Here is a 144,179-nt window from a genome sequence, read left to right as displayed (position 1 = left end):
ACCCAGTGGGTTCCTGGGAGATGACTATCGTCCGTGTTGATGACATAAGCTTGATGGCCTTGAGGTTTGCCATGAGGAAGTTCATCTTTACCACACACGTCAGGATTCCAAGAAGCAGTGTACGAACTGTGATTCAAAAGGTAATAAAGTTCCCAGATATTCATTTTTGTGTTGTTTTGTCTCTTTTTTTTCTTCACAGGTAATGATAAGTTATCAATTCAATCCGAACTTTTTGCTTGAAAATGTCTGACAAGTAACTAGTTTTTCGTTTCGTCTCCGCCCTTTTAGAGCTTCGATGTGATGGATCTCTAGAGCAATCAGTGGAGGAGAGGAATGATCACGCAAGTCTTTATACCACTGATGCAACACGGCTTCTTCCGAGATGAGACTCCAGGATTCGTCCAATTTATTCTCTTGACTCAGCATAAGACGTTTATTGTGTTCAATTTGACTGGATGATCGTTTTGACATCCATAGCAATATTTCTTGATTAATTTCGTATTTTTATCAGCCAGATGTTTGGCAAAACAGGATACTAATTGTTGTTCTTATTCTGGCCATCTGAATTTCATCATTATGTCCTTTTCGTCTTTGTCTTGGGGTTCTGCTTCCACGGTATCCTCCCATTCCAACGATTATCCACTATTCAAAGAGGGATAACAGTCTTTCATACCTTCTAATAGTCTAGAATGACTTCTCTCAAACTGTTGATTTCTATGGTATTATTGAATTCGGCATACAAGAGGACGTTCACCGTCTCGATTAGGGGTTTAGCAAACTGAAGTTCCACATGAATCAGGCCGGATTTTATAGGGTGGAAAAGTCCCTCGTCGCTCCTTGGGTCTGGAGTGTAATCAAAAGCCCACAAAGCGTAACCTTCTGCATAATCCTCGTACGTAATGCCGTGACTGGTGTCCCGAAGCTGTCCCGTGGCTTCGTACATGACAATCGCAACAATGTAATGTTTAGTTCTCAAAGTGACATTTTAGGGTAAACGTACTCTAGGCCTACTGTTTACCGTATCAAACAATGTGGCATCACATCGCATTGATCGTTCTGTTTTGAAAAATGATTTTGTCGTTATAAAATGTTCTATTTATTCAGATGAAAGCTTTTTCTTTGATTTATAGTTTGTAAAAAAGTACAATCTACTTTTACTAGTTCAACCATTTTGGGACTATATTTTATGCATAACAAATGAAAGGTGCACCGTCTGTCAAAATGAATGAAATTATTCGTTCTTCTTTCTATCTAAATAATTTCCACTGAAATAAAAACTATGTGATAAAATGAATCTCAAATGGGTAATTTTTTATATTAAATTTATGAAACTCGTTGAATAATGTCCAGCTTTTGCGAGCCAGGGCTCGCAAAAGCTGGACGTATTCAACTCGTTGAATAAATTCAATATTAAATCGTTACCCATTTGAGATCTTCTGTATACAACAACCACACTTGCCACTGACGCTATATAGGCCCAATACTATCCATGTTCAATTTCCCTTGAGGCTAGAGTGTCCCAGGGTGTGCTGAAAAACCTTGAGGCTAGAGTGTCCCGGGGTGTGTGTGTCTGTAATATATTTTCCCACTGAGGCTAGGTATCCCATTTCACTAGTTTCATCTATATATTACAACGTTCACTGTCCCCCTCGTTTTTTTTTCTTTAAAAATTCGCATTCTTGTGTTGGGTTGATCAATAATAAATACAAATGCAAGTTACTAGCATTATATATTTTGACTTTAATCTCCACTCAGTTAATAAACAAATGATAAATCGCTACATCGCACTACTTCATCGCTCCATCGCCCGACCAAATACTACACGATGGAAAGATGGAGCGATTGGCCCTAACATGACTCCATATAAAAGACCTATAAAATATATAAATGACCAACAACAAATGTTGCAAATAGTTTATTGTTATACAGAAGTGGTCTCTCTCTCTCTCTCTCTCTCTCTCTCTCTCTCTCTTACACACACACAGACATACACACAGACACACACACACACTCTCTCCTTCATAATTAACTTGATTCGCTATTAAAATGATTAATCTGTAAGTACATTACTTTCTCCAATTGGTCATTTATAATACTTTTTAGTCCGTTCTGATGTTGGCCGTTTCCGCTGGCCTGGCTTTTTTCCAACATTTTCGGAAGCCTTCAGACACTTAAAGTCTTGGTTGATGGCACTGATATATCTGGATTTTGTTTTGTGGTGGTTGTTTTGCCAGCATAAATTTGTGTATATGTCTGTCTTTCTCCATTTGTGGCATACCATGCCATACTAGTTGTGGAATAACATGCTGTTCGTTTGAAGGTGTTATAAGCCAGTCTCCTTTGCTATAAATAGCACATCTACGAAACAGAAATTGGTTTTTCATAATAGTTCCAATCTCTTCAATAGGTTCTAGGAACTTGTTTCTGTCCCAATTAACCGCCGCCTTTAACTTATGGTCCATGGACTCGCTGTTACTATTTGTCCATGGTGCACTGATTACACCTTCGCGTAATGGACGGAAAACGTAAGTGTTGATTTTGTCCAAAATGAATCTTTGCCAATATGATTTGAGAAATGAAAATTGTTGTAAATAGGGTTCCAAATTCTGACATCTTGAATATAATTCCATATCATCTGAGGCAAATATTATTCCATCATTTTGTTTCCGAAAATTGATTTGGTGTTTTCTTTAACTTGGCTGTACACATACCCCATTTTCTTGACGATGTGTCGTACAACGTCATGAATGTGTTTGGTACAGAACAAAAATTTTGCCTGCGGAAATTTAGCTTTCAGGACGTTTGTCATGCTCTTTCTTCATCACTTCCAATGATTAATCGCGTTTTGTGTCCAAAGCGATCGCTAACGTGTGAGAAAAAATTCCCGTAAGTTTCATAAAAATGTATCATGCACGGCCCAAACCTTACCGGAAAATCGTTGGTTCTATAATTGCCAGTAAAAAAACAAAAAATAAAAAAAATCATTCAAATTGTAACTTAGTTCACAATGTGTTATAATTTGCACGCATGTAATTGTGCAGTTTTGTTCCTTTTTACATTCTGTTCATTAGATCACTTTAGGGTTTTATTGGTTTTTGATCAGTAAAAATGTCGGAAATGATCATCATCACGTAAAATTTAATTTGTCTGAATAGAGATTTTCTTAAACAAGTGGCCCTGATTTTGTATAGAAATAGAACAGTGAAGAATTAAACCATAGAATTAAAACTATACAACATGATATAGTATGTGTATGTATCTTATTAGGTACGTCTTCATTTGTGCCTAATGCCTGCCGATACAAACGTTTTCCATTTAGGCAATTAAGTCATACACATCTTTACCAACCACCGATTTGGATAAATTTGACATCAATTTATAGGTTTCTCATCAGTCTAAATCGATCTAACTCAATAGAACTATGTAAAAATGCAAAATAAAAAAGTTGGTGCTTTTTGCTCATTAACGCTTGCGACTTTACCGATCTTCGCATACTTGCTATGTGATTCTAGCGATGGTGCCACATATTTCGATGCTAACACTATAGATTTGAAGCATACAATTAAAACTGTGCAACAGTATATATGTGCATGTATCTTATTCAGTACGTATTCGTTTGTCTCTGTTAGTACACATGATAGCTTTATATAAGAACGTATTCATAAAGTCAAACAACTCATATTAATCTAAAACCTTTACCAAATTTAGTAGGTATGTTATAGGTTGATCATTTTTCATTAGGAAAGAGTCGGTTTCTGCAAAAATAATTGTTAAAAATTTTATTAAAAAATTGTTTTAACCTTATGTATAATCCCACTTGACTCATTACATATCAATAAATCACAGGCTTATTAAAAATCGGGGGAGGGGAGAGGACCGTTGCTATTTAGAGATGAGACGGCAGACAATGCGATTTGGTATGGATTTGAGTGGATTTTGGTGTTTTGTAACACCGGTCTTGTATAGCCTGTTCCAATGTCGGTTGACATCGGAATGAGTGGTGAAAGTTTCAGGAATATCTCACACTCTTAGCCGCCTAAATCGACACTCTTCCACTGCTTTATGTGTAATTAATATACTTACTGTGCTGTCTTTATCCTGGCGGAATGAGATTATGACACAAGCAAATGGACGCATTTTCATATTCCGTTGACATACTTTTGAATTTGTTGCAATGCGACGGTAGTCGAGGTATGCCGAAGTATGTTTAAGTAGGTTCATGTGGTGGATATTTTTCTTGAACGAAACTAAACGTTGCTCACTGTTCCAATTGACAAAATATATTTTATTCGTTTCGTTAAAGAATAATATTTCACCTCAACCCGATTTTGGCATTATCGGCTTTCGTCGCTTTCAAGCCAACTGAAATGTAGGCCAATGTAACTTGAAAACAGGTCCATTTCTTTTGTGAGAATTTGACTTTATTAGAGAAAAGACACCAGGGTAAGTAAAGTCTGACAAAAACATTATAACTTTACTTTGTAGAAAAGCGTCGTTATTGGTTGCCAATTGTGTGTGATATTCCTGAAAATGTGACTTCGTTACATTGTTGGTAGACATCAAAACACGCTACACAGCGCCGTTAGTTAGGCTATAAAACCCATCAGTCCCCAAAACAAAAATATCAGGTGATATGTCTTACGTTGTATGAATATCCCACGTGATGCGTTGTTAGAAATCAATGATAAAATTGTACATGACATTCACATTAATAAAAATGTATGGTTGCAGTGAGGTTTGATTTGCCAGCAATGTCATAATGGTATTATTCAACAGTGCACGTTATTTCATTGATGGAAAGGAAATAGAAGCATGTGCCAAGTAAAAACTTGAATTATAATGTTGGATTCGCTGCACGACAAGGACAAGTCTATGAACCTTCATTATCATATTTTGTGTACAATTTCTCTTACTGGGTTTTGCAGAGATGATAACAACGTTAATTTCATAGCCAAACACATTCACTTTTTCCCAAAAGGCAACAGCAGTAATGCGATTAGGTGTGTTAGTGGTGTCACTGATGGCAAGTCATGTTGTCGAAATTAATAGTGTGGATGCATGTGCTAATCCCTTCAAAAGCTGCAGAAACATTTTTGTTAGTGTTTATGAGTTCTCGAGGCACATCATGACAATTAGACACACTCAGTAGAGAAAAGGCAGTGTTCAGCAGTTTTCATGGCAAAGTATAAGAGAACAAAGATGTGTATTCTTGGCATTTGAGTCTCGCCAGTATGTAGATGGTGGGAAGCTCTGTAATAAAATGGCATTAAAAATTTAGTAATAGCTGAAGTTTTTTGGTGGTTAAAATGTCACCAGAAAGCCACCGAAGAAAATATTCTTGACTTTGATGACAATGATTTTGCATGTGCATAATCAAAACCTGTACTTATTTACGAACCAAGATCACAACATTGACTTGGGTCAGCAGAATTCTCAAAAGACTTTACTGTGTTGTATCCGTGGAATATTTCCACTGCTTGCGGCCATTCCAGCATTGTTAGTTGCTGTGGCTCCTGCGGTTACAAAATCACCTGAGTTGGGGCAGTTGAAGCAACATCTAGAATATCTTTGAATGATATGATCGGAGGCTGCAGTACATTGTTTCGTAAGCGAATACGAAAGAGATTACCATGAATGGGTCACATAATACCTCCTGACCAGGGTCTTAGAGTATCCAGTACAAATCTTAAAAGAGCACGCAAGGATTCCTAGCCATCGTTGGCATTCGTGTTTAAGATTAGATTTATCATTTCAAATAAGTAATCAATTGTGACAATGGTGATGAGGATGCAAAATCTTTCAACAGTGTGTTAGACCAGTTGACCAGTGATGGCTATATTGCTAATTATTTTGTTCCATGGCACTAGCCCCTGTTATGTATATTTGATTTTAATTATATCTGATTTAATATATATTTATTTCAATTTAATTGTTTGTCAGTTTTTTTTTAAAAAATATATATTTTTAATTACATGATATTGTATGTAAAGTTATTCACTAGAGATGATACATTTTTTAGAAAATAGTTTGACCTTGACTGTTAGTTTATAAACACTAGGTGTTGATCCAAATACTGACCTTGTTTCAAAATTTATAGCAACATTCGTAACCCAGTTCTATTTTATTTTAAAATGATTAGTTGTTTCCAAGGTCATGATGTGACTTTGTCTTTAAGATATTAAAAAAAAAATTCTAAGAGTAAACATGATTGGTTTTCGTCAGGGTCACACTGGGTAAACGTGATCTGTAACAAGTATTTGCTTCTATAAGCTTCCCGAAGATGATCACGTGACTCTTCTTTACGTTTTAGAAAGCCCATATAACCCATGTTTTGGACAATTAATCTCAGTAGAAGTTGGGCTGTTAAATTGTTAGTTGTATGTTGTGCTGTTTGGAGTTATTTCAAATTACTTGGTTTGGCGTTATTTCAAATTGCTTGGATTCAAAAGGATTAATTCTGTTATTGTTCTGGAAAATACATGTGCTCCTATAATATTGTGGAACAAGAACCGTTTTTTTTTTATAAAAATGTATTTAACTATCAGAAACCGGGGTGATAATTCTTATTTCTACAAGGAACTGTAGACTTCAACACTCACATTGTAGCATACGTCATCGTCTTCCATCTTGGATTCTTCGTCGGGATTTGAACGTGAAATCAGTAGAACATTTTGTGTTTAGGACTACTAAAAAAAAATTCTTGGTTTATTTTTTGATCATTTTTCATTTGATTCTAGAAAACCGTTAAGTTCATATTTTTTTTTTTCATTTTTACAGACTTTTTCCAAGGAAATAAATTATTGTATTTTTTTAAAGCTTGTTGTTTTCACTCTTTCTTGTGTTACTGTTTATTCGAGCCTAAACAAGTGACATAATAAATTGGGCGCTTGTCCAAAGGATAATTTTGAATTTTGGATACAATATTTAAGAACAAATGTTTTTTTAAATTTGAATTCCTCATGTTTATGAAATCTTAGTGCAATCGGCAGGCTTTTTTTCTAAAAATATCATCAAAGGTAGAGAATTCTTTTTCATTTTACTCAGGGGTGGTTGGACATTTTGAAAATGGAAGTACAGCTAAAAAAGTTGGAATTAGAGATAAGACAGGTTCAGTTTCAGATCGAAAAGATACAAATGGAGAGAGAGAAAGATAGAAGTAAGACGATTTCAGTCTCAGAAAGAGAGAGATGAAAGACAAATACAGTTTCAGAAAGAGATGGAACTAAGACGAATGGAGTTGCAAAAAGAGAGCGAAGAGCGAGAAAGACAATGACAAATGCAAAGAGAGAAGCATGAAAAGGAATTTCAAATTCGGTCGAAAGAATTAGAGCTGGCAAAGGGAAAACACTCCCCTACTTTTGACTTAAAAGAGATATGAAGTTAGTACCGCCTTTTCTGGAAGAAGAAGTAGACATATATTTTTTTTTTCGTTTTGAAAGAATTGCTGAGTTTTAAGTGGCCAAGAGAGTACTGTACTCTATTATTGCAATGTGTACTCACTAGTAGAGCTCGTGATATTTACATTTCACTGTCACCAGAGCAAAGCGTTGACTATGATATAGTTAAGGACTATATATTGATGGGTTATACGTTAGTCTCTGAGGCTTATCGGCAAAAATTCAGAAACTATAATAAATAGCTGACCAGACCTATGTCGAATTTGCATGGGATAAAGCACGACAATGTGATAGGTGGTGCTCTTATAGAAAGGTTAATAAAGATTACGAAAGTCTCAGACAACTCATATTGGTTGAAGAGTTTAAGAACTGTGTTCATAGTGACATTAGAGTCTATCTTGACGAGCATAAGATCGAAACCTTGGAAAATGCTGCTCGTGCCGCTGACAATTCTGCTTTAGCTCATAAAGTTTCTTTTGTAAATAAGACTTCTACTCAGTAGTCTTTTGTCAGAAAAGTATTTCAGCCTAATACAAGCCCTTCTAAAACTCAAACTGGAACAACTTCTAAAACTCAAACTTCAGAGAAGCTTGATTCAAGATCCATGTCTCTTCCTACGTGTATCTATTGCAAGAAGAAGGACACGTTATTTCTGATTGCTACAAATTGAAAAATAGGCATCAAAATCAAGACAGACCCAATCCAAATGCTCTTATTTCTAAGAGGTCAAGGTCACGATCATGTATTGAAAGCAATACATTGGTTGGGTCTAATAAACTTAAGTCTGATTAGACAATGGAGAATTGTGAACCATTCATATCGAAGGGTTCTATATCACTCTTCGGTGATTCGGCCAATCCTATCCCTATTAAAATTTTAAGGGACACGGGAACTTTGCATAGTCGTTTATTGTCGGGTACTTTGCCTTTTTCTGAGAAGTCTTCTTCTAATGAGAGTATTCTCATTCAGGAAGAAGAGTGCGGCTTTGTTAATGTTCCTCTCCATTGTGTAAATTTGTCATCAGACTTAGTCTCAGGACCTGTGACAGCGGGACGGTCTCTGTTTTACCCGTTGAGGGCATTCATGTATTACTAGGCAACGGCCTAGCTGGAGACAAGTTGTGGTTAATCCACTTGTAACTGACAAGCCTTGCTTGGATCAGAAAGTCGATCCAATTGAAAAAGAATTCCCTGATGTATTTCCAGCTTGTGCAGTTACCAGAGCTTATGGAAAAGAAAGCTCTTGAGTATGATGTTTATAAGGAAAGTATTCCTTTAGCTGACACTTGTATTGGTCAGGCTTTTGATGAGGTAACTTTCACTCCTTGTTTGGATCAATCAGAAGGTATTGATCACATTAATCCTCTTTTAACGACACATTCTCTTTATTCTAATCAGAGTGATAAACGACAATCACTTCTCGTTGAACAGGAAAAAGATCATGAGATCTCCTGTATCAAAGGCCATTAATGAAACTGGAGATACTGAAGTGTCCGTCTGTTATTTCATTCAAAATGGAATTCTTGAGAAAATGGAGACCTCCCGAGGTACCTGCTGATGACGAATGGTCAATGAACTATCAAATTGTAGTTCAGAAACCTTACAGACAGGAAATGCTTCTAACTCTATCCATTTGAGTCAAGGGCCAAATTTTAGGTCTGGAATTTTCCAGACTATTATGTTTGAATATGGATTTCAGCAATTCAAGTCAGAAGTGAAATTAAGGTTTGACAGAACATCAATGGAGAGAACGTTTGAGTTTTGTAATAATGGAGTTCTGTCTCTCTTGCACATTCATCAAAATTTTCTTCAGACTATATATTACGGCCCTTACAAGGTTAAGAAGAAAATGAATGAGTTAAATTATAATATTAGTGCTCCTGGGATTTAAATAAAATATAGGACTACCAGTATATTGAAAGAGATAGACAGGTTAAACATGCAATTAATTTAATTGTATCTGTCCCACTCAGTGAAGATTTAAGTGAAGGAATATCATCGGATTCTACTGCCCTTGGAGTGACAAATCTTCGGAATTCAGAACTTATGAAAGATCTGGACCAGAAACTTTCACATTTGCAACAGCAAGAAAGAAAAGAACTTAAACAGTTATTATTTGAATATGAGCACTTATTTCCAGATGTTCCTACAAGAACAAACAAAATTTTCCATGAAGCTGAAATTTTAAATTCTAAACCTGTGAAACAACACCCGTATAGGATGAACTCTTTCAAACAGGAATACTTGAAAATAGAAATTCAATATTTGCTGAAGAATGGTTTAATAAGTGCCAAGTAAAAGTGATTGGAGTTCACCATGCATACTTGTTCCAAAACCAGATAAAACTTTCCGTATGTGTACTGATTATAGGAAGGCGAATAGTGTGACAAAAACAGATTCATTCCCATTACCAAAAATCGATGACTGTATTGATAAGGTCCGGAATGCCAAGTATGTCACCAAATTTGACCTTCTGAAAGGATTTTGGCAGATTCCACTAACGGAAAGAACAAAAGAAATTTCGGCATTCGAGATTCCAGATGGACTTTACCACCATAAAGTAATGCCGTTTGGGATGAAAGGGTCGCGAAGTACATTTCAAGGCCTCATGAATATGGTTATCTCTGGTCTAGACAATTGTGATGCTTACATCGTTGATGTTATCATCTACAACGACACCTGGAAAGAACATTTGGCAACAATACGGAAATTCTTTGACAGACTCACAGATGCATGTTTTGACAATTAATTTATCTAAAAGTGAGTTCTGCCGTGCTAGTTTAACTTTCCTAGGACACATCGTGGGACATGGACGATATTAAACCTATAGATGCTAAGGTCAAGTCTATCTCTGAATTTCCCATGCCTGTTAATAAAAAGCAACTGACGCAATTTTTTGGTATGGCCGGATACTATTGAAAATTTTATTCCAATTCTTCTGTAATTGTTGAACCCCTGACAAATTTATTGAGTAAGAAAAACAATTTCCTTTGGACTGAAAAATGTCAGGAGGCTTTTGAAAAGTTGAAAGCCATACTTAAAAGCGTGCCGGTTCTTACAGCTCCAAATTTCAGCAAATCTTTTAAACTTCCATTTGATGCAAGTGATGTTGGGCTTGGAGCAGTTTTGATTCAAGAAGATGAAAGTGGTAATGATCATCCAGTGTGCTATTTTCCCAAGAAATTAAAAAAACACCAACGGAATTATCCAACAATCAAGAAGGAATGTTTGGCTTTGATATTGGCATTACGACATTTTGAAGTTTACCTTAGTTCAAGCAGCAGAGATGGCGAACATACCTTTTCCTGAAACGTCATTTTGAAAACTAAAACCTCATACGAAAAATACAAAAAAGTAAGGTCAGTAACGCTAAACCATAGCCTCAAACTTTAAAGACAGTATCTCTAATTGGGTTATTTTTTGTGTTACTTTATCGTTGTCGTTAGTGTTCCTTAAAAAGTATTCACTGTTTCGTTTACCCACCGGACGTTTCATTGAGGTCTCGCCCTCTCTGCTGCTATAATTAGATCAATTAAATCTTTTATGAAGTCCTATACGATATCTTGTTCTAGGATCGTACAAATACAAGTACAAGTGTCATAATTGCATTAAATAATTAAATTACTCGTGCAACTGCCATGAAACCTATTAATGCAATTACAAAAAAATATATACCAATACAACGACATGACCTTTCAAAATAACCAATATTACTGTAAGATATTTATATGAACCCGGTGAACTTGAAGGCGGAAATAAAAGAGCGACTGATCATATTTGGAGTGTAACGACACATAAAATTTCCAGCGTGGTAAGAAAGATCTACTGGTAGACCTGTAATCTACAGTTTAGATTCAGCTGCTCCTCAACGTGGATTTGTACGTGAACAATTACAAGTAATTCCAAAAGACAAACAATTACCACCGCATTCACTTTTGTAAACTAGCACCTCGACGCTGGTTACATTCAAGACAGGTCAGCATCCCATTTTCGCGTGTATGACCAAACTTACTATTAATTCTGTCTACATTAAATTGTCTTGGATCATTATTTGAATACTGCCACAACATAACTGTATTACAGCCCGCACAATGATTATCTTCTTGTTGTTTCACAGCTTCATGATAATTCAGGATCGAGATCAAAGTCGCGCTATATCATTGTCAATAACATCGCCAACAACAACTTTGTTGTCCTCGCCAGTGGTTTCTGTAAAGTCTATGACCATTCTCCACAGCTGATATAATTTTCTAACTCTAGACACTGCGATGTAAACTAAATTCGACCATTCGATACGATTATCGACGATCCAAACATTTGTATCAGAGATGTTTAATCCTTGTGATGAATGAAATGTCATTGCATATCCTAGCGTCCACTGAGTTTTGTCCATGATTAATGCGCTCTCAACAACATTGACAAGAACTAAAACGATATCATTTAATACAAGATTTTGTTTTTCTGACGATCCTGGTATATCAACGTCTATATTCTGTCGTCGCGTATCTGCTGGTCGATAAAATAATGGTACGGGTAGATTTGAAAATATTTCTTTATGTAACATAAAAATTGTTGTTGAAGTGTATCACGAACTATCTTTCTACTTGCAACTATCAAATCATTTGGTCTCCACAAATTCCAAAAATTATCAATAAATGTTTCTGAAATTATATCACGCATTATTTCAAAAGTTGGCTGTTGACCATGATCGCCGTACATTATTACACCAGTATTTTTTGTCAATAACCAATCAAGAAATGTTTGTAATGTTTCTAACGACACTGTACATATTTCATCCCAAACGAAAACTTTGGAATGTATTTTTCGCCCATTCGATCAGGAGTCCATTTATCTCCATTCCATCGAAAGAATTTGTGATAAGTGCACGATTTAATCTTTTTTATTTCTGCTCATTTCTCTGCAAGTCCGTGCGTGGGAGTTAAAAGATCATCAAAATTCCGAAATATTTCAATCAAACGAGTTGTTTTGCCAGAACCCCTGGTCCAGTAAGATAATCTGTTTTATGTGTAGCTACGGGATCATACACTGTCGGTGATGATGACCACTTTGATATTTGATTATTTTTAGAATAAATATCTTTGATTTCAACATCAGCGGATTAAAAATAATCAAGTATATTTTCTTGTTTTTTTTCTCCATTCGCCACATGATGCATAAATACCGATTTTCAATTAGTCCAACAATCCTGAATATTTGTTATTGGTTTAAAACCAATCTGTAGCGACTCTGACAGCAAAAATTTAGAAACTCTATTTATCATTGATAATAGATTTATCGAAACGTACGAGAGCACTGAAGACCTTAAATGAGTAAACTGCGGTGACTCGCCATCAATATATCCCACAATTGTACCTAATTTAGTTCCGTCCGATAAGATAGCATTACTTCGACTTATACATGTATTTTTTTCCGTTGTATCAGCAATTATAAAATCTAACTCAGCATCGTTTATATTATTTATCTTGTACAATGTCGTTTTTGATCATACAATCCTCCTTGGGTAAATTTATCGATTATTTTTCTCCCGAGATCTTTAGCGATTTTATTCTCAAAATCAGTTATATCAGGATTTTCGTCATCAGAATATTTCTTTTGTTGCGGTAACCAAACTTCTTTCTACGGACGATGTGATATAATTGCTTCATTTACTGTCAGAAATATCAGTATTTTTACATCGAGCATATACCGTAATAATATTGTTGGTTCCCATATTTTGTCTGAAAAATGTTTGCCAAACCAGACATAACAAATTTAATGAAGACCTTTGGCAAACTTAAATGAATCGATACAAGCGAATCCAGCCAAGTCAAAATCTGGCACTGGTCCGTGTATCGATACTCTGGTCATTTCGTGTGTGGGATGACCAAATCGCTCAAAATACTTAGAACGTTCTCTCATACCAAGAAAACTTCCGGGATAACATGTAACCATATCAACCGAGATAACATCTTTATGTTCGTGTTTACTATTCCATAATCCTCTGTGTCCGTATTCGACACAACTCGATATTATATCACTGAGAAAATCAAACCGAGTTGGTTTCCACGAATGTTTCTCTCTAGTAAAATGAGCCGCAACTGACGGAAACGTAAAATAATTACTGAGTATATGTTCAGAATCAGCGGTATATTCTAGCGCAAGATTTTTCATTTGTTCTTTTAGAGATTTTGTGCGATAAATAACGCCATTTGGTCGTACAAACTAATCGTTGTTTTCATTATCAGAACTTTGAAAAAACCATATTGATACACGATCGTTTTTGCTTATTTCGTTAATAAAATCGAACATATCTAAAATTTATCAGTTCGATTTCGTGGAAATATTGTTACTGCATTAGTCCACGCATGCGCATTATAATCAATAATTTCGATCGAATCTTCTTTTGATTTATATTTTGATTCGTAAAAAATCTCTACGTTATCGTTTTTATTCTTATTGAGAATTTTTAGTTTCTTTCCCAGCTGAGCGACATCTTTGACAGACGCTCTGGTATCCTTTACTATTTCTCCCCACTCGTTTATTATTTTACGTCTTTTATCCCTTAGACCGTTTCCACGAGTCGAAACGGTAGAATATTCTGTTACACGTTCGGCTACACATTTAGCCTTGAAAATTTCATTGGTTTTAAATTATTAACGCTGGGTTTATCATTTCTCGGATATAACTCGTATATAACTGCTGTTACAGGATTGCGCTATTTCATCGTAGCATCGACACCTTTGGTGTTGCGCATGATTTTTAAATTTTGACCACACATGAGATGCGCCATCTTTGCGAAATTCATTTTTGGCGTCATGAATTTTAATAATCAAGGTTTAATTTGTCGGATCAACCAGGGAGTCTATCGGAAAGTCAGGGGATATTCTGTCAAGATTAAATTTATCTTAAGAAGGCTTAATCGTGGATAATCTCTTAAATTCATCCACTTATAATTAAGACAAATATATATATATATATATATATATATATATATATATATATATATATATATATATATATATATATAATGATTCATACAAAGAGCAAAAGCAAGTGGTTAATGATAGGTTCTGCGACTCCTTGTAACAAAGCCTTCGTTAAAGAATTCTGCGGATATCGCTTGCAAAGTGTGCGTAATGGAAATCTATGACGAAAACCGTGTAAGAAATGCGGCATTGGAGTTAGAGGTGAAACGCAGTTGTGTGTGCAACGTGGTGGTAAAATATACAGAGAGCTCAAAAGATATTATGATTAAAAACAAATGACAATGACAAAGTTATTAAAAGTGTAGAAGATTATTTGGCAAGATTTTGAAAGTAATGATTAGGCAAATAATCAATTAAACAAATGATATTATATATATGCAGCAAAATACGTTTGTGTATAAAATACGCATCCAACCATTAAAAATTACACAACATCTCGTGATTGTGTAATTAGGCAATGTCGACTTAAAAAAACAGTCGGTTTTGTTAATAATCATGGTTATCAAATGTTTGGTGTTGATGGGATGAAAAATTATTACTCTCATAGGTTTGTCTACGAATGTTTCAGTGGATTGATCGAAGGCGGTGTTGTGATTGATCATATCAACGGTATAAAAATCGACAATAATTTATCCAATTTACGAGATGTCACACAAAGCCAAAATTGTAAATCCGGTAATACTGGCTGAAACGATGAGAGTGCAAGATCAGTTGTATCTACAAATTCGGAGACTGCGAAGAAATGATATTTCAATCAATGAATACAGCTGGGAAATATTTTGATATTTACAGGGTTCTATACATTCTGTAGCAAATAAAATATACAAATCTGCTTTCTCTAAGAAATATAAACAAAAGAATAAATTTTCTTTAATATTGAAGAGATAACTGTCTCTTTGTCAAGAGTTAATGAAGTATTTATCCCATATATATATATATATATATATATATATATATATATATATATATAGTAATTTGCAGACTTTTCTCACTTGCAAGACACATGAGACATTTTTGTGTCTGGTCAAATATCAAGATAGAATAATTATTTTATCATTCTGAGGCTTTTCACAAAATAAAATATATAGGACATTTTTGTGTCACGTCAAATACCAAGATATAATAATTATTTTGTTATTCTGAGACTTTTATCTCGAATTCAGCTCCAGTCTGATTGGGGATAGAGAAATTCTGGCTTGATTTTATAGTCAAACATTTTGGGAAAACACATATTTCCTGAACACTCCAGAATTACTTAATCATATGATTCTCTCGAATGTTCTAGAATTATGTGTTTTCCCTAAATGTTTGACTATAAAAATAAGCCAGAATTTCTCTATCCTCAGTCAGACTGGAGCTGAATTCGAGAGTGAGCAGAGGTAAGTAAAACATTTAAGATATAATTTGTTTGATTATTATATATAATAAAATGAATTTTGAAAATACTAATGCAATTATTTCTGCAATTAAAATATTTAAACATGACTGTATTGAATCATTACAAAATCGTAAATTTGAAGGTGGATATACACTATCAGCCAAATATCGATTAATTAAAACCATTCATCAAATTACGTTACAATCTTTATCAACAGTGAAAGATACAGAAGTTGAAAAATTAGTCCCACTTTTGATCGCAATTGAGAACATTAGATCAAAATTATCTAATGAATACGAAACAAAAAAAATCATCAATACACGTGTAAGACAACTGAAAAAGATTATATCAGATCATGAAAGCGAAAACGCTGTCACTTACGAAAGTGAATGTAGTAACAACGTCACTAGTGGGAATGATTAGCGAGAATCAGTATAAAAATACTCTGTTATAATATATTTTGTAATTTTTAATTTTATTTATTAGAATATACAATTCTTTAATCAGATCAGATTTTTTTATTCAGAATTAGACAATAGTTTTTAAAGCTGATCATATTTAATACAGGAATGTGCATTATTCAGAATCTGATCTCTATCACACGTGATCATAGAAATATGTTCTCGCCGCAGTTCGTCTAATTGTTCCTGCGTCAACAAAACGTTTTCGTTGCCGTCTTCATTAATGACTATATTAACACTAAATTGTACTGTGTTGACTGGAGATTGTGTCGTTTTTGTTCTGTTGGCGTTTTCAAGTACATCCTCCTTGTCGTGCATGAAAACTCTGACATGTTGGTACATTATATAATATACGTCCTGATTTAATTAATTGTAAATCACTCTGCAAAAATATCTTCTTGATAAAAAAATCTACGGACAATATTTTTATTATAATAATTTCTTATATTTCTGAAATATTTTTTCTTCTGAATGTTGTTAAAATTTCTTATTTTTTTCATGAAAAGTAGTCAAATTTCATCGTTTTTTTCTCTCACTCATTTTAATCATTTTCTCAAAGGAAATCTAACAGATTTCGTAATTCTTGAGGGTGAAAACCCCAGCGATTCTCTAATTGGTTTTGACCATTTTTCGATAATATCTCTTTTTTCACTCGAAGATCTGTAAAAGATCTGACAAAAAACATGAGAAACATTATTTTAGGTGTGTTACAAGGATTTATTGAATTTCTTTCGATTTATCGATAAATCAATTAGAGAATAGCTGGGGTTTTCACCATCAAGAATTACGAAATCTGATAGATTTTCCTTGACAATTATATACAAAAAAATAATTTTGTCATCAGAATAAAATAAATCTGATTTCATGCTGAGGTTGAAAATCGTTAAGATCTTGCGTATAAATTTATATTAAGAAATTCTCCACGCAGGTCAATTAAGTGTCCGGACTGGTCAGTAAGTTTAAAATGTATTCTTGATAATAAATTATTATGACAACATAGATAAACAGGATTAATAGGTTCTTGAACAATCAAATATCCAGGAGGTGCTTGCGGAGTAAATGTACATAAAATATATCCTTGCTGAGCCTGATTTGATTTATCAAGACCTATTTGATAGCTGCCATCAATTGCATAGCATACAAGAGTGACTGCGATTGTTGAAGTTATATTAACGAGTCCTGGTGAAATATGACGACCGTCACCATACGAATTATTGTTATGTCTTACAAAAGATGCTAGTGGGGCTATTTTTCTCCATGACTCGAGAATTTTGGGAAAGTTTTTGTTGATAATATCGTTAAGTCTTCTTTTTAGATCATCGGTTTCATATCCTGGTAGTGCAAATTTTAAGAAATTCGCTTCAACTATTTTATAGTGATTAATATATAGCTGCCTGATACTTGTTATTTTTTGTATCTCCTAAGTACTAGCATTTATTATCTCAATAGTAACTCGATTGGCAAATTCAAGATCTGATACAATTTGATACAATTTTATCGTTTCAGTAATTTTCTTTCTTAGATCATTATTAGGATACTCCAGGATATAATTGCCCTAATGTCGTGAATGTAGTTATATGTTCAGTTTTAATTTTATCAGCCAATGATCTTAAATCTCTTTTATAAACAATGTGATCGGAAATTTTTTCATCAAAATCTATTATTGAAAACGGTGTTTTAGGATATATTCTACCATCAGAAAGTTTAGTACGATGTTCTGTATAATGACGCCACGGATATCCATCTCGATAGTCAGGATTTATTATAAATTCTTTCTCTTTTGTTAGAAATTCATTGTTGTAGAAATTCTAGTTCTAGTGTTCCATGATACTGTGGTGGAATTTCAGGCCAACCTAAAACAGATCTAACTGATGACTGATAAATATCTACAACGCAATCTGGAAAATATATTTCAGTTTCAACTGATAACGTTGGTTCGTGAACTTTTATAGCTATTGTTGCTTCTTTTACGGTTACAGCTTTGATTGTGCGCTGAAATTCATCATTGATTTGCTCGATCTGATAATCACCTGTTGGAATAGAAACAACTAACCAGTCGTGCGTTCCATCTGATTTATTTGCAAATACAGGTGAATTATTCGCCTGTAATCCACCGAATGAGTTTGATCTGATGTTTGGCCAACTGTAATATACTCATAATTGTGCAAGCGCTATTTCTTTCACTGGAATTACAGTTGGAAAGTTAACACTAAATTCTGGATTAGTTGAGCCCACTGATATCATGGTAGTTTTTGACGGAGTTGTGTTCGTTACGATTTGTTGAAGTAGCTCGCCTGAGGACGTCAGTGGAGTTGACATTATTATTTAAATCTTTATTTTCTAAATCAGTCAAGGTCATTGCTTCTTTGTAGATTTTGATCATCTCCGTTGACTCACAATCTGATATTTTTTCATCACTAAGTCTCGTTGATAATGACGATGATAATTTGGAGAATGCTAACGTCGCTGTGTGCAATTTTATTATATAATCATGCAATTTTGTATTTGTGCACTTACATATTTTTTTTGCAACGATATTAAGAATACTGCCTATTGTTGTTGCAGCTAAAACACAAATTGGTACAACAAATGATGTCATCATTGATATTGTTGATAATAATACGCCGGTTCCAGCAATAACAGCAGACGATGAATAAACAATTACATCAACAATCACAACACGTCTGCGATATTTCTTTTCCTTTACTATGTACCCATCAACGATATCTTTTAATTTTGTTTGCCACTCACGTGCTTGATTATATCTATAATGTTGCGCCCCAACATCATGTTGAACGTTGATCGGAATGTTCATTATTCACTTAGGTAGGAATTTAGCTACTAATTCAAGGCACCAATAATAGATCAAGCCGAGTTTTTATCTTCCTCAGGTTCCACAGTAAATGTTACCTCTTCTTTTTGATCTAACATTAGTAACATAAATCCAGGACATCCTGTCAGTGGATAACGCCGTGAAACCGTGGTAGATATTGCAAATGTTACAACACCAAGTACTGAGAACCTGTATATACCGGTAACCTCAGCGCGATGTTTAATGAATTTATCGACTGGTGACCATAATGCTTGGTCAGACGCTACTTTGAATACTATGTTGTTAATCTGCTTGAGGGGGATTTTAATGAGTTCAATTTTTTAAAAATTATTCCAGGAATTCCACTTAAAACATCTTCTAGATTTTTTGAATCCTTTCAAATTCTGATATAACCGTTTAAATATCGCCGAGTTTTACGTCAGCAGTCAACGGAGTGCCAATGAAATCGTCGGCGACTTTATTAAGTTTTTGAAAATTTGTACGAGTATTTAAAAACATATCTACGTGAACGTCATACTCAGTTCGTAGCGTCGATAATTTAGTATCTGCTGTATTATAGCCAACGTCTAAATATTTTTTGTTGTGGCATCTTCATCAGATGTTGGATATCTTAAACCAACTTTTTGATTTCCGTTCATGCTGAGTTCGCCCGTCATTGAATCACCGTTTGATTATAAACGATTAGCAACGCTTCTTGCAATTTCAGTTCTAAAAGCTACAAATGATATATTTGTGTCTCTTATTTTACCGTCAATAGTAAATACCGGCGTGTTATCCGCAGGAGCACCGAAAACTCTACAAACTATATCATTCCATTTGAAGTTGCTCGTCTTTAAAACACCGTATTTATCCTGAAAAATAACAACTTCATCTTGGTCAACTCCAGAGAGTTCATCTTTAGTCGCGTAATTTGATAAATCAATACCATCTTTTTTCTTGCCCCTAGTGGTACCACTAAGAGAAGATCTTCCGTAAATATCAACCATTATAATTTAAGATGAGGTGGTAATGTTGATTTTGATATAGCATTGAGTTCAGCAATAGCTTCACGGCCGCATATTAGCGGATCGGTTATTGTTTGTGTTGGTAATATTGAATACGAGACTGGAATATCTTTATTGTGTTTGTATATTTTAGAAATTCAATTGGTGGTACCAACCCATACGAATCAACATAAACAATTCCACGTGGATTAATTGCGTACGCAACCCAGTGAGTTCCTGCACCAGAACTGTTATCAAGATTAACAATTACTGTTTCAAAATTGTTTGGTTATTTTGGTAAATGGTTACGCATAAAAACACCTCTAAAACTTTAATATTTAATATTTTAGCAGCATCAAGTAAATCAAAATTTGACATGGGCATATCTAGCGAAGGATTCCTGGAAGTCTCAGACCTTTTCGTTATCGATGAGGGCTCCCTTGTAATCTTAGTCCCCTTCCATTTTTTATATCCTTTTGTATCAACAAGCACGCTACCAACCTTTCCGGCAGTACCGCTTAAAACACCAGGTGCAGCTGTTTTTGCAATGGCTGGGGCTGCTGCGGCTATATAGCTGCAAGAAGTGGAAACATGCCACCTGTTTTAATTGAGTCTTTAATTGTGCTCGGAGAAAGGTGAAGTTGAACTCCGGTTTTTGATTCTAAAGCCTTATTAAAGTGTTTAAGTTGAGTCTTGGTTAATGATAATTTGTTTGGACCAACACCAGAAATTTGATCCATTTTTTATTGACATTTTTGTTACGCATTTACTGTAATTTTTTCACCTGCCCCGAAGTCAGCATTCGTCCACCAACACCTTCAAGTAATATTGCTTTATCTGAAAGAATAACTGCAATTGCTCTGTAACCATCAGCGGGTATGTCGTTTACGCGAGCTAGGAAGTGTATATCAACGACAATGTGTCGTGCTAAATCAAGATGCTCTAGCGAAAATTAATAGATTGGATATAATTTTGTAAAATCTAATTGTGATATTTGTAAACCATTATCTATATTTTGATCACGTCCCATAAATGTCATTAAACGATGATATGCACATGATTTACGGTATAATCTAACAATATATCCTCAGCTGGCTCTTGTTGGCCATTTATTCTTAAAGAAACCTCGGTTACCCTGAGTTGGTCAAATATCATATGACTACGTTCTTGCGAGTTTAATCGATTATTATTTTGCAAAGCAATAACAATGCAACGCGGTGCAGAAATACCCTGTTGTGATGCTACATGCCATGTAAATACACCTCGAACGGTGCTTTGAACGCTATCTGTGGTCACTGTTAACCATGATAATAATGATTTACCGCCTTGACCCATACAAGAAAGTAATTTTTGTTCTTCAGCGACTGTTGGAGTTATTACTGGCACCCACAACGAAAGTTTAGTCAGTATTACTTTACCACCATCATCAGCACCAGCGCCCCGCCAGATTGCGTCGTTGTCATTGCCTTTTCTTACAAGTACAACTGTATGCTTAGCCCCGAAAATAACCTTTCTAACATTTGTACAAAATCCAAAAATATGTGACAGTGAAATCGCGCATGAAAATCTTCTACGTGCTCCGAACAGCATTGATACACGTGTTGAAAATCCTAAGTTGAAATTTGCATTAACACTTTCAGTAAAAGCAAATCCAGCAGCTGGTCTAGCTGCGTGTTCAAAATCAGCTGGTTGTGGTTCAACTGCAGTATTTTGTGGTGTCCATATTTTAGAATATTCAACATGATCAGCATTGTTGGTAACTTCTTTAGCAAACATCATTGACTGACCAGCTGATCTTGTATAACCATTAGAATATCTTGCTAAACCTATTATCGATGTAGCAACGTCGATGTATTTCTGAACTGATTCAATATTTCTGCCATCGATCATATATGTAGCACTATCAAACAACGCCATATTTCCATTGTTAACGAAACCAACACGTAGATTTTCACCATATGCCGTATCAACTTCAACATTTGTTAAAAGTTCCCCTTCTACTTCAATAGATGCTTCTGCCGGTAAGAAATATCTAATTGTATCCTGAACTTGTAATTCGATTCTTCCACGCTGATTTGGTTGTATTGCTTCATAAGAATGAAATTGATAATCAGGTATCGATTCATCTTTGAGAATCGGTGCGTCAATGTCGAATGTTGGATCAGATATACGTTTAAACATTTTGTTATATTTAGCATCGTCTAACAGGAAGACCAATTCCTGCTATTAAATTTGCAGTTATATTTCTTTCTTCTTCACCAGCCAACTCTGCTAGTTTTTCTTTTTCTGCTTCACCAGCCAACTATGTTAGTTTTCTATTTGCAGCTTGATTTATTATTTTACTGACATTATCAGGCATATCTTCAGTGCTGAGTAATTTTACTTGCTGAGGTTTTCGTCTAATTAACCGTGCTAGTCTATCCGTGATTGTCGAGAACGCTTTACCGTCAAGATTACCAACTGCGCTAGGAAATTTTTCACGAACAAAACCAATAGCTTTCATTCCTAGTTGTTTTGCAATCGGTATTGCTTATGGGGCTATCCTTCTAAATAGACCTTGAATAACATCGCTGATTCCATCTCCGTAGATCGCTTTATATGTTGGGAATCGCGAATTTACTACTCTAACCATGACTGGTCCACGTTGAGCATGATGTATAATCATTATATTTATTATTTATTTATTTATCTTATTATTTATCTAATCACTGTGATAATCATCAGCAATTTCATCAATGAGAGAACGATACACATTGATATCCATAATACCGCCAGTAAATAATCTTCGACAAATATCAGATATTTCATTAATGATTTCCGGCAAATTATTTCCAGCACGTTTTCCTCCAATCAGAATTTCTAATCTATCTACGTCCGAAAGAATATTGTTGGGACAAGCAATAAGACCGCTTCCTCCTGGCGTAGTCAGGGAAGAAAAAACACTTCCAATAGCGTCTGGAGGAGTGTCACTTTTTCATCATAACACTCTTCTTCTTCAGCAACAGATGATCTCATTCATGATTTACGAAAATCTTAATTTTTTTATCTTCTAATTTTTGTTGAAATTCAATAAAATCCGGATCGTTTGCGCTGAGAGTATATTTATCCTTAACAACGAGATATATTTCTTAACCCAATTTTCAGCTTTTCGATTTTTAACAAAGTTAGGTTTTACATATTTTTTCTTTGATCACATCCATATGCAGCAATATCTATTGATTTGTTCGGATCACTTCTAATCTCTTTAATACTTTCAGGAGTAAATATATATACACATTTTTGTGTTGTGATTGTGGTTGTTTTTGTTGTTGTTCTATTTGTTGCTGCTGTGGAGGAAGTTTATAGGAAGGTTCTTGCTGAGGAGGTTCTTCCCCAGGAGATTTTTTCTTCTTTGTCTTTATTCTTGCTGGGGGTTGGGGGTTGGGTTGGGTTCTTTCCTTTTCCTGCAAGTCCAGCATGATATTGTCTTATTTGATTATCATAAGCCACGTATAAAAATATCAGTTGTATCTACTTGATTAAGAGTCTGATGTATTAAAAAAATCCAATTTTGCCATGCTACACGACCTACATTATCAATATATTCGGACTTTAAATGTTTTTGAGCATAAATTCCGGCAGCAAAAGCTCCTAGTTCACTCATGCCAATCTTTTTTTATTACTCGTATATCTTCCTCAGTAAATTTTTCATTAAAATCACTTCCTTTCTTTATTTTTTATCTTTTTTGGTTCTATTTTTTCTTCAACTCCACCTTCAGCAGGAGGAGGCTGATCAGCAACTATTGCGGCTGAAAGTTCTTTTAAAAGGTTTTTTGTTTTCTTAGTATATTTAGCAATCTGTTCTAACGTTGGACGAGGACTTTGAGTAACTGCAGCAGCTTTTTCAGTTGCTTCTGTAATAGGTTTAAGTACCTGTATTTTTGTTGTTGTTTTTTTTACATTTTATCTTTGGCAAATGCTACCTGATATTCTTGACGTTCTTGAAGTTTTTGTCTAACAGAATCACGAACAGGAAGAATATTTTTGATTGCTTCTAGTCTTTCTCAAGCCAATTTAGCTTTATAAGACTCCGTACCTTTGTCATTTATTGACATAAGTAATGATCTAATTATATCAGCAGAGAGGGTGCGACCTCAATGAAACGTCCGGTGGGTAAATGAAAACACACATACAAATTTAGAAAAACACAAATTTCGACTAAAATAAAGTAAGAAAATAAACTAACCCCCCCCCCCCCCCCCGACAGACTCTAGGAGAGAAACTCTCGGTAAAGTTATAGGCTCTGGTTTAGCATTAGTGACCTTATTTCTTTTCCATTTTCGTAGGAAGTGCTATTTTTTCAAAAATGACGTTCCAGCAAAAGATCTGTTCATCCTCTCTGCTGCTGTTCAGCTCCTTCTTCGATTATTGTACTTAGTGACCACAACCCCCTTACTTTCATTGGCAAGATACAAATAAAAATTAAAGACTACTAAGAAGGAGTGTGTTGTTACAGAAATATAATCTTGACATCAACCAAGTACATCAAGGGAAAAGATAATTTAAATGCAGGCGCACTTTCCTGTGTATAACAATATATTATTTCATGTACACTGTGTAATTTATACGAGTTCTTTTAAACCTCATGTATAAGTAGTCTTTATGCATAAATCTTTCTTTTTCTTTATGGGGAAGTGTTGTTTATATTTGATTTAATTATATCTGATTTAATATATATTTATTTCAATTAAATTGTTTGTCAGTTTTAAATATTTTTTATTTTTCATTATATCAATGATATTGTAATGTATATTTATTCACGAGGATGATACTTTTTTTTAGAAAATAGTTTGACCTTGACTATTAGTTTATAAACACTAGGTGTTGATCTAAATCCTGACCTTGTTTCAGAATATGTCTCAACCTTCGTAAACAAGTTCTAATTTATTTTAAAATGATTGATTGTTTCCAAGGTCATAATGGGACTTTGTCTTTAAGATAGAAACAATTTTTATTATTATTTATTTCTTAGAGTAAAAATGATTGGTTTTCGTCAGGGTCACACTGGTTAAACGTGATCTGTAACAAGTATTTGCTTCTATAAACTTCCAGATGATCACGTGACCCTTGTTTTCATTTTAGAAAGCCAATATAACCAAGTTTTGGAGAATTAACCTCAGTAGAAGTTGGGCTGTTAAATTGTTAGTTGTATGTTGTACTGTTTGGAGTTATTTCAAATTACTTGGATTGGAGTTATTTCAAAATACTTGGATTCAAAATGATTAATTCTGTTATTGTTTTGGAAAATATGTGTGCTCATGTAATATTGTGGAACAAGGGCAGTTTTTTATAAAAATGTATTCACCTATCAGAAACCGGAGTGATAATTCTTATTTCTACAAGGAACTAGACTTCAACACTACACATTGTAGCATACGTCATTGTCTTCCATCTTGGATTCTTCGTTGGGATTCGAATGTGAAATCAGTAGAACATTTTGTTATTAGGACTACTTAAATTTTATTCTCGGATAGATCATTTTTGGATTTGATTCTATAAAACTGTAAGTTCATATTTTTTTCATTTTTACAGAATTTTTCCAGGGAAATAAATTATTGTATTTTTTAAAAGCGTGTTGTTTTCACTCTTTCTTGTGTTACTGTTTATTCGAGCCTAAACAAGTGACATAAGAGCCCCCACAACACAACTCACTGAAAATTTAATTATTCCTCAGGCAAAGATCTTTTATAATCATATGACAGTTGTGCCAGTAAAAGAATTTTAATTAAAAGATATGCATGTCTTTTTCCTGATAAAGGCCAACATACTCAGCAACTATTTTTCATAATCACAATATTAATAGAAGAAGAATGATACACCCTTAACTTTATCAATGTGAGAAAATTATTTAAGTGGAACAATAACTGACATAAAATCACCAAAAGAACAAAAAAATACACCCAGGACACATTCCCCTATTATTATGTTAAATATTGGCTCAGCTAAGGAGAGAAAAAGATCTTGATTGTTATTTAATAAGGATGCACTTGTCCATGCAGTAGTATTCGGACAAAGAGGAGAAAAATAATTTAAAACAATAATTACCAGTGCATTCAATATACTTCATCTAGAACATAGCACTAGGCCCCCACAACAGAAATCACTGGAAACTTAATTATTCCTCAGGCAGAGATTTTTTTTATAATCCTATGACAGTTGTGCAAGTAAAATAGTTTTAATAAAAAATATATGTACGTCTTTTTCCTGATTAAGGCCAACGTATTGAGCAATTATTTTTCATGACCACAATATTAATTGAAGAAGTATGATACACCCTTAACTTTATCAATGTGAGAAAATTATTGAAGTGGAACAATAACTGAGCTGAACTCACCAAAAGAACTATTTTACTAATAAAATGCAAGCATGTGTGTGCTGTCATGGATGTTATTTATGGGCTTGCCTAGGCAACAACTGTTGGTTTTGACGTTGCCAGAATCATGACCATGGCAACCATCATAGGTGAACCCACTGGAATCGTTGTCTGCAGTATATCAGTAATAACTAGTGTAACTGGTGGTGCTTGTAAAATAATTCCTTTATCTTTACATAACTGAGTGTGTTTATTCAGAAATTCTCACTCTTGTCCTAAGTAATTTGGTACAATTTATCAAGACGTAATCAATGGCAACTGATGATGAAATGATTACCTAAGTTGAGTTTAAGACCGCAGAAATGGAAAACCACCCAAGACTAAAGTACACTTGCTGAAATCATGCACTCACATACGATTTAATGATAAATTTGTGGTGTATAGAAGGCTATATCAGTACAAAATGCAAATGCCCATTAATAATACTACATTTTTTTATATTTGGAAGTAGACATGTTTAGATAGAAGCCTAACATTCTTAGACTTAAAAGCAAATATTTATTACGTAAAAAAGTGCCAAATCTATTACAAAAGAAATAATCTCTACAATGGTCCATCATTGTAAACCCCTCATTATACTCCTGCCCTCTTAATAATGTAGGTATGGTCATAACCCATGATTAGTTAAAGCTTGTTTTATCATTGCAAATGGTATTTAATTTCTGATATGCATAACTAGTTATTGGCTAAAGGGGAATCAATTACAAGTATAATGTGTTTTCTCCTCCAACACTGTCTCCATCTTGCAACCATCTGTATAGAGGGATCTTGGGCTCTGATTTCACTGAATTTGCTCTGAAAGACAACAGGATTTGTTGAGAACATTTTGAATTGGGAAAGATAAAATATTATTTTGAGTGCTTGTGGTAACTAATATGATTACTTTGGAACAAAGAATTTATGATCATTTCAAGCACTGATTATGCCGTTTTTGAATGGGGCAAATTTGTATGCCAAATGGTGGAATCAAATTTGGTTTCCAAACATAGGTTTGATATTTAAGCCTAAAGAGTTCATTAAATACATGATGAGATTGATTAGAAAATAGTTTAGAAGTATACAGAAGAAAGGATTTCATTCCCCCGAGATCAAGTGATATCTCATTTGCCACAATATAGAGGTTTTCTGAACATATTCTACATGCTCCCAGAAAAATTTGATGGTCACTAACTGCATCAAATCAAGTAATGACAGGACAGATTTATGAGCTGATCTGTACATAAAAAAACCATACTCAAGTTTAAATAGTACAACCTATATAACCTGGGCTTGGGTTTTTGACATTTGAATTTGAAGTATCTAAAATATGAAAAGAAATTTAGTTTAGTGGGAAAATAGCGCTAAATACATCGGGCATGGCACTATACTCCAATTGCCTTAGTGCTAAATATATTGGGCATGGCACTATACTCCAATTGCCTTAGCGCTAAATATATCGGGCACAGTACTTTACTCCAATTGCCTTAGCGCTACATATATCAGGCATGGCACTTTACTCCAATTGCCTTAGCGCTAAATACATCAGGCACAGTACTTTACTCCAAATACCTTTTCTTTAAATAAGCTACTTATGTTGCTATGCCATAAAACTCCAAACCATATACAATTAAAATTTGTGCATAAGAACCCACATTTTAAAACACCATGCCTACGACCTTCTTACTTTCAACCACATATTATGCACAAGTTCAAAAGCAAACTCCACAAACTAGATTTGCTGCTGCATAATGTGCTGTTGGATCTGAGTTTCTGCTGTTTATTAAATGTAAACAATAGAATATAGACTCTGATCTGCCAGTATATTTTGCAATGGCAAAATATTCTGCACTATCCTAATTTCATTAAAACAACATAGATTTTAAAAGACTATTAACTAAAGTGTTCAAATACAAAATTATGAAATAAAACCATCCTCGGTTTGTTTTACCTTATACTTTAAAGGTTCACCCACAGAAATAGGCGATTCTCAAATGTTGTGAGACAATATTAGAAGTATGCTGACCCTTTACCAAAAACAGATTGCACAACAGATTTCTAAAAGATTGTAAGCTGCTACTGATTCCATAAGGTCTTGTATACCTTTCACTGACTTTATCATTTTCTTTTAAAATATTGTTTTTGTCATTAATTAAACTGTATAAGCAGTTTTTCTTTCTATTTCTTACAAAGCACTACAGTACACAAATACACTTACATCAAAACCAACATCAAATTGAAGATATTATAATGTAATGATCATGTCCCTTCCTGCTGTGCAGAAAGTGCTAATTTTACCAAATGGACTACTTTAATTTATTAGATACTGAGTCAGAAAATGAGGTGCAATTACATTATTCACAGGGCATATACAAAGAACAAGATCTTTAAACTTTGATCTATACAATACTTTATATAATGAAGGTGTTTGGAAGCACTGAAATGAATAACCAAGCATTCAAATTAGAATACATTTTTGAGAATATTTTATTAGAAAATTGGTATTAAATATTTTTTGTTTGGCAGCATTTTAAACAAATAAGGTAGACTCTAAACTAGGCAATGCTAATTAGTCAACACAGGAACCACTTTAAACCTGTTAAAACATCTTATATTCAAACTCCAACTTACAAGGTAATCCCAGCATCAAAAATCTGCTTACAACATTACTGCTCAAGTATTCGTGAAATGACTATGTAATACAGCAAGTTGATTGAGAACATAACAAAGTTTGCCACATGAAAGCCGTCATAGCCTATAAGTATCAAAGAACATATTTAAATTTAATTAAATTAAATTTGCCAAATGTGCAATTTTCATGGTGAACAAATCACTTTACTTTTCAGAGAATATTTATGTAACAGCAAGTCCAGACAACTAGCTCAACAATCAAGAGTTACTGCCCTTCTTTACCCATAGTCCTTCTTCAGCACAAAAGGATTATTTTTTGTCACACTAACTCTGACGATAAGAGGAAGAAAAAAAAAACCTCACATTTATTTTATTTTTAGTCTGAAAGGCCAAAATATAAAACATCAAATTTAGAGGACTGACTATCTGTTTTTAATTGGGCTTGGCATGGAAAGGGGGTTGGTTGGTGGGGATGTCGTGAAATACAAAAGAAGAAAAATTAAAAAGGACAAACTTGATAGCTTTATTAACATCAACAAATATTCAAATTTTCTATGAATCAATTCAACATATTACAATATTTGAATACAAAATATTGGTATTCATTCAGCTCTAGTATTTGAATCTAACAAATTCATGCATGGCTCATACTGTAATAAAATCTGTCTAATTGGTCTGCTTGAAAAATCTTCAATGTCTCAATATAAGAAATTTTACAGTTGAAATGCAAGAAATTATGATTCACATGAAGATTTAGAACTAAGTAAATTAATATTTTTCAACAATACTTGTCATTTTTCCCATTATAATGCCTTTATATTTGATAATAGCATGCCTACATGTTTGGTTCATTGTCATATAAATTCATTTATTTGCTCAGTTTTTATACTGCCTTATCTTTTAACAATATGACATTTAAGTCACAATATATCTGCATCAAATTTTACAAAATGTCATAAATGCAGCATTCTTGAAACACATTTTTTAAAAAAATTAACTGATTGTTGAAATTCAATACAATTCCATTTTGTAAACAAAATATTTGTGTAAATTTCGTTTCCTTTCAAAATCTTGCTAAAGTTTCCCTATGTACAAAAATCTGGAATATTCAAATATCTGAGTCAAAACTCTATATGTACATTTTACTTCAAACAAAATTCTTGCCACATGTATGAATTGGATGTCTTGCCAAAAATATATTTGTATGCTAAAAGAAGAACTGAACTCAATATCTAAAATTAATGTAATGTTATGTATTTAAGTTGTAAGTGTGAACCTTCGTAGTTTTATTCCAAGGCTGTCGATCAGTTTTGAACTCAATGCATGCAAGCATACGCAAATCAAAATATTAAAATTCTAATATTTCAAAAATAATAAAACAAGGTTTTGATTGCTCTGGAAACAAATTAAAAGAATCACATATAAAGTTTTGTAATTAAATAACTAGAAAGTTTTATAAAAAATCAAATACTGTGCACAATTTATTACAAATATTTATGTTTAATACGTGATGATAAGCTAATTCAAAGCTTTTACCAGTGATTTGCAAAAGAAATTTCAGTAGCATAAAATCTTCATACTTAATACCATACTGAAGTATTTTTTATTGCAGATGTTGTGAAGATATTTGCTTTATTATATGCTCATGATGTTGTTACGACTCTATGGTCATAAACTAGGTAACAGAAAGATGCAAAACCAACAAGTTTAGCAAAATTAACAAATAATTTACTTCTCTAAGGTGCAAAGTGAAAATTTAATAAGAACTTACAATATTGTGAATTAAATTCCAAATAATCCATCACAAATCTAAAAATATTGTGTTCTGAATGAATTCCAATACTTAATGTCTGATATGTCAATAGTCTTTAATGTGTTGATGTACCAACAATCTTCATGTATCACAATGATATAATCCAGAATGTCTTTGAATGAATTCACAATAATCCCAAAAGCAGTGTTTTAGTCCAAAAAAGTCAATAAGCACTTTGAAATTACAATGAATGATTTAAATAAATGATTCCTCCCAAACTATATCTATAATCAACAGTAAATGATTCCATGGACTGAACTTGAAACAGGAATGAATAATTTTGTTTACCTCATATTAATTTCACTTGACCTAAGACACAATAAAATGCCCATGATGTGGGTCACATGTTTGCTACCAGAACCTTCTAAGTTTGTTAATAAGGCTAGGCCTTTATCTCAAATCCAAGTAAACATATTTCAAAAAATGACAAATGTCAGGTAGGCAAAACCTCTACCCTCAATCACAAACAAAATGTAACACAATATTTACTAAATATGCATGGCAATGTCTTAGTACAGAAATGTATGTTTACTGCAACAACAGATTAATGTTTATGAGCATTTCTGGAATGGAAAAAAAAAACTAATTATTTTTCCCAGAATGTTTGTACTCAACAAAATTACTATTGTTGATATTATAAAGGTAAAAGTACTGAAACAGTGATACTCTGTAAATACATGTTTTTTATTTCCACATTAAGATTTAGCTGGATGAAGGTTAAGAGAATATTAACACTTAGAAGCTTTAAAAACTGTTTAAAGAATTTTCACATATCAAAATTGTTTCTGACATTTTTATGTGAGAGATTTTAAAAACATTTTAAACACATAGTTCAAACCAATTTTGTGTTACAAGTCTGAAGTTGTGTATCTGAATATGCTCAAATATATTTCAGAGATCTTTTTTTCCTGTAATAGATCCACACCTTAACTTAAACATATCATAGGAGATCTACTGTTATTAAGTATCACAAGCTAAATACAGTTTTTCAGTATATAAAAAACCAAGCCAGTATTCATGTAAATAAAACTTAAAAGGTCTCCCAAAGACTAGAAAATGTTAATTTCAAAGTTAATCTATAAATATGAAACATTGCCAACTTTACACATTTGAAGAACAGCAAAGAACATATCCTTCAAAATCTACAGAAATCGATCAGGACAGTTCACTTAGGAAAAAGATCAAAGAATTTAATTGTAAATACAAGACTAATTTAGTTTCAATTCAACTGACATAATATTTTTAAAAATATGATGCACAAATTTTAGACAATGGCTAGAAAAATAGAGATGTTTCAGTTCCAGTATGATGTCTCCCCCAAAACTAATGTTTTCTAGTAAAATCTTTCTTTGCAAATACTTACTAATGAAAATACCCTAGGATAACTAATATTATCTTGCAAAATGCAGCCCTTTCAGATATAACTTTTTGCTAAAATGAGCTAAAAGTTATCTGCCCACCCAGGTGGCATTCAGGAAGAGTGATCTCCCCTTGATATTGGGATTGCTCTCAGCACTCAGAAATATCTCAGTTACTACTGGAGTGTAGGACATGCTCTCTATATGGATGCAACTGCAGGGAGGCTTGGAGGGTGCATGTGTATTATGATTGGGTAAGTATTTGTGAATATTTTACTAAAAAATTAGCTTCATCTTTAAATGTCACCCAATAATAATACCTTAGGAGAATAGGTAAGAGGTAGAGGAAGGTCTATATCCTTACACTGGAGATGGAATCTCTGCTTCTTTAAGGTATGTGAGACAGCTTCTAGGTAAACCAACTGGAGAAGACTACATCTGTCTGGGAGTAGCTTTGAAAGGGAAAATTTTACCTCCCTCAAATCCAGTGGAAGTAGTGAAGTAGCATCTTATGAAGCTGTTGAATGACCTGTAAAGGTGACCTGTTGCACCATGATTATAGGTTCCACCAGATTGAGCTGAGCCCTATGGTATGAAAGAACGTGAGGTAAAAACTGGAGAATGTGGACTCATAGCATGGATAATATCAGTTAGAGAACAGTTATGGTCAACGGCGATGCTTCTGGCAACTGCTCTAACCCTGTGGGCCACAACGCAGAGCAAATAACCAACTTAATCCAGGACAAAAGGGTCTATGCAGTTATATCATCCTGTCCCTGTTTGCAAGGTAAAAATAAGTGTGATCTCCCTTGATGCAACGGCTCAACCTTTTTAAGATGCCACAACTAGTACTGGATCTTGCAGGTGGCCTTGAGTGGAAGTGTCCAGAGTAGACAATGATTTCAGTATAAAGGTCTGGTCAACCATGGATGGAAGCCTGTTACTGGTGATGAAAAAGGGAGCTATCATAAGTGAAACTGGCCTGTCTTGTATTCCACTGATTCTGCTTGCCATCGCTAATGTGAGAAGGAAGCAGGTCTTATATAAAAGGTTGGTCAAATATGCTCTTGAAAGTGATTTAAATGGTGTTTTGTTCAACCAGGTTAGTACCCATGAAAGGTTCCACTTGGGGACAGAGCCAACGATTTTGGATATGTATAATCAAAGTTGGACAGGATATAGGATAAGTCTTTGATCTGTCTGATATCCTCTCTTCCACGATGATAAAAGGTGTTAGCAATCATGGATCAGTAACCTTTGTTGTGTCTGGTGCAAACTTTTCTTGCTGAAGTGCCAGGGGAGGAAGTAAGCTATTTCAGGTATAGGATGCCTGCATTGGTATAATTTGTTATTGTGTACACCAATGTGTAAAAATATCCACAAAACTTTTTATGCTTTAAGAGTGGAGGGCCTTCTTGCTTGAGCAATTCTCTCCATGACTGGTTCAGAGAACTGTTTGTTTCTGAGGACCATTTAATATTATCCAGATAAGCTGTTTCATTAGGTTTGGGTTGGGTGCAAAACAAATGTCATTGTGGTTGTTTGAGTAGATGAGGAAAATTCTCTATTTTCTGGGAATTTCTGTTGTGAGATTGATGACATTGTTAATCCATGACTTCTCCCATCTGAGTGGTGCAATGAATATGGTGCAAACACTGCAAGTCTCTTGCTTATTTATCACCATTGCAATCTGAGGTGTTGTAGGACATGCATATGTGTCCAGGCCATGAGGAAGATCAGGTTCACTGCCACATTGAGCAATCACAGAGAAATTCCCTCTTGGAGTAACAAAGCCACCATGATCCTGATTTTCAGTGCCTGTTCCTGAGGGAGACATACTCTTTACCTGTGTGTTGAATCCCATACCTAGAAGAACAAATTGATGGGACTGTACTGTGTTGGATTTGTCTTTGTTGATGAGGAAATCTAGATTGTAAGCAGTGTAACAAGGGTTATTACATCGAGTCATAATATAAAACATGCCTGATATTTTACAGGATGTCATCCAGGCAATTTGATGTATCTACCTTGGAGATGGTCCAGACATGTGAAGATCAAGGGACTGATGCTGAGTATAAATGGGAGCACTTGGAATTGATAAGTGATGTTTATGTGGACAAATCACAAGAACTTCCTGGAAGCCTATGAGTAGGGATGTGAAGATATGCATCTTTTAATTCCATGCTAACTGCGAAATCTCCCTTTTTAGAAGCATTTGAAATATGCCGTGGTGTTTCCATCGAGAACCATGGAGCATGAATGAATTAATTCATGGCGCTTAAGTCAATGATATGGTGCAGAGTGCCATTTGCCTTTGGGACCATGAGAAGTCTGCAATAAAATCCTGGGGAATTTATTATTTCAAGCAATTTCTACTACCCTTTTCTGAAGAAGATCGTTTATTTTTTGCTGCAAGGTGGTGGCTTTTGAATTAGTCTTTTAGAGTGTTTGTAGCTGATGGAACTCAGAAACCACTTGTTGGGTCCTATGAATATCATGGCAAATCTTGTCTCATTTGGCAGCAAGGAACTGAAGTCTTCTTCCTACTGGTAACTGTGGGAAGGGTGTTGGTGGGAACAATGCTATTTTATGAGAGACGGAGGCAGCCATGTAGAGAAACTTCAGCATAAGCAATCACTACTTCTCTGTATTTTGTCCACACTGGTTTGTGAGAACTGTTGTTTTTGACATGAGGGACTGTGATAGGACAACCTGTCAGAGGTTTGTGGTTGAGTCCTGTCCCTTGGTTCCTTTTGTTGGTTTCCCAAAACATCACCGTCTCAGTGTTGTTGCTGAGGGGCAGGAAAATTTGTCTCCTTAGTGGCTTGTTTGCATATTTTGTTGATCTGGTCATTAAAAAGTAGATTATGATCATAGCTTGACCTTGTGATAATCTTTAAGGAAGGTGCAGGTGGAGACCAATGTATCTTGTTTTGCCAGCTGTAAATTTGCAGCTGATGTGACATCATTGATAAAGTATGCTGGGCAGTTCTGTTGAAGACCCAGGCCAATCTAGAGAACTCCAGAGGCAAATAAGAAGATAACTTCTTCCAAGGAAGCTCTGAAAGTTGAGTCTTCCCATGACGTAGTGAAATCAAGATGTGAAGAACAAGCATTGTCATCTCTGCTTGCATGACATGGATTGTTGCCTGATTAAAGGAATTGGCAATGAGTGTTGAGGTCTGCCACTGATAAATCTCATGGAATACCCTGAAGTAGAAATGGTCACCAATTAAACAGTCTCTTATATTGTACCTAGGGTTGAGAGAAATGAGAGGTGGCAGGTACTTGGCTTAGCATGAGAAATGTAGAGGCACAGATGCCGTATGTGGCTTAGACTGGTCTCTATAATTGCCTGTATACACCGAGACAAAAGATTGATTTCCAGGAACTTATTCTGTTGAGGTCTTTTTCCCCGAAGATCCCCTGCAGTTAGGGATAGGCCATGTTAGCAGAGGATGTCATCCAAGTCATAATAGTGGGACAGGTTACGGGATGTTTGATCCATGTGACTGGTCTCTGTATTGGTGGAGTGAAAGGATACTTTGTTTTGTTTGTTTGCTTGCTGTTTATCAGCAAGAACTGTAGAGTGGAACCCTGATGACGAAAGGCCTAAAAAAGTATTGACAGCAATAAGGAGTCCTGTGATGGTGACATAGGTGCTTGGACTGTCTCTGATCATATAAACTTCCAGCATTTTTTAACTGGATTGTTGATCTGACTCCCTTATCTATCATAAATTCCCACACTTAAGACAAGTCATCCTTAATCTTGCATTTCTGTGCGTTTCCCTTTGTCTAATCTGTAAGACAAATATAGCAGAATGTATAAAACTGTTGTAGCTCTCTACCTGTCTCGTAGTATTGATCACAAACATGTCTTATATCATTACCTGGAAAATAGCAGATGAATTTAATAAAGCTATGAAGCATCCGGGTAAAAACCAAAATAAATCACCATGCTACCTATAAGTGATTCAAGGACAATCCATTTAGGTAAATGCAAAGAAACGTGGTGTCCAGACACCAAATGTGCTAGCAGGGAAAACACACTGTAGCCAAACTTATTTGTGAAGTCACATAGGCTACCCATGTACAACAATTAAACATGTATAGATGACAAAATGTGACTAATATTGTAAACTTTGTCAGCATAGAAAGAAAGACCAAGTTGGAAATATAAATGGCATATACTTTCCCTGAATTGAGAACTCCTCCAACTTGTATCAATGTTGATTCTGGCTTTTGCAAGGTCTCTCATGGTGAGAGTGTGCTTCATGGCACAAGCAAACTGAGATATTCATGGGTTTGCTGCCAATCCTAATATCAAGGGGAGATCACTCTGCCAGACCACCACCTAGGTGGGCAGATAACTGTTAGCTAAAAGTTGTACCTGGAAGGGCTGGATTGGTAAGGTAGTAGTAGTTCTCCTAAGTTGTTATGCTTGGGTAACATATTAAAGAAGAAACAGGTGTCTGTCATATTTTGAGACAACCCTCTTTTAATTAATTTTATCAACATAATACCTGCATGTTTTAATAAACACATGCATTTCTATCTCTGCAAACTGCAAGGAAGGAAGGTGGCTGCTGAAATTTGCATAGAACATGTGATTTACTGAAAGCCTCCAACCATTCACAAAGTATTGTTACTACTTAACTTTGTGATTAAGTCAGTCTCAAAAATGGATCTTTCATGTGTTTTATTGGGTAATAGAGTTCCCAACATAGAGAGCAAGATAACTTTTCTAATATATATTTTATCACTGTCAAATAGGTATTCCCTTCCTGCTTTCTGAAAAAACAGCTCTCTGAATTAAATATGATAAATAAAAACCTGGAAAACATGACAGCTCAGTTTTTTTGGGCAGGTAAATGAATTTAAATTTCACTAACTTGAATAAGATGATGGCAAACAAATTCCTGTACAACTGGCCATTTTTGCAAGTAATAATAATCTGCAAGGCATTAGGAGTAAAACTGGTACAGTGCTATACTTTTATTAGTTTGCCCAATCAAAACGTTTGCAAATGAGAGCCTAATACTATTCCTACCCATAAGCCCTGCTCCAAATTACTCACAAAGACTTGTAAAGATGAGCTGATCTGTACAGAAATGTCTGTTGCATAGACTATAGTCTACTAAAAGTAGGCTGATAATTTAAACTGAAATTAATTGACCTGCTCAAAGTATCTGGGCTCAAACTAATAGTTTTCCCATAAACCCTAAATATATACCCTAGCTTGTATTTTTTTTTAAAACTGCCTTCCCTGGGTAATATGTATGTTAAAATGGAACAGCCCTTAGTATGAACACACATAACTGGGATACTTTTATGACATCACTGGCATGTATATATAGTTAGAAGTTTTAACATCATTAACTTCACCCAAATTATAGCTTTATAGCACACAATGTAGGTATTATTACAACAAATACAGTATTATTGATAGAAACCGTAGTGTTATTTACTGTAAGACTGCACCATGAAAATACATCTTAGTTTGCATAATATATAATTATGCACATACAAACTGTATGCTATTTTTACAGACTACTGGCAATTTAAATTGTGTAATCAATTTTTTTTCAAGCAATTTTTATAGGATGTAACCAACAAAGATTGTCAACAGCAATTTAAAGGGAAATAATTCTTAAAGTCTACGACATGACATGAAAACAGTCCATGTACAGTTAATCCTTTATGATGTAATCAAAGTTTACTGAATCCATCATCATATCATGTGCAGGATGTAAAAAGAATACAAAAATCACCATAATTTCAAGAAATATGACTCTTCTTTGTAAATTCTGTTTGGCAGATGGGAATAAAACACAGTGTGTGAAAAAATTAAATAAGAATCACTATTTAATGCAAAAATATCTGAGTTATGACAGATATAAATTTTCAAATCATAAAGAAATATCTATGTCTATATAATGATATACCAAGTATGAAAAAGTTTCCATGTTTTATTTTTGAAAACTGACAATTGTGGTAAAATTCCTATGCACAAACATTTGTGATTAGATAAGTTTGAAATTATTTTATTCAGGTTTCCAATGATTTCATTTGTGTGCACTTTGTGACCAGAGCACAAAATTGCACAACTAAACCACACTGAAATTCCCACCCGATATATCAGAATCACAAAAAAACTTATTGCAAATTGTGAAAAGCTGAATTCCCTATAAAAATACATGGATTATAGTCTGGCCATAAAGTGTAAATGCTTTAAAGTCTGGGTCTTTCCAGTCAGCTGAGCCCCATCTTGGTATGCAGTTTTTCTGCCAGCTTATCAAGAAAGTCAAAGGTGTTGAGATAGTCTGTACGTGGCACACTGAAATATCAAGGAAAAGATAACCATACATATTCTAGACAGGGAACACTAAATATTTGTAAGTCAAGACAAGGATTGGTTGAATTAGCCTCTTAAACAAGGTAAAGTTTAATTATAACTTACATAATTTAAAGCCCTCTGTGGTGTTCCTATTCTTACAAAATGAAATGTAGACATAAACAACCTGCCCAAATCTTTAACAAAGGTGGGGTGTTACTATGGTGAACAGTGAACAAAAAGTACTGAATTCATTTTTAAAAGTAACAAGGGTCAAAGACCTATGACAACATTTGTCCCTTATGAAATTTTGTCTTTGCAGACTTCTAAACAATTACCCATTATTAGGTAATAGTTTCTTTCATAAATCCAATCTTTTTTAAAAACTTTTCTTTTCAAACTAAACAAGTTCACTCTGTTGCTAAATTATGCTTTATCTGAACATTCCATTGCTAAGTATTTTAGACCCTTACATCATATGTTGATGCAGGTTTGCAGGTACACCACTCCCTCAATAATATGCACCCTGATAACTCACAAACCCACTTATAATGCAGGTCAGGTGTGAATCCCATTTTTTAAACCCGAAAATACCCATTTGTTGAACTTGAAGAAAATCGTGAACAAAATTGGTAACGGAAACTTTGATATATTGCTCATTTTATTGTTGAAAACGGTCGAACGGACCTAGAAATTTTAATCGACATTAAGAAATATCAACTTTTAATAAGAATTAACCAATTCGACCCCGATCCCATCTGTAGGCATGATGAGGCTGTACCCTACTTCCAAGCCTCTGCAGCATCAAGGTCATTTAAGATACACCAACGTGGGTGGTATTAAAAAAAAGCAGACAGATATAGCTCTAAAATGATATCAAATAATCTGGAAGTTCTAGTTGCACTACAAAATACAGAGAGAAAAACCTCATTTTCTGGACCCGGTTCTTTTTCACCCAAACTTAACTGCACACAGACAGGTGAACCTTTGCAAAAACTAGGATAAGGTGGGCATTTGGAATAAATTGCGGTCTCCATATGAAAATGATGGGTCCATTAAGCAAAAAAAAAAAAAAAAAAGGACTCCAACTTTTACCCTTCTGCTCATGCACAAGCAAAATAACCAATGGAAAATGAAGTTTCTAATACAACTGGCATTAGTCTCATGGCAAATCTGTTGAAAGCCGATGTATTATAATGTATTCAGAAATAGCCCCCCAAATGTCTTTCCTGCGCATATTTAAGGCAAAAATGACAAAACCCTCTGGGGCCGAATGAGTTAATATAATTTGTTGCATTTTTTCCAAAAGACATTCTTAGTACACTGTAATTAATGATATTCAAGTAAATTTCAATCAATGAAAATGTCACACCCAGTGGAAGCAGTACTTTAATAAATAAATACCAATTAAGTAATTTTTTTTATCAAGTGAAAATTGTGTTCTAGTTCTGTCTTTAGTTTCTTTTATGCGGCAGCAGGGGATGTATGCCAACCTTTAGGGGGGACAACAAACCTCACCCCCACCAAATTCCCCTACCATCTAGGTCTTCGAAAATGTTGATTTCTTTGTTGCCAAAAGCCAATGCAAGTCTTCTTTGCTGACCAGACCCCACCACCACCTCTACCGTCCGGGTCTTGGAAAATTTTTGATTTCTTTGTTGCCAAAGCCAATCTGAGCCTTATATGTAAGCCTGGTTGGCAAGATGAAATCATTCACTGAAGCACAACAATGCAAACATGAGGTCTCTTGGGGAAAAAAAACATTATGTTGCTGTGTTTGCTGAGTTTGATGTGCATTTTAATATATCTGCTGACCAGTGATGTTTAATTAAATCTTTGTTGTAATAATAATAATTCAGTGATTCTGTGCTAACTATGGAATCTAATACAGCTAAACTAGCTCAACAACAGATAGAGGTAATTAAAAATATCTCCCTGTCCATTATTCTGTCAAACAGCAGCTAGAACAATGTCAGGAAACTCAAGTGGAATTTGCAACAGAATTGTTTGAACCAGTTACAGTTAAAGGTCTTCTTCCATCGCTGGAGCAGACGAATAAAGAACTATAGACATTCTGTGAGAACTTCCAGCAGAAATAGCTGCTGCTCAATCACAATTACAATAAGAAATACAAGATGTAATTTAGGGTATCTACAAAACTCGTGATGAGATTGATGATGTGAAGGATGCTATTACGTCATTAACAAAACAAAAAAGTACTAAAAACCCATCCACTGAATTTACCAAAGGTATTAAATTACTTCGGGCAAACCCCATAGCAATTGCAGTGTCAGGATATTCAGTTTGTGATAATTTGTTAGACCCTGAAGCCAATGATGTTACAAAATAAAAAATGGGTTCCTTTTGTGTTCTGAAAGTACCAAGGTATAAGTAAAATCACAGAACAATATAATGCTGACTTTGAAAATGTTAGGAAATAAGTTGAAGAAGCTGCTAAAAGTCCATTACCTGGGGATATATTATCACCCCAAAAAACACAATTCAGACCACCTTGCAGTGAGGAAGAAGAAGCAACCAGAAGTGACCTTGCCACTCATGATCATGGTTGTAAAAAATCCTTGTCTGCGATTTACAATAAATTTTGTCCCAGCAACATCCTCAATGATATTGATCGAATAGAAATTCTGATTAGTGGAAGATGGGCTGGCAATAATTCCCCCAAAATGAAAAATGAAACAGCCACAATCTGCCAGTGTTTATTTACTGGTGGTGCCATGGACAGCATCATTTATCGGGCATTAATCAATGAAATTACTGATGATTACCACAGTGACTGAATAATTAGACTGGTGATAACAAAATAACATGATTATACACAGTGCTCAACATGGACCTTGAAAACAATTAAAAATGAATGTCACTGAAGCTATTGGCACTGTTACTGATGGTGCTGGTAAAGCATTATCAGCTGTCAAGGAGAGAGTCGCAGGATTAGTATGACGAAAATTGCAGCCAGTAGATCTGCCCAACACTGAAGTGATGCCAGCAAGTTTCAGTAAAATACTAAATCATGCTGCAAATGAATGACTAAAAGGATTAGCTTGTGTGCAGTCACTGACAAACGAACAAGCTGCCAAGATGGAAAAAAGTATAACTGCAAACCTAATAGTGGGTATGGGCCGAAGTCATTTTAAACAAATAATATAATAAAATGTTCAAGCGTGTATCTGATTCCGCATTTGACATCAATGCACCAGTATTCAAGGAAGAGTCAATGTTATTCTTTTGAAGCACGAGAGCCAAACCATCATGGATGAATCAAACTACAGGTTCAAGATACATCTATGTATTTCCTGCCTGCCGAAGCATTCACTGAAGTTCAGAGTAAACTTGTGAAAGATAACGATACCACATATGCAGCAATTGAACAATTTGCTAATAATGGCGTAATGGCATTATTTAACAGTGCTAGATGTATCATCAATGGCAGAGAGATTGAGGCATGCCACGATAACATCAACTATACTCGGGGTAGCCCGAAACAGCGATGACTATACTGCTGGCCAATCCATGATGTTTGCGAAGGACATAAGTGACCACCCTGACAAGAGGCAGGATGAGTCGTGATGCAACTAATGCAGCCTAGCTCCACTGATCTACAACCAGCTGGAATGATACCTTAACCAGGGGCTGCTTTTGTGACACTGCAGAGTACTAATCCAGAATTCAACCTGGGGTTTGCAGCACGACGATCTCAGGTTAACACCAATGCAGATTTTCATGTGTTATACTACTGTCACAGGCATGTAGGAAAAGTTATCTTTGGAGCCAAACACACAAAAGCACTGGTTTGAAAGACCACCAACAACAATACAATCTGGCATGTTGCTTTGGGTGCTGGTAAAGTAACACTAATAAAACTAGCATTGTGGATGCCAACGTTGACCCCCACTGCTGACAGAAGAACAATGATATCGTTCATGGACAGTGGTGGTAAATCACTGTTGTCATGTCTGACAATGACCACAGACACAGCTCCAGGCAGTGCAGGAAAATTTTCATGGCAGATCACATCACAGCAAGGAATTTCAGCACCATAACATATATTTGTGGCATTTCGGCATGCCACCAGGTCTAATGATAGGCACAAACCCAATGGTGTTTGACAATCTAGCAGTGTCTATGATTTCGCTGAGGATAAATGGACAACAAGAACCATCCACAGATATAATACTCAATTTGGACCAAAACAATGTTGCACAGATGTATCATAGTTTGAGATTCATGAGGCATGACCAGAATGTTGATTCTGACCTGCAGATATCTCAGTGTGAATTTGAAACATTGTATCTATTTTTTCTCACTGGAACATCTGGATTTCTTCAGACAGTCAGTCGCTGACATGCACGTGAGAGCTACTGTTGGTCCTGCACCAGCTGGTGGTTATAGAGCAATCACTGTAATATTATCAGATAGAGCAATGCAGCTCCAAGATGTAAGTGGACAAATGAGGATAGCTGATGCACCTTTGGAAAATATGTAATTAAATTATTCATAGTATTATAATGTCAGCGATCATGCTGGGCTTCGCCAATGTTGCAAATTGTTATTTCTTTTCCTTACTGGCGATAAATATACCACCTGGCGATCTTTTTGGTGACATTTTTGGCTGTAAAAAATTGTATATACTGCTTGGATTTGAAGTTGAGAAAATCAAGGCACCATGACAGGAAGCGACAAACTTGGATATAAAATTGCACTGGAATCAATTGTTACATAAACAAATCCTTTGTTCATATTGACAAACCACCCTAACATGGCATTGTTATATCATAATCTGCTTATGCTGATATCTGACCTTAGTACTCTGTGCTGTAATATAACCCAAATAGTCATGCTACCTAACTACAATTGACCACCTCTGAAGGCAGGAACTGAATGACTACAATCTACCAGACAATGGCAAATATTTTGCTTTTTGAAAAATGTACCAGAAAAAATAGTTTTGCCTGAAACTTAAAGAAAACCTGAATACTTTTGAAGCATCAGTTTTTCTGTACATATATTAAGCAAATGAAAACAAAATTCTGTCTCCGTCAATGTTTTACAATTATTTGATGTTGCTGCAAAAGAACAAATAGGCATTTGTCTGGTCCTTCAAAGAGTGCCTTTAGCGGCACCTTCAAAAACACATGAACCTTCATCAAAGCCAGCCGAAGACCTTTGATCAAAGAAAGTCGGCATGCTTAATTAAAAGCTTTGCTTCATTTTTCATAGTGACTGGAACATATTTATTGTGCTGTGAAAGTTTTCTGTTTGCTACAGAAATGTTCATGCTTATGACTGCAACCAATGGCGGTTTAAAACCCAAATTAAAGTTCTAATATTTTGAAACAATAGGTAATCTGGCTGTTGAGTTAAATGAACATGGGAGATCTTGCAACAATGTAAAACTGTTTAATTTGTTCACGTTTTCATTTTCCTATGAATAGCCTCATCCCCTTGGTAGACTTGGTATCATGGTAGTTAACTCTGGCTGAACAAAATCTAGGCCAATTTAAATACATGTACATGTAGCATATAAACAACTATATAGCCACGTGCTACTAGGATAATGAATATCAGAGTGATTTTTGTGGAGAAACGTTGTTGTTGTTGTGGGGTTTAACGCCATTTTTCAGCACAACCCGGGAAAACACCCCAGAAGAACTACCGATCCACGAGAAGCTACTGGCTAGCTTTCTCACATACCCACATTGGCCGAATCCTAGATGGGGAAACGTGTTTGTTGACAATGGGATAAAGGTCAAACAAGGACTACCATTTCTATATATACATTTTAGTTGTGTTTTCTGAAGTGATTTGACCTGATACATGAATTTTCTAACATATGATCGAATGCTCGAGTTCATGGATTTTTCATATCCATGTATATTATTTAACACATTATGGAGTGTACTATACAAATGTAAGTTGTCAATATACAAGTGTATTTCCGACTAGTTGTCTTCATTTAATCAAAATTTCCATTTTTTCAAAATTGTAAATCCTAGTCAATGATGACAGGTCATCTCGTAAAAACTGAACCTGTATGTGAAATTTCAATTTATTTTCAGCCCCAACCCCACCTATCTCATTATCCACTTTTGTAGACAATATTACCTTGGTCCCAAGGATGTTGAGATAAATGGATAGTACTGTATTATGAAAATGGCAACATTTTTTGAAAATTGGTGACAAAACATTGATGTTGGCAATTTTTTGGGCAACAACTTTTGTAAAGCGAGTGCCATCCATGAATATCATAAAAACACATTAATATCACCCTGACACCTGGTCAGATTAAATGCTACAGTTAGTATCAAAAAAAAAATTATCAAACAATGATATCGATGAAATCAACGCCGTTGCAAAACCTGAAAATACTATCGTTGATTGAACATCACCTCAAACACTACAATGATGCCAAGAAATCAAAAACTGTTGTGTGACTTCCCATGTCTAATTTTTATTCGCTCGATGCTTAGGTGTCTTCATGCATGGTCAGTTACCAGAAGAACCAAATGGCACTGAATCTGATATCATTAATCTCAATGGCTGTTCTGGTCCAAGTACTCACTGGATTGCATATGTGATTGATCCACGTAGTGTTGTTTATTTTGTTATGTACTGACTGGCACCATCAAGAGAATTATTAAAATATATCAGCAGAATCACTGGTGATTCCATCTGGTATTCAATATTACCAACACAGACATTAACAGATCCATCAATATGCAGTCCAGAAGTACTTGCTGTACATAATCAAGGTCATCCCTGGTATCCCACGAACTTGCATCAGTTCACCTCTGCTTTATATGTCATCTTGATGTATCAGTCACTAACCCTCCACCTTTATTTGCTACTAAGAGAAACCTCCTTATGATAAACAGAACTAAAGTAAAGCATGACATCCAAACAACTTGCTTACCTCCTACAGCAGAACAACTCAATAACTGCATGCGTTCATTGCTCGACAAACATGCCTCAGCCACCAAGTGCAGAGTATCAATTCAAAAGTGTTCTCCATGGTATAGCAGTGTTAGTGACCCCCCCCCCCCCCCACCTTGGCACTGCTAAAAGAGACCGCCGTAAAGCTGAGAGGCTTTGGCTTTCCACCAGACTCATTATTCATAAGCAAATCTATGAAGCCGCTAAGGAGAATGTCCCAAATATATAGTCTGTGCAGCGAAATCAGCCCACTACAGTACTAAGATCAGGGAAAGTTACAGCTACAAAGAGCTCATTGAGATTACTAACAAGCTAATGTCAAGGAACAAATGTACACCACTTCCATCAACCTTCTCTAGAATCGACCTTCCGGACCTGTTTGCAAATTTCTTCTGTGACAAAGTACAAACCATTAGAGATAAGCTTGACAACACAATATCAATTGATTCGTCGTCACCATACAGATGGGATACAGAATTTCAGTGGCAACCATTAGCAGCATTTGAACCTGTCTCTTTGGATTTAGTACGAACAATCGTGATGAAGAGTGCACCAGAGTCATGTGAACTTGATCCAATTCCAACATCACTGTTGCTTGAGTGCTTAGATCCAGTATTGCCTTCACTAACTGATGTTATTAATACCTCTCTCTCATCCTGGGAATTCCCATCATTTTTCAAAACTGCCATTATAAAAACTATGCTGAAGAAACCAATATTCAACAATAACAATTTAAAGAACCACCATCCAGTTTCTAATCTCCCATTCACATAAAAAATCTTAGAAAAAGTTGTTCTATCCCAACTTGTATCTCATTTGAATTCTAACAGGCTCATTAGCAATGTACAATCTGCATATCGCCCTTGCCACAGTACTGAAACTATCTTAAAAGTAGTTAATGACATTCTCTCTGCTTTGGACAGCAGAAAGATTACAGTCCTCACCCTTCTTGATTTGTCTGCAGCATTTGACAAAATAGACCATGATATATTACTTCACCATCTCCAGCATGTATTTGGCATTCATAATACAGCCTTACTGTGGTTCAAGTCAACAGGACACAAACTGTGTCTACAAATGGAATACACTCCAGCCCAGTTAATCTATGTTGTGGTGTTCAACAGAGGTCTGTTCTTGGACCTGTTCTCTTCATTCCATACACTCAGCCACTCTCAAGTGTCATAGATCATCATCCAGTGTCTAACCAATTGCACGCTGATGACACCCAGATATACAAATCTAGCCACCCAAATGAAGTTGATACTACCATCCAAGGTGTAGAGAGGTGCATTTCTGATGTGAAGTCATGGATGACATATAACAAGCTGCAGATGAATGATGATAAAACTGAAAATGAAATCATATGGAAAATGTTATTTTACATACCAGGGCCCAGCAACGTAGAATGAATTGCTCACTGAACTTAGACACAAAGACACACTGAACCCATTCAAGAGAGCTCTTAAAACTCACTTATTTGAACTGCAAGAACAAGCTTGAAGACCTAATAATGTTTCCTACCTTAAATATTTTCAGCATGTTTTTTATGTTTTCTAATTTCATGGTGTTTGTTTTTTGTAATCATATAATTATATGTTTTTTTTACATTATAAGTGTTGTCTAATGTTGTAAAGTGCTTAGAGCTTAAGATTAAGATTATGCGCTATACAAAGTCCTCATTATTATTATTATATTTATGGAAGATCTGCTAGAAGCAAGACCCCCCGTGACATTGATTCATCAGCATATGTGACATGGGATAAGCTTACTGATTTTACGAGTCTCACTGGGATTGACCCGGATGAGGTTATTGTTTTTCAGGATCGGCATGGGAAGCTGAAGAAAAGTAATATTAAGTGAATCGATATTATCTGGTGAGTTTTAGGTGCCACCAATTATACTATCCTGGTATTTACATATATTGTAAAATCAGAGACTCTAACATAACAATCATAGCGATCTGCAATAAGACCAGAAATGAGGTCAGTAAATGTGTTGCTAAAACTGGCAATACAATGACAGAAATAGAATTTTTGTTCTGAGATAACCAGTATCAGACGATGACACTGCAACAAAGAAATACGTGGACAACAGTGACACCATGATCTGCAATGAGATTGGTAAACGTGTTGCTAGAAACCTTGATACAATGCTTGGTGATCTCAACATGAATGGAAATAAAATTGCTAATAGGAAAGAACAAGACTATGAATATGACGATCCAATTATGAAATACATGGACAAAATAAACTCCACAGTAAATTCCTGGGGAGGATCAGTGAGTGATAGATTAACCACACTGTGATCTAGTATGATGTTCATTTGAAGTGGGTTTGCAAATTTCTGCAGAAACGTTAAATACAGTTGCCACTGATTTCTTTGGAAATCCAATGGTCACTGGCGTTAAGCTCAGTGACATTGCTGAAAAAATCCAAAAGATTGGCGCTGATGTAAAATTCATATAGCTCTGTTCATTAATGCAGAATACATGGTGGGGTCTGAATCAGCAACATGGTCAAAACAAAATAACACCATCAAACATACCACTGAGGTAGAGGGGAGTACAGGCTGTCTGTGTTTAGTTCTGTGAAATTAGGATATTTACAATGTATCAAAGGCGTCATTCAACCAATAGATTTTCTGTAACCATGTCAGTTGTGTTAAATCAAAAAAAGAGAAAAATATTCATATTGGACCCAGAAGATACAAATTTAACCACAATGATGAATTGGTGGTTTCTGGAATTCATCACACAAACACCTCAATGGATTACTTAATATTCTATACTGCAACAATGAGCTTAACACAGTCTTACAGATATAATCAAGCATGTGCATGGACGGCATTGTTGGAAAAAATCATCAATAAGCACACCAAAAAAAAAAAAAAAATACTGCAGACATATCATCATTGACAATGTTGTATATGCAGTGTCCTGGTCACTGTAACAACAACATTAATTGGTACATTATCAGCAGTGCACATGATACCAACAGTGATAGGTTACTGTGTCGCTGTTGTTGTTGATGTTGAAGCTACTGGTTAATATTATTGCAAAAAGACTACATCTGCAGGTGAGAAATTCCATGAACACAAATAATCCGGGTGGCAAGGCATGCATGCATAAATATATCATCGATGGTGTGATATCAGATAGTGAATTTGCTGCAATTAGTGATATTTATTATCAGTAGCACAAGAACACAACCATCCCTGCACCTTCAACATCGCCAATGCCAGATTTAGAATCAGAATAAATATAATAATGATTGCCTAATAACCACACAACTGGAACAGATAATAGCTAACACAACACCACCAGAATTCGATCTTGGTTTTCCAACTCTGATAAAAGTGCCTGTGGGACCTGTAGGGTCCAGTCAGTCACTTGAGATCACACTGGCACAATTATGACTTTCTTATTGTTGGCCAAATATCAGAGCAAAATCATTTGGTGGATTAGATGCTAACAATTCACTGATATTCGTGCATTAAGTAAGTGGCCAGACAGTCCCAGACTGGAAAGTCATTAGCATACCAACAGAAACATGTCAAATCAAAAATCAATGAAGAACTTCAGCACAGAATCAAATCTATAACAGGAAAAGAATCAAAAAATCGCTGTCAAAGTACACAAACCAACTCTGAGTGTCGCCACTGAAATATCAATGCCCAATTACACAGATGACAAGATATGAGAAGGCGTCTTGAGTAGTATATACTTGACTATCTGAACGATTTTAAACAAAAAATTGTCATAATAGGACAGCATCTGAACCAGGTGAGGTCCAATGCTGAATTCTGTAAAACAAAAATTGTGATAAGATCGACAATTCAACATGGGGGGAGGGTGAAAATAGGAAAAGTATCATACAAAAAACATTTTCTACCTATGTTCAAACTACCCGGGTTGACATTGATGAAATGCAGCAGGTTCTCAATGACATAACTGATGAATATTTTCCAATGGGGCATGGTGGAAAATAAGAGGCCCTCCAGATATTATCCAACATAACAATCCAGTGGGTGGTGGTTGTCATGTATTGCCAGGCATATTTAATACCACATAGATGATTTGTGTAAATCTTGTCTGTGATGCAGTGGATGGTAATTATACTGTGAAGGGTTCACAAGCACATACTGGGCAGGCCCAGCAAGGATATGTGTTTTTACAGCTTTTCTCCAGAGGTCCCCAACCCCGGCCATTTGATTGTATCGGTGCCAGTTTAATCCTGTTTATTTATGTTGTCATAGTCGGTCATTATCACAAATACATTTTTGTCTGACTGACCAGGATGGTCATTTATTGGATATGCATTGGGAGGAATTAACTGTTAGTTTGTGTGAGTGTGATAGACCTAGAAATGGTCCAACAAAAAACAAATAGTGTCTTCTGCCACCAATAAAAAAAAAATATTTAACACATCTTTTTTATTTTTGGCATTTATTTTATACCACACTGTGTTGGTGACATCACGATTCAGCAACGAATTGCTTAGAATCCTTCTGTTGCAACCAGTCCACCACAAGTTTTCATAGTTGTCTCACACATACACCTACAGCTGCTCAAGTTTCATATTGCAAGACAGCTCTGATCAAATTTTCTCAATGGTGCTTGTCTGTGGAACTAATTTAGCAATCTCGCTATCATGTAAACCAGCCAGTCGTACTTCCATTTCGTGTTTGAATTTGAAAAATATATACTCTACCGCAAGTGTATATCTATCTTCTTCCCGTTGCTGTTGTATCATTTCGATCTGCAAGACCATTTTGTAAATTTTCAATCTCAGAGATAATCATGTTAATATTTTCTTGATTCATTATATGTATCTACACAATAAAAATATTTCTTTAATAGTGTTGTTTAAAGTGGCAAAATGACGGTAAGAGAAAACGAGCTTTATGCCATTCTATGGGGTCCCTTCAATGAGGCTCTGTTCCATGAGTTCCATTCATGGGGTACACTCCAATGAGACTTTTGCCAGTGCCATTCCATGGGGTGCCTTCTTGCGGTACCCTCTAATGAGGCTTTGTTACTGGTTATTATTTTTGCTCATTTTTTCTTACTGTCATTTTCATGGGGGGTGTTCCCACTCATGATGTGCACACACCTCCAAGGCAAACCAAGAGGTGCAAAACAAACACCCCTATTGGGTTCAGAGTGGTGGGGGAAGCAAACTATCAATGATCAGTATATATCCTGCTGACTTTTGCGCCAAGCACAGCCCCCCAAATTATAATAAACTTTTTTAAACGCCAACAAATTGTCCATTGCGTGATTCAAACATGAACAAAGTTTCCCCCAATTGACCAATGGGTTGCTGAACAAACTTTACTTAATTAATAAATCAATGTGATTTATTAGTATATCTGTGTGTATGCTGTGATTTATCAGTACATCTGTGATTTATCAGTACATCTGTGTGCATTCTGTGATTTATCAGTACATGTGACTTATCAGTACAATCAGACTACATCCGCTCAATCATGACTGTTTACCTACATGTAACAGGCATATGTGACCACGTTGCCTTTAACTGCCCCTATTTCAACAGTTTTATACCAATGTGATTTAATATGCATAAGACAAATTATTTATTTTCTCTTTTGTCAAAAGTTTTACTGTGCTATCAAATGTCTGAACACCACTAACAAAATGTGCTAATTATAGACTATTGAACTGAAAACATCACTAGACATTCACATGTTATTATTGGAATTCTCATACACAGGGACTCTGGGGGTGTGTGTGTATTTTATACATGCTATATGTAACGGGCATGTCTTTGCCTTTATATACCACTCCGGTGGCCTATTGGTTAGAGTGTCCGCCTCGGATGCGGGAGGTCGTGGTTTCGATCCCCAGCCAAGTCATACCAAAGACTTACAAAAATGGTACTAACAGCTGCCTCGCTTGGCACTCAGCATTAAGAGGTTAGTGTTAGGACTGGTCGGCCTGGTGCCAGGATAATGTGACTGGGTGGGACATCATGCTACATGTCTGCGGCATAATGCCCCAGTGCTAGACATTGTAGCGATATGACTGAAAAATTGTGAAAGCTATGTTAAAATCCATAACACATCTTTGCCTTTAACTGCCTCTGTCTAAACAGTTTTATACCAATGTGACTTAGCATGGACAAATTATTTATTTTGTCTTCCATCAATAGCTTCAGTGTATGCTTAGGCCATTGAACTGAATAAATCACTGGAAATTCCCATGTTATTGGAATTGTCATAGACAGGGGCTCTGGTGGGGTGTGTGTTAAAATACGGTACATTATAATATATAATGAAATCTTATTTTTCATTGAAAATATTTTGAATGTTTTAATTCACATTTAGTGTTTTTATTTCATGAGAGTAATTTATTTTGATATCATACACTCTGTACTGAATTTCCAACTTTTATTTTAACCTTGTTGTCCTCATGACAACTTTTATCATAGTATCATTTTAGTGCTCTATATTTTCTTCCGCACATTTAATATAAAGTTCGGACATTCCCCTCACTCCCATCCCACATTTCACGCATGGTTTTGGCCATAAACTTCCTCACCCGATACTTGCTAAATGAGATCAACAATACTCATTAAAACAAATTTTTCCACATGGGCTTTTCAATCTAATCATAAACCACTTACAAGTTTATTTTGCTTGTGATGCTATTATATAATATTCGGGGATAATGTTCACTTAGAAAAAAAACTTACCTTAATTATATATCAGGTAGATGGTCTTTAGCGAAACAATTGCAAGAATAGTATTATAATCTCACTGGTGTTAGACAAGCCTTGCTAGGACAAAAATTTACCTATACACTTGCGATATCAGAATAAATCACTAGAAACCATAGGAGAAGAGATTGCAAGCTTATCTATGGTTAAACCAGCTGTGGCCACGTTTGATTTTAGATTAGATGGTAAGATAAAATGCCCAATGTTTGATTTACAATTTCACAAATATATCAGAATGGCCAAGGAGCAGTTTAAGCAGGACAGAGCAGCTCATGCTGGGCAATGTTCAGATAGATCAAGATAGTATTTTCATTGATGCTACAATGAATGACCAATGTGGGAGGATGATTATAAATCATTTAGCTGATGATAAAATGTATTTATTTAGAATTAAATTTATTGTCGAACATGATGGCAGCCACGATGGCCCAACATGAATTATCTGGGATAAACTTGACCCTGTTCAACAATAATGAGCACTTGACCTGGATATCGCTGTTGCAGATACAATTCTGCATCGGGAATGCTGACAGGTATTGACAGGCCATATTATGAAAAATCATATCCTGCAACTGACTGCTGTTCTTTATGCACTTTATCATTTACACAAGCTTGACATTAATGCTCTTCAACTGATGTGGGGTGCAAGCACCCCTGCTGCTGCTGTGGCCACTGGAATCTTATTTTGTGTAGCTCAGAGGGTTACAGAACATTTTATGAATGCCTAACAAGTAAAAGGATTAACAGAATCATGAATAAAAAAAATTAACAAAATGGGTGGAGCATGTTAATGACTGTGCAGCCAACATGGAATACATTGCAATGTTAGAAAAACGAAAAAGTTTTGAATAGTTGTATAAACAATAACCAACAAGGCTTTGCCCAATTCCAGCAACTATCTTTGTAAAGGCACCCCTGTGATAACTGACCATAACACTTATGCATGGATGGCAAGCACAACAAAATTGCTGCCAAAAAATTACTAGATTTTACCACGGTATTATTTTTGTGGAAATTTATAATATTAGTAAGCGCAATCCTGTATCAGTCTGGCTGTTTCATAGTTATCAAGAATCGGAATTGGGATGATGTTGGCTCAACTTTTTCACGAAGAATCTCTCCAGGACAGGATGAAACAGGTAATGCTGAAATATACCATCATCAACAAAGATGGATTGCTGAATAATTGTTTTACGATCTCATCTGTGGCTGCTCATGTCGCCAGACAAAAATATTAATGGCGCTGAACACTGAAAGACTTTCTTGATGACATAACGCATTCATGTACTGAATTATGACACAGCAGCCTTTGGAACACAAAATGCAATCCCACTGATGTAATTTCAGTTCATATGGTGGTTTGTTACCTTGCTAGTTTTCTTGGAGTGGGTGGATGTGATCCGTATTTCTCAGGATTTGGTCATCCAAGACATGAAATGACCAGAGTTGCAAAAAATGGTTCACTGCCAGCAATGGATATAACTGGATTTGCTGAGAATAAATCATTTGAGTTTGTAGCAAATATTCATCTAGTTCTTGTTTCTTGGTTTGGTCATTATTTTAATAAACCAGATATGGGGATAACTCTCCTAGACTGATGTGCAAAACATAAACAACAGTGATATTGAGATTTATGCTTGATGCAGGGATATTGACATCGCTGATGGTATGCACAGTGATAACTTCATATAGGTCACACAAAAAGGTCTGGCTGCTGAAAAATTATTGGCAAATTTACTCCAGGGAGCCTCATCTGATAACAAGCACCACTGCAAAAGGTTAATGATAGACCAATCAGAACTTTATTTTATAATCAGAGATATGGCAGCAAAGGGTGTATTAGCATCTAGACTGTGTGCTAGCATACCAGATGGAACCATAATTGGTACCATCATGTGCTACATTGAAAATAATTTGCAACTGTTTACTCATTTCAGATCTTTGATTCTGGGATATGCATCAATAAACCTGTTATCGATGATCAACCGATTTCAATTTGATGCTGTCAGGGTTGCCATGGACTCATTTTATATAAGTAAATAAAAACTACATCTTTTAAAAAAATGTCCAATGATGCATATTGACAACACATCTCAGCTCCATGCGGTCACTGGAGAATAAAAAATAAACAAGAAATTATTCTTAATTTTGCAGATTATAAATCTCATTATGTGTATTACTGCAACAATAAATTATCACAACTGTCATCTGTTCATGACCCAATTTCACAACATAAAATGGTTTATATTAATGGTCCTGTCAGTTCCATTAAAACAATGCATGTGTTCGAATTATTTAGAAATTTTGATATGATAGTGCTAACCCCAACTCATCAGCTTGCCAGGGAGATGAGACAGATGGGGATTAGCACCAGTATTCATCACAGCATTTTTCAGTGGAAGGGAGATGCAACACGAATAGGTGAGAAATATATTCTGAAAATCATCATTTGGGACAAAATATTATTGTCTCCAAGAAAACATTAATAGCATTTCTCAATTGGCTGTCCATGAAATCCATGGTGATTAACATGTGTGGCGATAAAAGACAGACACCACTGATTACAGGAGAATTGCCACATAACTGGCTAAAAGAATATGTTGATTATTATGAGGAAATGTTGATAGATCACCTGGCCAGCAATGAATCATTATGACAGCTAAAAATATTAATTAGACTTCAACTGGACATGATTCAATGTGATACAATGAGTAGTTTAATTCCAGAAACAGGGATCAATGACTTCTGGAACTTATGGCACCCAAATGAGCTGAGACTTGCAACCAGGAAAATAGTTCACGATTCAATTCAGCATTTATTATTCGAGCTTCATCAGGAATTATTTCCACACTGGCAGTTCCACTGTGTTATCATCCAGCAGATACTCGTTGCCAGAATATTCTCATTGATATTTCAGGAACAGGGACCCAGCAAACAGTCATGTCAAATGGTCAAATTTAGTGTATCTCAAGTATCTCGAGTTACAAAATGTCTCAGCTGTGGAAAATTGTCTACAACAGTAATCAACCTCAGGTGGGATCCACCACTAAAATTCCCAGCATGATAAAGAAACAAATTAGCTGGCTGTCAGCGAGATGACAAAAAAAAGATGTGAGTTTGATTTTGATGCTGAATTTATCATGACACTGAAGCAATGACAAAATAATCACTGCGCTTGCTGTAATACAATAATATTGTGGGAATGTTTTCCTAATGACATACCACAATTTACAGTGGACAAAATTGATAGTAGATTCAGTCACACATGCGAAAATGTTGCACTGACATGTATTGAATGTAACTGACATTGTGGAGCTAGTGTCTTTTGCTAGCCCTAATCCAACCTGGTGGTAATTTTTTATTTTCAGGAATTACTTATAATTGTTCATGGAAAAATCGACACTAAGAAGCCACCAAATTTAATCTGTAGATTGCTGTTGTTGTTGTTGTTGTTGTTGTGGGGTTTAACGCCATTTTTCAGCACGATAGACTATACATGGCGGCCAGTATTAATGGTGGAGGAAGAACCCAGAAAACCCCGGAAAGAACCACCGACCCACGAGAAGCCACTGGCAAGCTTTCTCACATGCCCACATTGGCTGAATCTTAGACTCGAACTGCCGCAGACAGAGTTGAGATGGCAGTGATCCGTAACGAAGAGCGCTTTAGACCACTCGGCCACTCGGGGCCCCAATCTGTAGATTGCAAGCCTGCCCGTAGATCATACCACCCTGGAAATTTTATGTATGGTTACACTCCAGATAGGATTGGTTGCTCTTTTTTCTACCACCCTCAAGTTCACCAGGTTCATATTAATACCTGTCATGTTGCTTCCCAGCACTGGTCTCGCTGGTAGGTCATGCTGCTTAACATGGATGTGTTTCTTCATGATGCTATGGACAGATTTCAATGCAATTTCACATGTGACTTTATTATTTAAAGTAGCTATCATATGCAGTAGACTAGTAATGCATTCACGAGACCTGTCCTTGCTCAGTAATTCCTGAGTTTACTGATGTGCAAACAATCGCTCAGCAAGTGTTTGATTAAATCATTAAACTATTGCCTGATCACTGTGCATGGTGGTGTGTCTTCGTCTGATTTTAACATTATGTTTTTGCATCAGCAATGTTATAGTGCCAAGAAATTCTTGGCCAGGACCAACCTGCTCCACAGGCCGCCAGATGGTCGGGTCCATGACACTAAATTTGTTCAAACATGGCTGCAACTTCAGTTGCTCTTTTAGTCGATAGCAGTTCCGCTTCCTTGTATCTACTTTCAACATCGATGACTGTCAATACTTATTTTTTTGTATGAGTCTGTCATTTATGTGCTGTGCCAGTGATGAACTTTGTTGAGAGTGCTGACATCAAACTGTCTATGCTGAATCATTTTAGGCACCAGCAGATAAATTTGCCATATTGCCTGTCGGGACATCAGCGATATGTCATTGTTGCAGTTCTTTATTTTTATATGTGACACCATGGGTGTGGCACACTTGATTAATTGCATTCACTTGAAATTCACCTGGTTTTGGTTGATTTTGTTGTTGTCAAGTCTGATACCAAGTTGTGTTCCAGGACCACAGTAATTATATCCTGGAAGATGTCTTTCACCTGGGTACTTACCCCATGGAGTTTCTGGTAATTTCCAAAGTGCAGCACCACCTCATGACATCTCAGGAAATACCACAAACTTATATTTTTTGTGCAGCATTTTACACACTTGCCTGTAAGTGCTCGCCTGTTATTCCATGTCGTTGTTACTCTTAGCATGATTGTATTCGTGACAGCCTGGCACTGAACACAACATACACTCATGATTATAAATAATGCATATTGCAAGATATATGAGTGTGATTGACTTTTCAGTGACATGCGAGCAAGCACTCATCAAGCATCATCCTGCGTTACCATATTCTATTCGAGCCATTATCAATGGTCCTTCTGGATCTGGTAAAACTCAGTTGTTGCTCAACCTGATAATGAGATGGCATCAATGGGACAAAATTTATTTAGTAGCACCATCCACAGATGACCAACAATGATATGATGTCCTCAAGGAATTCAATGAAGCTGAAAATGATTCCTTGTCATCTGATACAGACATTGCTGAATTTATCACTTACATCAATGATTCATTGATGATTTTGATGGTAGTATTTATAATCTTGTGGTTTATGATGATGTCATGCTTGACAAACAAACAAATCCAGCCAGAATATTTTCATGAGGCAGACATAAAAGCACTTATGTCATTTACATCACACAATGATATGTTCAGATCCACAAAGTGATCAGAGATAATTGTAATTTTTTTGGTTACCTTAATGATGTTGACACACATACACTGCAAAATATTCATCAGACTTGGTGTCCTGGCAATATGGACATAAATAAGTTTAAACACTTCTTTGCACATGCTCAGAGAACTCTACATGCAATCCTTACAAATAATTTACATGATCCAGTAACACTATATCGCATTGGTCTCAACAGAATATTTGGGTGAGCAACCTGCACATAAACACAGCAAAATAATCCCTGCCCTCCACAAGACCATATGTGGCCATAATTGTCCTTCAGTGAAGGATTTCATCTTGCCAACCAGTTTTACATATAAGGCTCAGATTGGCTTTTGGCAACAATGAAATCAACATTTCGAAGACATGTACAGTTGGGGTGGGGGTGGGATCTGGTCATCATTCAAGGCTAGGATTGGCTTTTGGCAGCAAAGAACTCAATCATATCCATGACCAAAGATAGCAAGGGAACCAAGTGAAATCAATACTTCAAAAATAAAGAGCTTTGTTTCACCCGACAAAAGAGTGCTGACATAAGTGCACTGACAAAAGAGTGCCGGCAATTAAGCGCAATAAAGTGTAGTTTCTTTTCAAAGTTTTGAGTAGAAGTTAATTACTGAGCTAAGAATCAACGATGTCATTTTGCATACGTAGTGAAAAGTGTAGTACAAACTTTATTTGTAAAAAGTTTATTAATAAAGAAACATGGATAAGATCGAATCACAGAAAGGAATGATTATCTTATTGGTCAACGGCTACAAATATCACAAAGACAAAGAAAATGCTGATGGAAGTACATCATGGAGATGCTGCAGGAAAGATGGTTGCTATTAAAGATGAAAGTATTAAACGACAACGTTCTGTCATCATTGGGACACAATCACGCTCCGGATCCAGCTAGAAATGAAGCAGCGAAGGTTGTGTCTGCTATACATAGACAAGCAGTGGAAGGGGTGGAAAAACCGAGGCAGATTACACAACAAACTAGAGTAGGAACTTTGATGGAAGTTGCCCCTCATTTACCATCAATATACCGCATCGCAACATACAATACAAAGACAAAGGAAACGAAAACAGCTGCCATACCCTAAATCCACAGAACGTTGCATAAATAATGATTCCCGATACTCTTCAAACGTCAACACAAGGATCTAATTTTATCTTGTGGGATTCAGGAATGAATGATGAAGACAGAATCCTGATATTCGGAACAATGGAAAATGTAAATCGTCTCCAATCAAATGAACATTGGTTTGTGGATGGAACTTTCAAAGCCACACCAGCACTTTTCTATCAGGTTTTTACAATCCATGCTCTAATTGATAGTAAGGCAGTTCCAATGATTTATTGCCTCATCCACGATAAAGCAGAAGCAACATATAGACGAGTTTTGGAAAGAATTAAGGAACTTTGACCTGCTTTGAATCCAGCAAGCATCATGTGTGATTTTGAAAAAGCGACACATAATGCTATTCAGCACTTTTTTCCCAATGCACATCTCGTCGGTTGTCTTTTTCACTTAGGGCAATGTATCTGGAGAAAAGTGCAAGAATTAGGTCTCTCCGAACTTTATCACGACAATGAGGAATTCTGTATGGCAGTGAAGATGATACTGGCTTTAAGTTTTGTGCCTGCAAATGATGTCGTTGCTTCATTTGACGATTTGGTGGAGGCTAGTCTGGAAGAAATTATGCCACTTGCAGATTATTGGGAGGATACGTACATAGCAAGGCGAAGAAAAAACCATTGAGCTAATCCTCGCTTCGCTGTGGATATGTGGAATGTGCATGATCGCGTTTATGAAAATCTTCAATGTACAAATAACCCTGTTGAAGCCTGGCATCAGGCATTCCAACAAACTGTTGACTGCAATCATCCATTGATTTTCAAACTGATCAACCATTTCTGGTTGGAGCAAAATCATGTCGAAATAGAAATGGAACATCATCTATCTGGAGTGATTCAGCCACAAGCTTCTAAGAACAAGTATGTCCAGCTCAACAGAAGGTTACAAGTGCTTCTTCCAACATATGCTAACGATAACGTGATGGATTATCTATGAGGCACTGCCCAAAATTTAGAAATTTAACTACAAATCAAAGTACATATACGTTATTAAAGTGTTTTCTAATCTTCAAAATTTTTACACTTCATCTAAGTTATTTAGAATGTTTTAATATTATATTATTTGTATAACCTGCGCTATTGTGTCTGGCGCTATTTTGTCGGTAATTTGGCGCTCTTTTGTCGGTGTCCTTATGTTGGAGCTCTTTTGTCTTGCGCTCTTTTGTCGGTATGCCACGGACCATTGTGGGGGAAAAAATGAGTTTCAGAGAATTCCTGAGTTTGCACTTAGAGATATCCTCAAGGATGATAAGAAGTTTCACTATTACTTGCAATTAAATCATGGCATCAATATTTTACTAACTTAGCAATACAAAATTGAGTTTCAACACAGACAATTGTCTCACAAAATAAATATCACATGTTTTTGAAAAAAGGAATTTTGTTTGGTGGTATATCAACAGTTTGTCAGGTTCCATGCTTCTTAGATTCTCTGTTTTGCTCAACACTATTACATACTTCTTCAGGAACCACACTAATCAACATAACAAAAAAGGTGACATAATACATGTACACATGTTGGTTGTTGAACCAGTTGAAATAATGTTAACTATCTTTCAGATGCTGGACATTTTGAAAATAAATGTAGTTTATACAGAATAGTGAACAACTTCATCAGAAAAAGCATTTTACTGACAACTATTCTCAACATAATTATAAGACGAGAATTCAGTCATTAAAAGCCCCGTTACCATCCCAACTCCTCAATTTCCTGGATGTCTGACGGATTATAGTTTTTTGGTCCCTCAGTAACATGCGCCCTCAAATATAGTGAGGTCTACGATTTTGGACTCCACTGTATGCGTGTTATCGAAGGAGAGGTGTACTTTAAACTGGTACATGTCATGATTTCCAAGACATAATCTGCAGTAAACAGCATGTTCCACATAATTTTCAATCTTCAAATATTCCGATTTAATGACTGGAACCAATAAGTGAAAACTCAGATTGCCTTAGATTATTTTAGTGATCATCAGGGCCAATGTAGCAAGGTAATGGAGTCACGACACACTCTATATTATCTATTTTCTAATTCTCCTCATTTCCTGGCTATGAAAAGTATATTCACACTATTGAGAAACTCAGAATTTAAGAATTCTGTGCAATAATTCTTGCCTATTAATGCAGTGTACGACACACACACTTCCTCGTGTAATTCTTTATTTAATCAGGTCAATGTGATCTTATTTTCATAAAAACAAGTCCTCAAAATAAAGACACCTCTGATGTTTTGTAACAACATACCCCTCCTCCTAAGAAATAGTGTTAGAAGTAAAAACTTAATAATTGGATCCTTACTCAAAGATCCATGTTACCAATTTTTGATGGCAATAAGTGGTATACCTCAAACAGGATACATGCACAGTTTAAAACTATATATACACTAATTTCTGTTTAAGGAGTTGTATGCAAAAACTTTACCTGAAGAATGATGAAACCAGACCAACAAGTGTTGCAAGAAAAGTGTTACATTTGACTCATATACGCTTTGCAGTGCAACTGTGCACTGGTTTATCCAAGTCTTACCTGTTTCCCTTGATACAGATAGCCAAGTCCTTTGTCATTATGCCAGACTCAATTGTTTCAATGCAGACTGCTTCTAGCTCCTCAGCAAACTTTTTCAGCTCAGAATTTTGATCAAGTGTAGCTCTGTGTACCAGTCCACGGGTCCAAGCAAAGATTGAGGCTGAAAACAAATGTATTCCATACTGAATGTAAAAACATGCAAGAAATAGAAACTGCATATCAAAAAGAAACATTTTTTGAAGTCAATTGTGGGTTTTTTCCTACAACTTAATAAATCATAAGCTGTTAGAAGAAGAGCCACAACCTCACAATTCTGGATCTATGAAGTGAAAAAAGACATTTACTTCTTTTGGCTTGTTTTGGCAATAAATGTACTGAGGTATCATCTGCCTGAGCAGACAGAAATCAGAAAAGAATGGCCTCCCTTGTGGATAGAGGAATGGATGCTAGATCCCATGATTCATTAGCCAAACACAAGCACTTCAAAATCATCAAAACATGTAAGAAAAGATTAACTATTATTATCATTTATTAACTTTGAACAGTCAGTAAAAAGAAATCTATTCAGATGGAGCTGGCCTGAAGAAAAAGATCACAATAATGTTTTTGGAATATATTCCGAAATTAAAGGAACCTGGACTTGCCTGGAGCATGAGCTGCCAAGTCAAAATTAATTCTGGATAAGCAGGCAAAAAAGTGCTCCCTAGCCATGCTAAAACAAAAAAGCACAGACAGGGAAGATAAGGTTAATACCAGAAACTTCCACTGGAAACTTTAATTCGTTTTGACAAATCACTTGTGAAAAAACTTTAGATACCTCTTCTTTCAGCTTGTATTAAACTGTTTTCTGAATGGCCTGGGATGCCTGCTGTGAGATAATTAAAAAAATGTGTTTCCTATTGCATTGGTTTTATAATTAGGGTAGGTAAAAAAATTTAAAACATTATATATAATATAATGGTTAGTATATATAATGTACTAAGCACTTCAAATACTGGGTTAAACCAGCTCAATTTGCATATATCAATTTCAGGAATTTTTTTAACCCTGGGAGAAAAAGTTGCTAGGTTTTGGCAATGAAAAACTGGGATGGTTGACTGACTGGAAACATTTTCTTTTGACCTGAGGTGGTTATTACCATTTTCAATGAAAAGGACTGAAAAACCAATGGAAGTTTCTGGTATTAACCTTATCTTCCCTGTCTGTACTTTTTTGTTTTAGCATGGCTAGGGAGCACTTTTTTGCCTGCTTATCCAGAATTAATTTTGACTTGGCAGCTCATGCTCCAGGTAAGTCCAGGTTCCTTTAATTTCGGAATATATTCCAAAAACATTATTGTGATCTTTTTCTTCAGGCCAGCTCCATCTGAATAGATTTCTTTAAACTGACTGTTCAAAGTTAATTGCATCCATAGATTTTCCTGTCGACAAATTTCATTCCCGTAGAAGCCAAGAAAAGATCTGAGTGTGCGAGACACTAATCGAAACTGCATAATGAATGACTGAAACAAAACAATTCTTGCCTGCACAAATAAATTCTGGTTTACTTTGTCTTGGCGTTTTGTTACCTTCTTTCCCATTCATTCCAAACAAGAAGGAAGAAAATCAGATGGAAATTTTAACAAAATTAACAAAGGTAATTAGGTCTGCATTAAAAACTGGATTTCCAACTAAATCCAGAAAATTTCCATCTCTGTAAAAAGCTGCAGACTGACCTAAAACAATTTTTTTTTTAGGAAAATACATTTCTTCAATAATACTTACCCCATCATAATACCTTAGAACTACTACTACATTGCAAATCCATCTGTCCAAACATAAAACGTCTGAGCAAAATAGCTAAAAGTTATCTGCCAATCTAGGTGGCAATCATAATGATCTCCCATTTAAACCAGGGATTGGTGCCAAGTCCTGTGAATACTTAATTACTACTGGAGCAGAAGGCATGCTATCTATATGGATGTAACTGGGAGGAAGCTGGAAGAATGTATGTGTATTATAATCAGGTAAGTATTAGTGAAGAAATATATTTTACTGGAAAAAAATTAGTTTCTTCTTCCAATAAATCACCTGATCATAATACCGTAATACAATCAGTAAGAGCAGGAGGTAGATACAGCTGGGAGAGACTTTCAATGGTCCCATAAGGTATGTGAGAAAACTTCTAGATAACTGAACAGGAGATTTGACCCCATACGTTGGAAGTAGTTATAAAAAAGAAAAATTTTCTTCCTGCAAATACAGATGAGGTCATGGAACCATGTCCTAATGAAACTGTTGAATGACCCAGGAAGGTAACATGTTGTGCAATGGCTATAGGTCCCACCAGGTCAAGTTGAGCCTTATAGGATGAAAGATCTTGGTGATAAAAACTGGAGAAATGGACTTAGATCTCCATCCCATGGCATGGATAATGATAGAGAGCAGTTTCACTCAAATGCAATGTTCGTGGTGACTGCCCTATCTTCAAAAGCTGAGATGTTAAGCAAATTCATTTGGAAAGGGATTATTTTCCAATATGCAGAACAAATATGTCTTTCCCCCAACAAAGATTTCTGTGCTGATATATCATTCTTTCCATATGTGAGTAGCAAGAAAAGAGTCATCATTCTGTCTATGCAATGGTCTGGTCCTACTTAAGTACAACTTCAGAGTTTGCACTGGGTTGTGTAGATGACCTTGAGATGAAGTGTCCATATTAGACAGGAATTTCATAACAAAAGTCAGATTCCCCATGATCCGGAGCCTGTTCTTGGCAATGAAAGCAGGAGCCATCATGAGTGATACTGACCCACCTTGTAAGAACTACATGTAGTTTGGGTCCACTGATAGAGCATGCTAACCATGGTTCCTGTGTTTTTCTAAAGATAAATTTACAGGGGTTTTTCCTGGATGAAATTACTTTTTTCAAGGTTCACATATGACCATTACTGAATGGAATTAAAGAACATTTTAGATTATAAAACATGTATTTCTAAATCTACAGATGGTTCTCTTTCAAGACTCTCCAAAACATCTAAGCCAGAAAAGAAGATCATGTACAAAACCACAAAATGTATCACACGAAACAAGTTTAATTATATTCCTATAAATTGGCATGTAAAGTCATTTCAATGTACAAAATAAGAATTCTAACTTTATTTTGCTGACCTGCATTATGTTGCTAAATGGGAACAACACAATGAACATAAATTAGTTTTGTTCCTTTCAAACCTTTAATTCTAAAGAATTCTATAGCAATATATATATATGCATCTGATAGAAAGTAAACATTTCCTATTACAGTATATAAAAAAATAAACGCAAATAATTAGAATCTTGTCTTGTAACAAAGAGAGTTTAACCCTGAATTTATCTATGCCAATAAAATCCCAAACAAGATTTTTCAAACAACCTAATATCCTTCAGACGATCTGGTTAAAAATCCATTTAAATACCATTTTCAAAAGGGTTTATTTAAATTTTGACAAAGGACCTTCAAAATAAATAAGGACTGAAATTTCTGTAAAATCAAATTGCCTTCTTGTAATTTGTTAAACCAGTCCCCAAACCTGTATTGATACAGGGGCTCGAATTGTTTTTTAATAAACAATACAAGGGACAACAATTTCTCATTTCAGGTCTGAGATTCAGACTATACATTTTTTTGTTTAAAAGGAATAGCAGTCCATTTTCTAATCCGGATTTCCTCCGAATATTCCCACCTCATTTTTCATATTTGGACATTTAGGTTTGTGTGTGGAATCATTGCAATTGAATATCGAAAATTTGAAATTAGCCACCACTGTGAGGTAGCGACATATGGTAGTTGCTTACCAGCAGGCCTTTGTCTTACAACTGCATGAAATCGATAGGGAAATGATTTACTTTCTCAGAATGGCAAGTATTATAATTGTCATGTCTTTAATCTGCTGACAGACTAGAAGTAACTATGGCATTGATGAAACCTGAACTGGTACTCGCCATTTGTATTACTAGTCACTTCACAAATCTCAAACAACAACATTGGAAGTTCATTAGTCACATGATATCAACAAGAAACTCCATTTTAATGTTGTTGTAGAGAAATTCAATTACATTAAAAAATGCCAGGTACTTTTTGAAAAAACCAGCAAACTGAACAGTATTATTTATCAAGTAGAGAGCACATGTAAATGTCGTAGTCCTGTGATACAACAAAACTCCAGAAGTTGTTCTCAGAATATATAAATATGGAAAATTTTGTGTTCTTTCATTTTTGTATTTTTATTACAACCAGTATAGGACTTTCATTTAATATTTTTATAATTTTTTCTCTATAACATTTGAAAATGTGGGTTGTTAGATATGTCTTTCAGCAAATTAAAGACATAACAATTTTACTACTCACAATTTCTGAGAAAATAAGTAATTTTCATGTCCATTTCATGCATGTATCACTCGATCTAAGAATGTTTAAAGTTTGCTAGGCCATCTGGTAAGTGGCTACACTCTGCCACCGCGATGTTTGCCTCTTGTGATGCTAGAGTGGTTTTCAGACCATCCACATAAGGAAAGATACGGATATCTAATCCACTGAGTGTTTGGATTGACTCAGCATATATGTTTATTGCAAGCACCCAAATAATCCATACTGCAGCCTCCGAATAGTCTGGTTAAAACTTGATAAATTTAACTCGAGACCAGTTTAGTTACAACTTAATTATGTGACTGTTTCAGGTGTCAAGTGGTGGTGGAAAATTCCCAGATTTTCCACAACTTTCATCAACATTTGCAAAATTCCAGGACTTTTCAGAGTCAGGAAAAAATTATCAGTTTTCCCGACTTTTTCCCAATTTGCCGGTAGCATGGGAACCCTGGCTAACTGAGGAGATCCTCATCCATCCATGCTTCAATGTCTATCCTTTGGTATCTACAGTACTGTTGCCCATTGACTTCTGTCCAAAATATAAAAGTCTGACATGTATTCATAGATTGACAACCAGAGTAAGCTACAAATGTAGAGTGGTTGTCAGTCTTGTCTTGACCCTGATCTCAATCTTTAGGACAAAATAGAGCAGTTAATATATCAGGTTTATCATGGCACACATCCTGCTTTTTGAACTTCAGAGTGTATGTGCAGAGCTGAACACTGACAATGATCTATAAAAGGGTGCAAGTGGCTGCCCATACAGGTAAAGTCTTTGAGCAGTCTATTAATACTTAAAGAGTGGATGCTAAAATATCAATGCTAATAAATGTTACCTAAAGTAAAATCACTGAAGCACCACTGATAATAATTAGGACTAAAACTATGCAGAGAAAACTTTCCTGTACTGATCCAACTACAGCAGAAACAATATAGTACTGTAACTGAGTTTTCTACAGCAGTCATCATACATGAAGAGAAAAATGCACTTAAGTGAAATTATTGATACTTGTGAAATGGATGCTATAATATCAATTGTAAAACAATGTCATCTGTAGGAAAGGCAAAATGACAGCATATAGAGGTAAAATCAGTCAAGCATCACATATATAACTACAAAGTGGTAAGTGTGACTAGATTAATACTGAAAACTTACCTCTGTGTATCTGATCGTAGCTGAAAATATATAGCAAAATTATGCGAGTGCACCAGACATGTGTGTGTGTGATTTGGATTTTTAACATAGCTTTAACAACTTTTCAGTCATATTGCTATGATGTCTATAGTGTGGCAGTTTATACTGATGTCTAGTACTGGGGCATCATGCCACAGACATGTAGCTTCATGTTCCATCCAGTCATGCTATCCTAGCACCAGGCCGAATAGTCCCAACACTAACCTCTTAATGCTCAGTGCCTAGTGAGGCAGCTGACAGTATCATGTTTATAAGTTTCTGGTATGACCTGGCCAAGGTTTGAACCCGCAACCTCCCACATCCAAGGTTGACACTCTAACCACTCTGGGAACCGGAGTGGTCCACAAGACATGCAACTATTTAAATACAACTATAGCAATGTGAAGGCACACAATTGTGACCTGTATATACTAAAGGCCCCTAAGTGTGTTGTTGTTGTTGTTGGTGGTGGTGTTTTTTAACGTCATTTTTCAGCACACGATAGGCTATATATGGAGGCCAGTATTAATGGTGGAGGAAGAACCCGGGAAAACCCCGTGAAGAACCACCGACCCACGAGAAGCTACTGGCAAGCTTTCTCACATATCCACATTGGCCGAATCCGAGACTCGAACCCACGCAGACAGAGGTGAGATGGCAGTGATAGGTAACAGAGAGTGCTTTAGACCACTCGGCCACTCGGGGCCCTCCCCAAGTGTGTAAAGATGGCTAAGTGATGACACTGAAAAGCCAGAAACTTTGTCATTGATGTAGTTGTAGTTCTCCTAGTGTATTATGAATGGGTAGCATATTTGAAGAAAGGTAGTCTGTTGCTTTGCTGATATAGGTTTAACACGGTCAAACTGATCATTAAGTGGAACGAAAGATCTCTAAGATATATGCTTGAGAATATCATATCACACCTCAATCACAAAACTTTAGTGTCAGCTAGGGAACAATTCGACTCGATTGCTGTGCTGGTGGTGATTGGGTTATTTGATTTGACTAAGTGGATAACCAAATGGATCAGGAACTAAACATCATTTCTTTGAGTGGAAATACCATCACTTCCTTTTTTAAATGAAAAGAAGGTAGAAAAATAGAGCCTCCAATTTTGACTGAATAAGTAAATTTCATGTACCACATCAGCCCTGGGGTCTTGAAGACTCCCTTGGGAAGAAGGGTCCAAATGAAAGACTGACTTCCAGTAAGTAGGAGTTTGTTAAGGATGTTGTTGATCCATAGTTTTTTTTACACTTCAGATAGCAATTTGGGTTAGTCTGCACTCACAATTTATCACCTTATGCATGACTTTGTGAATTTAAGATGTTGGTGTAGGTCATATACAATGAGACCACTCTAGGTTAGACAAGGGGTGTTAATTGACCAAGCTTTGAAATCTTAGAGCTGAGAGATGATGTTTATGAACATAGCATTCCAATTCAATGGAAAATGGTCTGCTATAGTTTGATTCCATGGTGCAGATTTTATTGAAGACCTTGAATGAATTGCATCTTGTGTGTTACACTTGATTCTGCCATAACAGAGAGTTTCACAGGATGCAGAGCCTGCATGGGATGTGGCAATGAGTTTATTTTACACCGACACTACCCAAGAAAATCCTAAGCAAGATTGCTGTGGTTTCTCCTGACTTTCTGAGGAAATTTAAAACAGCAGAGGTTGTCACAAGGAATGAAAATGTCCATTCCAGATCATGTCTCCTGCTATAAATAACAGGTTGTGGTTTTTATTTCCAGGAGATTTGCACCCTTGCCAGGCAGGTACATGTAAATAAAGTTTTCCTTTTTAATGACCTTATCAAACTGTATTTTCCAGCAGAAGATATTGTCTATCATGATGTCAGTTTTTTATTTTGAGACTGTTGTATATCAATTCCTTTTATCACTACTCTGAAATAATAACTTTTAATCTTGCTCAACTACCTAGTATGATCATGGCTTTTCATTTGGCTGCATTTATCTTGATACCATTGTGTTCACACCAGTTATTTCTTTTTACCAAATCTTTACATGATGTTGTATCATCTGCAAACATTTTGGTGGTGGATAGCTCAATGTGGTATCGTAAATCATTGATGTACAGAAGAAAGAGTAATAGTCCAAGAACTGATCCTTGTGGAACACCAGACTCAATCAGTTTCTTCTAGTTTCCCAAAGGATGGCAGCAGGTGGACTCCCAAGCCTTCTTTACTTGCCTCGCTACAGACTGTAATCTCTGGAGGTTGTACGGCTGAGTTATACCCTCTGTGACCTAAGATGGATGCCCCAATCCTGCAGATGGTGCCTCAAATGTGTGCAAATGGGGAGAGGCTGGTTCAGGTAGCAAGCTTTAGGCCTCCATTGGGACAGAAGTGTCAGTACATTTGCTGAGTGAGCGGGAATTTGGCTGTTTGTTTAGCTCTGTTCCACAACAGGAAGTGAGTCAAACCCCAAGGAGCCCTGTGGTGGTGACTTGGGTGCCGGAGCTGTTTCAGAGCATGTCAATGTCTGGCATTTTGTGGCAGAAGGGTAAGAGTTGATTCACATCCCTTGTCTGCTGGAAATTCTCACTTGAGGAAAGCCCAGCATGCAGGCTGGTGATGTCATCATCCTGAACTGTTGGTTTCCGTGCTTTGCCCATAGTTCTAATCTGTAAGACAATGAGAGCAAAACATACAAAACTGTAGCCTGCACCTGTCTTTAAGAATGCAATGCTGGTGCAGAGCTATATCTTACAAAGTTGACTCAGAAATTGATAAGAGACAGTCTAATAGAGCAATGAAGTGTACAGGTATAATATAATGACAATACCACCTGTAAGGAGATGTATAAACCTGTGGGCCTATCAATGTGATGTTTGAATACAGTGTAGACACAGAGCTATACCAAATGATTGTTACCTGGAAAAAAGTGATAGCAGATGAACTCAATTACAATACTACCTGTAGGGAAGGTCATGAACAGTATGTACAGGTAGAATCACTGAAGCATGGTGTTCCAAGGCTAAGGCTGCCATGGTAAAGGAAACTCACCTGTATGTACCAGAAATGATTGAATTATACATATATAAGTTGTTTCTTAAAGGCATAAAGACATGCACACATATAAATATTGTAGCCCGAACCTATCTTGTGAAATCACATAGGCTATCCATGTGAGTGACTATCTGCTCTTTAAATAAGATGGAATGCTTAAACATCACTCAAGTGTCGCCTATAGAAATATGCATGAGCAAGATGCAACTGAGTAAATTGTGTGTAGAAAGCTAACCTGTACTTGTCCGACCAGTACAGAAACATACACAAGTGTCTCCATTACAAAACAAAAACCTTCAAATATAAGGGAACTGAGACACAGTCATACATACATACAAAGTAGGTGCAACAATATCAATTATGAGTCAATCACCTGAAGGAAAAAAGGCCCATAGACCACCTGTACAAATAATATCACTTTAGTTGGTGCCCAGACACTAAGAATGCCTTGGAATTGAAACTCACAGACATGTACCCGTTCATAATGGAATTACACATATATTTGGAGGGTTTATTTTTGTTTGTCTTTTATATAAGTATGTGCACATACAAAATAAATATAGCCCAAACTGAATGTGAAGTCACTTAGGTTCCCCATTCAAGTACCTAAATGTGTGACGACAACAAGTGCTACCAGACTGGAAAGGCAGAACTTTGCCTTTATAGGAAGAGAAATAGGAAGAGCCATATAGATGGAGTATACTTTCCTGTGAAGTGAAAAAACTCCTCTAACTTCTAATGATATATCTTACACATAGATTTTGGCTTTTGCAAGGCCTCTTGTGACGAGAGCATGACTTTGCCACCAATTCTTATACCTAAGCAGAGATCACTCTGCAACATCGACACATATGTCAACAGACAACTTTTAGCTCCCTTTAGCTAAAAGTAGCATATAGGAGGGCTGGATTTGCGAGGTAGTTGTAGTTCTCCTAAAGTATTTTGATTGGGTAATATATTTAAAGAAGAAATTTTGGGTTGTGCTTCTTTGTATTTTTTATCTGATATTTTCCCAAAAGTTGGATTTGGCACAAATGTCTTTAATAACATCCCATTTGCTCACCATGTTGGTATAAATGACATGTATCAAATATGTGATTAAAGGATCATAAATAAAATTATGTTTGTGATATTTAAAATTAATCTGAGACAAATACAACTGTAACCAAAAAATTGAATTATTTTGTCATGAAAAATGAAAACATGCTGTTAATATAATTAAATTCAAAACAAAATTACTCAGGAATCTCCATACATTCCTTACTGACAGAAACTATCAATGCACAGGTACAGCAAAAAAGTACTGTAGTATGTACCACTAGAAAAAATACAGTGGTAAACTTTTACACCAGTAATACCATGCACCTATAGTAAATAACAGCCAAGAGATGTTTGTTCAATTAACTGGTTCTGATGTGAAGTTTTACAGCACAGTAACACAAGTAGGTTATTTAGTGCCAAGGCAATTGGAGTAAAGTGCCTTGCCCAAGGATACACCACAGTAGCTGATCCAGGCTGGTCTGATGGTAGGATTCGAACCTGTACCCTTTTGGTTGCAAGTCCATCTCACTATCCACTGAGCCACCAGGGCTCCCTGTTCAATCAACTAGCATAAACAAATAAGCATTAAACAATCTTATGGTGAAAGAATGTTTGTCACCAGAATTTATAAATCAATTAATTTACCTACCTAATTAAGTCATTGCTATTCATTAATTATGAACATCACTCACAGCTTCAGGGGCCCCGAGTGGCTGAGTGGTCTAAAGTGCTCACCGTTACGGATCACTCCATCTCACCTCTGTCTGCGTCGGTTCGAGTCTCGGATTTGGCTAATGTGGTTATGTGAGAAAGCTTGCCAGTAGCTTCTCATGGGTCGGTGGTTCTTTCCGGGGGTTTCCGGGTTCTTCCTCCACCATTAATACCAGCCGCCATGTATAGCCTATCTTGTGCTGAAAAATGGCATTAAGCCCTACAACAACAACAACAACAACACTCACAGCTTCAGATTGTTTGAAATTCTTAGGTATTACTATATAAAAACCAAAAAAGTAAACCTGCCTTTCTCTCAGACAATCATCAAATGATCACTGAATTACAACAGCTATCACACACACACACACCCCAATCCATTTGTTTCTTAATGATTATTCATGCTGGAGTTGAAAGAATTATGTCCAGTATTTAGATCTGCATGTAATCTAGCAAAGAGAATATTAGCAATATGAAACTGATACAGACACCATTTAATTACCTTTGCATGTAAATGTGCAAAAATACTGAACTATAAAATTAATGTTGTTTATCTTTTCAAACATTATTTTTTTATTACATTTTGGCACTGAATTCAGATACATCACTATCTATGATGAAATGACTAACATATATATGCTTCTTTGTGCATATATTTGAAGTTTTTTTTATGGACTAATGGTTTTGAATGCAAAGTGATTGGCTGGTGAGTACATTTAACTATTCATGCAGTGCTAAAAATGCTGAATAGCTCAACACTCCTCTGAATCTATATCAGGCCCCTCCCATATTCTATGTAAGTTGGAGATCCTAGCAGATATGCACAAATCTTTTTCCTTAGTTATCTGACCTGTCAAGCTACTGCACAATATGTTACATAGTGCAATGGCACCCCAAACAATTTGTTATACTGAAGTTTCACTGTACTGAGATGTATGTATTGATGAACACTGAAGTAGAAAATTAAACTGCTTAGGTTACTGTACAATAGACACCTGATGTTCAAAATATTCATCAACAATGCTGAGTGAGCAAATTTCAGTAAAAGTACTTTCCCTTGATGAGAAAACTCCCAAGGACTGCTCAACTGCACCAAATGGAAGTATCTGCATGGCATCATATGAAAGCATGCTGACCAAGCAAGTGTGGAAATAGTAACTGACTAATGATGAGATTTAGCATCAGTCCCTCAATCCAAAGGTAGACCACTCTTGTCTAACTGCTGCCTCAGCAAACAAATGATGTTTTAGCATTGCTATTGTGAAACAAAGCCAGAAATCATGGTTAATGTCTATTTCACTAAGGAGGGCTGGAACTGCATGGTAGTTGATTTTGTCTAAATGTATTTGAAGATTAAAATAACTTTCAGCCTGGATTTTCAAATGGAGCTAAAATTTAATGGTTAACAACAGAGCAACTGAAAGAAAAAACAACAAATGAGGGAAAAAAAGTAATTGAGATCAGCACTAACTAGATGGTAAGGCAAAAATATTAAGTTTTTCCACTGATTTTTCAAATAAAGGGCAGCAGGGCTCACTTTTTAACTTATGTACTAGGGAAGAAAAAGTAAAAATCCTTAAATTTGGCTGTATAATAGAGGAGCTGCATGCAATTAATCCCCATCTGAGAATTTGAGCTCACTTTAATGAACAAAAGTTAAAAAATTTTTTACTTATGAACTATTTAAAAAAAATTCACAGGAAAATGTTTAGATATTGATCCAGAAACTGCTGCAGGTTAAATCATGAACAAAATATGTCAGGGTTACTGCAACCTTTATCAAATGAAATTCCATGACTTTTCCAAAACTTTTCTATGACCCTTTTACCAATTTCAAGAGTACCCATTACATCAATTTATGAAACCAAATAGGTAACCCAAGTCATAAATGTAACACAAAAACATCAAATTTTTACTTGTTTTACTTTAAACAACAAATAGTTATTATGGTACAAAAGTTCAATAAATCTGAATAATTCAAGAAATTCTGGAGAGAAAAAATGTTCTCGCAGGTCAATGTCCCAAGGGCAGGATGTGTACAGAAAAGTTATTATTGAAAGGTTATTTTAGGCAAATGCAAACTTAATCTTATGCACACACTGACACAACATACACTCTTAGAAACAAATTGTTTCTTCACTGTGATAAAGCAGATTTCTTTTGCTCAATTTATGCATTCAAGTCCTTAAACAGAATCTTGTTTGGATTTGGCAGACTTGCTAAGTGAGTTAGAAACAGAAGACTGAGATTGCATTCCCTTTCTGCTTTCTCAGCATGCTCATCAGCAGACTTTAACAATTGCTTGATGTCTTCTTCAACACTAGCTCTTTTCTTCAACATTCAGTCTATTTCAAGGTCTTCAGCTTTTCTTTTGCTGTTTCTTATACCATCTTCCTTTTGTCTCCTCTCCTCATCTAAATACATTCTGTATGATTATCTGGCAGCATAGCTCATCATCTCATTTGGCCCACAGAAATTCTGCTTTCAGTACATCTTTTGATAATGTGAATGCAGCAAGTGATGTAGACGGACTGGGTTTGGAATCAACCTTTGAGGCAGACTTGGGTGAGGAAAGAAAACTCAACATGGAAGTGCTTTGTAAGGATTTTACAGCCATGAGATTGTCTACATGTTATTGGCTTGAAGCATGGATGCTTCTCCCATGCTGGTACTGTTTATAATTTTGCTGCATACTCTGCACCTAGCAGATCCTGGGTTTGCTGTATTCATCTCAAACCATTTGCAAGATATCAATCTTGCATTGGTTAGCTAACTCTTTTTAAATGTGCAAACACCAGGCATGGTCCTGCTTAGATGCCAGTACCTAGATAAAGAAAATAAAAATAAAATGTATTTTAGCAAATTAGCATGAATTTCTAAGTATTTCTTCGAAAAACTCTGAAGCGTGGATTTTTGGGTACTAAATAAAAATTTAAAGCTAAAAGAATGAACAAAACTAAAAAAGAATAACAGCAATAAATTTTAATACTAAGCCAAAGGTCGATCTATGATAGTTTCTTAGAGATAAAAAAATATACAATTCTACTTCACAGTGATGCAGCATTGAAATTAGTTATCATAGTCCACTCAAATGAATTTTCACAATTATTCTAATTGGAAAATCCAGCAAATCACAGCATAGCATAAACTAATATAAACACAATATGATGGTAAGTTATTACTGCTGCACAAAGCAATGAAGTTTAGGTCAATAATACAAAACAACAAACAATGTTTAAGTAAATACTACTTACCTAATCCAAGGCAGATTAATCAATAGTGAATATGATGAATGACCACTGCAGCTGATAATGACTGGTTCCTTTTGAGTGCTGTTAGAACAATGATTTGAAATGGCAGCAAGATCCCTTGATGTAGGCCGATTTAAGTTTCTGGGGAAAATATTCTAACAAATCCTTTATCAAAGTTAGGGAGGTCAGGAAACTTTTACATTGGCAGTGAACGAAAATACGACTGGATAATGCAACATAACCAAATTCCATGACTTTTCCAAAACTTTAAAAGACTTAAATATCAAAATTCCAAAACTTTTCAAGGCTCTTGAAATGCCTTTCTGTGATTTACAAACTTTTCCAGGATTTCCATGATAACTAGGACTCTGATAAGTATACAAAAGCATGGCTTCACCTTCTAAAAAACTTATTCTCTTATTCAGTGCAAAAAGTAATTTTTGCTTAAAAATGTTCACTGCTGAAAAGCATGAAGACTTTTTTCTTGCATACCTATTATCTGCAAAACATATTAAAAACTGCAGACTTTTTTTCTGTACACTGTTTATACAATGGAAAATTTAAGCCATGATTTTTGTTTGACAATATCATTAAAGGCATAAGCAAATTTTCACTACTTGCATAAAAGCCTCTCATGTAAATATTAAATATAATAAACAATAAGGGAGTAAACTGACTCTTAAATTCTTCTATGGCTCTTCTGAAATATAAATGGCATATTCTAAAAATTGTACAGTTTATATATACATGCATATGTACCAATAGGATTTGTGGAGGTTTCCTTTCCCTGTTGGTGTTGCCTATAATGTCTGGTCACTGTTCCATGGGCTGCTTCTGCCTCCACTGTTTTACCATCTGGGCAAACCAGGACACTTGTCATCATACCCAAGGAGCCAAATCCTGTGCACAAAAAGCGATGCACCACTTTATATTATGTATTTTATGCTTTTCTTGAATATATGCAATCTTGTGCATGTGTTTGTGTTTTGTGGGTTTAACACCATTTTTCAGCACATGACAGGCTGTACATGGCAGCCAATATATTTGGTGGAGAAAGAACCCAGAACAAAAAAAAAACAAGAACCACCAACCCAATGGAAGCTACAGGCAATCTTTCTCAAATACCCACATTTGGTAGCTGAAACACAACTCATGCAAACAGAGATATCAGTGACCTGTAGAGGCAAGTGCCTTGGATCACTCAGACTCCCGGAGCCCCTGCATAAAATCTTGAGTGTATGAGACAATTATAGGTTTTGCTGCAAATTTAAAAAAAATAAAACCTAAAACCATTATTTTATTTCCACTTTATACCTGTTAAATTAAAGTTCAGAATTAAATAAAACCTAAGAATAATCAATGATTACATAATGTGCCTCTATTTCTACTGGACTCCAGTAGCCATCATAAACAGTATTATAAAGAAAATAAATTCAGCCACCCATTTTCTAAAAACTTTTGTTGCAGCCTTTTATCTTTACATACAAATATTTAATCATTTTAAAACTAAAAAATAAACGTTGATCAGCACTATGCGGACATATTATGAAACCACCTGCTTACATAACCACCCATCCACCTATCTACCTACTATGACATGCAACCCACTCAAAGCCTTCTTGCCTGTTATATCAATAGTATAGCTAGAATTTTGTTGTCTTTAGTATCAACACTTCCTGTTTTGATCAAAAGGATCTCTAATGTTAGATAAGAAGTTGCTCTTTACCTTATTTTCTCTGACATTACTGATGGTAGAGAACAACTGTGTAAAGCACAATTTGTGCTTGAGCATCATTATTTTTAATCATGCAGATTATTGGGCAGCTCGGAAGTAATTAATAAATTTATTTCAACTGACCTTTGTATGAGGACATAAATACAATTCCTCTTCTTCTGAGTCATGGCATTAAATCCTTCATAAGAATAACTTTTTTTAAAGTATTAATCCCTGTCATAATAGAATACCTGTGTATCCATTGTTGATTGATCTAAATTTTAAATTGATAACACATGTATGGGATGTAAACAAACTCCAAGGCCTCTTAAAGGAAAAGGAACATAATTCCAAATTAAAGTTGTGGTTATATTACTCATTTGTTGCCCAAGATAAATTAAATAATAGTTTGGGGCAACCCAGTTACACAAAAAAGATTTACAGTACATCATAGGTAATGAATTGCGCGAGCATTCCGATACGCATATTTGTCGAGTAGAAACGAGGCTGAATAAATGTGACATCACAGGATCATTTGCAGCTATCGGCCATTACTCAGCATCCTGTTGATCCATTGTGCTTGAGAGTAGGCAGCATATTAGTGTTTGTATTCGAGTTTATTTTCCAAGAATCTTCCAAAATGCTCCATTGTACAGCGTTTGGATGCAACAACAATTTGACTGGTAATTTTTTTCCGATTTCCAAAAGACAAAATCCGACAAAAGGCTTGAATCCATTACTGTCACTGTGAGAACTTTAAGCCAGTAACTCACAGACTCTGCAGCCTTCATTTTTCAAAAGATCAGTATGAAGTTGATCCAGAAAGACGTGCAGAATTGGGATATTTAAATGCCAGGGCAAGACTGAAGCCGACAGCAGTACCAGACATTATTCTAACCCTAGGCCTGGTGGAAGATCTACCAAAGATCTGAGTGGCAGCAGCACCACAACTGTCAAACCGAAATAAGTAAGAGGAGCCTATCACAAACAGCGGAATGCAGAGGTAAATAAATATGTTGTATGCCCTTTAGTGTCCATAATTTAACTGAGGTATTTAAACAATAATATTACATAAAATAGAGCTTTATTCAACATCAGATTCTCATGCTTTTCCAGCATTATCACCACACCCCCACCCCATGTGCTGCAGAGATTGAAATTTTGTGTACACTATATACTCCTGGAACATATTTATCTTGGAAAGAGTTGTTTATGATGCTAACGTTAGAGTACATTATTATGTATTTAAAATAGAGTGGAATGCATAATTTCAAGTGTTTTTCACCTGAGAAATATGAGCTTTAGGCTATGACATGGGATAAACTTCTTTGTGTCACCCCCACTTCCTTTTCCCTTTTGTGCGGCCATAAATGTAATGAATCAGTTGTTGCCATGTGACTACTCAAATGTTTCAAAGATATTACATAGATACTACAAATGCTTTATCTTGTCAATAATATTTGTTTGGGTTTTTTTCTTCTTCAGGTTCTGCATCAAACAATGCAAAGTTACAATGCAAATTATGTGCTTGATACACCTGCAAGTGCATGTGCTGTGGTAGAGGTAGATGATGCTGAACTCAGCATACCAGCTTTCGCACCAAGTCGTCAGGCCCAACCACAAAAAAGAAAACGGAGTGTGAAAGTTCGGGCTAAATTAGATCCCACAAGGAAGACTCACACAATTCAGGTTCAAGCTGCAACAAGATCAATAGCAATTCAGTGTGAGCTCCTAAAACCAACAGAGGATTCAGATAATGAAACTGAACCAAGCAGTGAGGATGACATTGACCCTGGTAATACCACGATTCAGAATATGAACATTCACATACTGATGATGGATAGGGCAGTGATGATAACAGTGACTTTAAAGATATGCACATGAACTATAAGCTTGATAAAGATGCAAAACCAGAACATCAGCAACAGTTTCTGGTGTCTGAGTCTGCTTTGGCAGAATTGACGAGTGTGTGTAGATCATGCTGTTTGCCCTCCCAGACTTTTGTGAAATTTTCTCGAGGAACAATGATCACAACAAATTCAGTTTATGTCAATGGGCACGTTTCAGAATGGAAAAGTCAGCCCTGTGATGGAAGAATGCCATGGAGTAATATGTTAACTGCAGAAGCAATATTTTTCTCGGGTATCAACTGTGCAAAAGCTTTGCTCCTATTTGAGGGAATGAATATGCAAAGTTTCAGTAAACGTACATTTACAAAGTTACAAACATCTTATATTGTACCTGCAGTTGAAGTGGTATGGGAGAAACAAGCTTCCTTAATTGAAGAGCACACTGGAAAGCAAAGAATATGCAGAGGTGATATTCATTGCGATTCCCCTGGGTTTTCAGCCAAATATGGGGCTTATACTTTGAGGAATTTGGAGGCCAAGAAAGTACTTGACATCCAGCTAGTACAGGTACAATATGTGGTTGTCATTAGAGCATTACGTTAATGTCATCATTATAAAGTATACAACTTTTAAATTGGCACATGAAAGAGGGAGGCAGAGAGACAGCATTTAACTTTGAGTAGAATTACTGAATTGTCAAGGTCTTTGTAACATTGGTTACTCCACTAGTATACCAAATTTCAAATGTGTATAGCTAGCACAAAATGTGGATTGGGTTGGTTGGTTATGTTTTACCAGTATATCATACTTTTGTATTATAGTCTGTACTTTGATAGCATAGCTGTATCCAATTATATCAAGTTGAACTACCTCAAGATAATGCATTAGATCAATTAAATGTTAGCACAAGTGATTGTTAGGTTACTGGGAACTAGACTTGTTGTTTTGAAATTGTCAGTGATACATATTTAGACTGCTCAGCAAATTTTAATACCTGCAAAGGCTAGCCAATGCCACCTGCCTTTTGTATCCTTGAAAGTGCTGTTAAAAACAATTAATCAACTATGCAAATTGTGCATTTTCTTTCTATTTAAGAGCAATGAAGTTAAAGGGTCCACTCATATGGAGACTGAAGGTCAGAAGAGAGGACTGAATTACATCATTAATGATCATGGGTTGACCATTAAAGCCCTTGTTACAGATCAGCATAGAATGCTGCAGAAATATATGAGAAAGGAGTGAGCAGATATGAAACACTATTTTGATGTATAGCACTTGGCAAAAGGTACATATATAGATATGTGTTGTAATAATTAAATTGAATTTAATTGAAAACATTGTCATTTTCTTACAGATGCTATTCTCATGCAAAATTATGCCTTTATTTGAATGCATGCTTTTTCATTTTCAGGCATCTTCAAGAAGTTGGAGGCAGCTGCAAAAAAGAAGGATGGTGAATTGATTCGACCGTGGATCAAGTCAACAGTGAACCATGCCTAATGGGATGTAGCTTCTTGTGAGGACAATGGTAAACTTAAAGTTGCCAAATGGGAATTACTGATGAACCACATATCACAAACAAGCACAAGGACCATTCTACCATCTACTGCGAATGTGAACATGGTCCCATTTTGGAAGAAAGACAGAGGTTGAAGGACGGTATGTTTACAACTAGAATGTGTACAGAAAAGTATACATATGCTAACATTGCTCTATTTCAATATCCAGTTACTGATACTAGCTGTGTACACACATGAGGTACCGGTATAACCAAACAGAGAATGAGATTTCGCCATAATTTTATCAAGATTTTTTCTAATCAGAGATTTGTGTGTGTGTGTGTGTGTATGTATGTATGTATATATATACACACACACACACATATATATATATATATATATATATATATATATATATATATATATATATATATATATATATGGTATATATATATATGGTTGGGAAACCCAGTGCATAGCTGCTAACCCCCGAAAAAAAAAATACTGACTTCTTGTGACAAAAATACTGATTTTCAGGAACAAATACTGATTTTTAAAATTTTTATGCATATGTAGGCTATTTACAACATATACAACAATCAGTAAAGTAGGACAGTGCTTTACATAATTATTTAATGTCAAATATGCATGTGTTGTACCATATTCCATTCAGGTGCCCATTCAGAAGGTGCAAGAGTGTAACACACTCAGACACGGACTTTTTATAGTAGCCTTTTCCACACCTTATTTTTTTCCAATCATTATCAATTCGAATGTATCAACTTTCATTGATGATCTCAATTCTGTGTGATTTTCTTATTGAACTGTTTTTGTTCTAGCATATGAGTAATCCTTTGCGATTTTAAAGTCTGGAAAATGTGTGCGAAATAAATCCCGAGCAAAACTAGTAAATGAAAGAGAAAGGTTAATTTCCAAAAGAAATTTAATAAACCAAATTTCAATCAAATTATTTCAAGGTTATCTCTGTTATTTATATACATCATAAGTTCAGGATGAGTTGTGTATGCTGAAGCAGCAAGCTGATGTTTATTAGCTTTTTCGTGCTCTTTATTTCATAGGCGCCCAATAGCGAAATAACATTACACAACTTGCAAAACGTCGAGTTTTCTCCTTTACTAGATGGTTTCACAAATCTAAACAATATGGCACGATTGTCATTCTAGTTCTGTTTTTTTTTTTTTTGTCTTTCCTGGAGAAAATTCTGAATATTCTGCTTTCCTATTCAACATGATTGGAAGTTGAATATTACGAAAAGCAAATTTTTAGTAAATTGTGTTTCTCCGAGAATACTTACCCAATCACATTAACGTTAGGGATATAAGCCCGCTACCTCTCGAATCCAGCCCTACTAAAAGATGAAAATTCGTCTTTTCTGTCTATCTCATATAGACCAAAGGGCAATAACTCTTGCTCCTTACCTGCCCTTGCCACTGCAAAGTGTCACTAGTTTTTTAAGCTAAGCGATATATATTATATGAGGATGCTCGCATAGTGGGGTGGTTGGGAGGGTTTTTAAGTAATGTGATCGGGTAAGTATTCTCGGAGAAACACAATTTACTAAAAATTTGCTTTCTCCTTCAAATACGTTCCCCGATCACATTAACGTTAGGAGAATAGGTAATAGGAGGAGGGAATGCTGAGCATCCTACCTCCACCCCAGGTACCTTCTAGGGAATGATGGCTGGATTCCCCATTTGAACAATAACCCGTTCTCCTAATTTCATCAGCAACACAGCCTAGGGTCCCGTGATATGTGACCCCTATATACGGTTAAGAAGATAGTTATTGAAATCTTCTTACCTACAAAATTTCACTGGCGAATCCAGCGAAGCTGATAGGCTGTGCTGATTGTTTTAAATGGGTCTGGTGGTCATCTGGGCTGCCAACACCGGACCTACCAGATTCAAGGTTTGCCTCTGCGAAGCCAAATCTCTGAGATAAAAACTGGAGAAGGTTGACTCTGCATGCCAGCCAACAGCTTCTATTATATCTTGGATCGAAACATTGCGTTCGAATGCCAGGCTCGCTGAGATTGCTCTAATCTCATGAGCTGTAATCTTCATGAGGCGACTCTGATCTTGTGAGACCTCAGAGTACGCTGAGCGTATAACCCACTTCAGCCATGAAGCAAGGGCTTGAGGGGTGATATCCTGTTTACCAGCTTTGACCGGAAGAAAGAGGCACTTACGTGTGTCCCGACACGCCTCTGTGCATTTTAAATAGTGCTTGAGTGCACGAACAGGATCTTGCATGGCTGCTGCTCTTGACTTATCTATGAAAAAGGGCGAGCGAATGACAATTCTTTGATTACCAATGGATGGTAACCTATTTTTGGCTACAAAGCCTGGTTGTGTCAGGAGGACCACCGAACCATCTGATCTGAACTGAAGAAAGTTCGGGTCACTGGAAAGGGCATGTAACTCGCTCACCCTGCATGCTGAAGCTAAGGCTATCAAGAAACATGTTTTGTATGATAGTAGCTTTAACGAAGTGTGGGCTAAAGGTTCAAATTTGTCTGAATTGAGCCATGTTAAAACCCAGGACAGATTCCATTTTGGAAATAGGGTGAGGGATTTTGGTCGATTGAAATCAAAATTGGCTAAAAGATCTGATAGCTCTTTGTTATGCCCAATATCACATCTACCATGATGGCAGAATGTGTCTGATATCATGGAACAGTAGCCTTTGATAGTAATCAGGGCCAACTGTTTCTCCTCGAAAAGCCAGAGAAAAAAGTCGGCCAGTTGAGGGATTGAGACACTCAAAGGGACAATGTTATTGATATGGCACCAGTCCCTGAAAACACACCACTTTCCCTCGTAGCCTTCAGAGTGGAGGGCCTTCTTGCTCTTGAGATTCTCTCCACAATCGAAGGTTTAAATTGTTTGTCTCGCAAGGCTGTCATGACAAGAGCCAAGCGTGAAGAAGACGGTCTGGGCAGGGGTGGAACACCCGTGACCGCAGTTGTTTGAGAAGATTTGGGCTGGTTGGAATCTTCCTGGGAAGATCTATCCCTAGATCGAGTAGATCGGTGACCCAGGACTTGTTCCATCTGAGAGGGGCAATCAGAATCATCCGACAGTTCTGACCCCTTAACCTCTGGATTATTTTCAGTACCAAAACCGTGGGAGGGTAGGCGAATGCCCAGAACCCCTCCCAGCTGATTGACAGAGCGTCCACGGCTCAAGCCTCTGGGTCTGGAACCGGAGAGACGAAGGTGGGCAACTTGCGATTCCACCTTGTCGCAAAAAAGATCGATCATTGGACGCCCCCAAAGTGTGCAAATCCGAAGAAAGACTGATTGATGGAGTGACCATTCCGTGTCAATGACTTGACCTTTCATGGATAGAGTGTCGGCCAAGACATTGAGTCTGCCGGGAATGTGTCTGATTTGTACGTTGATGCCAGATCAGAATGCACAGGTCTGGTGATTTGGTGCCCCTTTGTTTAAGGAGGTAAGTCACCACGACAGAGTTGTCAGACATAACGAGGACAGTTTTTCCTGAGAGTTGATCCTTCCAGAAATGAAAGGCATTGATGACAGCCCTCATTTCTAAAAGGCTGATGTGGAGAGGCCTCTTCCCTGGCTCCCACATGCCACTGACTGTAGCGAAGTCGGGCAACAGGTGGGCACCCCAACCGTAGGTACTGGCGTCAGTACATACCGTTATCTCCGCTTGGGGCATCTCCAGAGGAATCCCCGTGGACAGCCAACCAGGGTTGTGCCACTGACGCAGGAATGATCGTATCTCGGGCGTGATCATTATTGTTTGATTGAGGGGACTTGAAAAGGGGCACCATTGTGCCAGTAACGTCATTTGAAAGGGACGCATAAAAAGACAGCCAAGCGGGATCAAGTCCACCGCTGCATTGAATAATCCGAGTAGTTGCAAGAATTCTCTCGCTGAAATCCACGTCCTGTTGGAAACGGACTCGACGAGTTCGACAATCCGGATTACGCAAGCGCGAGGAAGCCGTACCAGATTCAGATCGGTGAGAAACTCCATACCCAGATGGACAAAACGCTGGGATGGACGGAGATCGGGCTTTTTCCAGTTCACGAGAAAGCCTAGATCATCTAAAAGTGCTAAAAGATCATTTCTGCTTTTGAGCAGAATAGAACTTACCATATGTTTCTGGAGGATGTCGTCCAAGTACACTGCCATCCCTGTAGATGAAGTCGAGCAGAACAGGGTGACAATGCAATCCATAACCTTGGTAAAAGCCCAAGGGCTGATGTTGAGGCCAAAGGGTAGGACCTGGAACTGATAAACCGCGTTGCGGTAAGCGAATCGGAGAAATTTCCGTGATGCGGGGTGGATAGGGACGTGAAAATATGCATTGGTCATATCTAGACTGACGGCATACTCGTCCCGCCGGATGGAAAGACGGATTCATCTCACCGTTTCCATCTTGAATTTCGGTGGTAAAATGTATTGATTGAGGCGACTCAGGTCGATGATCGGCCTCAACTTGCCTTTTGCCTTCTGGATAAGAAACAGCCTGGAATAAAACCCGGGCGATTGCTGTTTTTTCACAATCTCCACTGCCCGTTTTTCTATGAGTGACCGTATCCCCTGTTGTAGAAAGGTATCCTTCTCCCGATCACACAGTACGTCCGTGAAGAGGGGACAGGAGGACAGGGGAGGGGGTTGGATAAATGAAATCCGAAGCCCCTCCGAAATGACCTGGATCACCCAATTGTTCTGAGGAAAAAAGGTGGTCCAGTGGTCCTGAAATTGCAAGAGGCGGCCGCCCATAGGTAGGCTGTCCATGGGTGGTGGGGAGGGTATGTCAATTTTTAGAGTTTTAGAATTAGGAGGCTTGAAGACGGAGAAACTTTGTTTCTTACCGCCTCTGTATGGTTGCCTCCTAGCTTGATTAGACTGTTGTCTCCTGGCATTGGGTTGGGATCTATACTGCACATTTGATTGTAAGGATCCCTTGTCCCTGGTCCGCCAATCATCCCTCCGCTGTGGCAGGGGCTGATTTTTTTCTGAACGCCTGCGAGGGTTGGGCAGCGAGTTGGAGGGGCAGTTCCTGAGCTGCCTGCTTCCGAACTTCTTCAATTTTTCCTCCAAAGAGTAAAGGCAACCCAAACAGAGTCATCCGTAAAGCCAGAGTATGATGGGGCTTGAGTGACGTGGACTGCAGACATGCGTCACATTGTATCAGGTCTAAGTTGGCAGAAGCAGTCAACGCATTAGCCATGGAATGGTGAGCTGCCCTGTTAATAACTCTAGCAATCCGGGCCATCGCTTCCCAAGCTTGGTCATTGTCGGATTTTTCTGCGAGTCGGAAAATGGCTAATGAAGCCAAGTCTAACACTGAAGACGTAGCGACTACGTTCCGGACTAGCTTTGACGTGGCATGGAACACATTTTTGTCCACTTTGTAAAACAGTGGAGCGGACATATGAACTGCTGCCATATTTTTGTCCAGGGCCGGAAGATCCGTACTGAAGGCGTCCGAATGAGTTTTGTACCAGCGACATGAGAACGTCACTGGTACTTGGCATTCTGAAAAGAATGCCTTAGCATTCCCCGGATCACCTATTCGTCCTGATAGACGATCACTGATCTCCTTAACTTCTGCCGACTGGGGAAGGAGCCAGAAGGACGGTGTCTCTTCCTCCCCATCAAGATCTACAGACGCCTTAACTTTGTAGTCTTCAGTGGCGGCAGGAGGTGGAGGGCATTCTGAAGTTGCCAACACCCTATAAATTTCTTCCACTGCCGCCTTGAAGCCACACTCAGTCTGTTCCATGGTTGGATCTGTGTACTGCTGATTTGCAGGAGTTTTGTCACCCTCACTGTGTGCCGAGTCGTGTTCTGGAATAGCTTGCATTTCTGGATAGAGCATACCAGGTGGCATAGATGACACGATTCCGTCATCCTTGACACTGTCACTAACTCTCCCTTGTGGATAAGCCATGAACATATGTATGGCCGGCCCTGCCTGCTGGTTTGTCTGGCTTGTGGTCGGCCTGAATGTTGGCGACGGTCCTGCTATCACCGGTACCGGTTGCTCCAATGGCCTGGCTGGACGGACAGATTTCTCACTAAAATCTCCGCCATAGTATTGGTATGTTGCCGGTGGTACAGCTTGATGGATGGATTTATCACTAAAATCCCCGTAAGTCATATTTGGTCGGACCGTTTTAGCAATAGGGTCCCCATGCTGGGACAGCTGGACGGCCGGTGACGTAGATGGCTTGGATTGTTTGGAGGTATAATGTATGTGTTATCAGTACAAGCGAAGCTTAAAAACTAGTGACACCTGGCAGTGGCAAGGGGAGGTAAGGGGCAAGAGTTATTGCCCTTTGGTCTATATGAGATAGACAGAAAAGACGAATTTTCGTCTTTTAGTAGGGCTGGATTCAAGAGGTAGCAGGCTTATATCCCTAACGTTAATGTGATCGTGGAACGTATTTGAAGGAGAAATGAGATACAGTGACAGCGGTAACTGTTTGCGAAATCCAATATGGTGGATAAAGATAGGCATTGTAGCCTTGATTTTGAATGAACCAATCATATTGTAGAACTGTATTCCTACATACATGTGATACAATTCTATCAGAATGGAACCGAGTGCCCGTTCTAAACTGAAAATAGCAAGGAATTTTTTTAATATTTTGTTAAAAATAAGAAACGTATTTTTTGCCCCAAAAAATGTACACCCGTATTCAGGTCCAAAATACACCACTCCCTCAATAACTCGCGCCTGGATAACTCGCGATCCTGCTTATAACGCAGTGTCCGTCTTGGCTCCTGATATTTTCCAGAGAAAATGTATTTAAAATATCTTTAAAATATGCTGAACGTGAAAAAATTACGATAAGAATTGATAAATTAAACCTTGATACATTGCTCGTTTTATCATCAAAAATGGTGATTAATGCACGTAAAAATATAATCCATATTTTGAAATTTGCAAGTTCTAAAGAAGAATTAATTTCAGAGATCTCGAAAACGCTTAATTACGCATATTTGGATGCCAATTTTTGATCTGGGAGGCAGAAAATCACTGAGGTGGGAGTCCTCCGTACGCATGTAATAGGTGCGCGGGAAAATTCAAAGATTTGCCGGTCCTGTTTCAGCCACCTGCTTTGTGGGAAAATGTGTTGATCAGTTAACTGTGCTGATATTTACAATGACAGAATTCAGTGACTGAAAGACTCTTTGATGTACTGTTGCCATTTTATAAGAGTACATTAAAAAAAAAAAAGAACATGATGCAACAGCTAGGCGGCTAGTTCAAAGGCTTTGACTAGCGGCTGAGTGAGAAAATGTACTGATATTTAGTGATTGAATTCAGAGGCAGAAAGACCCAGTTTTGAAATCCTAGCAAGACCTCTGTTTAAAGATATCATATATCATGTAAGTTTTTATGATAAATAGTTGTCAGTATACTGTAAATAAACAGTCTGGTGAAATAGCGATCAATGAAAACTTCTGGTAAATGCTAACAGGTGGCAACAGAGAATGAAATAAACACCAATTAAACGTCTTCCTGTGTGAAAGTCACCTTCTAATCCTTTAATTCCATTTCAGTGTAAACATTATAATCACAACATATTCTGTTCATTGAAAACAAGAAAAGAGTCAATCGACTGTCACATCGAAACCCGTGAGCACTTCTGTGACCACCTAATTACATGTACATGCCGGCTTTGTTTTGATCAACAACTTGGGGAAGTGTTTGTTGCATTAAAACAAAAATCGATTACAAGAGACCTCGGGAGCTGGAACAAGGGTCTTGGAGATGCCTTTGACGTAAAGCAAAACAGTAACAGAGACAACGACGATGATAGTGACTTCAAATGTTTCAGTGAAACTGATGTCATTAATCCCGAGGCTGTTTGGGAGAAATTTGTACAGACTCATGGTCCTGAGATGGGCGTTTATCTTGATGATATGGAGGAGTGGATTTGTGCTGACAATGATTGCCCCACAGCCGAATACATGTCAGATGAAACTATAATTATTTCTATAGCAAACAAATTTGCAGCAGAAGACGATTCTAACTGGAGTAACACAAGTGTTGAAAGTGATGCAGACGCAGATTTTGCACCCCCCACCCCTCTGCACAGGAAGCAATCAAATATTTTGATATTGCCATAAGGTGGCTGGAGACCCAAAATGTTGACTACGTAAAGCTCATGCAGTTGAGAAATGTGAGGGATTTTGCTCGGCGGCAGAGAAACCAAGGAGTAACACACACAAAAAAAAAAAACTGATTTTTTCAAAAAGTGAATTGATATTTGTCAAGCGTGGCACAAACGGCAAGTATTAACTTGTTCTAATTTACGTTGTTTTAAATCTGTAGGCCAATTAAATATGTTAGTACTGATTAACCCTTGTTTTTTTTTTTTTTTCCATTTTACTTCTATCACATTCAAAATATTTATCTATCTATCGTTCGATCGACACTGTTTCTCGAAAAGAGTCGATCTTTTGTATATAAAAAAATGTCTAATTTGGATCAAAGAATAAAACTAGAATGTATCCAATTCAACATAAAAATTAGTGATGTAGTATACAATGTGTGAAGTGGTACACATGTTAAGCAAACGGAAACCACATGGAATAATGTTTTCTCAATATACTGTAATTTATCCTGAAATTAATGTTGTCCTATGAGGAAATAATAAAGTACACCGTTATGAAGAGATATTTATTAACATTTAATCTCAGAATGATTATAAAGTGAGTATTCAACAGTATAATCTGTCTACCTCCCCCCCACTTATTTCTCCGTTATGTCGTCAATCACTTTATTGGTTTTGGGCTTATTTTATAGGTCCCTCAATAACTCGCGCCTCACTTATAGTGCGGTCGATGTTTCTGGACCCCGATGTGCGCGAGTTATCGAGGGAGTGGTGTACAGGACAAATACGGAAAAAATGGGACACTTGGCAGTTATGCCAGTGCTATTTATATTGTAGGCTATTTCTAAAGAGCTTAAATCGCAATATGCCTTTGATTTAAACAAACATGTAAGCACAGACTGATAAACTTGTTCATATACACAATCACTTCTCTTGGTTAGGATCCAGGGCATACAAACTTACGGATAAAGTCGTTCGCAGTCCTCACATACTCTGAGACATCCAGAAGCTATCACCTATACATCAAACTTATGGCTTTATAGAACAATGTTGTGAATCACTATGCACCCAAAAGCACACACTTCTTTTATGGATCCATGCTTGCAAAGTAACTAGCATGCAATTAGATTAGGCAAAAATGAGAACATGTGTTTCCGGTCAGCTGGTCCTAGCACTTTCTTTCTCCCATGGTGATAAAAAAAAAAACTGTTGCGGAAATTGATCATTGCATGAAATTGAGCCAGTTCTGCACAGCACTTTGAAATGCTTAATATATTAGATATTAATCACTGTATTGTATATATAATGTTTAAAAACTAAACTGAAAAAAAACCCTACCTGCCTACCCTAATTGTAAAACCAGCTCAGTAAGTAGCAAGAATCACTGACCCTTTTATTCTGATTGGGGTTTTTTTGTTGCTTTTATTTCTTCAGGTTGCATCTAGTTGCCCTGCACTATAATGAAAATTCAAATAATGCATATGCAGTGACCAAGACTGACCAGGAGCGGTGGAGAGTTGTTTATCCAAAAAGCAAGAAAGGGACGGAGGCTGTTGTAAAGCCCTGCAATGTAGACCCAACCTTTGGTAAGATTTTGACTAAATATGTTGATGGCATATCTGTTATGTGCTTTATTCTCTTTTTCTACACCAAGTCATTGTGTATAAGCTGCTGTCACAATATCTCGGGGATGATTGATGTCAATTGTAGATTGATAATAGCCATTTTTAATGTATAAATGTAATGTCCAGTGTAAACAGGTAATCACCGCTGGATTAAGGCATTGTAAGCACTGAAAATATTATGGTAACCCCGCCTACAAAATGTGAAACTAAAAAAAAAACATTATTAAAATCTAAAAAGAAAGGAAAATCAAAACACATGGAGATCAAAATGGTCATATATAATTCATTAATTTCATCATAACACTTAATTTGAATTTTTTCTGGAGCCACTGTTGGGCTGGTGCTTAATGGGTAATCCAGCACTGCAAGTAATTAGAAGAAATAAAGTAATCTCTAGTAAAATCTGAAATATAAACAAAATAATTAAATACATTTATAGTTCATGGAATAAATTTTAATAAAATTCATTATGTTGGGACAAGGATTATTCTATCATTAGGAAAATATAATAGTTCAAAATTAAAAAAGTTTATTGATTTCATATCTTGGTGCATTTTTATTCTTTATGGTTACATTGCACTCCTGAAGCAGGCATTGCTGAGCTTGAGGCAGGATTTGCCTACACACACAGAAGCATACATGTTCATGAAAGGGGCATCTCAGTATCCACCACCACTCACAGCATCACATAAACAATTTTCAAAAGATGAACTCATCATAAAGCACAAATCACGCTTTTTGAAATCCTAGAATTTCTATGGTGTAGCATATCTGAAGCCAACATATTCCTCTGAGGGAAAATATTCTGATTTTTTAACCAACAGAGGATGGAAGCACTTTACGACTATGTCTGCCTAGCCAATGTCAAATCCATGTGACAAAACGCTGATATGTCTGTATGTTCTGAAAATAAATATAGAATGCACATAAGAGTAAATTCATACAAGAGTTAGATAGTTCTTCTTTAGTAAAGCATGCTGAATTGTACTTTTAGTACTTTGGGTGAATTACTGTTGATATGTTTATTTTAATAAAATTATTAATCTTCATTAAATACATATAGATTTGATACAAATCATCATACTCGTGAAATGACCCATATCATTAGAAAATTGTTCTATTTATTTGTTGTTTCTTTACTGTGTTCTTGAAGACTCATTAAACGTAGTTGATAAGGAAAAATCGTTTTTTGTCATGCTTGCAACATCATAGTAATTATTACAATTTACAGCAAACCTGCTATTCCTTTCTCAAAATATTAATGGCACATGAGCACAATCCAGGCTATATCAAGTTTAGATATCAGCCCAAAGAAAAGACAAGTAAAAAGGGTAAAGTCTTTAAAAGAGAAAGCTACATTTTGTTCTTAAAAACTACATTCTTTTCATAAGTTCAAGACCATCATAGCTTGAACATCATAATGGAATGCATCCCTCTGCAAAAATGTTGCCTCCATGAGTTGTAAGCTGAAAACGCTTTGAAGTAAGGAACAACAGGAATTTTGAAGAAATCTGTATAAGATTGGAAAAATTACTCATGTATTGGCTCATTATCATCCAAAGGTCCATGATGTTCCAGGTATTCATACAGGGATACTTCCAGCATGTGTCTGTTTAAGCAGTTTGCACTGAAACTTTCATGGAGGGTTAACCATGTCAGGTCACCCATCTTATTCTCAGTTACCTCTACCTCTTCACAGCATAAGCACTCAATTGCCGAGTTCATCATTTGGCAATATCCACAATCACACCTGTAAGGAAAGAGCACAATATAATTTTGACCATTCATGAATGTTTAATAATCACTTTCAACATTTTGTAAGCAAATGAAAATGAAAGATGTGGATTAGAAATAGCATGTTGATTCTGCATTTGAAATAAAGTTTGACAAAACATCATTAGTTCTCAGTATGTTGTCTTTCAAAGTTTAGAGAAAGCATGATCAAGTCAATGTGGTATTATGAATAGAACTGAATTTAATAGGTTAATATTCAGTGCAACATATGATAACGTTTAACCTGTGATTTTTGTGTTTATAGATTACAGAAGGAGTTACTCTTTGGTGTGTACTGACATTCATTACTATAGTCCTGTATTCTGATTGGGCTTTTATCCTTTATTTGAAAAAGAAAATATACACTTCACTGTGTGAAGGAGTAAATGTAGTTGAATTTTAAAATAATGAACAAAAAAATCTGTGATTACAGTGTACAGCATGTCATTATTTCCACTAGAATCCATTCTCTGAAACAATGCAGCAATCCTAAATTTACAAAATCTACATGTGGCTTTCATTGCTTTTAAAAATTATGAAAACTTTGTTACTTAATATCAAAATGTTTTATTTAGCAAGCATACACACTAGAATAAGCTTTACAAACATCTACTTTGATAGTGCGCACTATCAGCATATTTTAAAAGTTTCAGGCAATCAAGGGAGGATTATTGAAATTTAGGTCCACCAAAACTTACAGATTTATACACACAGGAGCTGACAAAGTTTTAGTTTGTTTTAATGAAATGTAATATGCGTGCTGCTCATTTTTTTTATATGAAATGCATGCTATAAATTGGTACAAACCATTTTGTGTTCTCGAGTCGTCCTTCTTCACTCGGCAAAATATCCTCATCATTCGATGAAATTATCTGAATCACGTTAGCAATCTTCGTAGTTAGCTCAGTTGGGTGGTAGCATAGATCCTATGACATCACTTCCGGCCACGTGATACGTATCTAATTATCTCTCAAGGCACTTGTGCAGATAACCTAAATATTTCCTTGTAGTAACTAAAGGCCTGAGAACGGTGTACAGGAATAAGGTACAATATAATTTTGCACGACAGGCAATTAAACAATAAAAAGAACAACATGTACGTTCCCTATTCCTTTAAGCTTATAGCAAAGCCTCTATCACCAGGAAGTGACTAATGTGTAGGACAGTTACGACATGTTACACTCGACTTGTAACCTTGCATGATACTATAAGTTCAAGTCATACCAATGTAATGTTATTGTTCAGTTGATAAACATTAATTGTAATTCTCTAGTTTTAATGGTGGATCAATTCTGTGGATTCAACATGCCACAAATGAATTTAGACTCAATGAACATTAATTCTCCTGTGAACACATCTGTACTCCCTTTCCCCTTTTCAGACATGATTTTGGTCTTCATGAAAAAAGCTGAAAAAGTTTTAAGGGGGTCTCGAGGGGCAGCACCAAAAACACATTTTACACTCATAAAAAAACTGCTCCTGGTGCAAATTATGATCATAATATAAACCAAAATAATCATCTGAAAAGCTAATAAACGTACCAAAAATGTTCAAATATTTATTGTCACATGAATTTATTCTCCAATACTATTGATACTGAAGTTATTTCATGTGCATGTCAGTGTTCACATTGTAATTAAGTCACAATAATTTGTCAATGTTTGCAGCAAATATATTATATTTCTCTCTTTTCATAACAAATCTGTAAAATAAACACCCAAGTACATCAACTATATACAAATAATCCCATACATTCACTTGTCTTTTTCTCCAATGGACACAACCTGTTGATATGCAAGTTAAGCTCTCTCTTTGCGGCTTTGGCAAAGATTTCTTTGGGCTTCCTTTTTGTCATCACCGACTTTTTTAGCTCAATGTGCAATCGTTTCTTTTCCTTCTCACTGAGAACCTTTGTCCTTTCAAGCTGGTGCTTGTATTGGTGCCATGCAGTGTCCTATTCTGACAAAGGGGTACATCTGTTCTCTCATGCAAGAAACCTTTCTTCTTATAGTAATTAATTGCGCTTTTTCCAGATGCCTTCTGAGCTTCAATTTTTCTGTATGCATCTTCTTTTGTAGGTGCTGTTCCAAATTCTTCCAACCACAATTACCATAATTTAGATCTTTCTTGCAGAGGTCACAAAATGCCAGTCCTCTAACATTCAGTTTTCTTATAAACTGACCAACTAAATTTCCATCAACTTTTCGCTTCAACCATTCCCATTTCCATACATGTTTTAACCTTTATCTAAACTTTTTGTGTCATGGTCTCTCTCAACAACTTGGGATGCCACGAGAGTCATGTACTAACTAATATTTGGAACAAATAATTTACAAGGTTCATTGCAGAATGGGACCTGACAGACCGTTTTTAAAAAACTGGATCGGAGCTAATATAAAAAACAGACTATATCAAGAAAAATCTCATTCAGGTCAGGAGAAAAGCAGAATTCTGTTTTTAAATGGAGAAAGATCATGTCTGTCTTTCCCAAACCACAAATTTACATAACAATTTAACCACAGAAAATGATACCAATAAAAATGAATTCACAGTACTAGATATACTCTCTTAAACGTTGAGTCCAACTGGAAACTACAAAGACCCAGATCTGCTGTTGCATAATATGCCATGGCATAGGCATAATAAATATCCATCATATAAAATACTAACCCTGTGCAATTGAATCAGACTGTACATCTCCATCATAGTTTTTACATGCCCATAAAAATCCTCCCTCTGACTTCATGACATAGGCAACCATATCATCAATCAAGCGATGTTCATACCAAATACTGTTTGCTTCAAATTCCTTTTTGTACTGACTGTAAAAATCCAAAATAAATGCATCTTGAGACAAAATTACTAAATGAATAAACCTTAATCATGAAACAGGTATACAATATTATTTCAGTTGATTATATGTGTGTGTGTGTGTGTGTGTGTGTGTGCAAACATTAACAATTTACATCTATTAAATACTTGTATTCATGACAACATGTTTTTGTGCTACATCTGAGCTAAATGAGCTTTGATCTATGAAACAAATACTAGATAACTGTTAAGTTAAACTACCAAAATAATTAGGAATATTACTTGAAATTTCAAAAGAGGTTTTACATTTTATTTCCAATAAAGGCTTACCTATCATAGATTTCCTGAAAGATGTCCTTAAATCTTCCATCATACTTTTTCAGAATTGTATTCTTTGTGCTGAAAATGTGAAAAATAAAATTTGCTGACAACATGGATATGTGCCACTGTATTGAATTCCATAATAACCTGAATTTACTCTTTCTTCAGCTATGCTAAAAGACTGTAGGATTGTTTTCAGTCCCAATGCAATTCTAATTTGCTGCTTGCAGTTGATCAATTAAACAAGCAATTCAGCATATTTATCTTCAGTTATCCACAACTCCATGTATACAGTGAAGATAATTGACTGCTATAACGCCATTTAAGAATATGATGTGAGAAAGACCCAGAGCTGCCAACCCTCCAGAGGGATAAAAATTAGTGCATTTTTGACAGAATTAGAGAAAAATTAAACCATGACACTAGCTCCATCAATTTTGATGGTCAATACCACATTATACAAAAATCCTGAAATAAAACTACAACATACACATACAAATTTATTTGCAGCCAAATTTACTGACATACATAAACTTCATGCTATTTATCATGATATGATGATGTGGCAGACTTCAACTCCCTCAACTGGGTTAAGGTAAATTTGTTTTAGAAATAGTTCAGGCTTTTTGCCGGCTGTTTAATCTTGGTGACTAAAATTGTTGCAAATTTTCAGCACCTAAGGAGGCACTAAAGTTTATCTTATTTTTCTGAACAATATGAAATACTCTTTCACTGTCACTGTTGCTGATCTCCAACATAAATAGGCAGGTTATGTTCAACAAGAAAACTCACCAACAATGCTTCAGTATTGGTAGCCTGAAGGACTGAGTAGGTGGCTTTAAGTACTCCAGAGGTGAAATCTGCTGTGGGTGCTTTTAATTTGCCCAATACCTATATGCTTTTTGCTAGCAGTGTGCCCTTTCATATCTTCTGCCACATGCCCACATATATAATAGGGCTGTTCCAGTAAAACATATACCCCCTTGGGGGAAGGCACTTTCAAATTCAATCAATCCACAACAGAAGGAATTTTAAAAAAATTTGATCCACCGTCAGATATGTTTTAATTGAAAAACACTGCCCCCTACAGAAGCATATTATTTTAACATAATTTCTGGCTATGGGTTAGTGGGCAGTAGAAGCGATTTCAATACTGGGTTGGAAACAGAAGCGATTTAAGTGACAGCTGGCAGGAGGTAATCTACTGAATATTTTTAGATCATATAATCTACTACATAGTTTTATTTATATTCATTCATTATAATTAATCTTTTGTCCTTTTGTTTGTTTGTCTGCAAGCCATGTACGTCTCTGATACTGTCAAAACACACACTTTTATGGTGGCTTTTTATTTGTATATGTCATTGACCAGTTCCTTAATACCTACTAATTTAACATCCATGAACACAGATTTTATAATAGGGATTTCTGCTACAGAAATCATGAATTTGTATCCTTACTAAACTGTGTTCACTAAAGTGATCACTATATTTTGCTATTTTTCTTTGTTCTTAGAATAATAGTTAAATGTTGTATTGCTCTAATTGTATGGTCAGATGCTATGATTCCTTGTTATTATGTTTTTCAATAAATGTTTTGGTAAACTTGCAATTCATGATTTGTCAGAAGAAAAAAAACATTTATGCCTGTGGAAGTGATGTTGCATTATTTCTGCCTACTTTTACACTATATCATTTTTTGTAAGAACATATATTTCATTTACTGGTCTTTCTTTATGCTTGCTGCAAGACTACCATAATATAAAGTTTAAATAAACAAAAGAAATATAGCAAGTCAAACATTTTTATATCATTAATTAGATTTTAAGAAATGGATTAAAAGTCAATGAATCATTTTCCCCAGAGTACTCATAAAATCAATGTTACTGCAGTTAACTGTATTGTCAACAGCATATCATCATCACTGATGGCCTAGCAGTAACATTCTACACTTTCAATCCAGTTGTCACAGGTTCTATCTCCCACTTCTAGTCTTTCATATGAGACTTATATGTATGGCCTGAGGGGCTTTCATGGCAGAGTGGTATAAGATGCTTGTCTTGTGATACAGGTCTGAGTGGCTTCCATGGCCAAGTGGTACAAGATGCTTGTCATGTGATTACTTGCCTCCAATGTGTAAATGAGAATGTTGTCAGTTACTTGTGGAAGGTCAGTGGTTCTACATAAGTGGTGTTTGGTGTCTCAAAAGTAGTTGGATTTTCTTCAGCAGTAAAACTGGCTGCCATATATAAATTCTCTTCATCTGAAAATGGTGTAAAGGCCATAAATGATCTACCAAAACCCAGGATCTCATGTCTAAATGACTTCGGCTGTTGGAGATAAACATCAAATCAACAGAGACTCCATGTTCCTAAGTGTACTAAGGTGCTTGCTTTTACATCACTTGCACATCTCACGGAGTGAGTTTTTGTCATAGATCAACCAATTTGGGTTGGTGGTCTTTCGGGGTTCTTCATCCACCCAATATATTGCTTTTAAAAAAACCAAAACAAACCAAGCCAAACTAAAACAACCAACTAATCAACTGTGGCATCAGCAGCAAAGATACTAGTCCATCACTTTTGCCATAGCTGTACGAGTTTATAAATTTTTTGCTCACTTAAAGTTTCTCTAACAATCTCCATTGTTCCAACTAGAACTTTTATAACTTATTCAAGCTATATTCACCAATATCTGGAGATATGCATCTGTAATAAATATTTGTAACAAAGTACATGTATCAGAATGCATCAATGATTTTCAATGATGCATTGAACTGAGCAACAACCAGAATCAACAAACCAAGAAATAAAATTATTCACATCTCTCAGGTAGAAGTACAGTGTATACCGGTAATCATAATCTGCCAAATTTTTTTCCAACCATACTGATTCGGCAGACATAATCACCAGAATGGACAGACACAGACCAGAACAGATATAACCAGAGAGTTAAAATTGATATGATACATCTTTTAAGTAACAAAATTCACATTGGTTTAGTTAACTGTACACCATTTATTGTCTTCCCTTTGATGTAATTTCTTACTGAATCTGAGAAAATAATGTTGCACACGTCAAAAAAGAGGCACACTTCTATTCATTATTGTTTTTATTATACTTCTCCATTCCAGCCTGTTCTTCTGATCTTATACCCCTGAACATACTGTTTGTCTTGTTTGTGATATGCATCTAAATTTGTCAATTACTTTTCCTACTACTAAATGTTTGTGAATATACATATCAACGTGAAATGCAATGGGGAGACTAAATCCAAAATTGAAAACCTCTACATTTCTTGATGAATTCTGCTTGAATTCCATGTTTCTGTACAAAACTCAAGAATTCAGGATTCGCTATACTAATTCAGTACCCACTGTAAACCTCTGCAAACACCATGATATTAAAATTCAATAACTTAAAATTTTGAGTGCTCACGATCAAATTTATATCAGTATAGACACATCTATGACAACATCTTTTGTGAAAAGAAAACCATAACAGCTGCAACATTTTCTGGACCTACACAAATTTGAAATGTGTGCTTTCAATACTGCACCAAAGAGCCAGCTGCTGATTTCAGTAAAGAGTCTTCCAAACTCAGGTCTGTAAAGGGAAGGAAATTATGTTAATAAAACAATGTCCCTCACTTTTTCAGTTACAAGTAGGAAAAGCTCTCAAAAGATTCTTTTTACTAAAATCTTACTTTGATTATCAACCAATCAGGGACAGTCAAACTCATATTTACTCTATTTTATCTTCACTGATTTATGGTATGGTTCTCGTTCTTTCATATCTGTAGTAATGCGAGTCCTTCAATAACTCTCAATGGTTGTAAGCCTTTTTCAACCATGCTAACTGGACACACTGTAAGATAATGTTCAAGTAACAGAAATACCATGGGATAACCAGAGGCCAATAAAATCAAATAAAAGTTATCTACCCTGCAGGGATGCTGCCAGGATTTCAGGAAGTTGTGTGTATGTGTGTGTGTGTGTGTGTGTGTGTGTGTGTGATCTCCAATGAGGAAGTGGTGGCAGGAGGAATAGCCATTGTTAAATATCTCCCTAGCACTTAAATATCTGTCACTCTTTCTTACTATTCCACTCTGTTAAGGCTCTATTGAAATCAAAATACTCAAAGAGATGTCATCTCTAGTTGTATAGAGATTATTACTGTGATGTCACTGGACATGGTCATGTGATTGCGGTGGGTTCTTGGTTGGGATGGCAGAAAGACCAAAGGCTTACTCCATATCTGACAGCTTCATAGTCAATGAACTGGTTCTAAAATTAATGTGTTTATTTTGGGTCTATGTTCCTCCATCACATTCAAGATTTGAATATACCAAAGGTGAAATTAGTACAGTTGCATCCTAAATTAATACCATAGCAACTTCAAATGTTATTTAATGTGAGACTTTAATGCCAGAACTCGTGGCTTCAGTCATTTTTTAACAACTCAGTTTGGTGCAGATTACATTGTTTTTTTTAATGATACTGTGAGAATTCTTGATGTGCAAAAACTGCACAAGAAACGTACATCAAATCAGAAAATTAATACCACTGGGAAAAAATACTGATAGGAATATGCAGAAATAATGATATTATTATTTAAATGGAATATGTGGTGACAATACAAGTGCTGGTTCTACAACTTTGCAAAATATATCTTATACAAATATTCTGTTGTTTCTAACACTAATATGGCAATAATGTCTGCACACATGAAGCTGACCCACTTTTTACTTTTGTCCCTTGCTAATTAATAGTTTTAGATTTTACAACAAAACTAAGCATTTTACCTTTTGAAATAATACACAATTGCAAATATTTAGATTGCAAGAATATAGAAATTACAATTTTATTAAAAACACTGGTACCAGTAAAACTAAAGGAGGTGGTAAAAAAGAATCAGGATGAACAGATTAGTAGTGTAGTAAAGAATCCATATATCAGAATGACATCAAGTATTTTTTCATCAATTTCATCATTAATTACACTGCTTCAAAATGTTGTGTACTAGATAATAGTAATCCAATTTTAATACAAATACCAAATGATGGTGGCTTGGAACTAAGTGCCAAAAGGTCTGCAGAAAATATCACCATGATCAAAACATACATAGGAAGAAGTTAGAACCAAACAAAAGCAGGACAAATTTTATCCATCTTGCTTAGAGTTTACACAGATCAGTCAGTCTCTTATGTTTAATGTCATTAAATTTTTGCACTCAGAGAGCATGTACTTCATTTGATAATTAATACATCTGCATAATAGAAAAGTTTGTCGCGTTATTCATTTGTTGCCATAGGGGTTCTGTCAACTAGAGATCTACACATATGTAATTATGTTGTATGGGATTCTCTGATGTTCCCTATGAGCATTAATCTGTTAATTGTTTCTAAATTTAATATGATCCTCCTCCTCTGTGTATGAATATTATTCTCTGCTGAGAACTCCTTTCATTGCCTGCTGTCTGAAACACATATTTATAACTAGGCTGAACAAGTTACTTTGGGGCCCCATGTGGGTGAGTGGATCACTGCCATCCCACCTGTTTGCGTGGATTCAAGTCTCAGATTCAGCCAATGTGGGGTATGTGAGAAAGCTTGCCACTAGCTTCTCGTGGGTCGGTGGTTCTCTCCAGGGTTTTCTCGGGTTCTTCCTCCACTATTAATACTGGCCGCCATGTATAGCCTATCGTGTGCTAAAAAATGGTGTTAAACCCTACAACAATAACAACAAAAACAAGTTACTGTTCTTTATGGTTGTGCAATTTTCAACATCTCACATGTATGGCCCCATGGGTATTCTCTCTGGATATCTCTGTTCCAAAAAGAAAAGTTTTCCAGAGGTCTCGCTAGGATTTTAAAACTAGGAGTCCAGGACACTCATTTTGGTAAAAATAGATGTCCCACTAGCAAAAGTTGCAGTCCCTTCCCATAAAACTATGCAGATTATAAGAACTATTGGTTGTTATTGAGTTTAATTTCTACATTCTTTATAAAACTGACATAGCTCTTGTTTGTCCATCAGAGTGAGTCTGAATTTTGTCAATCTAAGGAAGGTCTTATTCAAAGCACTATGCTAGGCATCATACACTTTCTTACACTTGGCTACTGTCCCATCCAAACTATCAGTTCTAGCAACTTTAACACTCTCCTGAATCTAGTTACAACCTTCGTTAATTTGCTGTTGAACCCAAAAATACTAATTCAAGTCTAAGTCTCAACATGTCATGATTCTGAGGTAAGTGCACTGCTTATTCTGCTACACTCGGAAATGAACACAATAATTTAAGCTAAAGTTGTTTATCTGATGTACTGTTATAAATGACCACATGTACATCTCTGGGTCTTTCTGCACTGTAAATATCAGTAGATTTTCCCACCCAGCTGCCAGTCAAAGCCTCTGATCTTGCTGCCCAGCTACTGCAGCAGGTTCCTTTGATGTACTCATATTGTTGACATGTACATGGGGGGGGGGGCTTTCAGCCACTAAATTCTGTCATTGCAAATATCAGCACTGCTAAGTGATCTACACATTTACCCACTAAGCAGGTTGCTGAAGCAGGACTGGCAAGTCTTTGAATTTTGCCGCCCACCTATTATAGGCATACGGAGGACTCTCGCCATAGTGATTTTCTGCATCCCCAATAAAAAAAACTGGCATCCAAATACGCATGATTGAGCATTTCTGAAACTTCCACGTTTTCACTAACATGAACTCTGCCAAAGATTCACTTCCTTGTATCAGTGCTTTGCTGCCTCTTATATTCGATCTTTTCTCTGCCATAATGCTGTATTAGGGTTTTAAGTCTAACATTCCCATAGTCTGCTTGTTCAGACATGGGTATCTTGAATAAATAAAACCGGCATGTTGTCTATTGAACTCTTACATTGGACTCGCACTCAACTTCAATTTTTGGATCAAAATCACACACTGGTATATCCAGTGACATTTTCCCAATGTCCAACAGACCAATATACATGAAATTCGTTGTCATCATAGCTATCACCAGCCAGTATATGCTGACTGAAAACGTCGTCTGAAGACAAATCCTGTTATTCAGCCATTTTGGTTTGCTGTGTGGCCCTTATTCGAAACACACATTTGTAAAACTTCTATGATGGAAAAAAGGTTAAATCAAATTATGTCGCGAAATGCACTTTTAAAGTTAAAAGTTTAATAAAAATTGCATACTGTGCAAAGGACAGGTTTTATATCCACAATGTTGACGTAATTTGCAGAATGCAAATCAATGCTTTAAAAGTATGTGAATTCATACAAATTACGCGCACTTACATGTACTGGCATCATTTTCTGTCCCAATGTTTTATTCATGTTAGAGGAGGGAGTTAGATGTGATTTTAAATATATATATATTTTTTTCTTCTTCTGACAACCCCACCAGCAATTTCTCATTTTATTAACACAACCCACAACAGAAGTGATGTTCCTAACCAACCTTCCACTGTCAGAATAAAAAAAGTTTGAAACACAACCTCCTACAGAAGTTTTATTGAAGTGCAGTCCCTGGGGGAGACATATGTTTAACTGGAACAGCCCTTATTATATAGTACATGTATGACAGGAAAATCGTAAGCAACGATACTAGCCCCTGTCAATATTCCCAATTCTATGATCTGCAACAACCTACTGCACAAAAAGCATAATGTACATCAATGCATGATGGCTGAAGTTCAATTTTGGTGTACTCCAACATATACTTCACTTTTTGTAGAATACATGTCTTTTCCCTTGGAGGTGAAAACATTCTGACTGTAATGTAGCTTATTTTCAAAACAGAAGATGAAACGTCAAATGACTGCTGGTGTTGGTGTATGCACGGCAAAATATGAACTTAAGAAATTTATGATATATGCTAATCTTTCAATACCTAAAAAAAATCCTACACTCATAAAAGCTGTCTTCATTTAGTGTTTGTTTTAAAACATTTACAGTTGCTATGTGTATGTATATGTGCCATTTTAAAAACAAATCAGTTGGGCCCTGGTTTTCTTCACGAGTATTAGTAAAACTTCTATTCTAAATATAGATAATGTACTTTACAATGCTTGCTACATGGCAAACTGTAACAACTGGATATAGCTCTAATAACATCTCGACTAGCTATATGGGGCTGTTGTTGGCATCAGTGACCACTGCTGCTATTCTGACTAGCACTTAATGGAATAAGTTATTTTATTCCTGATTTAAGCCAATAAAGAATTCAGGAATTTGTGATTTTTTTGCATGCAGCGTGAATCTGTGAATCGCTATGTAAAGTCATGAAATTCACACCAAAATTGTGAGAGTTGGCAGTTCTGAAGACCAAGACAATTATTAAATCAAGATTTGGTAAGGTCTAAGATATTGGCATACAATTCAAGACAGTGGATTTTATCATTAAAAATGCAAATAAATTACAAATTTTACCTTAAGTACAATGGCCATCTTTTCTGAAGTGCATATTGGAATGAACTGTGGGCAAATTCTGTGATACTCTGAAAAAAATTGATTGTTTACATCATTACTAATACATAGGCATACAAATTTACAAATTTAAATTAAAATGTAAAATACACCGAACACCATTTGTAATACACATGTTCCAACTTAAATTGCATTACTGCACAACAAATACATTTCCCCTTTATGGAAAGGGGTGGGAGGTGACTAAGGAGGAAACAAGTAGGTATGCATTCAGTATATGATTATATGCTGCTTTAATGGAAATGTGAACATCTGTCAAATATCTTTTATTATGAATTCAGAATAAGAGTAAGATCTAGTTTGCTGTTCAAGCATGAAATAAGCAACACACGCCAATGCCAGCTTGGTGGTTATAGCTCAGTTCCCCATGTTGTAAACATATTCTCACTATTACATTAAATACACCAGGTAAAGATTTTAAAATGTGCAGACAGACCTGACAACTATTTTTAGTGATTTCCAACTTTTATAGTAAATTATTATCAGCAACAATTCTGAGAAAGCAATTCCTCCATTTCAAAACCTAAAGAATATAATTCTCCATCTCAAAGCCTATTTTTTTCTCTCCCTCTTGCTCTCTCTCCCCATCACATCCTTCAACACACACATTAAACTGTATATGGTCTGGTAGTACATCTTTAGATGAGTCATTCAACTTCGTTGAAAAGTTATTGTCTCTGACATTTGTAAGATTCAGCTTGGAGGCATAATTCTCCACTCTGGACAAGTCATATATCTTTAAAATAACCAATATGCTTACTTATGATAAGTCCAGTGAGCAGACACTGTATTTGGATTGTCAGTTCCGGATATTGTCAGTCCAATGTTGATACATCAACATATCCCCCAGAAATGTTTAAATATATGTAAAGCTCATGCATGATATGATGAAAGAGCAAATGTGGGAGATTAGTACTTCAATGCAATGCAGGAAAGTTATGTTTCCAATAGAAGAGATTAGCACTCCAATGCAGGAAATTTATGTTTACAATACAAGAGATTAGCACTCCAATGCAGGAAATTTAAGTTACCAATACAAGAGATTAGCACTCCAATACAGGAGATTCAAGTTTCCAATACAAGCAATTAGCACTCCAATGCTGCAGATTTAGGTTTCCAATGTAGGAGATTTTAATAGCACTTGATTGCTTGAGAGTTAGGTTTCCAATACAAGAGATTAGCACTCCAATGCAGGAAATTTAGGTTACCAATACAAGAGATTAGCACACCAATGCAGGAAATTTAGGTTTCCAATAAAAGCAATTAGCACTCCAATACAGGAGATTCAGGTTTCCAATACAAGCAATTAGCACTCCAATGCTGCAGATTTAGGTTTCCAATGTAGGAGATTTTAATAGAATTCCATTGCAGGAGATTTAGGTTTCCAAGAGATTAGCACTCCAATGCAGGAGATTTAGGTTTCCAACACAAGCCATTAGCACTCCAATGCAGGAGATTTAGGTTTCCAATACAAGAGATTAGCACTCCAATGCAGGAGATTTAGGTTTCCAATACAAGAGATTAGTACACCAATGCAGGAAATTTAGGTTACCAATACAAGAGATTAGTACTCCAATGCTTTCCAATGCTGGAGATCTGGGTGTACAATATCGATTTGTCCTCCACTGTTTGTATCAGTTCAAATTTATTTAAAGTATGATGAAGAAGAAAACAAAAATCATGGAAAATTCATTCTGAAGAAGTCTTTCGGCTTCCTATGAAATAATGTCAAATAATGAAGTAGGAGACTGAAATCAATATAACTTTTTTCATTGATTTCAATAACTTTATCAGATATTACTAAATATAAGTAAACTGTTTTCTTCAGGACCCAATATTATACAAATCTCCCCAAAATTTAATGAATCCTCTCTTAAAAATTAGGTGTATGAAAATTGTGTCAATTTGCTGCCATCATAATGAAACATAATATTCATTAATATTAATAAAGCTCAATATGGTCACGTAAGCACTTGACTTCTAGATCAGCTGCCATAATCAAATGCTTATAAAGTGACTTCTAGATCAGCTGCCGTAATCAAATGCTTATAAAGTGACTTCTAGATCAGCTGCCGTAATCAAATGCTTATAAAGTGACTTCTAGATCAGCTGCCATAATCAAATGCTTATAAAATGACTTCTAGATCAGCTGCCATAATCAAATGCTTATAAAGTGACTTCTAGATCAGCTGCCATAATCAAATGCTTATAAAGTGACTTCTAGATCAGCTGCCATAATCAAATGCTTATAAAATGACTTCTAGACCAGCTGCCATAATCAAATGCTTATAAAGTGACTTCTAGATTAGCTGCCATAATCAAGTGATTACAGAGTGACTTCTAGATCAATTGCCATAATCAAGTGATTACAGAGTGACTTCTAGATCAACTGCCATATTGCTTACAAAGTGACTTCTAGACCAACTGCCATAATGATGTGCTTACAAAATGACTTCTAGATCAACTGCCATAATGCTTATGAAGTGACTTATAGATCATCTGCTATAATGAAGTGTTTATGATGAGACTTCTAAATCAACTGCTATAATGAAGTGCTTACAAAGTGACTTTCTGCAATAAAAAATGAGCTCCTTTAATGATCATCCAATTAAATGCATTTTACCAATTGCATATGGTGAGGTTGTAAAATGGCAGACATGTTTTTGGTAATTTGTGACATAGTCTCTGTTGTTATAATTTTAAGTAACTTGCAATTATACTAAATCTGCATGCCCATTAATGTGGCAACTTATTATACAGCATAATATTATAAATGTACATTTTGCAAAAAAGGGAAATGAAAATAGAGCACCTATACCTCCTCCGGACTTTTTTTTACCTAAAACAAAAAGAACTTCTTGTGAAGATGTGTATGACAAGTGACCTGAATATTGAAATAACTTGTCAACATGTTGGGTGGGATTCTCTGGTGGCTGTGTGTCACCGACAAGCCTGTCTATGTTTGTTCAAAGCTGCTGGAAATTCAAAACCAAAATATAATTAACCTATTTTGGCACTTGTAATACTCAAATGAAATGCAAATTTAAAAAAGCCTTGTTTTGTTATTGTTTATTTGATCAAACTGAATATGCCCTGCATATTTTTGTTCTTTCTAATGGGTAGACAATTTAAGGACAGCCTATTTAGTTTCGTAGCTTTATCTGACAAGAGGATTACCACTGATGAAGAATATATATTCTTTAAGCCCAGATGTTCAGAATTATTATGGAAGACATTTTTGTCATCCTTTTACTGAAAAAGAGTTATATTCAGCCTTTAAGCCTTGATGAGGATAAATACATTAAAAGTTTATGACATTTAATAAAATTACACTAAGTATGAAAACCTGAGACCCAGTCTCCAGGCTAGAAGACCAAGAGTTTTGCCAATTATCTGGGAGACCTTTGGAACATATATGTATTAATATGCTGGATGGTGCTGATTAACTATCATGAAATGAGAACATAATATCTGCCCCACTGTATGTGACATAGCTAGTGATATGCCCAGCTGCATCTGCATAACAGTAAAAACTATGGAGACCATCTTTGTATATTTCTAAGATAGAGACTCTCCTATACCCCTAACCTTTCCTGTAACTGCCTAGCTACACGAACTGTGGCACTTTGACCTAACTGAGCAGGATTGGTACAAAACCATTCTTTGAATCAGGAAGGCAACTCTGATTCACTTACAGTAGTTTCATAACTTAGAAGAACATACAACACACTGTCAAATGAAATGTGAAAGAAAGCAATTTGCCTCAAACTGAACAGATGGAAAAATTGCTGTAATCAACATGCCATGGGATAGGCAATTTTGGTAGTTCAAGTGGTTAAGAAATAGTTATGGTAAAGAAGAAACCTATGTTGGCACTAATAACTGTCAAATGGTCAAAACAATTAAAATTTCCATACAACAATTCATTTCAACTATTTGTGATTGAAATTTTAGGGGCTTTTGCTATTATCTGTACCTTGTAGTTACTGTCCTCTGCTTGTGTTATGCATTTTCATGGTAGAATAAATGTTGCTTGGACTAAATTTTTTGCAAAGGAAGATAATTTAGCAATGAATCATACTTTTGCTAGTTTGAAAAGAAATATTTCACAGAATGTGGGGAATAATGAAAGAAAAAAAACATTCACTCATTGATGCTGATTTAAGTTGAATAGGTATTTTTTTTAGTTTTAATAGTACTTTTAAACATTATTGGAATATCATGCAGAAGAAACGGACACAATGAGGCAGCCAATTTACACTGGTCTGGGCAGGTCTTGAACCCACAACCCTTGGATTATGATTCTGACTTAACTGAAGTATTTACCTGAGTCACTTGAATAGGGAGCAGGTTCTTCAGGGCAAATTCCATATTTTAGTCCTTTTTCAGGTACAGTAAATAATGCAAAATTCTGAAACCAATCTAGAGAAATTAGCAAACATAAGTTAACTGAATAGATATGAGTAATTGCTTAAAGATGGTCACTGCTCTCTGAATGAATGAAAAGGTTACAGTGTTGTCATATTTGTGTGCCATAAACTTTATTTTGTTTCTTACCTTGTCTGTATTATACATGCCTAGGGCTACTCCACCACCATCCTGGAAGTCAAAGACTGTATAGTTTAATGGGACACCACCTGAGCTAGGTGTAAATGTGATCTCTAGTTTCCCTGGGCCAGGGACTACAAAGTCTGAGGCTTTGTACTGAAAAGAAAGGCAATTGGATAAACAATCTTTTTATAAATGCAACATAGAACATAATTTACCAATAAATACATTTTTGATTATGCAATTTGAAATTAAACTAGAAAAATGTCTTAACAGAACCAAAGTAACCAACATTGGTGGGATAGTGTTTACTCACCAAGATGCATCCTTGCTCTGCTGCCAAAGGTGCCTAAGAAACTGAACAACAAAGCTAAATTCATCCAAGTCACTAAGGCATGAAATATAAATCACATAACATAATTTTAAAGGCTTATATGGTAGTCCCAAGATGTATCCATACATATAGCTGCATAACTGCAATAGACAACTTCAAAAACAAATAATTTATAGTAAAATATTTATTGGATAATATATTACCCAATCACAATACATTAGGGAAGACTACTACTGACTACTACTGGCTCACAAAATCCAGCCCTCGAAGGCTAAATTACTTTGGTTGAAAGCTAAAACCTAGATGCCCAGCTACGTAGCAGAGTGATCTCCCCTTGATACAGGGATTGGTGCCAAATACTGTCGATTCCTTAGTTAATACTGGAGCAGAAGGCAAACTGCAGGGAGGCTGGGAGGGTGTATGTGATTTATGATTGGGTAAATATTATCGATAAAACATTTTACTAGACAAAATTGGTTTCTTCTTCCAATGCATTATTCAATCATAATAAAGGGAAAATATGTAAGGGGTGGAGGGAGATACATGCCCTTACCATGGACAGACAATCTCCTATCCCCTAAGGTATGTAAGACAACTTATAGATAACCTCACTGGAAAACAGACTCAATATGCTGAGGAGTGGCTTTGAAAGGGAAACATTGTCCCTCCAGCAAATACAGTACAGGTAATGAAGCTGTCAAATGACCCAGAAAGGTAACCTTTTGCACCATGGGTAACGTTCCTCCAGATCGAACTGAGCCTTTTTTTTTTAGGATTGAAGATCTCTGATTAAAACTGGAGAAGTGAACTCAGATCTCAATCCCACAGCATGGATAACAGTTAGAGAACAGTTTCACTCATATGCAATACTGTGGCAACTGTCCTAACGTTATGAGTCAATATGTGATGCAAATTCATTGGTAGGTGGGTATTCTGATATGACAAACAGGTAGCCAACTTTATTCAAGATGAAAGTATCTGTCTTGATATACTGTCCTTCCCTCATATGTTGGCAAAATGAAGTGTGATCTTCCTCTATGCAACAGCAAGGTCTCCCTGAAACACACCTTCAGAGCTTGCTCTTGGTCCTGTAGATGACCTTGATATGAAGTGTCCAGAATAGATGGGAATTATTACAACTATCTGATTACCCATGAATGGTAGCCAGTTCCTGGCAAAGAAAGCAGTGGGATTCATGAGTGATAATGATCCATTTTGTTGCAACCACATGTAGATAGGTCCACCAAAAGGAAATTAATTTGATGGGTTTTTTCCTGCTGATCATAAAAGCTGTGAGGAGGCATGACCTATATGAGAGATAACTAATTAAGCTCCTGAGAACAGTTCAAATGTCTTGCTCAGCCAGGTTATATCCATGATAAATTCCACTTGGGCAAAGATTAAGTGTTATTGGCCAGGTGAAATCCAAAATGAACAGAAGACTGCATAGGCCTTTGGTTTGTCCTGTGTCTCTGCCATGATAAAACATTGTGCAAGTGATCATGGAATGTTAAGTTTAATTATGATTGGTGCTGTTTCTATTTGAAGAGCCATACAAACTTAGCTATTGAGGTATGAATGCATGCATTGGTATAAAATGCTCTTGTGCACTCCAATGAGAACATATTCCAATACATTAATATGCCTCTACAGTGGATGGCCAGCTCACTTGAGGGATTCTCTACCACTTATGAGAACTGTTTGTTGTTAAGGGCATATTTTAATAAGTTCCAGACATACAGGTTCAGTAGCTCTAGGTTGGGATGAAACACCTGTCATCATGGTTTTTAATGCAGATTCTTGATTCCTGGCAATTCTGTTGAAAGACTGATGAGGTTGATCCAAGATTTCTCATTTGAGTGAAGTAATTAGGATGAGGAGACACACTCCAATTCTTCTGAGGTGATAGATATATATAAAAGTGTGTGTATACATACATATATAATTGTATACACACACACACACATATATATATATATATATATATATATATATATATATATATATATAAGTATATATATTTGATCATTCCAACTGACAGAAAGAGTATCAATTATCCACCCTTTGAATCAGGGACTGCTCAGATAAAGGTCACGATTTTGGCATTCCACCTTGTCACCAATAGGTCCATCATAGGTCAATCCCAACGACCATCTTTTGAATGAAAACTGAGGGTTAAAGGGATTATTCTATTTGTATTAGTTCCTTCTTGCAGGACAACAAGTACACCAATACATTAGCCAGCCAAGGATATGCTAAACTTAAAACATGGATTTGTCACTGAGGACATCACTTTAGAAATACCAAACAAGAATATTTTCTGGGGAATAATTTGCAAATTGAGGTAAGTCACCAGAGTGGAGTTGTCAGACATAATGAGAACTCCATTCCCATGTAGGTTCTCTAGCCACCAATGAAATGCTTTCAAAACAGCTTTCATCTTGAGAATCTTGATATTTAAATAATAATCCTGAGGGGTTCACACACCGATGGCATGGCAAAATGGTAGGAGATTTGCTCCCCCAATCCACCATGTTCATATATCTTTGCTGATCATACTTGCCAGAGGTTGTACTTGCAGAAGTATCCCCTAAACAAGTCCAGAGTTGTATTTGAGATGCAATCTCATGTTGTGCAGATTGTGAAAGTTGGCCCAATGGTCAAAAAGTTGGGCCTCTATTTGGAAAACAAAATCATTGTTATGGGAGCCCAAGTAAACAACCTAGGACTATGATATCTACTGCAGCACTGAGCAAAACTCAGCAGGCAAACAAATTATCTAACAGAAAGATTGCTCCTTATAGACAAAATCTTGAGAGGGTATGAGCACAGGGATGTCTTTGCTGACAAGAAAATTGAGAAAGAGGAGGAAACACATGAAATCATATCTTGCTTCAAAATATAACTAGCCTGCTGTTTTGTAACCTGTTATAGGCAAATAACAGAACTCTGACAGCCATCTGAGTGGAGATGTGAAAGTCTAAGCTGTTTGTGTAGTCTTCACAATGGATAGCATTATAATCCACTGCGAAGCTAAGAGAACAGAAGAGTTGACTGAATGCACTTAGGTTGATGACCAAGTGATAAATGCTGCACTGTAGCTAAATAACTCTGGACAAAGGTTTAGGAGGTGTGCAGATTGTGATACCAAGTACCCAAGAAACCATTTGTGATGGAAGGAAGTAATGTATCCTTGGTGTCTTGTTGCGAATTCCATCACCTAATCATTAAAGAGGAGAATAGATGATGAAGGTAAAAGCACAGCTTGACCTATTAAGGTCTTTAAGAAAAGGGGAGGTAGAGAGCACTGGATCTCATTCCACCTTAAGTTAATAGCTGCTGTTATGGCTATGCCATAGCATATTGGGCCCCTGTGTTACAAATTGGGCCATTCTGTAAACATGCTCCCATGTTCTTCTGTGAGATTCAAGGTGGGAGAAGGCAAGTTATTCTACTGTCCTGAAGTTACAAATCAACTCAGGGGTATCCAAAGGAAAATCTGCATGAAGGCATTTGCAAGAAAATACTTCCACAGATGCTTGGAAATTGAAGAACCAGAATGTTAGCAACTTTGTCAGATTGTGGAAGAATTGAAAGTAGATTCTTCTGTAGACTATCATCAACTGATGCCAGAACTGTAGACCAGGTGAGCAACGTATAGGAAACTCTGATGGGAATGAGCAGAAAACTTCTTCAGTCCAAGTCTGCAAGACTGTGTTTCACTCATCACTGTAAGATCAAATAACGTTTTCATCATATTTTTGTATTACAGTAGAGAAGCAGGTCTCGTTTGCTACATGCAAAGTAGTTAGAGAAGAATATCAAAGATGGCAGCTCAATACACTTGCAGCATGTTGAGTTAGATCCTGTAACTTCCAAGGTGTCACTAAGTAGATGCTTCCTTTGGGTGGCAGAGGCTTGAGGATACGTGACAAGAAAACTGAGGCACCAAGATGGACATCATACACCAGAAGTGTCTACATGTGCTGTGTGACTTAGATTGATCCATGTGAGTGCTTTCATAACCTGGACATCATCCACAGGAAGTGCGACAGCACTATGCAGGCAAAACTGATCCATGAGTGCCTGCATAGGCTGGGCATTGTCTGCAGAAGTACTTAGCAGCACTATGTAGGATAGTCTGATTTATAACTGGTTTCATGGATACTGCAGTACTAAACTGGGCATCGCACACAGAAAGTGCCTAGCAGCACTATGCGAGTCCTGGAACCGAACAAGTTCGTTTTCTGTGGTCATGCCCCATTGTGATCAGAGCTATATGGCCAAATCTTGTTGGAAAGGAACAAGACCATCTTGACTGGCATGTGTCTTTCCAGTTTTTTCCAGTTCTTGAGGCTGAGACAGGGTATGGGATGTTGGTCCATGTAGCCAGTTTGTAATTCTGATATGTGAGACTGTAACTGAGGCTGTTGTTGCTCTCCATCTTGATTCCCAAGAAGTAGAATGATTTTGAACCCTTGCATGCAAGCTGATATTTTTGTCCATCAATCTATGTTTCTGTGCTTTCCCCTTAGTATCCAAAGAATCACCTTCCACTGACTTCTGTTCATAATATGCAAGACTGATGCATAATTAAGGAATGACAACAAAGAAAACTACACATGTTGAGTGGTTGTCAGAATGGTCCATGGTTTAAATCTGTAAGACAAAACAGAGCAGACGATATATGTAGTGTAGTGAGTGTCTTGCTGTATGAACTTGTGAGTGTCCATGAAGAGTTACCCAATATGATAAATACCTGCAGTGGAGCACATGTGGAATGTACAGGTATTAAATTAGTGCATCACCATTAACATTTACAAGGTGGATGCTAAATAATCAATTATAATAGTAACAAGTAACTTCGAGGAAGGTCAGTTTCGACTGCCTATACAGGTAAAATCACTGACGCGTCACTGCATGAAGTGGAGGCCAAATAATCAATTCTAGTAACAACTTACCCATCAGAAAGCCAATCTTTGAGTGACTATACAAGTAAATTCACCGAAGAATGCTGCATGAGCTGGAAGCTATTGTGTAAACCAAGCATAGGATACTTACATATACTTACCCGACCACGGCAGAAGCTATTCAGTAACATAAACAAGTTTTCTATATTAAGCACAAAACCTGTTCATAAAAAAGGAACTGGAACATCATTATTGATACTTACTAAGTAGTTGCTACAATACCTATTATGAGAGAATATTACCTAAAGGAAAGGCCCAATGATGTTCTGTACAGGTAGAAAACTTCCAAACTGACTATAACGGATTTTGCATAGCCTCTCTGTCTTTAGAAGGCATGCTACTTTACATGAGCAGAAGTAGTAACTGATTCTTTCACAGGATTTGGCACCAAAATCAGTATTAAGGAAAGATAATTCTAACTGCGACCTGGGAGGGTTGGATTTGCAAGGTAGTAGCAGTTCTCTCTAATATATTATGCTTGTGTAACTTATCTGAAGAACAAATTGGCTTAAATGCAAATCTGAACCCAAGTTACTGAGGAATGAAATATAGGTCACTGAGATAAATTTTCTTAAAATAGTGTTAGTACCAAGATGCATCCAAAGCAAAAAGCTGCATTATTCTTAAGCTAACAATGCTTCTGAAACAGACCAACAGTAAACATAAAGTTACTGACCATTTTCCATTCATGTATCCATGCATGTGATGGAACCAGGATTTCAAACTAGTACACTTAAAAAAAATTGATCAGTCATTTGATTTCTAAACATTTTTCAAGGGGACTGAAAATAAACAAGTGCATTTTTGGCCATAATATGTATTATCTTAATAGTATAAGAAAATAGCAAGTTTTGAACATAAATCAGATTCAGGTTCTGATGGCAATGTTGCAATATTAAGTCAGTATATTGTCAATTAATGAAAAAAGAAGACTTGTTTAAATGTAAAATCTTTACAAATATATTTTCAATAACATCTATAAAAAGCATTTTTAGTTTCCTTCACAAGAACTGTCTGGTGATCACTGATTGACATCCACTGTGATTATTAAGCTTCACATTTAACAAGCTCTATATATTGACTTCTGGTTTAGATTTTCCCCTGTATTATCCTGCAATAAGTGTTACATCACTGAATATCTGGCCACATGAAGAGAAGTATTCTGCAACTGGACTTCTGCACGGCTTCTTTGTCATCCAATAATCAGATCTGAGAAGATTGATCTTTCTGTGTATCTCTAGTTACTTAGTGACTTAATGAAGGCTACAGATCTTACATTTATGAAATAAATTACATTCTCTGTTTTGCACAATCATTCTGTTTGGACCATGCTTTTTGCCAGTCGCTGTGCTGGTCTCTATCATATATTGACAGGTTTTGCACCTTTTATCGCCACAGGGCCAGAATTACTAGGATGGTCTTGGTGAATGATTGGCGTTAGCTTCGCCCTCACTAGGATGTCTTTAGAAGACTATATGACTAGAAAAAGACAACCACGCACAAATAAAACCATCATCTTTTTTTGCAGCCAGCATATTTTCATTTAAATAATATTTTAAATTTGCTTATTAATTACCCAATAGTCTACAATTACTACTAAAATAATGAAATATCCTAGAAATAATTTGAGGTTACACAAATTTAAAAAAAAAACAACAACAAAAACAGATGGAGGTATGGCTCAATATAAAATATTTGTCAGCATCAGCATCCAGTTGAAGTCAACTACTTGAAACATCAAAACTTTCAAGCTTTTATTCCTGAAAAATAGTCATGTAAAATTTTGTACTCTCAATGCCTTTTGTTTTCTGTTTGTCTTGTCTGTGTTTTGTAATCGCCTTTGAAAAAAGACTAAAGAGTCGAAAGCACTTAGGCTAGTTAGAAACTACTTTTGCACTGTTTGCTGTCAGTGTATTGCACTTATCTATAAAAAAAATTGACACACACGACCCCTTGCTGGATCCAAAGTGCTTGAAAAGACTGTTATTCACCATATGAGTTGTATTATTCTTATATATATATATACATACACACTACAAACAATAAAATAACATGGCATTTCAAGTGGTGATATAAAGCAAACTGATATACCAATACTATTGGTATATTAAATTGTGATCTGCCCATGGCGTAATAATATGAATATATAAACATTCTTTCAAATGCAAGCCTATAGGTCAATGATGAATTTCTACTCATTCATTAATCATAAATGCTATATGAAAATAACAATAAAAAGTATTAATAGTCTGTTTTCTAAATTAAATTAAAATGGTACACAATTTCATCAGAATCCTTTCTTTTTTCCATTCCCCTCTCCCCTCTTGTGCATACAGGACAAAGTAAGCAAAAATCTGGAGTGAGAAAGAAAAACATACTGCACTGGACGAAAACATTAAAACTGAACTTGTACCAAATAACCTACAGTGATATGGTTTGTCGTAACAACACGTTTAAGCTTTCCTAGGGAATTTATCTACTTGTCATAAAAAAATTTCATTAAAAGGAAACTTGGCAAGCCTCATTTTCTTTTAATGAAACATTTATATATCTCGTGGTATATCACTGACAGAGTGTACATACTATATATATATATATATATATATATATATATATATATATATATATATATATATATATAGTCCTACCCACTTATATCGACATCACTTATGTCGACAAACTGCCTATTTCAACAAAAAAGCAAAGTCCCAGTCCCTTGGTCTACTATTACTACCAAAACTGTCATGCTTATATCAACGTCGGGATAAAAAATGAATGCACATGTCGACAGAAGCCCTTGGTCCCAGCTTGAATAAATCCTTTGTTTTCTAATCATTTATGTCGACAAGCTGCCAGTTCCGACCCATACTTTGTTCAACAATTAGTTGATCTTGCTGCCAGGCTATAATATTCCTGCCTAATCATTTATGTCAATCAGCTGCAAGTTCTGACAAATGCTTCGTTCAACAATTAGTTTATCTTGCCACCAGGCCTTAATTTTCCCGCCTAATCATTTATGTCGGCAAGCAGCCAGTTCCGACCTGTACTTTATTCAACAATTAGTTGATATTGCCGCCAGGCTTTAAAGTCACAGTCAGATAAAAAAAACCAGGCTTTTGTTTGGTCCTATAAAGTTGGCCTCTCGCAGGGACTTAAATAAAAGCAGTGAAATCTGACTGATTCTTGCATTTTCCAAAGTGATCGCTGATTAAAACAAGTTCATTGTGCTGTGAAAGTTGCCTTTTTAACTTTATTTATATTTATGATGGCTACTAATGACAGTGTAAAATGCAGATTAAATTTACAGTCTCTGTAAACTAAATATCTGACTGTTAAAGATGTCTTTGAAAAAATTTCTATTAAACTTAACACCACATCTGGATGGATGAAAGCTGCTGAGTCTATAAAGAATGACTACATTGAAGGTAACTGCGCTCCTCAAAAGAAGAATCAGAAGACTGCTAAATTTGAAAATTTGGAGGAGGCCACAACAAAATGGTTCAATGAAACCCACATTGCCAATTCCACCTTATCCATAAATTGTGATATGATCATCGAAAAAGCGAAAGAATTTGCGAAAAAACTTATTGCAAACCAACTCGTTGACACGTTTTCATTTCCCTGTGAAAAGCCCCATCCTCTTGATAGCCTCAATAAGATGGGAACAGACAGACCAAAATCTAGGCCAATTTAAGTACATGTACTTGAAGCATGTAAAAAACAACTATGCAACCATGTGCCAACATTGAATATCATAATGAATGTTAGTCATATGAGGATGTGATGAATGCAATATTTAATTGTGGATTTTATTACACAAGGGTAACCAAAATGTAATCTGTCAATATACAAAGTGTATTTCACACTGGTTTTGTCTTCATGTACTCCAAATTTCCATTGTTTGTTCTCTCAAAGTGTAAATGCTACTCACTGACAATAGGTCACCCCTTACTGACGAATTTAACTTGTATCTTTTTTCAGACCCCCCCCAACATTTATCTCGACATCCCCATGTTGAAAATATTTCCTTGGGCCAAAGGATGTCGACATAAATGGGTAGGACTCTGTGTATATATATATATATATATATATATATATATATATATATATATATATATATATATATATATATATATATCAGGCTATTTGACATAACAGGGCCTAATGTTTATAATTTCAGTGCATACCTGGTCTCCATATGCATGGCGCCCTATTATGATACTTTTGTTCCAACCAGGAACTAAACGAGGAATGTTTTTACAGATAATTGCCTCCCGGAACACTGTGCCTCCCAAGATATTACGGATTGTGCCATTTGGTGAGTTCCACATCTTCTTCAACTTAAATTCTGAAATGCAAATTAAACTACTGATCATATGGGGAAACTTCAGTTGAATTCTAGTTTTACTAAGGCATCTGTTCAATTTATTTATTGTTAAAGAGAACTTAAATATAATAGCTTACATGTCAACAATTGGCTACCATGTTTAATGAACAACTTTCAGTTACTCAAGTTTGACTATCCGCAACAAGACTTAGCTAAGCAGTGACACTCTCATCAAACTATCGCTTGCTGAATTGCAACTTGAGTCATGCAAGCAAGAATTATAACTTAAAATAAAGTGCCCCATAGCCATGCAGGCAAGAATTATAACTTAAAATAAAGTGCCCCATAGACATGGCTTTTATGTATATTTATTTGGTTATCTGCTGGTGTAGAACCCATCATATTTTCAAACAGAGAGGAGAATTCCTGTCCCCCCACTTTTATTAACTTCAGTTTATAAAACAGATTCTTGGTTTGCAGGAATAACAATTATATGGTGAAGGATAATATGAAATATTATATGAGATATATTATGGAACTTTTGCATCAAAACAAAAGTATTTACACTAACATGATAATCACCTAGGATATAAAAATGTATCCAAAGCCAGAGTTACGCCCATTTTCTCATGGTCACAGATAAAGCAGATGAAAGTACACAATCCAAAATTCATATCAGAATAAAGGTAGACTTGCAAATATTGTATAAAAATTATTCTTAATTTCACCTGCAACTGCTCATATCAATAGAGATACTGTTACTTCAACTGACTTGTGACTTCTATGCTATTTAATTGAATTTATTAGTACAATTGGAGAGATCCAGATCTGTTGTCTCAAAATGAGCTGGCATAACCAAGTTATGCAATTTACTTGAAATCATTAGTACATCTAATAGCCTAGACCCAAAACTATTACCTTCTACAGGGCTCAAATTTAACACAAATTTCTTTGTACCCAGAAGGACTAGTATACTGAGAAATTTACTAGTCTTACCAAATCTTTAATAGTCCTGTCCACAAAACAATGTCACACACTTGTATTGAGATTAACAACAATTTTATTTCATAAATAGCATTATCATATTGAATGCAGAAGTACAGAAGTATAAATCCTGCTTCAAATCATCAATCACTCAATTCATATTTCTTGTTTCTCAAGATAATCTGGATCCAATTCCAGAAAAGGATCCAGGTGTCCTTTCTCGTCCTCTACCTGCACTTGGGGTCCATATGGGGTTTGTTCTGGTCTCCTTACCCATCTCCCTAAAATATTGCAGTGCAGTGATGATCACCTTCGGGATCCCTTCTGCCTTTTCTACACTATCAATTGGCAGGAACGATGATTTAATCTCTCCTCCTTTGCAAATTCTTATATATACAATTTCCTCCTCATGAATTGTACAGGCAGTACAACTGTCACACACTACTGCAAGAAACATTGCTTCATTCACACCATCGACACATTTCTGCCTTTCTCTTTCAGCCATGCAGAGAGTAAATGTAACAACCTGTTTATCATTCCTGTAAGTCATCAACTCCTGTCATCTCATCCAGCTGACACATCATCAGAAAATCAGTGAAGGGTCTTCTGTTCTTTATGATAGCATGTGCATTTTTAACAAATTAACACACTGGTCAAACACATTCCGATTTAAACTTTCCAAGATCTTACCAGCAGACGATTCTTCTGGTGGTATCTGCATAGCTGCTTTTCTCTATATACGTTTACCGATTCAATTTTAAAATTCGAACAACCGGCAACAAAACTGGATGTTTTCTCTCTTTTTGTGAATTCCGTACACCAATTACTATGGATAAAGTTCTTTTCTTCATCATAATTCAGCCATTCCCTGTCTTTTGTCCATGGCTTCTGAAATGTTTGATTATGCTTTTCCCTATCATAAGAATTATTCCTGTCTTTTACATCAGTTTCATTCAACTTTTGTTTTCTTCTGGTGGCTGAACACCTTCTACAAAACGCCACATTTTGCCTGTTTTATAAGGAGGGAATTGTGCCTCGTGTTGAAATACGAGATGTTACAGTATAGCTGATGCAAATTAGTTAAAGCAAGAAAAGGAATGGCAGTGTCCTTCATATCAGAAAGTCAGAGCAAGAGACACGTTTCAAAACACGTGCCTTTGCCCCAACATCCCCTAAAATTAAATGGCCTCTGCCTAATAAAGACTTGACTTTGCCGGATGTTCTGCAGGATCAAAGCAGTGACTATTGTAAACACTGTTATAAAATATTAGCATCAGAAGATAATTTTAGTTTCAGCTTGGAAAAGGTGTGTTCCCACCAAACGAAGCCATGTGACTTGGCAAGTTGTATTTAACAGCTCCAATTATGGTCTCATCATTAATAGTGTAAGTTTGGTAATTTTTCCTAATTAATCAGACTTCACTGTATTGCTGAAATTAATAATAAGGCGGAAAATTTTCAAATCTTATATGCCCCTGCTCAGAGATTTTAATTCCCAACAAATATACGACATTCTGCTTGGATATCTTCAGGTGTATTCAATTATTTGTTCATTCTTATAAGGGAAAAAATATAAAAACTACTTTTTCATCATAGAAAAGGTAGTTGTATGGAATGGATGTCAATAACGTAATCGTAATAAATTGATCTAACTCTTATAATTATTTCGATGCAAATGTAATATATGCAGTTTCCCATTTGTAACTTGGAGCGTTTGGCAAGCGAGCCAAAAATAAACTTGCACAAACAAACATGCAAACTAATTTCTATGAATAGTTTTTGCCGTGTTCTTTTGTGTGGTATACCCCTTTGTAGTTTGTCACTGTGGTCGAGTAAATAAAGGGTGATACCACGTCATTTTTCATTTAATTCGTTATCAGGATCAATTACCAAAGTTCAGTTGTTAATGACGGGACTATAATTGGAGCTGTTAAGTGAAATACGTAAAATTGGATGACTCCCAACACACGTTTCAATGGCAGAAATTGACTTCATTTTCTCATGCTAATACTTTATGACTGTGTTTACAATGGTCGCTGGTTTGATTCTATAGAACATATGCTGAAGTCAAGTCTTTATTAGGGAATGGCATAAACAAATGCTGTCTGTTGATAAACGAAACTTAGGACTATTAACATTATGAAAGTTACTAGTCTGACAGGAAATCTACTTGCCTTGGGCTAGCGGACTACCGCTAATTTCGAGCCCTGTTCTAATAAGCTGGCATATCAAAGTCTATGCTGCGTACTTGAAACGAATGATCAACAAACAGCATTGACCCAATGCATATAAACTAATGTATCAGAGTGCATGATGTTTACTTAAAATGATTTGTAGAACCAAGAACAATACCCATATATGTTAGTGGATCATGTGATGGTAGATTAGGGTAACTGTTGTTTGCAGTTTTTGCACATTATACATATAAAGTACACTAGAATATTTTAATGTTAACATATGATTGTGAAATAGCTCACCCTCAACCCTTCTCTCATCTGGTGTAATGGTAGCACACTTGATCCCAACATTGTATTTCTTGACTGCATTAGCTGCATCAATTGTGACTGGAATGAGAGAAAAAACAACTACCAATAGATGTATAGGACATTCTGACTATTGATTTTACATGAAAATTATCTTAAAGCTTAAAGCATTATTAATACAAATATTTTTCTTGAGCTCTACTTGAACTTTATACCAGACAGAGTAGAATGTACACATAAAATGCATGTTCTGTATCTTGTAGGCATTCTGTGAAATTGTACTTAAAATCTCTTTCCATCTTTCATTCATTAAAGAATGTTAGCACAGCCAAAAATAGCGTGTACTGGACAAACATCATAAGCAATAATATGTGATTTGCCTGTTATTTTCTGGGTTTACCAAGGATTCAGTGCTCAATTAAAAAGCTTTTTTATAGAAACAAATCTGTGTACATGTTTTTAATTATACTTAATTACTCCATGTATATCAATGATGTCAGCGATGTATGTTAATACTATGAACCATTCTACAACTTAACAGTACATTACAAACAGGCAATCAGTTATTTGTGGGGGAAGGAGAAGATAAGCATATATTTACATATGAACATGAGTAAATGAATATTAATGTTTAATGGAGAGAGAGAGAATGTTTTATCTTATAAGCATATCATCCAGTACTACATTTCCTACACAATAATAATGGTCTGAGTATTGGACATTGCAAGGTAGTACAAAAACAATTATTAGTATATGCTGATTTTTTTCTGTTAACTTGACATACATTGTCACAATCGTGCAATACTACCCGATACTGAACTTGCATGCAAATATACATATTGCATTCACATGCAAAAAGGAACTACTTTCTATTGTAAACAAACAATGGACGCAGACACCAACACTTTTGATTTTGTAAACAAATCATGTACACTCACGTAGTAGACGTTTTACATTGTGGTTGTTTAAAAATTGTTTCTGAATGAAGTAAAGCAGATGTTTCATTGACTACCACATACTAGCTGTTTTGGCACATTCCGCGTTAACTTTTTGATACAATGTTTCGGATTTAGGCTAGCTATATAATAGACACAAGAAAGGGTCCTCACAAATAATATAAAAGTGACAAGGCATATACTGTCTTCTTTAGCTGGTGATAAGAATGGCAAAAAACTATACTTACAGTTTTACATCCTAAATTTCCTCAAAATGTACTTGCTTAGTTCTGCAAATCCGAATTACATGAGCCATGTCATAAGTTATCAATCTTGATTACACATTACGAAATTGTACTCTAATTTTGAATAAGTGCAATTACATCCTCCTTACTGCACTCAAAATAAGCATTAAATTCCATAGTGTCTGTTTGATAATTGTAATTGAAAGACATATTTTTTTCACATTATGATTTCAAACATTCAATGACAAACAGAAACACATTTGCAGATGTCAACATGGGTGAGGTCGGATAGGTATGTTGGACTAGAGTCTGACTGTGAAACATAGCAGAGAGAACAAATTTTGTGTTTGATTCTGGATCGAATGGATAGCCAGTGTAGGGTACAGAGCAGTGGGGAGGTGTGCTCTGATCGTGGTACTCTAAAGATCTGAGCAGCTGTTTTTGAACTTTTTGAAGTTTCTGGAGCAGATTTTGAATCAACCAGACAGAATTGAGTTACAATAGTCCAGTCTTGAAAGTACTAATGAATACGAAAGTGTTTTAGTGGCATCAACTGAAAGATATTTGCAAATTGAGCTGATGCGTCTCAGCTCAAGATAAGCAGCCTTGCATATGTTCATGACATGTTGGTGCAATGTGAGAGTACTGTCCAGAGTAACACCTAGGTTTCATACTGATTGTGTGAATTTAATGTTGGAGTTGCTATTTATTGTTTGAGATAAAGGATGTGAATGAGAAAGTCTTTGTTGTTGTGATCAGAATGGCCTCAGTTTTATCATCATTCATCTGCAGCTTGTTACATGTCATCCATGATTTCACATCAGAAATGCACCTCTCTTGGTGAAAATTCTGTTAAAGTACCGAGTTTGTTTGTTGAAACAGGTCAATTTTTGACAATGTAATTACGATGAATACTAAATATGTCTTCACTAGAAGTGAGTCAAAAATGATTCTGAAACAGGTATCTTTATACTGAATCTATTTTTTATATAAAATTATTAAGTTGTCGACACAATGATAGCTATCATAAACCTGTTTTAACTCATTGTGTTCATTTAATTTGAAGTCAGTAATATGATCACATTTACTGCGTATCTATAATGTTAAATCTGGCCAAAACGTATCCATTACTGAACATTCTCAGAAGATGCTAGAAAGAGACTCGGGTGAATTTTAGCCAAAATTATCAGTTTAAATATATGTCAAGTACATGTAAGTGTTAACTGAAAGTATCAGATGTAAAAACCTAAACTGGGACCATCAGAGATTAGGAAGTTTAATCACTTTAACAGACTAAAGGAAAGTGAAAACAATTAATCATAGGAAATAGGTGAGAGGCTGTTACTAACCAACATTTTGTAAATGCTTTGGCTTTTTTATATGTAGAGATGGGTAACAATAAAATATTTGTACAGCAGTGTGCCATTGTAAACCTATTCCTACCATGGTACATACCCCAGTATACCACGATTATATTACAGTAAAATAATTTGCTATGTGTATGTCAATTAGTGCATAAAAAATGTAACTATGTTGGTATGAGTCTGCTTTCACTATAGCTGATACCATGTCTAGGAGACTGTGCTGACACTGCCTTAAAATACAAAATGACTGATTCACCAACATAGTAAGTTATATGAGAAAACAACGAGTGCATAATACAACAATACTGTTTAATGATGAAATTCAAACTATAATTAATTTCCTAAAATTGCTTTATAATGATCTGGAAGATAGGTTAACATTCATTGTTATTTCAGAAATATGTAACTTATGCATCAGACTGAAAATAAAATAAATTGTTCTCTTAACAGACATCAGCACTGCTTTAAATGCATTATTATAGTTGCTGTTTTTTTCTCTTCAATCATTTTGGAAAGAGAAACCACCACTGTCATCTTTTCCTCTGCTCTTCTCCTAAGAGCATTTGACTCTGTGACAAACACAATGAGTACTTTTAACTCTGCTTCTTCTGCCTTCTGAATAGAACATGCATGCAGACTGGCAATGTCAGTTTCAAGATGCAACTTTCTGGCTTTAAGTTCTTTAACTTCATCCATGGCTAACACCCGCTTCTTTTCTGATTTTCTCCTCATGCTACTCCTCTATTTTCTTCTTATCCAGATAGGCATGGTACGTATATCTTGCCGAGGAGGCATATATATCATTTCACTGCTAATGATGATTTCCAAAGGTCTACCTGCTTTTCTCACTGTGTCAATGATTAGCCTTTGAGCTCTGAGGCTTTCTCTGTTGAGGTTCTCAACAGACACTTGTTTGTTGACAGAAAATCCTCTCTCCACTGTTGCCTGCCTTTGTGACAACAACATTTTCTGGAGAACATTCCAAAGTTCAACATATTCCTTTCATTTGGAAAGCACAGAATAAAACACTTCATCAAGGCTGTCATCTGTTCTAATGAAGCATTTCAAGGGATGATTGTCTCAGTGGATAACTTCATCCACCAATTTTCCATACTGAGTCAATATCAAACATGATTTTTGTCTTCCATAAAAAAGCTGAAAATATTTTAAGGGGGTGTTGGGGGTCATCACTCAACAGAGTCTCGAGGGGCATTGCCCCTAATCTGGGGAACCAGGGTGCCTAAGGACCCTGGCCAGAAAAGCATTTTACAATCATAAAAAACTGCTTGTGGTGCAACTTATGTCATAATATAAAACAAAATAATCATTCAAAAAACTAATAAACTTACCAAAAATGTTCAACTTAACTTAAATAATTTCACAATATTTATTGTCACATGAATTTATTTTCCAATACTACTGATGCAGAAGTTTTTTCATGTGCATATCAATGTTCACAATAATTTGTCAATTTTTGCAGCAAATATATTATATTTATCTTTTTTCATAACAATTCTGAATAATAAACACCCAAGTTCATCAACTATATACAAATAATCCCATACATTCACTTGTCTTTTTCTCCAAAGGACACAACCGGTTGATATGCCTGTCGAGATTTTTTTACGGCTTTGGCAAAGATTTCTTTAGCCTTGCTTTTTGTCACCACTGACTTTTTTTGGCTCAGTGTGCAATCATTTCCTTTCCTTCTCAATGAGAGCTTTTTTCCTTTCAAGCTGGTGCTTGTATTGGCAGCATGCAGTACACACATTCTGACAGACGGCTTCATCTGTTCTCTCAAGCAAGAAATCTTTCTTTTTATAATAAATAACTGCACTTTTTCCAAGTGCCTTCTGAGCTTCAATTTTTTCATATGCAGCTTCTTTTGTAGTGCTGTTCCAAACTCTTCCAACCACAATTACCTTAATTCAGATTTCTTATAAAATGACTGATTAAATTTCCATCAACTTTTCGCTCCAGCCATTCCCATTTCCATACATTTTTTAAACCTTTATTTAAACTTTTGTGTCATGGTCTCTCTCAACAATTCGGGATGCCATAATTTGCAAGCATGCTTCTTCTTTCCATTGCCATCAGTTTCCATTACATGAAGATTCATTAGATGAATTTAAACTTTTGACCAGTCAGAATAGTCTTTATGAGACTTGTGCTAACTAATAAATGAAACAAATACTTTACAAGGGTTGTTGCAGAATGGGACCGGACATACCGTTTTGAAAAACCCCGGATCAGAGATGATATAAAAAACGGACTATATCAAGAAAAATCTGATTCAAGTCTGCAATATTAAATCACATCAGGACTCTACTTCTACTCCTGCCTCACACATAATTCTGAGGACCCTATGGAGTTTTGCTTGTCCCTTTTCCTTATCTGATTCTGATTGCACAAGGCTAAGATCAGCCAAGGACATGTTTTTCACCAACGGATATTTCAGAAGTGACTTCTCAAACCATCTACCATTGCAATCATAAAGTCTCTGCATGCTGTTCTGAAAGCAAAGCTATACCTGTCTGAAGCTCCTGCCTTTAACAATGTTTGTGAAGCTAAAAAGCTAACATTAACTTTTCCTGCATCAAGGAAATTCTCTTTCTTATCAAACCTGGACACGATTTCAGGTTTCATATAACGTGACATAAGGTCTTTCACTAAAACTCCCAGGGCTGTGGCAAGGAATGGAAGCACAGGTTTATCCATTTGGTAAGCCTCCAAAAAGGGTATTGCAGTTCTGGACTTGCAGGTTGGTACTGTTCATCTTTTTATTCTTCACAGTTGAACAAAAGTCAGTGAGATGAGGCAAAAGAAAAATGACCCTCTTTGCTGATTCAACATTCTCAAGCCACCTGAAACAAAGAAAATCATATTTGGTTAGATTAAAACAGAAAAGAATTAAAATATACTAACTGAAATAAAACAAATAAAAAAAATAATTAAGGTAGCAATGAGAACTTGAATTCTGTTTCAATACCAAGTAAGTTATATTAAAAAAACTTTCAGAAATGAAGTGAATTAAAAGAGTAAAATAGACTATCAATAGACATCTAGTAAACCATACAAAACTTCATACCTGTGTTTACAATACTTCTATGGAAATACAATTAATCCTGTAATGTCCATGAAATCTTGTCTTCTTGTTGGTGAATCATGGTATAGGTGGTACACACTGCTCAGAAGAGTTTCCAAATTCCAGGGTACTGCTGCACGGCCACTGCAAAATGCATTATGCATAACATGAAGTCCACAGCTACCAACTTCTAACATTTTCAGGGGTGCCGAATGAGAAATATGTGACTGCAACAAGTCATACAATTTCCAATTAACTGCTGGTCCATCCACTGACAGCTGTAAAAGACCATTATACTCTAGGTCAGACAAAATGGGCTCAAACTTGTCAACCAGATCTTCAGCACAAGCAGACCAAGAAATTGAGAAGTGATATAAGATGTACTGATTTTGTTGCAGTCCCATATCCATACATACAAGTCCATCTGCTTCTCCTGCATATCTTTGTTCAGAGTCTCATCAAACAGAGGGACATACAAGTTGGACTCTCTCACTATTAGAAAAATAAGGTGCTATTCCAACCACACCAAGATAGGCTGCCTTGCTTTCACTGCCTGAAAACTGTTCAGCAATTGTACTGTCAGAAAACATTGCTTTGAAAATATTGTTGATGCCCTTGCATGAGTTTAGTCTGTAGTGGCTGTGAATACATTTCAATGTCCAGAGAAATGTGGCCTGTAGTACTTCAGATTTAATGCAAAAAGTTTTTAATCTAGTCTTTAAAGTAGAAGCTGATAGAGCTGATTTGGTAGGCTGCTTTGTACTCATCATGCCATCTGCTGCTGGCTGTGAAAAGTATCCACTTACTGGTGTGACTTGTTTTGCAGATTTTTTAGTCTGTTGGTGCTTGTATCCTAGAAACAAAAGTAAATGTCATTGCTAGACTATCAAGCATCAGTCAAGAATTTTATCACAAGTCAATAGTGATGACCCAGTATCAAAGCAATTACATCACTTAGTTTAATGAATTTATTAAAATGGATGTTCAACCTTCATTTCTTTATTAAACCAAGGAACATTATTATGTAGAACAAAATTTTTGAAAATGATTTTTATCCAATCAATTGTGTTAAATAAACTGATGGTATAAGTAAATTTAAACGGGCTCTCTTTTCAGTTTGCATGTCTACCAAATCATTAAATTAACAGTACCTTATTTTATACTGGAAGAGTTATCATTATTTTGCCCAGAACTACCAAAAGCTTATACCTCTGCATCTTTGTTCCACTAAATGAAAAGTGTGTAGTTATTATGTGCTAATTTGCATCTTACCTTTGGCAAGACTTGTAAGGGTCCCTTCTCCCATCGAAACCAAGCTGATTGTCTTTTTACACGATGTACAAAACGCCGATCATTTACACGTTTTATTCTTTCTCAGCCATTCCTTGTATTTCTCTTTTTCAAGCCAGATATTGTTGAAAGAGCAAAGACCTGGCATTTTTAAACACAAGTGAAACAAAACTGAAGACGTAAATTGACGGAACCAATTTTAAATCCTCGAGAGTGAGTTACTTTCGAGAACTTTCTGCAAAGAGTGAGCACTTGTTCAATGTAACCAAATTCAATTAGCTGTAGTCTTGTGGTTAAAAAAAACTGTGAACCAGTGTAATGAACATTTCGATTTGCCAAAGCTGATGGACTCATCTAATCAAATTGAATGATTCATCAAAAGAAAGAAGCCAAGAAAAACGACTACATCCGAATCTAATGAATTTAGGCAATTTTATTTGTGATTATAATAATAATAATCTTAATGAGGACTTAGTATAGCACCTAATCTTTAGAAGCTCTAAGAGCTTTATAACATTAGATAACACCTAAAAACAGATATGATACGATTACGAAAAACATACACCATGAAAATAGTTATGGTGCTGACTTCCTTTGATGAAGGGTGCATTGCTTTTATTGAAGATTGTAGCCAGCTTGCTTTGATGAAGAATGCATGTGTTACTGAAGTCACCACCAAGGCCAATTTTAGATGGCCAAATAAATGCTTGTTTGTTATTGCATCTGCAATGAAACTGAACAGGTAATCAAAAGAAAGAAACCCAGAAAACCCAACTACATCTGAATCTAACAACCTTGGACAATTTTATTTGTGATTATGGAAAGAAATTAAAATGTTTAGATTTATTTCAATTTTCAAAGACTTTTAAAGGCCTCAGGGCAATCTGCTCGATTTTCCCAATCTTTCATGGACTTGAATATGCAGCCGCATCTTCGCAAAGTGTCAAAGACCTTCAAAGACCATACAAACCCTGTAATACGAACACAACAACAACAGCATTACAAACAACTGACTGCACAGCACATTGTCTACACCAAAACTATCCGGGACAGCAATGGCAAAACAGCATACTCAGTTCTATCACACAAAATCTGAGATGCTTTCCACCACATCCCCCTCTTCTCAACAACCTCTTTGTTGCTGCATTCAAGATCTAAAATTTATAACATCCTCCTCTTGAAACATTTACTACATGCCCTTGACAACTTGTGAGCAATTGGGTGAGGGGTCAATAAACATCAACTGTGACACAGGCAGAGGGCACAATATATTGAGTGTGAACAGCAGGTTCTAACAACTTTTAATGATATATGAAAACAATCTCTATTATTTGATATAAATATTTACCTAAGGGACTTTTAATTTTTACAGATTGTAGATCTGAAGAAGTCAATTAAATTAACAACTAAATAAAGATCAATCTGACATTCAGTACCAGTACTCACAAATTCATGCATCAGTAAAGTTTGGAGTTTCCTCCTACATAAGGTGAAAACATGCAAATCAATCACAAGCAAACATTGATGAACTAAAGCTTCACAGCCAGAATTACACATCATCCATTAAAGTCAAAACCATCAATATACTTACCATGGTTAACTCATAAAAATAAAATATTTAAATGTAACTATAAGCTTCTTTATCTATGCCACATGACAGTGACTGAGTACCACACTACACTGACTGTACTATTACGTGTATTTAATTTGTATTGTTTGTAACTGCCCTTAGTCCAAAATCAAGTTACTGGTCTACCTTACCAGTGACATTTATTTTCTAAATAAACATAATACATAGTTATTTTTTCCCTATGCATACAGATTAAAATATTCAAGTCATTATTAACTGTACACATGTTTACTTCAGTTTCAATTAAAGATACAGTCTTGATTCTAACCTTAGAAAGATCCAGGAAAGACACATTTTTCATTAAGCTGTGGGTGTATTTCCAGGAAATGGTAACTGCAACACAGGTCAAATAAAGGGGTATGTAAACTTGTTTACTTAAGGTTTATTCATACTTGCCTTAACATCCGAAACTGAATTGTATTGTTGTGTTCAGAATTTAATTTGGGTGCATTCATTTATTCAAATATTATTCACTGGAATTACAAAGTGCTCAATAATATTCTTGGACCAGAACATTTTAACTTGGAATTATATTGAATTCAGACAAGACATTTTGAATATATTATTAGATACATCATAAGACTGTAAGCATATTGCCACATTCTATGCCACTGGCACATTAACACATCTGAGACTTCAGGCACATCAACACATTTAATATTGGAATTTATTTAAAATACCACTTTTATTTGTTTGGAACTTCATTCATTTGGATTTGTGACATAATTTTTAGAACTATTTGGGATTGAAATCACAATGCTGTAAAGTTCTTTTCAAATGTTCAATTTGTATTCTAGGGAAATAAATTATTCATTGAATTTTACTAAGCTATTTGATTTTTTCTCTTTTCTGTTACATAGTGTACACAAAAGAGTTGTAACAGAACATTGTGGGTTCAACCAGGATATCAATTTCTCTAACATATTTCAGAAAACTTTGTTTTTGAAATTAAAGTCACTTTATTTCAGAATTTTCTAATTCCGATGTATTTTAATTTCACATATTTGAGAAATCTAGAGTGAAACCAACAAACTTTCACAATGTCATCTAAAGTGGAGAAGTTTATTTAAATATCCTAACTGGGAAGGGTTAAGAGTCCTTGAAAAAGGATGAATTATTCCACCAGCTTGCCAGACAATATGATTTCTTCTGAGGCAAAGGCTTCTTTAATGAAGCAAAAATAAAAAGTTTTCATCCAATATTAGGTGGAAAAGTTTTTCTTAAATAATAGTGCTTTGGGTTAGTCTCTATTTGGCTCTGAAATGAAAGAAATAGAATTGAAATAAAACCACCAGATGGAAACAGAGTTAAGCTTCAGCTTCAGAAAGGGAAAGGAGATAAAGCAACTGGAGAAAAGAAAGAAGAGAGACAAATCCAGTTGCAAATGAAAAAGGAAGTGATGGAAATACAGATGCAGAGGGAAAGAGAAAAAGAAGAGAAATGCAGTTTAGACTAGAAGAATTAAAACTGGTGAGTATAAAACACTCCCCCACATGTTCACTTTTTGATGTTACCAGAAATGTTTGGTTAGTATCCAGTTTTGGAAAAAAAAGTTGATAATCATTTTCCTCATTTTGCAAAACGTTGCTGAGAATTTGAAATGGCCAAGACAGCATTGGACTCTATTAATACAAAGTGCTCTTAAAGGCAAAGCTTGTGAAATCTGCAGTCCACTGTCAGTACAACAAATTGTTGAATATGATGTGGTAAAGGTATTTATCTTGAAGGGTTATGAGTAGTTAGTGGAGGTGTATCCATAAAGATTTAGGAACTGTAAAAAATAAACTGGAAAGACCTATGTCAAATTTGCAAAAGAACAAGAACAATTATTAGATATGTGGTGCTCTGCAAAGATGGTTGGTCATGACTGCAATAACCTCAGACAACTCGTATTTGTTAAGAGATTCAAGAATTGCATCCATAGTGAAGTTAAGACCTAACATGAGCAAAAGGTCAAAACTTTAGAAAATGCTGCAGTTTTTGGTATAAAAAAAACATCTCAGTCTCATACAAGCACTTCCAAATCTGGCACAACTTTAGGAATCAAATTTCTAATAAGACTGATCAGAAATCCTTACCTCTTCCTATGTTCTTTTGAAATTTGTACTGTGTATTCTAGAGAAATAAATTATTTGTTGAATTTTATAAAACTTGTCAATTTTTGCTCTTTTCTTTTATTTAGTTTAAGACCATAGAGTAGTAACAGCTAAAATAATTAAAAACTGCAAGTAAAATGTGACAAGATGGAAAAGAATAATCTAAACTAGAAGATTATATCTGCATACTAAAACTTCTCCCAAACATAAAAGAGCAGTTATGTTACTGGTTTCTGTAATAATGAAAATTTAAGATTTTTTCCGAGACCTTTTAAGTCATTTTTCAATGTTAACAGACATTATCAAGACCTGAAAAGCAATGTTGAAATTTTTAGACATTTTCCAGATCTCTAGACCCACATGGGAACCTTGATATTCCTATGAATATTTTTATTTTGATTCCCAAGCAACACCTTAAACTGCAACCAGGATCTAAAACCTTTGTCATTTAATTCTCCTCTTGAAAAATCTTACCAAAAATTATCACCTTTCTTCCATTGTATGAAATGGACTTTATATTACACCTCTCCCTCGATAACTCACGCACAACGGGGTCCACAAACATAGACTGCACTATAAGCAAGGTGCGAGTTACCAAGGGACCTCCAAAAATTGAAAAAAATTCGCTTTGACATAGAGAAAACCATTGGGGGTGGGGGAAGCGGCATTTGGGAACTGGGCTGTTTAATGACTGAATCCTCATTTTACAATCACGTTGATAATAACTTTTAATAATGCGCTTTTTCTAATGAGGTTCGTTATTCTGTTTAAATAACATTTTTTTTCTTCAAATATCCAACATATGAAAGATCGTTCCAACTTGTCTGAACAACCATCACATGTACGCGAAAAATCTGTATATTACGTCACTGCTTTGTTTTCTTGATGAGTCTGGTTCCTGTAGTGGTGTTTAATAGTATCTTGCCAAATCAGTAGTCCATAATTTGGTAACTAGACTAACTGTTGATACACCACCAAACAAAATTCTTTTTTTTTCTCAAAAACACACGACATTTATTTTGTGACATGTCTACATCAAAACTCAATTTTTTATTGTTCAATTAGTACAATGTTAATGTTGTGATTTCATTGGAAGTAATTCTTATCATCCCTGAGGATATCTCTAAATGCCAGTTCAAGAATTTTCTGAACCTCGCTTGCCCACAATGGTCCGTATCTGTGAAATCAAGCTCTCTATTTTACGAAGTATTCAATTTTTGCTTGGCTGCCTTGTTATCTTTGATCGCAGTTATGAAAGAGTTGGTTAATTTAAGGTAGTTTATGTTATATACACAATAACGTTTATTATAGTGTTCGATTGATCAAATGAAGTGAGTTCACCCAACAAACAACCAAGGCCGCTAGATTTTAAGTTAGTCCAATTTTTGTGCCTTTCAACTTTTCTTTTATTCCACCTCCTTTTTTTTATTCAAAAGACATAATTAACATGATAATACAAAGGGGGATGGCTTTTTTATTCAGTGCAACAATACAACAAATACTTTCGCAAGTCAGTTATCAAAACACAGTCGGTACTTAATTAGGTTCTCAAAGAAACACTCGTGGATATAGCTGTTACAGTAGATCGACACATTTTACGTTTAATTACAAGAGGACACATTGCATTTATGATGATTACACTTAAAAGGAACTAAAAGATGGAACTAAAACACAAATTTCAATTGATAAAAAATTATTTAATTTGTATTTATTTATTAAAGTACTGCTTCCACTCGGCGTAAGTGACATTTTCATTGATCGAAATTTCCTTACATATCGTCAATTGCGGTATACTAGGAATGTCGTTTGGAAAGAAAATGTAAAGGAACTGTATGAGCTATTTTTAAATTTGATATTTCATAGTGTAGATTAAAATTTCCAGGTTCTATCTACCATTGTCAAAGATAAAATAAGCGATACATCAAAGTTTCCATTACCAATTTTGATCGCGATTTTCTTTAAGTTCAACAAATACACTGGGATAAATTTCTGTGGTATTTTCGGGTTTAAAAAATGGGATCCATGCATGACACTGCATTATAAGCGGGTTCGCAAGTTATCAAGGGAGTGGTGTACATGGAAATCTCTCCAGTTATACAGATGGGCAAACTGAAACTGAGATGGATTGACACATCAATGATCACAATATTGCATATATAACAACTTCACCTTGATCATCTGTTGCATCTCTGTTTTCAATGCCAAGGTCAAAAGAGTGAAGTTCGAGATCAACAAATGGGAGAATCAGCTTTTCCTTGATCAGGTCCCAAAGAACACTGGAATGAGAACAAATGACCAATCTGTAACAATAAAATTGATTAAAATATCAAAGATACATTCAGTCTCAACATATATTCATAGAAAGTGGGCAATAATAATGATTACAAAATAAAATGCATAAGAATAACAAACTGGGCCAGTCTAAATAGATATTCAACAAAAAAATGGATAAAAAAATAAAAATAAAATAAATAATGATGGACTGTATAATAAAAACATAAAACTGGTATGAATGGACCCTGTTTCTGCATATGAGTTTCACATCTTAAAATAGTAAATAATGTGTTTAATCAAGCCTTCAAACAGCTGTTGAACATATTTCACAATGAAGATGACAAAAATTGTTCTCTACTAATCTATTTAACATGTATGACAAACAAACATTGATAAAGTGCTGTATCAAATCTTAAAGCAACTCTGAGATAAGATTAGTCTCAAGTAGTGTTGAAAATTTCATATCGGATAAAACCTCAATCTTTTATCATGGCTTTTGTTACACTTCATACCATACTCAATTTACACAGCCAGATATGAGTGGATTATAGGTCAGGGTACCTGAATAATACTGTAATTTCTATCTCCTTTAAATTCTCAAAATTGAAGTTTCATCACATTTGCAATGGACTTTATTACTGCCCACTAGAATTCACCTTTCTGACAATTACTTTTACTGTGTAGATAAACTATATAATATCTCCAGATTGTTTAGACTGAGAGACCAAACTTTGTCATTAACCTTCAAATCATTTTTTGAAATATATATATATATATATATATATATATATATATATATATATATATATATATATATATATATATATATATATATATATATTCATTTTAAAATGACTAAGATTCCTAACCACAAATTTGTGTGCCAGAAAGAAGTTGAATCAATGATGAAAATGGCTTCCAAATTGTCAAATACTGAATAAATTTAGCTTTTAGGAAGTATTCAATAAGTGATCACCTTATACAATGTCAGCAGAGCTGAAGAAATAAACTCTTTGGACAACAATTTTCTACCAGGCATGCAATATGAGTTTGCATGACATTCAATTTGAAAGTTAAAAAATGGCAAACCCAATTACATTTCAAAACACGCATTGAAATAATCTCCGAATTGCCGCATGGGGCAAATGCATGTATATAAGATTGACACAATAGTGACACATCAACTGTGTGAGAACCCGAAAAAAAGAAATTAGCAAATATCGTGTTTCTTAATTTTGTATCAGGTTTGAAAATGATGAACATTAAAGTATTTATCACTGCATTAAGAGTACTCTGGATATGTTAACTTATTTTTGATACAAATAGATGAAAATACTTATATCTAATATATCTACATTTATTTGGCACTTTTTTATTTTGGAACATAATTTTTTAAAAGTTTATTTAGAGTTAACAGTTTATGGCATGATGTTTAATATAGTTGCTTAAAATATGTGGCAATCTTTCTTGCTCCACCAGTGTAGTTCAATGTTAACATAACAGCTGGATGACGGCATTCTGTTCACAGGCATAAGTATCGAAGTGAAATTAGAAGAATTTTGTACACAATAATCAGTTTTGCTAGTTTTTATTCATTTTCTGTAATTTAATCATGCAGAGCAAACTTTCTACAGTCAGATGAGATTTAAATGAATATTCAGGATGTGAAATATGAGTACTGTTTTCAAAAGATTATCAATACCCGTTCCATTACAACTACTTACACAATTCATTATTTCAAAGAACATATGTTCTTTAATGCAAAATACAAATCTGAGAAGATAAAGCTATTTCTGGTTGAAAAGAATTAGATCAATCACTTCTCCATTTATTGGATGAATGCATCTTGGTGAGGAGTTTTTGAACCCAACTTTGTAAATGACCAAGAGTCGAATGAACCCATCATTTACATTTTAACTGTACAGCAGTTAACATAAATCTCTGTATCATTAAGCAAGACAAAATGAAATTTTAAAGCAAAAAACTATATGTATACCAGTATATACAATTGTCTTGCATTACCTGATTATAAAATATTTAAAAAAGATATTGTAGATAGACACATGTTAGATAGATTTATAGCATATAAAATATATAATTTGATGAAATTCAAATGCAAAAGGGAAGCATATAAAAAAAACATGATAAATAATATATTATCCATATCTCCACATTTACATGGAACTGCTTTTTTGTATCATCTGCCAGTTACACAACTTGCAAAACAACAAGATACATTTCACCACTCAATATATTCTAATAGTTTTTTTCCTACCTTAAATTATTGATTTATTAATCATGATATCATATGCCCTATACTTGTGCTAGAAATGATTTATAAAGCATTATTATACAAGTTACCTGAACTAAATAATTACATGTACAGTATGTATGTTAGCAACATCTGGAAGTTAGTACCTGTGTACAGAAAATGTATATATGTTTTTAAAACATCTTTCAATTGCACTGATCCATTTGTACTGCCTACTGGTCATTTGACATGGCACACATACTTGCACAAAAGTGGTACTTTTTCATAATAACTGTGAATGTTGTCTTGTTTAAATGATCTGAACTATACAATTCTAAAAAATTAAACATCTCTTTTAAGAAGTCTGTACTGTTATCATTCCTCGTTTCAAAGAAGTACATGTAAATGTAGCCTTACATGTAAGACATAAGCACATGTTGATTTTGTTTAGGTGCTTTATCAGCGTCAGGTCTTACATGCAGGACTAATGTAAATGGTGATTTGGGGTAAAATGTTACCATCTTCTTCACATAAATTTAGTTCCATGATAAGTGTATAATTGCTTTGACTAATTAATACCCAGTTTAAACAGTGAAATAAAGAGCGTTTTTCACTAATTTCACGATATTAATCAACTTATTCATCCATTACTTTCTCTCAAAACAAAGATGAAAACACGTCTACATACCTTTTTTAGGTTATTTTCTTTTTGCCAATGCAATGGCAGACACGATTAAAATTATACCAAAAGCAGATACACTAAGATGATACACGAAACGACCATCACCTTTATGACACGTGTCCAGGTCATCAATTAGATCGGAAAGAATATGGTGTATCATGAGAAATTATAAGTGCAACAAAAGAAATTAAAAGTGTTACCCGTCGTTATATTTTCAATGTTAAACCTGTAAACAAAAAGCTGAATGAATCATCTATGTATAGTTTTCGCTTGCTTAATTTGCAAAATACAGGTAAAGGAAACTAGTAAAAAACCGAATAAAGTTCTCATGATAGATCTCATATAAACATTGAAAACTGCTTACCGGGTCATCTCATCTCCCTGCATTTCAACAACAGGTCCGCCTGAAAGTACACAAAATAAATATTGGTTCTGAACACAGGTGCTCGATGCGAGCTTGACGTTGAAAAAATAGCAATATTCTTAACGGAAAAATATCATAGATTGACAAAATTACCCGAGATTACCCCTCATGGCCCGTTCTGAAATATGACCCTCTCTGATAGAGTCTATCATAGTACTGAAGCGTCCTAAAACGCTCTTTTCAGATTATTGCATTTTTTCAACATCAAGCACTTGTGGTTCTAAAGATAGAAGAATTCTCTTAGAAGCCTTTTTGAAAATTATTACAAAGCAAATCTAACCCTTAATTTTGCCCATCATGGAGTTTGCTACAGTGAAATTTAACCACAGTCGACAAGTCAAAGCACACAAAACGCTCTACACATCACCCAACTGATAACGACAATAAACTTTGGACCCCACTACCGATAGCGTTATTAGTGTGTTTTCACAGCGAGACAACTACCATACATCCGCCTCACTACGGGTTACTTCCCTTTGAAAAGATAATGCTTCAGGACACACGGTACTAATTCAATTCCAATAGTAAACATATGGAAACACCATCATATTCAGAATTCAATAACTTCAAATTTCTGGGTTCTGATTATGAGACCTATAATTCTCCATACACATCTAACCTTGCTGCAAGTTTATGTGTGGAGAACACCATATGAGTCGCGGCATTTTGTTTACATACATGTGCATGAAACACGTTATTGATTCTGCACCAAATGAATCAGGTGCTACTTTCATTAATGAGTACTCCTGAGTCAAGCCTGTAAGAATGCTAAAATTGCATCAGTAGAAATTTGTCTATTTTATTTTTAATTACATATAGGATAAGCTCTCAAAAGATATTTTTACTAAAATTTTAATTTTCACTATTAACCAATTATGGACCAACAAACCCGTAAATACTCTATTACTTCTAGACTGGTTCACAGTTCTTCCGTATCATTGGTACCGTGTGTCCTTCAGCAACATTGTTACGTGCAAAGAGAAGGAGTACAGGTTACTTTGGTTGTTCTGTTTCTTCATGTTATGTCGGATTTGACAAAAATCTTAAAAACAAGCTCCAAATAGCACGGGATAAAACTGTACGATCAAGCATCAGACGCTATGAACATGAAAATGTGGGAATGATATAAAATTGGAGCATACAGTAAAACAGTTTGCCACTCGCAGAAGTAAGTTCAATTATACTACACGGCGTATTAATGGCGTAGTCACGACGGCTTTCTTTTATAATGCCATAACTGACTGGAACATATTACCTAATTGAATCAAGAAGATTTCAAATATATACAATTTCAAACTGGCTGTTGAGTTACAACTTTGAAAACAAAGCCACTCAAGAGAATATTTATTTATTCAGCTTTAAAGCTGAATGATATATTTCTACAATGAATTGTTTTAGTCATACTTTTTTATATATTAAATTTAGCTTGTAAATATGTGAAACTTAATTGTGATTTCTTTGCTTAGCCGAATAGTTAACTTTAACTTGGAAATATAACTTGCCGAAAATCTTGATTCCTCGGGACCCAACTGGAAATAAGTAAACTTGTATGGGTCATACTTCTTTGTATGTATGTATGTATGTATGTAATGTATGTATGTATCAGGAGATGGTGAAGATGTATGATCTCCCCCACTCCTTCTGGTATTTGGTTATCATTACCTAAGAGATGATCGACCACGGTAGTAGTGAAGTGGGGCGATATAGCAACAATGAAAATTCCAGCCAAAAAGATTGTGGACCTGTATAGCGACAATATTAGCGACAAAAGGTGGGACTGTATATGGATAGCAGGAATGAAACAGGTGTTTGACGTCACGGTACTGGACACTGGCAACAGTGTTGCAAGTGGCTGACCTCAGTCGGGCCAAACAGCAAACAGTGACAGCGGATGGGGAAAAAAAGGTATAACGCTTGGCGGGACGGGACATAGAACTGGATAGACATAGACATTGACATAGACAAAGAAAGATACACATATGTACACATCTATATATGGCAAAGAGAATAAATATATTATTTCGAGCAATGAAGTGACTCTGAACACCTCCACCAACACCTTATCTTCCCTATGGCAGTCTTATTTTTCTTTCTCTTCTCCCTTTCCTCCTCCTTCTCTTTCTCTTTCTTCTCCATCTCCTCTTTCTTCATATTGTCATGTTGCTCTTCTTTTTCTATCTTTTCATTTCACGCTTTCATCTTCTCTTTGTTTTCTATATTTTCCTTTTATTCTTTATCTTCTTTACTCATTTCTCTGGGTTGTTCCTTCGCCTTCTTTAAATTATTCATTTCCACTTTCAAAATGTGCGGACTATATTCACCATCGTCTATTCTGACTAGTATTACTTCTACTTCCTGCAACTTTAACATCTGGTTCATATAATTGTGGCCATTTTCTTTGGTTATTACACTCACTTCACATATTACCTACTATCTACACAGGGGAAGGAGAAAAAACAAACCCCAAATCTAATATCCACACAAACGTACTCGAACGGATACAAACACACACTCTACTATCCACACAGGGGAAGGAGAATAAACAAATCACAATATCTACTATCCACACAAACGTACGCGAACGCATACAAACACATACTCTACTATCCACACTGGGGAAAGAGAAGAAGAAAAAAAAGCTAAAATCTACTATCACACAAACGTACGCGTACGCACACACACACAATACTATCCACACACGGGAAGGAGAAGGAAAAAAAAAACAAATCTACTATCCACACATGGGAAGGAGAAAAAAAAAACGATTCTACTAACCACACATGGGAATGAGAAAAAACAAACCCAATATATAATATCCACACAATGTAAGCGCATGCATGCACACACATGCACACAAAAGTACGCGAACGCATACAAACACACAATCACATCAGCAAAGGAGTGAGTGTTTACAAGTCACTACTCATTCACAAAAATTTGCAACTTGAGTTGTCTCTTTTCTAGAGATTTAGTTAGCACTGAAAAGGGCTGGGGTTTTTTTTGTTTTTAAAACTTCAGATGCACCTCGTAATGTGTACACCTTCCAGGTCTGGCCCCACACATGCAACGTCTGCTCCAGTCCTTTTTCCAGATCAGTCTTGCTCTTGGGAGCGCAGAGGCTGCTTGATTGGCTTCATCACATCCATCTTCCGCTTGTGAGATTATGAAGACTTCTTCGTGCCTCCTTCTCGTATTCCACACCTGTGTATGATGTGGTCTCCTTACCTCCTGCTAACGCAACTCCTGCCCGTTTTCCTTCTAGGGGACCACGGGTCACTGTGCTGGTGGTAGTGGTTGTGGATTAGGTAGTGTCTGTGTTTTTGTTAATAGTGGTGTTACCAGAGGCTTCACCTCACACACTGACCTAATCATCAAGTGAGGCAAGATCCTGTCTTCCTTCTCTATCTTCTTTCTCTTCTCCTTCTCTTCCTCAAGCCTGGCGTCCTCCTGCATTTCCTCCATGGCCAGCTTATCTAGGAGCCGCCTGGAATACTCCAGGTGCATCTGAAGTTTTATCAATTTTGCAATTCTGCTCATGTTTACGAGTTAACGCTGGGTAGCCAGACTTGTTCGTTTGTTCCTTGGATTAAGGTCGCATTCGCCCACTAGGGAATGCGCGACTGTTTATTGCCCCTACAGGGGGCTGATTAATTTTTTCCAGGGCGACGGAATAGCTGCGTGTTCCCCAACGCTTTAACGCACACACCGTGTGCCGATTGACATGTCCGTTTTCGAAACATTGTTGTCTCGCGGGACGTGTGATGAGTGGGAGTCAACCCACACGCACACACTTGTGTACAAGATGTCCGGTGTTGGCAAGGAATGTCGGACTGTATAGGAGGAAGACGCTTTACATCCGGGATCATTTGTTTTTAGCTCAACAATTTTCGGAATGGTAAATGGAGTCGTCGTGCCGTAATTATAATTTAGAAAAACATTATTTGTGATGTCTATAGTGGTAGAGGTGACATAGTGGACCTGCCTAAGATATTTTATAGGGAAGTTATTAAAAAAGTTAATAGTTAGGTAACGTTATTTAGAATGTAAACTTTTCCGCATTATGCGAGGGACCTGATGGCTAGGTGTAGCAACGTAATAAGTCTAAATTTTGGGGTCCTATATCCTAATTGATTAATTTTAATTGCCACTTTATGCGGCTGCGCCTGATGGCTTTGGGTTTTTAGACATCTTATAAGGCTAATTTGGGGTCTTACGCTATATTTAATGATTTAGTTAGTCCAATCGTTGCCGCGTTGTGCAGGTCCTGATGGCTGGAGTTTAAGCCACCTTATAATAACTAATTTTTAATGGCCAGTTTTTATTGCTTTTTTGTCTTCAATGATCTACCTTATCTTAAAATGTAAAAGAAAGAATGAAGAAATTGTTAGTAGTTGTATTTGGGAGAATTGGGATGGTTTGGCTGCCGACCACTTTTATGTACCTGCAGTTGTATTGTATTGCTTAATGAGTCACGCTTCCAATGCCGCCTGCATTGACGTAGTGGGTGATAGGTGCAGGTGTAGCATCGACCGCGCACATGCTGGACCACCCCTACTTGAGTGATATATCGTATGCCACCTCCGCTCCCACTTCCCCACCCAGGCAAAATTCACAAAGGCGTCTAATAAATTTGTAGCGGTATGTATGAAATCGGCATCAGTTACCTGACCCATTTTGAGTGGGTTGTTTTTTCTTCAAATTGGAAGTTGTTTCTGAAACGAACAGGGAGGTAGGTGTTGGGGTTGGTAAGGGTGGATAAAAAGTGAAATGTATGTGATAAATTAATAGGAATGAGACCAATAGTTACATTGCATTGCTTAGTTACGTATTGCTTATTACTTATTGCATTGCTTATTGAGATGTCATACTAAATTGATTGCATTGCTAACGAATCACACGTCCAACGCCGCGTTCACTGGACCACTCCTACTTGAATGTCATCTTCGCACACACTTCCCCACTCAGGCAGAATTCCTAAATGCGTATAGTAAATTTGTAGCCGTCTGCATGAGAGCGGCATCAGTTATATGATTCGCATTGGATGAGGTTTTAAAGCTTGAATTGTCTTACTAAGTTGATTACTGAGATAAATTTAGATTGGTCCTGTTTTATCTATCTCTTTCAGGAAAACTAGTATGGCTTTGTTGGTTAGCTGGGGTAGGGTTGTTATGGTATAATAACTCAGGATGTACAGGGTGGGAGGTTCCATCTTGCATATGGTATTAGGAGAGAATAAGATTCCAGTTGTTTTCCCTTTTTTGATAGTTTGATCACCCATTTGTCAGCCCATTTGCCAATGTTTGTTAAATTAGTTTGTAGATCAACGATTAATTGTTGGCTATATGGGTTGTCCGCTTTCCAGATGCCACTGTCATCGCCAAAGGGCGATAAATCGATTTTTCTAAGGTCCACCGGGTGTTATAGGTCGTTGATCATAATATTAAATAAGGTTTGGCTTAACACACTTCCTTGAACGGTACCGTTTTCTAATTTTGTGATCTTCAGATATTGGTCCCCTATTCTGGTTCTAATTTGTCTTCCTTTTAAGACGTTTTGAATCCATTTGTGCATATGTACATTAATCCCATAGTGGTTCAGCGTAGAGAAAAGGCCACCGGTCCAAACCAGATAAAAGGCTTTCTCAAGATCTAGAAAAATTGCTATGTGATGTCGATCGCATTTTCGTTTAGTGTTAAATGCAAATTTGATGCGCGACTTGAGCCTTAATAGTTGGTGCAAGGTTTTTCTTTTGTTACGGAAGCCACTTTGGTTCTTTGAGATATGGTTATTACTTTAAAGCTGATGTTTAAGCCTGTTGTTAATCATTGTCTCCATCACCTTGCATATAGTGTCAGTGAGTGAGATCGGTCTGTAATATGATAGTTCAGTTGGGTCATTATCGGCTTCTGGTATTCTGATAACTATAGCTTGTTTCAATTTTATTTGGGTATTTGTCCTGACTTCCAAGACTTATTTATTATGTCTAGCGGGATTTCTTCGATATTGAGTATAATTTTTTTTAATAAATTTCACATCCTAAGTTATCTTATCATGGAGAGGTGGATTTCTTGTTTCTGAGATCAAAAGTCCACAAAGAGTAGCCTCCTGCATAATCGTCGTACGATATGCTGTGACTGATGTTGATTCCTAACTGTCCGGTGTCCTCGTTCAGGGACAAGTACGATTTCAAGTACTTCTTCTTCTTGTCACTAAAGTCAGGTTCAAAGGGTCTGGTACACAGGGTCCTGACATCGCGACTAACTTTGATCTTAAACACGTTGTATTGCTGAAACTCGAAAGGATTTATAATGTTGGTACCATGGAAGGCTGCATTACTGACGATATAAATGATTAAATGTTTGGGTAACTGTTCTTCGAAGAGATGATCATCGATCTTAGATCGGAGTCCAGTGGCAATGGTGAAAGTTTTCATCCCCACTCGTCGTATCGAATACTTGGCGGTCGTTCTACTTAAAGTGTGACTGATGTTGTTTCATACTTTAGGTAACACGTCCACGCGTCACATGTAAAGTCTGTCTTCCTGGATGATTATTTTGTAATTGTCGGCATCAGCCATCAAATGGAAAGCGGCACTGCTACGATCCAGTCTCAGGCGGACATCCACACCCTTCAGCAAATACTTTTCCTGCAACCACATGTTCAAATGCAAACGATCCATCAGTTTTAAACTACGGCGTGCTTTGATTTTCTCTTTACATTTATTAAACCCCAAATTGTCGTCTAGCTCGTTCAATTTGCCTTTCATGTCAGGTTTCCATACCACTCAGGCAACCAGATGGGTGTTCGTACGTCAAGAGATTTTCCAGGTGCGCTCGTAAGGGTAAGTATCCATGCTACCGGTGATCAGTTTGTTATACAAGTACAAATCCACTTCATTGAACAAGGAATGTATGGAATTATTATCGGGAGCTACCTTATCCGTATCCTTTAGTTTGGCACAGTCCCTCGATGTGTCTTCCACTTTCACTGTCAAGTACAAGTAAATACTATTCAGATCGATATAATCTTCTGGTTGTCATTTGATTTCAAATTCAATGTGAGCTGAATCCGTCAAAGAGGAGATGGAATGAAATTCGACCCGTTGGAATTCTTGCATCGTAATCATAGTGGGTGGGATGGCAAACATATCCAGTTCCGACTTGGAACAGGTGCAAGCATCTCAGTGCATCCTTTTGTCTTTGTCTGTGCTTTTTAATAATAAAAATGTCTAAGTCT

At 35.9% G+C, this 144,179-nt stretch overlaps 1 protein-coding gene across 5 annotated transcripts; it reads right to left on the bottom strand.

Moving 5' to 3' along the window:
* Window positions 1-26,975: 26,975 nt before the first annotated feature.
* LOC149787608 (isocitrate dehydrogenase [NADP] cytoplasmic-like) lies at window positions 26,976-137,373 on the bottom strand. 5 transcript variants are annotated; one of them, XM_089973774.1, is made up of 12 exons: window positions 137,224-137,373; window positions 136,884-136,923; window positions 133,482-133,588; window positions 120,662-120,748; window positions 117,061-117,221; window positions 107,579-107,725; window positions 102,965-103,032; window positions 94,535-94,603; window positions 94,064-94,215; window positions 75,561-75,701; window positions 61,205-61,364; window positions 26,983-27,244 (listed from the first exon to the last, which is right to left on the bottom strand). In XM_089973774.1, the coding sequence occupies exons 1-12, from the start codon at window positions 137,240-137,242 to the stop codon at window positions 27,151-27,153; spliced, it is 1,245 nt and encodes a 414-aa protein (XP_089829900.1). In that variant the 5' UTR covers window positions 137,243-137,373; the 3' UTR covers window positions 26,983-27,150. The 5 variants fall into 5 exon arrangements, 3 of the variants coding, with proteins under 3 accessions (XP_089829902.1, XP_089829900.1, XP_089829901.1); XM_089973775.1 differs by lacking the exon at window positions 26,983-27,244 and adding an exon at window positions 29,556-38,566; XR_016424075.1 differs by lacking the exons at window positions 26,983-27,244; window positions 61,205-61,364 and adding exons at window positions 73,458-74,374; window positions 74,805-74,942.
* Between the last annotated feature and the right edge of the window lie 6,806 nt (window positions 137,374-144,179).

The sequence above is a fragment of the Sinohyriopsis cumingii genome, chromosome 11 (assembly GCF_028554795.1).
Source record: "Sinohyriopsis cumingii isolate HCF-2022 chromosome 11, ASM2855479v2, whole genome shotgun sequence".
In the NCBI taxonomy this organism is placed as follows: domain Eukaryota; kingdom Metazoa; phylum Mollusca; class Bivalvia; order Unionida; family Unionidae; genus Sinohyriopsis; species Sinohyriopsis cumingii.
This window is presented reverse-complemented; position numbering and strand designations above follow the sequence as displayed.

Coding starts and splice junctions, on each gene's coding strand:
- LOC149787608 (XM_089973774.1), bottom strand. Junction 94,604..102,964: donor AGATGGCCATTGTACTTAAG/GTAAAATTTGTA, acceptor TCACATTTTCAG/CACAAAGAATACAATTCTGA. Junction 27,245..61,204: donor ATCTGTATCAAGGGAAACAG/GTAAGACTTGGA, acceptor GTTGTCTTTCAG/AGCAAATTCAGTGAAATCAG.